General features: G+C 44.2%; 2 protein-coding genes and 1 pseudogene across 4 annotated transcripts in view; 1 reads left to right on the plus strand and 2 right to left on the minus strand.

Moving 5' to 3' along the window:
* LOC311137542 (junctophilin-3-like) overlaps window positions 1–8,262 on the minus strand; it is an 18,127-nt pseudogene extending 9,865 nt beyond the window's left edge. Inside the window, exon 1 of the transcript in view lies at window positions 7,856–8,262. The product of the transcript in view is annotated as a junctophilin-3-like (transcript). The remainder of the gene's footprint in view (window positions 1–7,855) is intronic.
* Window positions 8,263–24,055: 15,793 nt separating this feature from the next.
* LOC311137807 (zinc finger CCHC domain-containing protein 14-like) lies at window positions 24,056–87,673 on the plus strand. 2 transcript variants are annotated; one of them, XM_084172400.1, is made up of 13 exons: window positions 24,056–25,357; window positions 52,094–52,220; window positions 63,185–63,252; window positions 63,355–63,426; window positions 63,643–63,728; window positions 64,040–64,146; window positions 65,586–65,622; window positions 65,860–66,139; window positions 66,616–66,704; window positions 79,746–79,870; window positions 82,706–82,861; window positions 82,964–84,109; window positions 85,206–87,673. In XM_084172400.1, the coding sequence occupies exons 1-13, from the start codon at window positions 24,716–24,718 to the stop codon at window positions 85,259–85,261; spliced, it is 2,991 nt and encodes a 996-aa protein (XP_084028526.1). In that variant the 5' UTR covers window positions 24,056–24,715; the 3' UTR covers window positions 85,262–87,673. The 2 variants fall into 2 exon arrangements, with proteins under 2 accessions (XP_084028526.1, XP_084028527.1); XM_084172401.1 differs by having other exon boundaries at window positions 79,749–79,870.
* LOC311137808 (microtubule-associated protein 1 light chain 3 beta) lies at window positions 87,508–98,090 on the minus strand. The gene is made up of 4 exons (XM_084172402.1): window positions 97,847–98,090; window positions 90,602–90,657; window positions 89,491–89,597; window positions 87,508–89,353 (listed from the first exon to the last, which is right to left on the minus strand). The coding sequence occupies exons 1-4, from the start codon at window positions 97,884–97,886 to the stop codon at window positions 89,179–89,181; spliced, it is 378 nt and encodes a 125-aa protein (XP_084028528.1). The 5' UTR covers window positions 97,887–98,090; the 3' UTR covers window positions 87,508–89,178.
* Window positions 98,091–129,318: the final 31,228 nt, after the last annotated feature.

Here is a 129,318-nt window from a genome sequence, read left to right on the forward strand (position 1 = left end):
CGGGCCGGACCGGACTGGTAACACACCTCAGTCTCTCACGCCGTGCCTCAACTACTTCCCTCCCTCTACTCGCCAATGGCTCCCGTAATCCGGTAGCCTTCTCTCCACATCTCCCTGTGGCAGCCTCCTGCTGCCCAGCCGCCCAAGCCATGTGCCCCCCCCCAAAAACTTTTTGGGGTTGCCTCTCGTCCTTCCGACGATGGCCCTGCTGACGCCGTTGCTCCTCTCTCAGTCGCCTCTCCACTGTTTTACTCCATGGCCGGCGATCCATCCCATCCAGGATTTCCTCCCAAGTCCAAGACCCTTTACCATCCAAAATCTCCTCCCATGTCCAGACCCTTGGCTCCTGGACACGCTGCTTGGTCCTGGTACGGTGGGTTTTTCTGTCACGGACGTCTACTAAGTGAGTGGACCAAGGCGCAGCGTGCGATACGAACATGACTTTATTAATTAAAGTACTCAATACAAAACAACAAACAATGACGAATCGTGAAGTCCTCAGTTACAATGACTGATACGGAACAAAAACCCACAACACTAAGGTGAACACTGACAGTTTAAATATGGCTCCCAATCAGAGATAACGAGCCGACAGCTGACACTCGTTACCACTGATTGGGAGTCACACGACCGAACAAGGAAACACAACCAAATACAACACAACCAATACCAAACACAACCAAATGAACACACCCTGGCTCAAATACACAGTCCCGGAGCCAGAGCGTGACAGTACCCCCCCCTAAAGGCGCGGACTCCGACCGCGCCTACACCCCAAATAGGGGAGGGCTGGGTGGGTGTTGCTCCTCGGAGGCGGCTCCGGCTCCGGGCTTGACCACCACCCTTCTTCAATCCCCCCGTAGCGCCCCCGGTCCGATCTGACCCAGCTGGTAGGATCTGGACTGACGACGCGCACCCCTGGCTTGGCGCGTGAGGCAGGAACGGACCGGACCTGGCTGACGATACGCACCCTAGGCTTGATGCGTGGAGCCGGAACGGGCCTCACCAGGCTGACGACTCGCATCCCTGGCTTGGTGCGAGTAGCAGGAATGGGCTGGATCAGGCTGACGGCTCGCACCCTTGACTTGGTGCGAGTAGCAGGGACGAGCTGAACCAGGCTGACGACTCGCACCCTTGGCTTGGTGCGAGTAGCAGGAACGGGCTGGACCAGGCCGACGACTCGTACCCCTGGCTTGGTGCGAGTAGCAGGAACGGGCTGGACCAGGCTGACGACTCGCACCCTTGGCTTGGTGCGAGTAGCAGGAACGGGCTGGACCGGGCCGACGACGCACACCGTAGGCTTTGTGCGTAGAGCAGGGACAGGCCGGGCTGGGCTGGCGACGCACACCGTAGGCTTTGTGCGTGGAGCAGGAACAGGCCGGGTCGGGCTGGCGACGCACACCGTAGGCTTTGTGCGTGGAGCAGGGACAGGCCGGGCTGGGCTGGCGACGCACACCGTAGGCTTTGTGCGTGGAGCAGGAACAGGCCGGGCTGGGCTGGCGACGCACACCATAGGCTTTGTGCGTGGAGCAGGAACAGGCCGGGCTGGGCTGGCGACGCACACCGTAGGCTTTGTGCGTGGAGCAGGAACGGGCTGGACCAGGCCGACGACTCGTACCCCTGGCTTGGTGCGAGTAGCAGGAACGGGCTGGACCAGGCTGACGACTCGCACCCTTGGCTTGGTGCGAGTAGCAGGAACGGGCTGGACCAGGCCGACGACGCACACCGTAGGCTTTGTGCGTAGAGCAGGGACAGGCCGGGCTGGGCTGGCGACGCACACCGTAGGCTTTGTGCGTGGAGCAGGAACAGGCCGGGTCGGGCTGGCGACGCACACTGTAGGCTTTGTGCGTGGAGCAGGGACCGGCCGGGCAGGGCTGGCGACGCACACCGCAGGCTTAGTGCGTGGAACAGGAACCGGCCGGGCTGGACTGGCGACGCACACCGTGGGCTTGGTGCGTGGAGTAGGAACAGGGCCGGTCCGTACTGGGAACACACACCACTGGCCTTAACCGGGGATCAGGAACGGGCCGGACCGGACTGGTAACACACCTCAGTCTCTCACGCCGTGCCTCAACTACTTCCCTCCCTCTACTCGCCAATGGCTCCCGTAATCCGGTAGCCTTCTCTCCACGTCTCCCTGTGGCAGCCTCCTGCTGCCCAGCCGCCCAAGCCATGTGCCCCCCCCCCAAAAACTTTTTGGGGTTGCCTCTCGTCCTTCCGACGATGGCCCTGCTGACGCCGTTGCTCCTCTCTCAGTCGCCTCTCCACTGTTTTACTCCATGGCCGGCGATCCATCCCATCCAGGATTTCCTCCCAAGTCCAAGACCCTTTACCATCCAAAATCTCCTCCCATGTCCAGACCCTTGGCTCCTGGACACGCTGCTTGGTCCTGGTACGGTGGGTTTTTCTGTCACGGACGTCTACTAAGTGAGTGGACCAAGGCGCAGCGTGCGATACGAACATGACTTTATTAATTAAAGTACTCAATACAAAACAACAAACAATGACGAATCGTGAAGTCCTCAGTTACAATGACTGATACGGAACAAAAACCCACAACACTAAGGTGAACACTGACAGTTTAAATATGGCTCCCAATCAGAGATAACGAGCCGACAGCTGACACTCGTTACCACTGATTGGGAGTCACACGACCAAACAAGGAAACACAACCAAATACAACACAACCAATACCAAACACAACCAAATGAACACACCCTGGCTCAAATACACAGTCCCAGAGCCAGAGCGTGACAGAGAGAGAGAGAGAGAGAGAGAGAGAGAGAGAGAGAGCGAGAGAGAGAGAGAGAGAGAGAGAGAGAGAGAGAGAGAGAGAGAGAGAGAGAGAGAGAGAGAGAGAGAGAGAGAGAGAGCAGAGAGAGGGAGCGATTTCTGCATTATGCCAACAGTGACAAGGAAGGCTGAACTGGAGGCTGGCCCGCACACACACGCACACACACAATTTACACATAAATATATGTGTAAGTAATGTGCATGGAAAACAACATGACTCACGAAGGTCTTGTAAGATAGGGCTGTATGGTAGTTTGGAGCAACTAGCCCCCTTTAAGCAACATTTCTAATTGCTGACACAAAAAAGCAAAGTTTGGTTTAAAAAAAAATGTATCTGGATGATGGTTATGCTTAGGCAAACAAACTATGAAGGAACATAGAAATGGGGCATTTTGCCCTGCTATCAGGGTACATTTTTTTGTAATTCACTCTTAAAAGCTAAAGTCTAGGTATCTTATTTTAATTAAATAAATCAAATAATGAAACAAAATGGCATTGCACATCTCACTATTAATATCCTCACTATTATGGGGTTTTAATGTAAGGTCCCTCTTTTCATTATTGCGCCAAATCATGTCCAAATCATCCTAATGTATCTTAAAAAGGACTGTTTAACTCAATGAAGTTACTTATATATGATTTGGACATGATTTGGAAAATGCTAATTTAGGTACCATTGACTTGCATTGGATTGCAACACACACCTTAAATTTGACTGCTTTATTAAAAAACTGATTAAAATTTTTCTCTCTAAACAAGTGGATTATTTATCTTTAGGCTCCCCTAATTGTACACTACATGACCAAAAGCTCGTTGAATATCTCATTCCAAAATCATGGGCATTAATATGGAGTTGGTCCCCCGTTTGCTGCTATAACAGCCTCCACTCTTCTGGGAAGGCTTTCCACTAGATGTTGGAACATTGCTGTGGGGACTTGCTTCCATTCAGCCACAAGAGCATTAGTGAGGTTGGACACTGATGTTGGGGCGATTAGGCCTGGCTCGCAGTCGGCGTTCTAATTGATCCCAAAGGTGTTCAATGGGGTTGAGGGTCAGGGCTCTATGCATACCAGTCAAGTTCTTCCACACCGATCTCGACAAACCATTTCTGTATGGACCCTCGCTTTGTGCACAGGGGCATTATCATACTGAAACAGGGAAAGGGCCTTCCCCAAACTGTTGCCACAAAGTTGGAAGCACAGAATCGTCTAGAATGTCAGTGTTGCTGTAGTGTTAAGATTTCTCTTCACTGGAACTAAGGGGCGTAGGACGAACCATGAAAAACAGCCCCAGACCATTATTCCTCCTCCACCAATGTTTACAGTTGGCACTATGCATTGGGGCAGGTAGCGTTCTCCTGGCATCCGCCAAACCCAGATTCGTCCGTCGGACTGCCAGATGGTGAAGCGTGATTTATCACTCCAGAGAACGCTGCTCCAAAGTCCAATGGCGGCAAGCTTTACAACCACTCCAGCCGACGCTTGGCATTGCGCATGGTGATCTTAGGCTTGTGTGCGGCTGCTCGGCCATAGAAACCCATTTCATTAAGCTCCCAACGAACAGTTATTGTGCTGACATTGCTTCCAGAGACAGGTTGGAACTCGGTTGTGAGTATTGCAACCAAGGACAGACAATTTTTACGTACTATGCCGCTTCAGCACTCGGCGGTCCCGTTCTGTGAGCTTGTGTGGCCTACCACTTCGCGGCTGAGCCATTGTTGCTCCTAGACGTTTCCACTTCACAATAACAGCACTTACTGTTGACCGGGGCAGCTTTAGCAGGGCAGAAATTTGACGAACTGACTTGTTGGAAAGGTGGCATCCTATGACGGTGCCACGTTGAAAGTGACTGAGCTCTTGAGTAAGGCCATTCTACTGCCAATGTTTGTCTATAGAGATTGCATGTCTGTGTGCTCGATTTTATATACCTGTCAGCAATGGGTGTTGCTGAAATTGCTGAATCCACTAATTTGAAGGGGTGACACATACTTTTGTATATATAGTGTGTATATATATAAAAGGTTTATAGATCTAAGTTCATTAAATTATATATAGAACTTTTTCTAAATGACGAAATATTAGACCAACTTACCTCAGAATCGTTTTGTTGAAGTCACTTAAAAAAATTAAATGAAACAAATTACATTTTTAGTTGAGCAAGAGTAGTGGCAGCCAGGGAATTGTTAGGAAAAGTTTTTGTGACATAAAGTGGTTTCTGGCTAGAACAGACACAGACAGACTGCATTCCAGGACAGAATACAGCTAGCGAAACTGTTGCAAAAACGTCAACATTCAAAATGAGCTGCAGTTAAAAGCTAAATCTCTCAGTAAGCTTAAATCGACTACGGATGTTATCCGGGATTTGGTTTTGAGCTTTTTCTGTCACAGAGAGGTGATGGTGTGCACCTGTATTAGATTTGTCCATTTAAGGATTATTAACACATAGAAACATCATAATATTGATTTATAATTTGAACGCTAATTCCTCAAAAATTTCCCTGTACATCACAAAATTGATTTACATCATGCTCATCATTTTGAATAACTGAGCATGCTATTTCTTTGGCCTCATAACATAGTCTGGTTCAACAGCAACAAGATATGTTCTTTAATAACTGAGATAACGCACCATGCAGAATGATACAACAACCTAAATCAGCTGGCAATCTACAAACTGTAGACCCCTCCACATCTCTACATGGTTCAAACCACTTCTTAACAACCATGTTGGTATGTAGGTCAGGGATCAAATTATACAGACTACTGTACTGTAAGGTTGAACAGGTTGACTCATATCCAGATAGACAACTGTCAGGGCAGTTTCCTGTAGCTTTCAGTATTGTGAGTCTGTTTTACTCCCAATCACATAGTATGTGATAATCAGCACTCACTTTGATCATTATCATGTGACTGAGGGTGTAAAATGGAGCATCAACAACCATCAGAAACACTTGTAAGCTGGCTACGTGACAATTATTAACTTCTATTTTACACAGACTGTTGAAGTGTTCTCCATAGATAGCTTGGATGGGTTCCTTATTCCATGGCCATTGGCAGTATAGAATGTCTGACTCTATCTGAGGGGAAAGACAATGCTACTTTAACCTCTCTGTAGCTTTGTCTCCTTCCTCCTCTCTGTCACTGTCTACTGTGATTGTGATTAAGCAGCCAGATTAGTGCCCAAGTAAGTAAACACCATTAGCAAAGTCAACCAGCCAATCAGAGCAAGGAACACTGAGTCCCCTGTGACACGCTGACCTGCTGCGTGTCTGTGCGTTTCCACAGCAACTTACTGTACAGAGACAGAGGCAGTGAGGCACCACTGCTGTAATGCAGTGGAACGAGGGAGATAGATGCAGAGATAGAGAAAAACAACTGCTCAGAGCATAGATCCTTCTTCTCCTTTCAGTTGTGGTTTGATAAGGAGGTTATGCAGCATGTGTGAGCAAAAGTCGGGGGTAGAATGCAAGACTATTTCTTATTTACGATGCTGGATGTTGTAATCAGCTGATTAACGTTGTTGTTTGGCACAACATGCTGTAGCCTACAGACACAAGGAGTATCCTGGAGTCTTTTAAAGACACTGACTGATTTACAGACACAATGAAGTGTTACATAATGAATACTGTAGATATCAAGTATCTGAGTGTCTCTCATACGACAATAATCGACTATTCCTCATTCTCTTCCATCTTTATCTACCAGTTTATCTTCTCCAAATCCATTTCTCTCTATTATATCTCATACTCATTTCATTATAACAATGCCTCGCAGGCCTGGTGCTCTCTTCAGAGTGGATGCTGTAACTGTTATCATTGTGGATATAGACCTGTATCATATCTGTTCTGCATATTCTGTCCTCATTAGCCTGCTCTCTCTCCTCGTTCAGCCAGTGTTGGTTGGGCTGCTGGTTGGGTGCATGGTTGTGTAAGGTGCTAGAGAGTTATATAAGCTTAACAATGGTGTTGCACCAGGAGGTTTCACCAGAATAATTCAAACTATTCTACAGACCGTTATGTCCTTTAACTGTGTGATTGTTTTTAGTACCATTGTTTTGTGATATGAAATGTTTTGATAAATATATCTGGATGGATCTGAAATCCACCTTAGGAGAGAGTATGTGTGTATTTGGGGTAGAGTAAGGACTTCCAGACTCTCATCACCTTCATCTTCAAAATGTGTACAGTATTTATGGCCTTAGAACTGGATCTCTCCCAGTCCAGCCTGGTCTCATAGACTAGACATAACATAGTAAACGTAAATCCGAGACAAACAAATGAGTATGATGTGTTACGTTTGGTATGGTTACATAAGACAGATGGTTACTTAAGGCAAAAACAAAAGTAGGTTTGTTGGTCGGGGTGGATAGGTGGTGTATAATGCGAAAGTCTAGCAACTCAAAGATTGCGAGTTTGAATCTCATCAAGGACAACTTTAGCATTATAATTCGTAACATATCATACGAAATGGGTGATGGACATCCACAAATTAATACATACCATACGAGACGTAAGATATCTTTCGGATTTACATACAGAATAATACAAAATGCTCTGAGACCAGATTTCCCAGCCAGGTTTACCATGATTCTGTCTGTCTGGTTATGGGAACTGCACCCTAACTGCTTATTCCCAATTCATGGCTGTACGGGTAATCTGGAATATCTCTTTCTCTCTCTCCGGCTGCATGCCAAGTCCGGATGGCCTTAATTTGGGCCTCTAAATGTATCTCCCACTGCAGCTCGAGCAGCGGAACTGCTTACTCAAATGACAGATGGACGGAGAAAGAGAGATGAGTTTCTGAGTGACAGGAGAATAATGAAGCAGGAGACAGCTCGATTTTGTGTGTGTGTGTGTGTGTGTGTGTGTGTGTGTGTGTGTGTGTGTGTGTTGGGGGGTGGGGGGGGGGGGGGGTATAGTAATGGATTGGGATGACCTCACGGAACCCCTAGCACCTAGTTTTCCCCTATTACTGTCAACTCAATGTGAAGAATGGGCCTGCTGGTCTGTATCTCAATGTCCATATGTTGATGCCTTACACAGAGGGTACAACTCAGCCATAACATGACAGTCTGAGTCTGGGTCTTACCTCCATCAGAGTAGGTCTCTGTACCGTATCCGTCCTGAAGACCGTTGTTCCAGGTCCCCTCGTACTTCCCACTGGTGCCGGTGCTCTCCCTGAGGCCGTAGCGTCCCTTAAATCCACTTGTCCACTCCCCCTTGTACACCCACTTGCCCTTGTTCTCCACCCCAATCCCGTGGCGCTTGCCCTGCGCCCAGGTGCCCTGGTAGGTGTTCCCACTGGGCCAGGTGTACACCCCCACCATCTCAAAGCCATGGCTCCAGGACCCTGAGTACTCGCCTTGCCCCTTCGGCCCAGTGCAGATGCCATGGCCATGGGCTTTGCCTTCCTCCCACCCGCCACAGTATGACCCCCCATCATCAAAGTTGAACCTTCCCCCAGTGGACATGCATGAAATAGGTTTTGGCAAATCCCCCAAATCTCAAAAAAAGAAAAAACACAGTTGGGGGCGGAGTTGGTGATGATGAGGTATGAGGGGGAGGAAGACACACATACAAATCCCCTGGGTTGACTTAAAGAGGAAAAAGAAAAATAGCCCCCAGAGTGTAGGGTCCCTCCTGTGAGGCCGGAGCAGCGGGTGCCTCTTCAGACCATTCTCCTGTAGCTGTGGTTCACTGTCACTCCCAGTCCAATCTCCTACAGCCGCAGCTCACAGATGGCAAAAGGTCCACGCCAGCCATGCGTCTTCCCTGCTGACACAAATGCAGCAAACCCTCCTTCTTCGGGCTTTGGGTTCTGGCCCCCTCCCTCCACGCAGGGCCCCACCACCGGCACTCTCCCAGCCGCTCCCAGCCACTCTTTAGCGCTCCCTGGCAGCTGAGGACCACCAGGCTCCACCTAGAAACCCCCAGGTAACACAGCTAACAGTCAGCCACTGGCCAGATCCGACACCATTTACAGCTTTACAGATCCATCTCTTTTGGCTGGCTCAGCTTGTCGTCTGTTCCTAACCCACCCAACATGCTCCTGCCGCACAGTGCAACACAGAAACAGAGAGAGAGAAAGAAAAAAGAGGGATTCAGCTTGTTTCTCTGCTGATGCCTCTGCTAGTGAACAGCAATGCAGTCTCTTCCCACAAGCACACACACACATACGCACACTCTCACCAACAGCAAGTGCGCACACGGACCATGAAAATAAACAAGTGATCTGATTATTTTCCTCCTCTCTTTTCGCTTTCCCTCTCTCTTTTTTCATCCATGTCCTTAAGTGGTTGACCGATGCTGATGCTTTTATTCTTGTTCCCTTGCTGGTGAGAAATCCAGATGTATCTCTCCTCTTCCTTCTCTTAACGCGCCATGCTCTTCATCTTTATGTATCACTGTCTGCCTTTTCGGTTGTTGTCTTATTCCCCCCTTCTCTCCTTATGGTTGGGTCTCTCTCTCTCTCTGGTGTCTCTCAAATCTGCTCATTAGAGGAGGACTGTTCCAATGCAGCCAACACCCCCTCCCCCTCACATGCATGCTCCTGTTTTTAAAGAGACAGAGGCAGCATAACATCCAAGCCTCTCTCCTCTCTGTTTTGCAGCCCTGAAGAGCAGAGATTGCTTTTCTATTTGCATGCTCTGCTCTCTTAAGCCTTAGCCTTTTCACCTCTCCAGCGATGTATGTGCATAAAAACATATTTAATCAATATGTAAGCAAATTAAATGGTAATAGATAGAGACTGGTAAATCTGTTTATTAGATAGTATTTACCACAATTCTGTTGAATCATTATGTTAGGTAATCTTCAATAAACACTCTTAATACTGTAATAATAATAATGTAATGCACATTAGTTTGACATGACATCAGAGGAATAACATTGACATACAATACTTAAATGATTTACATTTTAACATCCAAAGTTAGGACAATATTGAAAGATACAGATGAAGAGGATGCTGAGTTAAACATATGTGTGTTATGACAAGGTGAAAGTGATAAGGTCATGGGCTTACACATTGTCCTCCTTGTCAAAATGGCACTGCAATGGATAGCTGCCGTTTTACGGGCTCCTGACCAATTCTGCTATTTTGTGTGTGTTTTTGCACTGATCTAAACTTTTTTTGCCATCATTTCCTATGACTGAAAATAGCCTTTGGACATCAGAACAGCGATCACTAACCTCAATTTGGATGACGATTTCTACTTCAACGAGTTAGAGGTGCAGGACATACTGCTCACCCCAGACAAGACCCTGACGAAACGACGTCGGCGAGTACATAAACTGCCTCTACCCTCCGTTCTATTGGCAAAACGAACGTACAATAACTGGAGAACAAACTGGACGAGCTCCGTTCGAGACTATCCTATAAACAGGACCTTAAGAACTGTAATATCATATGTTTCTCAGAGCCGTGGCTGAACAAGGACATGGATAACATACATCTAGCTGATTTTTCTATGCATCGGCAGGACATAACAGCAGCGTCGGGTAAGCTCAAGGGGGATGTGTGTGTCTCTTTGTTAACAACAGCTGGTGCGCAATCTCTAATATTAAGGAAATCTCGAGGTTCTGCTCGCCTGAGTTAGAGTAGCTCATGATAAGTTGTAGACCAGTGGTCACCAACCTTTTCTGAGTCAAGATCACTTTCGCAGTCAAAAAGCAAGCCGAGATCTATTGCTCAGGTTTTTTTTTTTGCATTACTAAAGACATTTCAGCCTATGCAACCTAATATATACTATGCCTGACCTGCCAATATTGTTCTCAGACCATTTTATATGAAAAAACTTGAACATTGACAAAAAAAATAGATCAGTGGTTATATCACTTGCGAGGCATAGCTGAGCATACATTTGAATAATTTGCTAATAATTTGCTTTTATATTTTACTGGACTGATGGTACCTGCATCTGATGGTTAGTCTCAGCAGAAATTTTCTATTTGATAAATGCAGGTAGGTCCATCCCCCGTTTAGTTCCATTTGCTTCTGTGAAAGAAACATTTTGCAACAGAATCGGCAGAATAAATACACCACTGACCAGAGAGAGGGGACACTGTCTTCCACCTGATGGCGAAACTCGAGTCGAGTCACATTATTTCTGCCTCATGCACAAATTCATGTTGTTTCCATGACCAGAGAAAGTGAAATATTCCTCTATATTAAAATAGACACAACGCGTTGCTAATAATAAAAACGCAGGCCTATCAATACATTTGGCTACTCATTCATTGCAGCTGCAGTGCGTATGGAAGAAGGGAGAGGCACGTTTTATGTTTTGTAAAAGTGTTGACAGTGCTGAATAAAAACTTTAACATGAACTCCCAGTGCACTACTTTTGTCAAAAACTATTTTTTTCTAAATATCTTTTTTTGTATTAATATTTTATTTGAATTCAGATTTTTCAGGGGGTGCTACAGCACCCTCAGTACCCCTACTTCCTGTGGTTATGCTCTTTGCTGTATTTTTTGACAGTCTCTCTCTGGTCATGGTTTTAAACGTCATGAAATCTCATGTAGGCTAGTATCATATTTTGCTGCAGGGTCGTGGTACACTGGCAATGTACAGATATAGCCCCTGGTTCTCCTCAGACCTGACTGCCCTTGACCAGCACAAAAACATCCTGTGGTGTACTGCATTAGCATCGAATAGCCCCCGCGATATACAACTTTTCAGGGAAGTTAGGAACCAATATACACAAGCAGTTAGGAAAGCAAAGGCTAGCTTTTTCAAACAGAAATTTGCATCATGTAGCACTAACTCCAAAAAGTTTTGGGACACTGTAAAGTCCATGGAGAATAAGAGCACCTCTTCCCAGCTGCCCAATGCACTGAGGCTAGGAAACACTATCATCACCGATAAATCAAATCAAATCAAATCAAATCAAATCAAATTTTATTGGTCACATGCGCCGAATACAACAGGTGCAGACATTACAGTGAAATGCTTACTTACAGCCCTTAACCAACAGTGCATTTATTTATTTAAAAAAAAAGTAAAAATAAAACAACAACAAAAAAAGTGTTGAGAGAAAAAAGAGCAGAAGTAAAATAAAGTGACAGTAGGGAGGCTATATATACAGGGGGGTACCGTTGCAGAGTCAATGTGCGGGGGCACCGGCTAGTTGAGGTAGTTGAGGTAATATGTACATGTGGGTAGAGTTAAAGTGACTATGCATAAATAATTAACAGAGTAGCAGCAGCGTAAAAAGGATGGGGTGGGGGGGCAGTGCAAATAGTCCGGGTAGCCATGATTAGCTGTTCAGGAGTCTTATGGCTTGGGGGTAGAAGCTGTTGAGAAGTCTTTTGGACCTAGACTTGGCACTCCGGTACCGCATGCCGTGCGGTAGCAGAGAGAACAGTCTATGACTATGGTGGCTGGAGTCTTTGACAATTTTGAGGGCCTTCCTCTGACACCGCCTGGTATAGAGGTCCTGGATGGCAGGAAGCTTGGCCCCAGTGATGTACTGGGCCGTACGCACTACCCTCTGTAGTGCCTTGCGGTCGGAGGCCAAGCAGTTGCCATACCAGGCGGTGATGCAACCAGTCAGGATGCTCTCGATGGTGCAGCTGTAGAATTTTTTGAGGATCTGAGGACCCATGCCAAATCTTTTCAGTCTCCTGAGGGGGAATAGGCTTTGTCGTGCCCTCTTCACGACTGTCTTGGTGTGTTTGGACCATGATAGTTCGTTGGTGATGTGGACACCAAGGAACTTGAAGCTCTCAACCTGTTCCACTACAGCCCCGTCGATGAGAATGGGGGCGTGCTCAGTCCTCTTTTTTTTCCTGTAGTCCACAATCATCTCCTTTGTCTTGGTCACGTTGAGGGAGAGGTTGTTGTCCTGGCACCACACGGCCAGGTCTCTGACCTCCTCCCTATAGGCTGTCTCATCGTTGTCGGTGATCAGGCCTACCACTGTTGTGTCGTCGGCAAACTTAATGATGGTGTTGGAGTCGTGCCTGGCCATGCAGTCATGGGTGAACAGAGAGTACAGGAGGGGACTGAGCACGCACCCCTGAGGGGCCCCTGTGTTGAGGATCAGTGTGGCAGATGTGTTGTTACCTACCCTTACCACCTGGGGGCGGCCCGTCAGGAAGTCCAGGATCCAGTTGCAGAGGGAGGTGTTTAGTCCCAGGATCCTTAGCTTAGTGATGAGCTTAGAGGGCACTATGGTGTTGAATGCTGAGCTGTAGTCAATGAATAGCATTCTCACGTAGGTGTTCCTCTTGTCCAGGTGGGAAAGGGCAGTGTGGAGTGCAATAGAGATTGCATCATCTGTGGATCTGTTGGGGCGGTATGCAAATTGGAGTGGGTCTAGGGTTTCTGGGATAATGCTGTTGATGTGAGCCATGACCAGCCTTTCAAAGCACTTCATGGCTACAGACGTCAGTGCTACGGGTCGGTAGTCATTTAGGCAGGTTATCTTAGAGTCCTTGGGCACGGGGACTATGGTGGTCTGCTTGAAACATGTTGGTATTACAGACTCAGTCAGGGACATGTTGAAAATGTCAGTGAAGACACTTGCCAGTTGGTCAGCACATGCTCGGAGTACACGTCCTGGTAATCCGTCTGGCCCTGCGGCCTTGTGAATGTTGACCTGCTTAAAAGTCTTACTCACATCGGCTACGGAGAGCGTGATCACATAGTCATCCGGAACAGCTGGTGCTCTCATGCATGCTTCAGTGTTGCTTGCCTCGAAGCGAGCATAGAAGTGGTTTAGCTCGTCTGGTAGGCTTGTGTCACTGGGCAGCTCGCGGCTGTGCTTCCCTTTGTAGTCTGTAATAGTTTTCAAGCCCTGCCACATCCGACGAGCGTCAGAGCCAGTGTAGTATGATTCAATCTTAGTCCTGTATTGACTCTTTGCCTGTTTGATGGTTCGTCGGAGGTCATAGCGGGATTTCTTATAAGCGTCCGGGTTAGAGTCCCGTTCCTTGAAAGTGGCAGCTCTACCCTTTAGCTCAGTGCGGATGTTTCCTGTAATCCATGGCTTCTGGTTGGGGTATGTACGTACGGTCACTGTGGGGACGACATCATCGATGCACTTATTGATGAAGCCAGTGACTGATGTGGTGTACTCCTCAATGCTGTCTGAAGAATCCCGGAACATGTTCCAGTCTGTGCTAGCAAAACAGTCCTGTAGCTTAGCATCTGCGTCATCTGACCACTTTTTTATTAACCGAGTCACTGGTGCTTCCTGCTTTAGTTTTTGCTTATAAGCAGGAATCAGGAGGATATAGTTATGGTCAGATTTGCCAAATGGAGGGCGAGGGAGAGCTTTGTATGCGTCTCTGTGTGTGGAGTAAAGGTGGTCTAGAGTTTTTTTTCCTCTGGTTGCACATTTAACATGCTGGTAGAAATTAGGTAGAACGGATTTAAGTTTCCCTGCATTAAAGTCCCCGGCCACTAGGAGCGCTGCATCTGGATGAGCGTTTTCCTGTTGATTTATGTGCAATCTTAATGCCAGCATTGGTTTGTGGTGGTAAATAGACAGCTATGAAAAATATAGATGAAAACTCTCTTGGTAAATAGTGTGGTCTACAGCTTATCATAAGATACTCTACCTCAGGCGAGCAAAACCTCGAGACTTCCTTAGTATTTGATTTTGTGCACCAGCTGTTGTTTACAAATATACACAGACCGCCACCCCTTGTCTTACCGGAGTCAGCCGTTCTATCCTGCCGATGTAGCGTATAGCCCGCTAGCTGTATGAAATCCATGTCGTCGTTCAGCCACGACTCGGTGAAACATAAGATATTACAGTTTTTAATGTCCCGTTGGTAGGATAACCGTAATCTTAAATCGTCCAATTTGTTCTCCAATGATTGAACGTTGGCTAATAGGATTGATGGAAGAGGCAATTTACTCGCTCGCCGTCGGATCCTTAAAAGGCACCCCGATCTACGTCCACGATATCTCCGTCTCTTCCTCACGCGAATGACGGGGATTTGGGCCTTGTCGGGTGTCTGTATGATATCCTTCGCGGCCGCCTCGTTGAAGAAAAAATCATCGTCCAATACGAGGTGAGTAATCGCTGTCCTGATATGCAGAAGCTCTTTTTGGTTATAAGAGACGATGGCAGAAACATTATGTACAAAATAAATTACAAATAACGCGGAAAAACACACATAATAGTACAATTGGTTAGAGGGCTGTAAAACGGCAGCCATCTTCTCCGGCGCTGTTTACTATCGAAAATTTCAACAAGCATTTTGCTACGGCTGGCCATGCTTTCCACCTGGCTACCACTACCCCGACAACCAGCTCTGCATCCTCCGCTGCAACTTTCCCATGCCCCACCCGCTTCTCCTTCACACAAATTCAGACAGCTGATGTTCTGAAAGAGCTGCAAAATCTGGACCTCTACAAATCATCTGGGCTAGACAATCTGGACCCTTTCTTTCTAAAATTAGCTGCCAAAATTGTCGCATCCCCTATTACTAGCCTGTTCAACCTCTCTTTCGTAACGTCTGAGATCCCCAGAGATTGGAAAGCTGCCGTGGTCATCCCCCTTTTCAAAGGGGGTGACACTCTAGATCCAAACTGTTACAGACCTATATCCATCCTGCCCTGCCTTTCGAAAGTTTTTGAAAGTAAAGTTAACAAACAGATCACCGACAATTTCGAATCACACCGTACCTTCTCCGCTATGCAATCCGGTTTCCGAGCTGGTCATGGGTGCACCTCAGCCACGCTCAAGGTCCTAAACGATATTATAACCGCGACCGATAATAGACAGTACTGTGCAGCCGTCTTCATCGACCTGGCCAAGGCTTTCGACTCTGTCAACCACTGCATTCTTATTGGCAGACTAAATAGCTTTGGTTTCTCAAATGACTGCCTCGCCTGGTTCACCAACTACTTCTCAGATAGAGTTCAATGTGTCAAATCGGAGGGCCTGTTGTCTGCACCTATGGCAGTCTCTATGGGGGTGCCACAGGGTTCAATTCTTGGGCCGACTCTTTTCTCTGTGTATATCAATGATGTCGCTCTTGCTGCTGGTGATTCTCAGATCCACCTCTACTCAGACGACACCATGTTGTATACATCTGGCCCTTCATTGGACACTGTGTTAACAAACCTCCAAACGAGCTTCAATGCCATACAACACTCCTTCTGTAGCCTCCAACTGCTCTTAAACACAAGTAAAACTAAATGCATGCTCTTCAATCGAACACTGCTGGCACCCGCCCACCCGACTAGAATCACTACTCTCGACGGGTCTGACCTAGACTATGTGGACAACTACAAATACCTAGGTGTCTGGTTAGACTGTAAACTCTCCTTCCAGACTCACATTAAGCATCTCCAATCCAAAGTTAAATCTATAATCGGCTTCCTATTTCGCAACAAAGCCTCCTTCACTCATGCTGCCAAACATGCCCTCGTAAAACTGACTATCCTACTAATCCTTGACTTCGGCGATGTAATTTACAAAATAGCCTCCAACACTCTACTCAGCAAATTGGATGTAGTCTATCACAGTGCCATCCGTTTTGTCACCAAAGCCCCATATACTACCCACCACTGTGACCTGTACGCTCTTGTTGGCTGGTCCTCACTACATATTTGTCGCCAAACCCACTGGCTCCAGGCCATCTATAAATCACTGCTAGGCAAATCCCCGCCTTATCTTAGCTCATTGGTCATCATAGCAACACCCACCCGTAGTATGCGCTCCAGCAGGTATATCTCACTGGTCATCCCCAAAGCCAACACCTCCTTTGGCCGCCATTCCTTCCAGTTCTCTGCTGCCAATGACTGGAACGAACTGCAAAAATCTCTGAAGCTGGAGACTCTTATCTCCCTCACTAACTTTAAGCATCAGTTGTCAGAGCACCTTACCAATTACTGCACCTGTACACAGCCCATCTGAAATTAGCCCACCCATCTACCTCATCCCCATATTTTTATTTATTTTGCTCATTTGCACCCCAGTATCTCTATTTGCACATCATCTCTTGCACATCTATCATTCCAGTGTTAATACTAATTGTAATTATTTTGCACTATGGCCTATTTATTGCCTTACCTCCATAACTTGCTACATTTGCACACACTGTATATATATTTTTTTACCCCATATGTAACTCTGTGTTGTTGTTTTTAACGCACTGCTTTGCTTGGCCAGGTCGCAGTTGTAAATGAGATCTTGTTCTCAACTGGCTTACCTGGTTAAATAAAGGTTAAATAAAATAAAATAAATGTAGGATCTGTGATTTTAGCTTTCTGAATAGCCAGCGCAGTAGGCACACTTGATTTAGTCACAGCTCTCCTGGTCCGCTGGGTAGGCAGAGTTTGTCCCTTCAGACAAATGAAATGGTTAAAAATGGGAACACTGCCTACCCGGCGCGAAGGGCTTCTGAATCAAGTGCATTTACCACAAACAGTGCAAGACGAATTCAAATAAAAAAAGCAGAGCAAGGCTTTATCATTGGCTTTTCTACAGAAATGTTTGGTGAATAACTTGAAGATCGACTAGTTGACTGCGATTGACCGGTTGGTGACCACTGCTGTAGACCATACTATTTACCAAGAGAGTTTCATCTATATTTTTCGCAGCTGTCTATTTACCACCACAAACCGATGCTGGCACTTAAACCTCACTCAACAAGCTGTATAGGGCCATAAGCAAACAAGAAAATGCTCATCCAGAGACGACGCTCCTAATGGCCGGTGATTTTAATGCAGGGAAATTGAAATCTGTCTTACCTAATGTCTACCAGCATGTCACATGTGCAACTAGAGGAGAAAAAACTCTAGATCACCTTTACTCCACACACAGAAACGCATACAAAGCTCGCCCTCCATTTGGCAAATCTGACCATAACTCTATCCTCCTGATTCCTGCCATTACTCTATCCTCCTGACAAGCAAAAACTCAAACAGGATGTACCAGTGACGCTCTCAATACGGAAGTGGTTTGATGAAGCGGATGCTAAGCTGCCAGAACTGTATCGCTAGCACAGACTGGAATATGTTCCGGGATTCATCCAATGGCCTTGAGAAGTTTACCACATCAGTCACTAGCTTCATTAATAAGTGCATCAACAATGTTGTCCCCACAGTGACAGTACGTACATATCCCAACCAGAAGCCATGGATTACAGGCAACATCCGCACTGAGCTAAAGGCTAGAACTGCCGCTTTCAAGGAGCGGAACACTAATCCGGACGCTTATAAGAAATCCTGCTATGTCCTCTGACGAACCATCAAACAGGCAAAGCGGCAATACAAGGCTAAGATCGAATCCTACTACACTGGCTCTGACGCTCGTCGAATGTGGCAGGGCTTGCGAACTATTACGGATTACAAAGGGAAACCCAGCCGTGAGCTGCCCAGTGACACGAACCTACCAGAGGAGCTAAATACCTTCTATGCTCGCTTCGAGGCAAGCAACACTGAACCATGCATGAGAGCACCAGCTGTTCCGGACGACTGTGAGTAAGACCTTTGAACAGGTTAACATTCACAAGGCCGCAGGGCCAGACGGATTACCAGGAGGGGTACTCAGAGCATGTGCTGACCAGCTGGCAAGTGTCTTCACTCACATTTTCAACCTCTCCCTGACCCAGTGTGTGATACCTACATGTTTCAAGCAGACCCCCATAGTCCCTGTGCCCAAGAACGCCAAGGTAACCTGTCTAAATTACTATCGCCCCATAGGACTCACATCTGTAGCCATGAAATGCTTTGAAAAGCTGGTCATGGCTCACATCAACACCATTATCCCAGATACCCTGGACCCACTCCAAATGCACATACCGCCCCAACAGATCCACAGATGACCCAATCTCTATTGCACTCCACAATGCCTTTTCCCACCTGGACAAGAGGAAAACCTATGTGAGAATGCTGTTCATTGACTATAGCTCAACGCTCAACACCATAGTGCCCTCCAAGTTCATCACTAAGATAAGGACTCTGGGACTGAACACCTCCCTCTGCAACTGGATCCTGGACTTCCTGACGGGCCGCCTCCAGGTGGTCAGGGTAGGCAACAACACATCCGCCACGCTGACCCTCAACACAGGGGCACCTCAGGGGTGCATGCTTAGTCCCCTCCTGCACTCCCTGTTCACCGACGACTGCGGTCTTCCCCCTCAGGAGGCTGAAAATATTTGGCATGGACCCTCGGATCCTCAAAAAGTTCTACAGCTGCACCATCGAGAGCATCTTGACTGGCTGCACCACCGCTTGATATGGAAAATGCACCGCCCTTGACTGCAAAGTGCTACAGAGGGTTGGTGTGGACAGCCCAGTACATCACTGGGGCCGAGCTCCCTGCCATCCAGGAACTCTATATCAGGCGGTGTCAGAGGGACTATGGGGGTCTGCTTCATTGGACACTGTGTTAACAAACCTCCAAACGAGCTTCAATGCCATACAACAATCCTTCAGTAGCCTCCAACTGCTCTTAAACACTAGTAAAACTAAATGCATGCTTTTCAATCGAACGCTGCTGGCACCCGCCCACCCGACTAGAATCACCACTCTCGACGGGTCTGACCTAGAGTATGTGGACAACTACAAATACCTAGGTGTCTGGTTAGACTGTAAACTCAACTTCCAGACTCACATAAAGAATCTCCAATCCAAAGTTAAATCTAGAATCGGCTTCCTATTTCGCAACAAAGCCTCCTTCACTCATGCTGCCAAACATGCCCTCGTAAAACTGACTATCCTACCGATCCTTGACTTCGGCGATGTCATTTACAAAATAGCCTCCAACACTCTACTCAGCAAATTGGATGTAGTCTATCACAGTGCCATCCGTTTTGTCTCCAAAGCCCCATACACTACCCACCACTGTGACCTGTACGCTCTTGTTGGCTGGTCCTCACTACATGTTCGTCGTCAAACCCACTGGCTCCAGGCCATCTATAAATCACTGCTAGGCAAATCCCCGCCTTATCTTAGCTCATTGGTCACCATAGCAGCACCCACCCGTAGTCTGCGCTCCAGCAGGTATATCTCACTGGTCATTCCCAAAGCCAACACCTCCTTTGGCCGCCATTCCTTCCAGTTCTCTGCTGCCAATGACTGGAACGAATTGCAAAAATCTCTGAAGCTGGAGACTCTTATCTCCCTCAATAACTTTAAGCATCAGTTGTCAGAGCACCTTACCGATCACTGCACCTGTACACAGCCCATCTGAAATTAGCCCACCCAACTACCTCATCCCTATATTGTTATTTATTTTGCTCTTTTGCACCCCAGTATCTCTATTTGCACATAATCTCTTGCACATCTAGCATTCCAGTGTTAATACTATTGTAATTATTCTGCACTATAGCCTATTTATTGCCTTACCTCCATAACTTGCTTCATTTGCACACACTGTATATATATTTTCTGTTGTATTTCTGACTTTATGTTTTTTACCCCATATGTAACTCTGTGTTGTTTTTTATTGCACTACTTTGCTTTATCTTGGCCAGGTCGCAGTTGTAAATGAGAACCTGTTCTCAACTGGCTTACCTGGTTAAATAAAGGTGAAATAAATAAAAAAAATAAAAGAGGAAGGCCCGAAAATGTGCAAAAGACTCCAGCCACCCAAGCCATACTGTTCACTCTGCTACTGTCTGGCAAATGGTACCGGCGCATCGGCTCCCAGACCAACAGGCTCCAAGACAGCTTTTACCACCAAGCCATAAGACTGCTAAATAGCCAGACTGATAAATAGTAAATTAATGATACCCAAACTATCTGCACTGACTCTATCTTGCACTGACCCTACGCACACTCAGTAGACTATATATACAAACCATATACACACTCACTCACACACACTACATTGACACTCCCACACAAAACCCACACACATTCACATACACTACATATGCACACAAACATAACACACACGCAGACCGACACAACACAAACACACATACGTACACATTACACACCCACACTTCTACACTCATCATTTGCTGCTGCTGCTCTGTTCTTTATTTTACTCTTATTATTATCTATCCTGATGCCTAGTCACTTTACTCTGCGTTCATGTACATACAGTATATACCTCAAATACCTTGTACCTCTGCCAATTGATCTGGTACTGGTATTCCCTGTATACTGTATACTGTAGCTCCATTATTGTGTATTTTATTTTATTCCTCGTGTTACTATGTTCTTTTTTTTTTTTTACTCTGCATTGTTGGGAAGGGCTCGTAAGCAAGCAATTCACGGTAAAGTCTACACCAGTTGTATTTGGCGCATGTAACAAATAAAATGTGATTCGATTTTGACATATCTACCGCAATTACCTCGTTCCCCTGAATATCGAATCGGTACTGGTACCCTTTGTATAGACAAGTTATCGTTACTCATTGTGTATTTATTATTCATTTTATTATTACGTGTTTTACCTTTCTATTATTTCTCTATTTTCTTTCTCTCTGTACTGTTGGGAAGGGCCCGTAAGTAAGCATTTCACTGTTAGTCTACACCTGTTGTTTACGAAGCATATGGCAAATAAAAATTTGATTTGATTCTAGTCTCTTTTCAGGTGCTCTCCCTATCACACGCTCAGCTGGCATGTTGGCGATGTGTTTATCCTGTCAATTACCTGGGATGAGATCAGACTGAGCTGAGCTCGGTATAAATAGAATGAGAGGACTGACACGCTAACCTCACCTCTCTCAGTGTTGGTGGTTGTGGGGTTTCTCTAGTCCAGTGGTTCTCAACCTTTTTTGGTTACTGTACCAATCACATTTTGCTCTGCCTGGAGTACCCCAGAAGTACCCTCTCATTCTTTCTACCAGTAGACCTATGGTTGCATGCGTTTTTTCAAGTACCCTCTGAGGATAGCCCAAGTACCCTGTGGGGTACACGTACCCCTGGTTCCGAACCAATGCTCTAGTCTATCCTCTGGACCCAGATAGGCAGTGTAGGGGGTGTGGGAGTCATTATTGGTGCCTCCCCAGAATAAGACTGTTTCTGTACTGTAGGCCTCTTATCAAATCAATTGTGTGCCCTCTAGCTCACCTATCTCAGGTTCTCACCTTCATTGGGTGAGTCCCAGCAGATATCATCTCACAATGGCTTCCAGGGCCCATAGGAGCCATAGGAGCCATAGGAGCCATTATGTCCCAACATTTTTGTCCTTAGAGCCCCGAAACACACACATACTCAAGTTACAACCCAGCAGTCAAAGTTATTGTCACACCTCCAGTACGCCAATATGTGAACAGATGCCATTAGCAAAATGTGTGTGTGTGGGCCTGCCGTGGGGCTTTGAGGGAATTTGAGCAATTGGTCAAAGGCATGGAGTGCCTATGGTTAAGCTGAAGCCACACAGCTGATAGCTACTCTCAATGACCGAATGACAGTCACCATCCTCCATAGGGAAAACACACCATGCTGATTCATACTCATTATCATCACCATCACCAAACATCCTCTCAAACATATCCGTGGACCTTTACAGAAACATTCAACAGCAAAGAAAGGGTTCCCTATGTTGTTGTCAAGTGAAATAACAGCAAGGAGATGTAGACCAGCATTTAACAGAAACCTACTCTCTTGACCTGTCATCTCTTTAAAAGGATCATCAAGTGCATATCTTAGTTGTTAACCCCCCTAACAAATACATCTAGATTTGTGAATGTTTCTGACCTAAGTGAATGTGTGTTGGGATTTGGATACTAAGAGGGATGGCAGCAGAACAGAATCAGCATGATCGATCAGGGGAGATGGGCTATGCTGCTCTATCTGCTGAACCGGGTGCACTGACATGTGACCTCTGGTAATGTTAACACAGTCGCAATTTACACTTCCCACATATCATCACAGTTATGCAAACCTCATACTTTTTTAGGCCTTCTTTTGTATTTCATCCATTGTTTTATTCTATGTGATATTCAGTCTGATTCAGTGGGTTTGGGTTAAATGCAAAAGACACATTTCGGTTTAATGCATTCAGTTGTGCAACTGACTAGGTATCCCCTTTCCTTTCCCAGTCCATTAACTTTAATATGCAGTGCTTTAATATTATAACATTTGGAATTTGGCATATAATGGAGTTGGAATAGCCTTGTGCATTGTGCTCAGCATTTTGAAAATGCTATATTTGAGAATACATTTTTATTAGAGCATGTGTGCGCTAACCCATCAGCCTTTTGGTACTATAGTGCAACAAAGCATTAACTAATGGTGACATCTACTGGTCTTTTATGGAAAGTGCAACGACATGTATTAGAGGGGAAAAGGCCCCCACAACAAGCTCAGAAAACTTGAAATTCTCATTAGGTGAAATTCAAGATTACCATAGCAAATAGCCCTTAATGTTTATGATTACCAGTTGTTTGAGGTCAAGGAAAGAAATGCCCTTCGAGAATACTCAAACATCAAACAAGTGCATGTTTAGCAATATATGAATGCAGAGATTAGAAATATGTGTGCATAATATATGTCTAAAGATGTGTCAGTAGGGTAGGCCTACTTTTTTTTTAGGGCAGAGAACAAGCTACAGTACAGCTCTACTGTATATAAAGGCCATGTTCATGGACCAAACATCGCACACTGCCAGAGTGACGGAATGAAAATGGCAATTCCAGAAGTTCCCAAACTTCACTGTTCTGCTGCTCCTCTTACACTAATATTAGTTTGTAAAGACATTTGACGACAAAAGATGACATATGTGTCTGTCTTAAAAACAATCAACTTCTTCAACTCATACACTTTAGACGTTGACTTGCTCTTTAAAAAGTACATACTCGTTGACCAAATCGGAGACGTGTATATTATGAGCGCATGTGAAAAAGATGTGTAGGCTAGTGCAGATACTTTTCTGACCAATCACACCAGCAGCTGGGGTTACTGACAAGCTGTAGTACACCCAATCGAAGTGTATATTTTTACTTGATGGGTTTAGCTGGCAGTTTGGAAAAATGTCACATTCAAAACAACTGGGAACTCGGAAATCTCACAAATTCAGTGCGTTCAATACAACTGGGAACTCGGAAAAAAACTATCTCCGACTGAGAAAAATCGTTTTGAACGGTCATCCAACTCGGAATTCCATGTCGGAAACTCGGGCATCTTTCTAGAGCTCCGACTTTCCGACCTGAAGATCACTCACGTCATGATTTGACCTCGTTTTTTCCGAGTTCCCAGTTGTTTTAAAAGCACCAATTGTTGTTATTTGTCTGGAACAAATCTGGACGCGTCCCTGGTTAACCTTACGACCATTTAGGATTGAACAAAATCGTTTGCGTTTAAACTTTAACCCCTAGGTTACTGGCTACAGTTTATAGGCTACAGACAGTTTATGGTCTTCTTTATTGACAGACACCAAGAAAGTTCAACGAATACCATGAGGATTCCCATCGAAAATGATTTTCTAACAGGGAATAATCGGAGAGGCGCCTCTGGCACTGGAAGTAAATGATCTCTGTGTGTAATACTCATATGATATTTTTAATTTCAATCTACTTCATGTAGGACTTGTTCCACAATCGACTGACGTGGGGACCTCGGAGGGCTGGTCTAGAAAGCCTGGATGACTGTGTAGTCCGCTGAGCCTCGCAGTACAGTAACCCGACTCATGCGTTTGTTTCTAGACTTTCAAGTTAACAACGCTTTGGATACATATTTCAACAATGTCGCGACTGGCCTGTAAACAAAGAAAGGCGGCGTGCGGTAACTTATTTTCCCGAAAACCTGTGGTCTTGGATAGACTACATTGAATACGATTATTGCCATCCAAATAACCAGCGTCACTGACCCAGGTGAACGTTTACAAAGTAACTGTTCAGGCACTCGAGTTGCTGCACGCTCTCTGTTTCAAGTTTGGGCTACTTGTATAGTAAATGGAGGTTCGTCTTGACACATTTTTGTCTTGCATTTTTATTATTTTTAAGCCTAATTACAATCAATACAATTATCCATGTTTAAACGTGTGAGTCGATTTTAAAATGGTTGAACATCGATGCTCCGTTCAAAGGGAAGGGGTCTACCGCTGGTTCTCGATATTGAACTCGGCCCAGAGAGCTGAGTTCATTTGTGGGCTTTTGGACCTCTGTGTTCCCATCGAACTACGCTTCCTCGGGTCGTGCTTGGAAGACTTAGCCCGCAAGGACTATCACACCCTCAGGGATGCCGAGATCAAAGCCAACAACCCCGCTGACCTCTCGAACCTTACCAACATCACGGACGAGGTCGTGAGGAGCAAGCTGCTCATCTCCCTGGCACTTCTCAGCTCTGACAATCGAGAGGCGGCGGGTGTTCTCTTCCGAACGCTCACGCACATCGACAGCATCATAAACAACTACGGCCTGCAGCTCAACAATGGACAAACGGAGGAGCAGTTCCTTCTCCTCTTCACCATGGCATCCAATCACCCGGCTTTCAGCTTTCACCAGAAGCAGGTGCTAAGACAGGAGCTGACCCAGATCCAGGAGGTCCTGCAGGTCACCTGTGGAGAGCAGCTGCCCGGGACTGGCGGCTGCGGCGGGACTGGCGTGCTGGCCACCCTGTCTCCCGCCACTAGCATCCCTACCTACATCACTGCGCCCACCCTCGACTCCTGTCAGGTCGGGTGTCCATGTTGTCATAAGGTAGGTAATATATTGTCCTCCCTGTTGTCACTTGATGGCCAGATATCTAAATGTTCTTGTGCCACTGCCAAGTTTGAGCAACCATCCAAAACACAAAGTTCTAGGATAGCCTACACTCATAGAAAAAAAAGAAATTCCCATAGGAGAACCCTTTGAAGAACCCTTGTTGGTTCCAGGTAGAACCCTTTTGGTTCCAAGTAGAACCGTTTTGGGTTACCACAGAGGGTTCTACATGGAACCCAAAATGGTTCTACCTGGAACCAAAAAGGGTTTTCACCTGGAACCAAAAAGGGTTCTCCTATGGGGACAGCCGAAGAACCCTTTTGGAACCCTTTTTTCTAAGATTGTACCTAACAAGCCAAAATGTTAGTCAGTGTCAGTGCTAGGAGGCTAACCAGAATCATTCAACAGCTCCCTACACTGTTTCGGTTCTGGTAGTGATGCATCTTGTGGGACAGGCAGCTCTTGTACCCTCTTTTGGATGAAAATAACATATGAGGGGACATTTTTTGGACATACACTGTAGGCCTACATTATTTTTAACCAATTGAGAATAGATTGTTGTTACACAGTAACTACACTAATACGCCTAAACCCTTTACTTGTGTGGGTTTTTCCAAAAGTAGGAAGAGAATGTGAACATTATAGCCCTTTCCCCATTTCTAGGTCATGTTGAGACATACTAGGGCAATTCCACGATAACAGAAATGATGCCGAGACTCAGATAGTTCACTTTAAAATGTATGTCAAACAAAAAACACAGATTGCAAAGTTAAACAAACCATACAACTCAATGCACAAGGACAACTTTTAACAATTTCCACAGTAAAATTTAGCAGACACTCTTTTCAAGAGCGACTTAAATTAGCAATTTTTTCACCTAGGGGATTTGAACCAGCTACCTTTCAGTTAAACCACTAGGCTACCTGCAGAACAGTGCAGATGCAAAGTTTGGTAACACAATGACTGCACAAACAGCACAAACCGTCATTCTGTTACCAAACTTTGCATCTGCACTGTTCTTCAAGTGTGTTTTTGTTAAATCTTCAGTGGAAATTGTTAGAAGTAGACCTGGTGCATATAGTTGTTTATATAGTTGTTTATATAGTTTGTTTAACTTTGCAATCATTGGTTTTGGTTTGACATACATTTTGAAGTTAACTATCTGAGTCTGAGCATCATTCCATTATCGTGGAATTGCCCACTAGTAACAAATGTGACCTAAAAGGAATTCATTTAACTAAACAAACATGTTTTTTTTACTGGTCCCCCAGGGGCATGTCTTTCTGTTGTCCTCAACGATTGGTGTCCTGAACATTCACTCACACTGTCTGTCTGTAGATTCAGCATTACTCTTTACCTCTAGACAACCAGATGTCAACACAGCAATGTGGGAATAGGAAACCTTGTTAACAAAATATACAGCTTTCTTTACTTTTAAGATTGTGAAATTTATTGCAAAAAGTTATAAATTATGTTATGACATTTTAAGGGGCTTTTGTCTAGCATCAGGAATATTATTGTTGACAAAAAACCACCTCCTCAAGAAACATCTGGAAATGTCATTAACCTTCTGTTTACAGTGTGTGTTTTGTGTGTGTGTATATGTGTGTGTGTGTGTGTTTGAGAGAGAAAGAGAGTGAAGAACACATAAAAGGCTAAATGTAATGCTTCAAATGAAAAATGAACCTAACAGCTTCAATTCGATTTGAATACATTGGCACACAGACACAGGTTAACTTTTTTCTATTCTTAAACAAAGAGAGGATCATTACGAGTGCCTGTTTGTCAATGTGTTGAATCGGAGACACACAGCAAACACACAGGGCTGTTCAAACATGTGTCTGAGGGGGAAAGTACCCTAGCTGCTCAAAGGAAAGCGCTTGGTTGTATTTAGTGTTTTGTTGGTCTTGGCCTCCATTAAGTGCAGGTCAGCACATTTCTCAATGCTGAAATCAAGCCTGTGTGAGAGAGACTCAACCCTCCAGTGAATCACCAGGAAGCTCTAGTCTAACTGCTGCTCTCACTGACTGTTTGGAGAAGCCTTTACGTTAACCCTAACCCGATCAGACATGAAACATAGCTAGACCACACACACTCCTTAGTGGTGTTTCATTATGTTATCTGCCAGGACCTGTGTTACTGCCATTCCCATTTCAGTTCTAAACCCAGCCCAGGCAGCTAGCATCTCTCCTAGCAGCAGGACCTTCCCTTTCCCCCCAAGAAAAATAGCAGATTTGGCAGGAATGGATACGATGTGGCAGTAGTACACTGTAAAGAACGCTTAATTGGTTTCAGAGCTTGTCTGTGTGTGTTGCTGTTGCTGCTTGGTTGAGCACGTGTGCTGCTTTACCTCTGCTCTTATACATATCAGCCTCACCACTCATAGGGCTTCAATGAGGAAAGACACAAAATACAGTACCAGTCAAAAGTTTGGACACACCTACTCATTCAAGGGTTTTTCTTTAATTTTACTATTTTCTACATTGTAGAATAATAGTGAAGACTTTAAAACTATGAAATAACACATATGGAATCATGTATTAACCAAACAGTGTTAAACAAATCAAAATATATGTAATATTTCAGATTCTTCAAATAGCCACCCTTTGCCTTGATGACAGCTTTGCACACTGTTGGCATTCTCTCAACCTGGAATGCTTTTCCAACAGTCTTGAAGGAGTTCCCACATATGCTGAGCACTTGTTGGCTGCTTTTCCTTCACTCTGCGGTCCCACTCATCCCAAACCATCTCAGTTGGGTTGAGGTCGGGAGATTGTGGAGGCCAGGTCATCTGATGCAGCACTCCATCACTCTCCTTCTTGGTGAAATAGCCCTTACACAGCCTGAAAGTGTGTTGGGTCATTGTCCTGTTGAAAAACAAATGATAGTCCCACTAAGCCCAAACCAGATGGGATGGCGTATCGCTGCAGAATGCTGTGGTAGCCATGCTGGTTAAGTGTGCCTTGAATTCTAAATAAATCACAGACAGTGTCACCAGCAAAGCACTCCCACACCATAACACCTCCTCCTCCATGCTTTATGGTGGGAACTACACATGCAGAGATCGTCCGTTCACCCATACCGCGTCTCACAAAGACATGGCGGTTTGAACCAAAAATCTCAAATTTGGACTCCAGACCAAAGGACAAATTTCCACCGGTCTAATGTCCATTGCTCGTGTTTCTTGGCCCAAGCAGGTCTCTTCTTCTTATTGGTGTCCTTTAGTAGTGGTTTCTTTGCAGCAATTCGACCATGCAGGCCTGATTCACGCAGTCCCCTCTGAACAGTTGATGTTGAGATGTGTCTGTTACTTGAACTCTGTGAAGCATTTATTTGGGCTGCAATTTCTGAGGCTGGTAACTCTAATGAACTTATCCTCTGCAGCAGAGGTAACTCTGGGTCTTCCATTCCTGTGGCGGTCCTCATGAGAGCCAGTTTCATCATAGCGCTTGATGGTTTTTGCGTCTGCAAAAAACATTCAAAGTTCTTGAAATGTTCAGTATTGACAGACCTTCGTGTCTTAAAGTAATGATGGACTGTGGTTTCTCTTTGCTTATTTGAGCTTTTCTTGCCATAATATGGACTTGGTCTTTTACCAAATAGGGCTATCTTATGTATACCCCCGTCACGCCCTAGCCTTGAGAGGCCGGTCTTCTTTAGTTGGTTTGGTCAGGGCGTGAGAATCTATGCTAGGAATTCTATGTTTATGTTCTAGGTATTGTATTTCTATGTTTGGCCGGGTGTGATTCCCAATCAGAGACAGCTGTCGCTCGTTGTCTCTGATTGGGGATCATACTTAAGTAGCCTGGTTGCCTACCTTAGTTGTGGGATCTTGTTCTGTGTGTAGGCTTGTATGTGTTTAGCCTGAGGACTTCACGTTACGTTGTTTATTGTTTTGTTGTATGTTTATTTGAGTTAAATAAACATGTTCGCATACCACGCTGCACCTTGGTCTGACCCGTCTCTCAACGATCGTGACAACCCCCCTAACTGATTGACTCAAACACATTAAGAAGGAAATAAATTCCACAAATTAACTTTTAAGAAGCACACCTGTTAATTGAAATGTATTCCAGGTGACTACCCCATGAAGCTGGTTGAGAGAATGCCAAGAGTGTGCAAAGCTGTCATCAAGGCAAAGGGTGGCTATTTGAAGAATCTCAAATATAAAATATATTTTGATTTGTTTAACAATTCTTTGGTTACTACATGATTCCATATGTGTTATTTCATAGTTTTGATGTCTTCACTATTATTTTACAATGTAATTTTTTTTTTTAATAAAGAAAAACCATTGAATGAGTAGGTGTGTCCAAACTTTTACTGGTAGTGTACATAAAAAACATTTGGTTGGAATGAAGCGATTTGGACTGCACAACTTTAGCTAAGACATTTTACTGGTACATGTAAATAATTACAGAAGCAAGAAGATTACTGGGCATATGAAATAAACACAAGCAGGACGACAGTCCTTTTCAACAGTCCTTTTCAAACGTCTCTCCTTTCCAGGAAACTGGTTAGTTATAGGTAAGGCCCTGTGTTTTGGTTTAACATGTCACATGACGAAGCTGGACCATCTGAAATAAAAATAAAATAGGACAGTTTGTTGAAAAACCTTTATTAAAGGTTAAAATCAAGGTCATGTGGCATGATTAACCAAAATACAGGGCCCTAGTTTAGAGTACAGTGGCTATTACTCTCCCCTAGCTGTCTTCTTGACAGCCTTTCAAGATACCTAATCACAGAGCAAGCAGGACAGACACCTGCTCAGTGTGTCACAATACACAGTCAATGGTCATAACATATAAATCAATATAGACAATATATGCTACTGCAAAATAGCTATAATATTTTGAGAAACAGCTGCCAAATTTGTGGTAACCTTTTACTAATGACAGCTTTTCTTCACCTAAAGATGCACTCTCAAACCTTTGTATAATTTCAGCCACTAGTTTTGAAAGTGGTGCTCACAAGCCAAAATGGCCTCAGTTTTTGTATACTAAGTCATTCATTTGTGTACTACGCAGGGCTCTAAATTGCGACCAAAATGTTGCTGTGCGACCAGCACGTTTATTTTGGGAGCACCGTGCAACAAAAAAAGTATCCAATAAAAAACCAAATGCCTAACAATATTTCGCTGCAACATCTTCTCTTCACTGCTCAAACAAGACAGACTGATACATTGTTTACAAATCATAACCAATCATAATGCTACAAATGTTTAAATGTAGCTAATTAAACCAATCACACGCCAGGCACAACCAATCCCTTTTCGCAGAAACCTTCCCCCAGAACTGTGCTGCCCTTTTCTGTCAGCTAAGTAATGGCATTAGCTAGCAAGCTAGCTAGCAAGAACAACACGGTGGAATTAAAGCTTTCTTCAACAAATTATGAAATGATCAACCACAACCAGAAGAAGATGATGATGAGGACAATGTTGGAGATGCTGCTACCGATCCACCTCAGAAAAAGAAAAATATCTACATGTTTCGAGAGGGGTTGCTTCGCGAATTCATGTGGCGAAGGAGGGACAAATCTAGCAGGACATTGTTCTGTGAGTACTGTCGAAAGTGTGAAGTAATAGCAGCAGGGAAGACTTCTTTGCCACAACCTAAAACATGAGTTTCTGCTAAAATATAACTTAAGCCAAAAGCACATCAAGTGCCGGGACAAGTACATCGGGGCAGGGGCTGGAGCAACATAACTACATCTACTAGCTACCAGCCGTATTTGACAGCCAAGTCGGTCAACAGGAAGAGCTAACTGAGCTAGAGATTAAATGTAACACCGCTTACTGCATTGCCAAAGAGGAGATGGCTTTTACCAAATTCAGACCGATGTTACTCACCCAGAAAAAGAATGGATTAAAAATCAATCCTACATATGGAAACGAGGTGTGCTGCGCAAACATTATTGGCACCATCCTTGGGACGTCCCTAAACCCTAACCCTAAAATAAAGTTGTTTTATTAGCTAGATTCTAGATCAAAGAAATTTATGAGTTATTGTGACTGGAGACTAAACATTTATTTCATTATCCAAGTATCAGTTCATAGTCAGCATGTTGCCTTGTTACAACATTACTATTATTAGCTACATCGTTTTGTATTATTATTTGTATTATCTGTTAGCTGAATGCAGTAATAGATAACAGTTAACAGTTTGCAGTTGGACTTTTAAAAACAGTAAAGGTTATGTTTTAATCACCCATATAAATATGTTTGTTGTTGCACTTTTGAATACAATCAATGTTCTGTTTTGTATATTACATTTGTTTGTCCAAAACGAATCACCTATGTAAATATGTTTGCAGTTGCACTTTTGAATACAATTATTAAAAGTTGTTTTTATTCTAATGTCTTGCCCACTCTCTAGTGATGTGTTCTACATCATCAAAGTAACAACTGATGACAATTAAGAATGATAGGACAGTCATTTGCAGTAAAAAAAAAAGTACAACGTTTTCTGCTGCTCCTTTCTTTTTGAAGTTAGGAGCACCAGTGCAACCTACCAATGAAAAAAGTTAATTTAGAGCCCTGGTACTACGTCATCCATTTCATGTGATATGTTACGAATTTTGCAATTTGTAGGATATCATCCAATTTGTGCAATATTACACATTGTTTGTGCCTTCTATCCCTGAGTGCATCTTTAAATGGGCACTTCATCACTTTTAACCTCATATTCAGTATATCCAGCACCATACCAGTGTCTACGTACAGTGCCTTCAGAAAGTATTCACACCCCTTGACTTTTTACACATTTTGTTGTGTTACAAAGTGGGATTAAAATGGATTTAATTGTAATTTGTTTGTCAACGATCTACACAAAATAATCTATCATGTCAAAGTGGAAGAAAAACTTTAACATTTGTTTAAAAAAATCTCAAAACAATAATGTATCTTGATTATTCAACTCCCTGAGTCAATGCATATTAGAATCACCTTTGGCAGCAATTACAGCTGTGAGTATTTCTGGGTAAGTCTCTAAGAGCGTTCCACACCTGGATTGTGCAACATTTGCCATTATTCTTTTCAAAATTCTTCAAGCACTGTCAAATTGGTTGTTGATCATTGCTCAACCATTTTCAGGTCTTGCCATAGTTTTTCAAGCAGATTTAAGTCAAAACTGTAACTCCGCCACTCCATTACGATAATTTTTTCTCCTGAAAAACTCACCAGTACTTAACGATTACAAGCATACCCATAACATGATGCAGCCACCACTATGCTTGAAAATATGGAGAGTGGTATTTAGTAATGTGTTGTATTTCATTTGCCCCAAACTTACAGTGCTTTCAGAAAGCATTCATATCCCTTGACTCATTCCACATTTTGTTGTGTTACAGCCTGAATTCAAATGGATTAAATATATTTGATTTCTCACCCAACTACACACAATACCCTATAATGACAAAGTAAAATTTTTTTTTTTAGAAATGTTGGCAACTTTATTGAAAATGAAATATCTAAATATCTCATTTAGATAAGTATTCACACCCCTGAGTCAATACTTTGTAGAAACACCTTTGGCAGTGATTACAGCTTTGAGTCGTCTTGGGTAAGTATCACGACTCAGGATAAGACCCAGATGCAGACAGTTCGAAATGGCAAAAGTTTATTTACTGTCATGAGAATTTCTATCTCTAATTCAACCTAAGCTTGAATCATTACCAGGGGTTGTAAGGCTCTGGTTTTAATCATAAATGATTCAAGGTCCACAACCAGCAAGAATGATCTGTATTTTTATTCATGGAGAGCTCTGCCGCCAAAGCCCATACATACAGTTTTATACCCCTTGACACACAAAGGCACTTTGCTCCGCCCACCTGTAGGAGGCTTTTTTTAACCAGTTTTCTCAGTCCCCTTCACCCTGGAATGTTTAGTCCCGCCCCCCTCTGTTAGTGGGTTGCCACTACATTATAACTCTTAACACCGTTCACACATTTATACTGTATTTGGAGTGAAATCCTTTAGTCATTATTCTTAAAATACAAATTAATCTAACAATCCACCCCTTTGACTAAATGTTTTCACATTCAGGATAAATGTATTTTACAAGCATGATTAATCTCAGAGATTACGTCAGAACTAATAAACATTTCATCCAATTGCGGTCTTTCAGGGTCCAAATCCTCGTCATCCACCAAGCCTGGAGGATCGTTTTTCACATTCCCCTGGTCAGAGTCCGGAGTCAGTCCATCTCTCATCATTGTTGAGATACTGCATTTCACCAACGCCTGACTCACCAATTCTCGGACACAGGGAACAAGACAACAACCACATAATACAAGAATACCCATACAAACACTGACCGCTCCTAAGATGGTGGCTGCTATGGTTTTCCATTTACCAAACATTTCATCAAACCACCCTATCCACGATGTACTAACTTCTGAGTTCTCAGTTCATTCTTCACTTAGTGCAGTTCATTCTGCAAGAGCTCTGGTGACTGTCCCATCCAGTGTGGTGTTGTTAGGGATAAATGTGCAACAATGGCTTATCATTCTATAGACACCGGCCCTTTCTGCCTGATCTAGAACCAACTTCTACTAAGTCATGAGTGGGATGGCGGATAATTGCTCGGAGATCCCCTTTACTGCATCTCTAGTCTGGTTAATAAATCGTTGTTGGTTATAATAGATATCATTTATCCAATCCACATTCTTGTTTATTGTCACCCACCAGAAAAATGTTGTGGTAAAACCCTCCCATATTTGATTCATAGCTTTGTATTAGTCTGGAACACCCCTGGGGATGCCTATACCATCTATCCAAATTGGGCTATTTCCTTCCTGACCTATATTTATTCTCCTCCTGATTATTCTTCCTGTCACTGGTCTTTGATGACTAATTCTTACAGGTTTGGACCAACAATACTGGTGCACAAGTACCCACCCATCCTTCTGGTAATGTCTGTCGAATGCTCCCTTTGTTAGTACATGCCCACCACACATCAGTCAGAGGGATGGTAAGGTTAATAATTTTTCCCCTCCCTTCCTTATCTAAATCAGTCACATTAATTATCTCCTTACAGCCATCAAAATCACCCAAGTTACGGGTGCCATTTCTATGTCTGTAACCTGAACCTAGGTGGGTTGGCCGAGTAAGTCAACTTTGCCCAATCCCTGTTCAATTGGCCTCTTTAGTGACCTTTACTATTGTTACTACCATCTCCGTGGGGATGTCGTTATACCTTCTTATCCTCCATCTGGACGTCCAGCCCCCCCGTCTCATATCTCCGTCCCCCAGTATGTCTAAATACCTGAGCCCAGGAACAATCCGCCCAGGGAGCTGAATATAAATATAATGGGATTTTATAATCCCTAATCCTAATTTTTGAATCTTACTCTCCACCCTTCTCTGACTCCTATTTTGTAGATCACTCGTCCTTGACGGTCAGTATGTCGGGTCGCTTCCCTTTTATTTCTTAATAATGGTAAGGCCATTGCGTAATTGGTGCGGGGTGGTGGTGGATCTTGACATACCAAGACTATTGCAGAGACTATGATGCAGCTCAGGGTCACCCATATTCCCAAAAACCGCCAACCCTCTCCTGCCTTTAGTCCTTCTGCTTGGTACCACCCCATACTCATACCCTAAGAACACACTACAGTGATGATAGGTCGGGGTAGGAGATCTTCGTTAACAGAGGTGACAGAGGTTTAATGTTTCAAATATCACCCAACAAACTGTTCCATCCCACAGCCTAGAAAACACCACCTATGAACTGTTGAAAATTCCCTAAATTCAACATAACAAGAACACACTACAGTGATGATAGGTCGGGGTAGGAGATCTTCGTTAACAGAGGTGACCCCCGGACCCTAATGGTATAGTTCTTCTCTCCAACTCTGCGTGTGTTCAGTGGTGCTTGTATGTGGTCTTACCTTCTTGCAGTGGGTAACATGGACCCAGGTTGCTCTTTCTACTATTCTAATGGCAAAGGCGGTGACCAACAACCTGATAGGGGCCTTCCCAACGGGCCTGCTTCCAGTTTTTCTTCTTTAGGGACTGGATGCTCACCAGTCACCAGGTTAGATAGAGTGGGTCACCTTCTCCTTTAGTTCAACTGTGGGGCACAAAACCTCTGACATACGGATGTGGTTAATAAACTATCTTCACACATGTTCAGCTCTCAATTTCTGACTGCATTCTCTTTCTAGGCTGTATCTAAAAAAATGTTTAAAAAAATAAAAGTATTTTGTCCTCTCCTTCGTATATTATTTAATCCTACCATTAGCCTCTTCCCCCCTCTTGACACATAGCTCTGCTCATGTGTCAATCCTACTACCTACCTAAACAATCACTTAGGTCATTCATCATCCAATTGCCATCCCTTATTTATATTTGAGACTGTCCCTTGCTTCTTTATTGCTCCTCCCACTTTCTTTGTCTTTTATGGCGGCTAAATTCGACTTTCATTCAGTTCAGAATCAATTAGTAATCCAATCAATCAATCTCTTATCTTGTAAAAACACTTATGTTTAGTTCAAACTCTGTTCTACCCCGGCTCTCCCGGGCTTGACCTGAAGACTGATGGTTGGACATGACAGGTCCATATTTAAATCTTTCACCCCTAACACCCCCCCCCCCCCCCCCCCCCCCCCTTCATGCTGTAATCAATCAAGAAGATAGCAAAGGAGAGACAGGTTTTAGCCTGAACTCTGCTTAACCCTGGTGCCGCTCCCTTCACAATGTTTGAAGAGAGACAAAAGACAGCCATGGATTGAAGTAAGAGCAAGCACTTCGACCCTAGGTCACCTAAGTCTTCTGCCTAGCAACAAAGAATAAAAACCTCTATGTTCGTGATTAACCCAGTTATAGCCCACCAAAAAAATAACATCACCATCTTTAAATCACGACCAATGTCATATCCCTCTTTACTCTCTACCATTTGGGTAACATCCCTGATATATTTAGGAAAAGCTAAGACATAAATTGTTCTTCCTCCTCAGAGTTCCAAATGATTTTACCATGGGCTGCCATTGCCTTCCCATAGATAAGATCACTTAATTTACCAGTATGCAGTACATAATGGAGTATCCAAGCTTTACAGCAGTCTATCATTCCCAAAAAGCTCATCATTCTTCATCTATTTCTGGACAGCTAGTCCCTATCTTAAATTATATCAATGATCTAGGCAATAGCTGTTTCGCATTAGATTGTGCCTTCCTCTGATTACTGCAGCTCATTGCATTAATTTAGTTTCAAATACCAACTTGTTGTTTATTAAAGCCTAATAAAAATGAAATGTAAATGACAACATTTGATAATATCTCAACTTACTTCTATCCCGTAAAAGTAATCCAAGATTAGTACAATTGACTAGCAACAGGTATCTTTCATTCAGGGAAAGCTCTCTCCCTCTTCTGTTATTTTAATGTTTCAAATATCACCCAACAAACTGTTCCATCCCACAGCCTAGAAAACAACACCTATGAACTGTTGAAAATTCCCTAAATTCAACATAACAACCCTTTATAAACATCATACTGGGTGTGTTGTTTTTTATTTGAAAAACCCAATTGAAAAACAACAATCAAAGATAGCCAGGCTCAACTTAATTTGGTAGATCACTTTTATGACCTAAATACTGCCTAACTTCACTACTGCTCCCCCTTGCCCTGAGCAACATTCCAATGAGATAAGCTAATCTCTTTCTCCTGGTTATACATTTTGTTAACCTTCAATTACCATCAGTAATCTAAAGATGGTAGTACACACAAAACATGATACAGATATCCCCAGTCCTAACCTATCAATAATGTTTGTATCAATCTAATTCCTCATAACTAATCCATAAAACCACTCAAAATTCCTCGAGTATACAATGATTATTTAATTGATTACCCTAAATCTGCTACATGTGATCTCATCTCAAATGATCCATTATCAATTATTTGATCAACCCCCTAGGAAAATCTGTCTCCCCTTCTATGGTTCCTGTTGAAGTGCTAAGTCAATAGTAGCCAATTCAAACACCTCACAATTTGGATCAAAGGGTTCTACCTTCTCTCCCTCAAGGACTAGTCACGCCTTCTCTTCCTCACGCTCAAAGCTGGGAAATAGACGTCTGTTAGGCTTCTCTCTCTTTTCTTTCTTTCCTGGCTCTGTCCTGTCTGTTATTCTGCTCATGATGTCTCTCTGAGGCTATTACACAATTCAGTTATTCTCCCAACATACTCTCCGTGATCGGCCCATGGCAAAAGTGTCCTCTGGGCATCCCCTGAAACCCATTGCCCTCTAATGGCAGCCCAAACCTTACTATTCCTGTTTTGGGGTGGGTCATTCCTTCTACCGCTCTGGCCACGTCCTCTGTGTTCATGGCCTGTCTGCTAAATGGCATATTATTATTATTACTGTATATTCCCAATTTACTATTACTTTAATCATTGCAACCTGTTGCATTGATGTTTTAAAAATATAAACCTATTGTTTAATAACTTCATACTTATAACCAATGTTTATTCAATCCATCATCCTAATAGTAAAAACGATATCCCATTGTTCACGTAACGAAACCAAATTATTTTTTTTAGAATCCACCACTTATTTTCATACACCACTGGTGTTACTCAACCTATACAATAAAGTAATAACCATTTGAATTCATCTAAGCACTTCCTTCCAGTAAAGTCTTTAGACCTCTACTTGAAATTTTCCTGCTCAATCTAACTCGCTGGACTGTCTCAATATTTCCCCGCTAACCAGAGCCATAAATTATTCTCCTTTGTCCTCAACTCAATTTTCACAGCTCTATCGCCATTTCAGTTTGCTATTCAATTTCTTTAACTGTTCTCTCTGATTCGGCCCTAATTAATAAAACAAATACTTGATATCGTTGATAAGCATACATTTAATGATATTCCTATCATCTGAACTATGTACTGTCTCTTCTTTCCTAAGAAGGAAGATTATTAGGGAAGGTCCCCCCCTCCCCACTCCTTCCTACACAACGGGGGAGGCGCGGGTACCTTCCCTAATAATCTTCCTTCTTAGGAAATAATGTCATTCGTACTTGTAACATATTTTCATAGACCTATCTAGAATACTTCTACAGCTATCTAATGCAACTTTTAATACACGTAAAAACTCTCTCTCCCTACACCCATTCCCTATTGAATAAGTGAGTCTTTCTATTTAACCCCCAACCACGCTTCAAATCTTCCATTCAACATCAACAAACCAATACTTAGTAGTATCCGGTTATCATTCATACCAGCCGTTGAATTCCCTCATACACACAGATTTCACCTTATGCCGTACATACCCCAACCAGAAGCCATGGATTACAGGAAACATCCGCACTGAGCTAAAGGGTAGAGCTGTCGCTTTCAAGGAACGGGACTCTAACCCGGACGCTTATAAGAAATCCCGCTATGACCTCCGACGAACCATCAAACAGGCAAAGAGTCAATACAGGTCTAAGATTGAATCATACTACACTGGCTCTGACGCTCGTCGGATGTGGCAGGGCTTGAAAACTATTACAGACTACAAAGGGAAGCACAGCCGCGAGCTGCCCAGTGACACAAGCCTACCAGACGAGCTAAACCACTTCTATGCTCGCTTCGAGGCAAGCAACACTGAAGAATGCATGAGAGCACCAGCTGTTCCGGATGACTATGTGATCACGCTCTCCGTAGCCGATGTGAGTAAGACTTTTAAGCAGGTCAACATTCACAAGGCCGCAGGGCCAGACGGATTACCAGGACGTGTACTCCGAGCATGTGCTGACCAACTGGCAAGTGTCTTCACTGACATTTTCAACATGTCCCTGACTGAGTCTGTAATACCAACATGTTTCAAGCAGACCACCATAGTCCCCGTGCCCAAGGACTCTAAGATAACCTGCCTAAATGACTACCGACCCGTAGCACTGACGTCTGTAGCCATGAAGTGCTTTGAAAGACTGGTCATGGCTCACATCAACAGCATAATCCCAGAAACCCTAGACCCACTCCAATTTGCATACCGCCCCAACAGATCCACAGATGATGCAATCTCTATCGCACTCCACACTGCCCTTTCCCACCCGGACAAGAGGAACACCTACGTGAGAATGCTATTCATTGACTACAGCTCAGCATTCAACACCATAGTGCCCTATAAGCTCATCACTAAGCTAAGGATCCTGGGACTAAACACCTCCCTCTGCAACTGGATCCTGGACTTCCTGACGGGCCGCCCCCAGGTGGTAAGGGTAGGTAACAACACATCTGCCACACTGATCCTCAACACGGGGGCCCCTCAGGGGTGCGTGCTCAGTCCCCTCCTGTACTCTCTGTTCACCCATGACTGCATGGCCAGGCACGACTCCAACACCATCATTAAGTTTGCCGACGACACAACAGTGGTAGGCCTGATCACCGACAACGATGAGACAGCCTATAGGGAGGAGGTCAGAGATCTGGCCGTGTGGTGCCAGGACAACAACCTCTCCCTCAACGTGACCAAGACAAAGGAGATGATTGTGGACTACAGGAAAAAAAAGAGGACTGAGCACGCCCCCATTCTCATCGACGGGGCTGTAGTGGAACAGGTTGAGAGCTTCAAGTTCCTTGGTGTCCACATCACCAACGAACTATCATGGTCCAAACACACCAAGACAGTCGTGAAGAGGGCACGACAAAGCCTATTCCCCCTCAGGAGACTAAAAAGATTTGGCATGGGTCCTCAGATCCTCAAAAAATTCTACAGCTGCACCATCGAGAGCATCCTGACTGGTTGCATCACCGCCTGGTATGGCAACTGCTTGGCCTCTGACCGCAAGGCACTACAGAGGGTAGTGCGTACGGCCCAGTACATCACTGGGGCAAAGCTTCCTGCCATCCAGGACCTCTATACCAGGCGGTGTCAGAGGAAGGCCCTCAAAATTGTCAAAGACTCCAGCCACCCTAGTCATAGACTGTTCTCTCTGCTACCGCACAGCAAGCGGTACCGGAGTGCCAAGTCTAGGTCCAAAAGACTTCTCAACAGCTTCTACCCCCAAGCCATAAGACTCCTGAACAGCTAATCATGGCTACCCGGACTATTTGCACTGCCCCCCCACCCCATCTTTTTTACGCTGCTGCTACTCTGTTAAGTATTTATGCATAGTCACTTTAACTCTACCCACATGTACATATTACCTCAACTACCTCAACTAGCCGGTGCCCCCGCACATTGACTCTGCAACGGTACCCCCCTGTATATATAGCCTCCCTACTGTCACTTTATTTTACTTCTGCTCTTTTTTTCTCAACACTTTTTTTGTTGTTGTTTTATTCTTACTTTTTTTGTTTAAAATAAATGCACTGTTGGTTAAGGGCTGTAAGTAAGCATTTCACTGTAATGTCTGCACCTGTTGTATTCGGCGCATGTGACCAATAAAATTTGATTTGATTTGATTTGAAATGCCCAACAAAACCTAATAGTTCAATGGAACCCTCTATTGTCTCTCTACTATTTATACATTACTTCTATCACCACATTAGTTATGGTCCGATTACCCATTTAAACCTTATCACATGATCAAACAACGGCACAACCTTAAACTCATATCGGCCGGCTGGTAGCCCAGTAACCAAGAGCACCGTGTCAGCAACCGAGAGGTCGCCGGTTCTAATCCCCGAGCTGACCAGGCGAAAAATCTGCCGATGTGCCCCCGAGCAAGGCACCCATCCCCAATTGCTCCTGCAAGTCGCTCCGGACAAGAGCGTCTGCTAAATGACAGCAAATGTAAATATTCTCTACTTTCTCACCCATGACGTACGTCTACGTTTGGGTGAGAAAGTTCATATGTATATATCGTTAGAAATGTATAGGTACCTCTCAAATAATCGCTTTGTGGTGTTTTTAGACAATTCTTAATCGACACAAATCACTTCTTCAAACATTTTACCCGTGGAACCAAAAAATAGACTGTCATTTCCCGGACATTGCCCTTAGCTCTGCAATCGCGATGGTTATGACCTGTTTTGTTACAGTATTTACACGGGGCCTTACACTCCCTTGCCAAATATCCCTCTTTGTTACAGTTAAAGCACTTCCTCTCTCCTTCGCGCTTCCAAAAGCCATACCCTCGCTGTCTCTAGCCCCTCCCCTCGCTGTTTCTTCAAATCCGTTCCACAGTTTACATGCATCTGCTTAATCATAACTTCTAACTTCTCCACATCGAGATGCCCAATAAATCCATACCTATTCTCCCAAATGGATCCATAAAACATATTTCTTCGATCTCTTCCTAACATATATATTTCATCCCCCGTTAATTCTCGGACCTCTTTAGAATATTTATTTCCCATGGTGGAAAAATAAGAAATCCCCCCGTTTAGTAATAATTCAATCCAGAATTATTTTCCTGGGACTTATTATTAGGTGCGACTCTTGAGCCAATGTTTATGATCTGCTTTTGTAATTAACCATTTAAATTATCCAACCCGTAACCCAGAGTTTTTTTTAAAACCCCAGTTTCATGAAAAGGATCGGACAACCATTTTTTCTCACGCGACCTATTTTAGTTCCTTCCTTGAAACAATTATCACGTATTTCGATGGATCATTAAGCCTCACACGTATACAACCTTATACGATTATTTGCTAACACTATCCGTAACCTAGAGGTCGTAACTGCTCCAGTTTCATGAAATAGACAGAGTTAGAGCAAATCCCCAGTTGTTTATGCGACTTTCGACTTGTTTAATGTATCTATCTCACACGACGATAATTATCCCCCTTCCTGTTTATATTGTAAACACTGTACCCCGTACAATCTCAATATTAACTAGTTTATTTTGGTGATGGCCATTCACCTTGAGTCATTTCAGACACCCTTCCTCCCTTTAAATTCTCTTATGAGATTTTGGTAACTATTCTCTGCCCTCCACAATAATTACTATTCTTATACAAGTTCAAATAATTACACCAAAATCCATGAATAAAAATTACTGACCTTCTCCTTGCAGTTTGGATTTAAATGCTTTTTCAATCTCGTTAACGTCTTTATCGTTCATAAGATTAATCACCGGCCTGTTTATAACCTTAACACCGAAGGCCAGGACTATTCTCCACGGATGCAATCATCCGCCCGTGCACGGTTTCGGTGTCCTTAGAACGACAAAGACGTATTTTTGAGATCCGGCTCGAAGGACCACTTGTCATGAGAATTTCTATCTCTAATTCAACCTAAGCTTGAATCATTACCAGGGGTTGTAAGGCTCTGGTTTTAATCATAAATGATTCAAGGTCCACAACCAGCATGAATGATCTGTATTTTTATTAATGGAGAGCTCTGCCGCCAAAACCCATACATACAGTTTTATACCCCTTGACACACAAAGGCACTTTGCTCCGCCCACCTTTAGGAGGCTTTTTTTAACCCATTTTCTCAGTCCCCATTCACCCTGGAATGTTTAGTCCCGCCCCCCTCTGTTAGTGGGTTGCCACTACATTATAACTCTTAACACCGTTCACACATTTATACTGTATTTGGGGTGAAATCATTTAGTCATTATTCTTAAAATACAAATTAATCTGACATTTACAAAAACTGGGGGCAGGCCAACGCCAGGCAGAGGTCAGTAATCAAGAGCAGAGTCCGAAAGGTACAGAAACAGCAGGCAGGCTCAGGGTCAGGACAGGCATAATGGTCAAAAAACCTAGAGCAAAACAGGAGTACGGGAAGAACGCTGGTAGGCTTGACGAGACAAGACGAACTGGCAACAGACAAACAGAGAACACAGGTATAAATACACAGGGGATAATGGGGAAGATGGGTGACACCTGGAGGGGGGTGGAAACAAGCACAAAGACAGGTGAAACAGATCAAGGTGTGACAGTATGTTTGTATCAGCTTTGCACATCTGGATTTGGGGATTTTCTCCCATTTTTCCTTGCAGATTTTCTCAAGCTCCGTTAAGTTAGATGGGGAGTGGCTGTGAACAGCAATCTTCAAGTCTTTCCACTGATTTTCAACGGGATTCAAGTATGGGCTTTGGCTGGGCCTTTCACATTCTTGTTCTGAATCCATTCCAGCATTGCTTTGGCTGTATACTTGGGGTCATTGTCCTGTTGGAACGTAAATCTTCGCTCCCAGTTTAAGGTCGTTTTCACTCTGAAGCAGGTTCTCATCAAGGATGTACCTGTACAGTGCATTCGGAAAGTATTCAGACCCCTTCAACTTTTCCACATTTTGTTACGTTACAGCCTTATTCTAATTGTATTTTATTTTATCAGACCACAGAATATTTTGCCTTATGCTCTCACAGTCTACCACGTGCATTTTTGCAAACTCCAGGCTTGCTGTCATGTGTCTTTTTATTCAGGAGTGGCTTCCGTCTGGCCACTTTTCCATAAAGCCCAGATTGGTGGTGCTGTAGAGACTGTTGTCCTTCTGGCAGGTTCTCCCATCTCAGCCAAGATAATCTGTAGTTCTGTCATTGGGTTCTTGATCACCTCCCTAACCAAGGTCCTTCTTTCCTGGTTGCTTAGTTTACTCGGACGGCCAGCTCTAGGCAGAGTCTGGGTAGGTCCATATTTGTTCAATTTCCCAATGAGGGAGACCACTGTGCTCCTGAAAACATTTAACACTCTAGATATTGTTTTCTACCCTTCCCCCAGTGCTTTCAGAAAGTATTCATACCCCTTGACTTATTCCACATTTTGTTATATTACAGCCTGAATTCAAAATGGATTACATATATTTTATTTCTCACCCATCTACACACAATACCCCATAATGACAAAGTGAAAACATGTTTTTAGAAATCTTAGCAAATCATTGAAAATGAAATACAGAAATCTAATTTACATAGGTATTCTACACTATGTAGAAGCACCTTTAGCGGCGATTACTGCTGTGAGTCTTTTTGGGTAAGTCTCTAAGAGCTTTCTTTACACTCCTGGATTGTACAGTATTTGCCCAAATTCTTCAAGCTCTGTCAAGTTGATTGTTGATCATTGCTAGACAGCCATTTTCAAGTCTTGCCATAGATTTTCAAGCTATTTTAAGTCAAAACTATAACTAGGCCACTGAGGAACATTCAATGTCATCTTGGTAAGCAACTCCAGTACAGAGTTGGCCTTTTGTTTTAGGTTATTGTCCTGCTGAAAGGTGATTTAATCTCCCAGTGTCTGTTGGAAAACAGACTGAACCAGGTTTTCCTCTAGGATTTTGCCTGTGCTTATAGCTGTATTCTGTTAATTTTTATCCTAAACATTCTTCCTAGTTCTTGCCAATGACAAGTATACCCATAACATGATGCAGCCAACACCATGCTTGAAAATATGAAGAGTGGTACTTGGTGATGTGTTGTGTTGGATTTGCCCCAAACATAACGCTTTGTATTCAGGACAAAAAGTTAATTTCATTACCACATTTTTACAGTATTACTTAAGTGCCTTGTTGCAAACAGGATGCATGTTTTGGAATATTTTCATTATGTACAGGCTTCCTTTTCACTCTGTCATTTAGGTTAGTATTGTGGAGTAACTACAATGTTGTTGATCCATCCTCAGTTTTCTCATATCACAACCATTAAACTCTGTTTTAAAGTCACCATTCCCTGAGCAACAACAAATCCCTGAGCAGTTTCCTTCCTCTCCGGCAACTGCGTTAGGAAGGACGCCTGTATCTTTGTAGTGACTGGGTGTATTGATACACCATCCAAAGTGTAATGAATAACTTCACCATGGTCAAAGGGATATTCAGCATGTACTTTTTAAATTTTTACCCATCTACCAATCGGTGCCTTTCTTTGCGAGGCATTGAAAAACCTCCCTGGTCTTTGTAGTTGAATCTGTGCTTGAAATTCACTACTCGATTGAGGGACCTTACAGATAATTGCATGCGTGGGGTACAGAAATGGGGTAGTCATTCAAAAATCATGTTAACCACTATTATTGAACACGGAATGAGTCCATGCAACTTACAGTGCATTCGGAAAGTATTCAGACCCCTTCCCTTTTTCCACATTTTGTTAGGTTACAGCCTTATTCTAAAATGGATTAAATACATTTTCCCCCTCATCAATGTAAAGACAATAAGTGTTATGCAATGTTGCCACAAAAAGAAAGTTAAAGCTCAAAAACACAATGCATATTGACAAAGCAAAAACAGTAGAACAATTTACCAGCCTCAGAAATTGCAGCCCAAATAAATGCTTCACAGAGTTCAAGTAACAGACACATCTCAACATCAGCTGTTCAGAGGGGACTGCATGAATCAGGCCTTCATGGTCGAATTGCTGCAAAGAAACCACTACTAAAGGACACCAATAAGAAGAAGAGACTTGCTTGGGCCAAGAAACACAAGCAATGGACATCAAACCGGTGGAAATCTGTCCTTTGGTCTGATGAGTCCAAATTTGAAATGTTTGGTTCCAACCACTGTGTCTTTGTGAGATGCAGAGTAGGTGAACGGATGATCTCCGCATGTGTGGTTCCCACCGTGAAGCATGGAGGAGGAGGTGTGATGGTGTTGGGGTGCTTTGCTGTTGACACTGTTGGTGATTTATATAGAATTCAAGGCACACTTAACCAGCATGGCTACCACAGCATTCTGCAGCGTTACGTAATCCCATCTGGTTTGTGCTTAGTGGTACTATCATTTGTTTTTCAACAGGACAATGACCCAACACACCTCCAGGCTGTATAAGGGCTATTTGACCAAGAAGGAGAGTGATGGAGTGCTGCATCAGAAGACCTGGCCTCCACAATCACCCAACCTCAACCCAATTGAGATGGTTTGGGGTGAGTTGGATCGCAGAGTGAAGGAAAAGCAGCCAACAAGTGCTCAGCATAAGTGGGAACTCCTTCAAGACTGTTGGAAAAGCATTCCAGGTGAAGCTGGTTGAGAGAATGCCAACAGTGTGCAACGCTGTCATCAAGCAAAGGGTGGCTACTTTGAAGAATCTAAAATCTAAAATATATTTTGATTTGTTTAACACTTTTTTGGTTACTACATGATTCCATATGTGCTATTTCATAGTTTTGATGTCTTCACTATTATTCTACAATGTAGAAAATAATAAAAATAAAGAAAAACCCTGGAATGAGTAGGTGTGTCCAAACTTTTGACTGGTACTGTATGTATTCAGACCCTTTGCTATGAGCCTCGAAATTGAGCTCAGGTGCATTCGGTTTCCATTGATCATCCTTGAGATGTTTCTACGACTTGATTGGAGTTCACCTGTGGTAAATTCAATTGATTGAACATGATTTGGAAAGGCACACACCTGTCTATATAAGGTCCCACAGTTGACAGTACATGTCAGAGAAAAAACCAAGCCATGAGGATGAAGGAATTGTCCGTAGAACTCCGAGACAGGATTGTGTCGAGGCAGAGATCTGGGGAAGGGTACCGAAACATTTCTGCAGCATTGAAGGTCCCCAAGAACACAGTGGCCTCCATCATTCTTAAATGGAAGAAGTTTGGAACCACCAAGACTCTTCCTAGAGCTGGTCGCACAGCCAAACTGAGCAATCGGGATAGAAGGGCCTTGGTCAGGGAGGTGACCAAGAACCCGATGGTCACGCTGACAGATTTGCAGAGTTCCTCTGTGGAGATGGGAGAACCTTACAGAAGGACAACCATCTCTGCAGCACTCCAACAATCAGGCCTTTATGGTAGAGTGGCCAGACGGAAGCCACTCCTCAGTAAAAGGCACAGGAAACCTGGCACCATCCCTACGGTGAAGCATGGTGGTGGCAGCATCATGCTGTGGGGATGTTTTTCAGCAGAAAGGACTGGGAGACTAGTCAGGATTGAGGGAAAGGTGAACGGAGCAAAGTACAGAGAGATCCTTGATGAAAACCTGCTCCAGAGCGTTCAGGACCTCAGACGGATCGAAGGTTTACCTAACAACAGAACAACAACCCTAAGCACACAGCCAAGACAATGCAGGAGTGGCTTCGGGACAAGTCTCTGAATGTCCTTGAGTGGCCCAGCCAGAGCCCGGACTTGAACCCGATCGAACATCTCTGGAGAGACCTGAAAATAGCTGTGCAGCGTAGGAGTGGGCGATATACCGGTTTGATAGTAAAAACCGGTATTGTGCCGCGCCATGATATGGATTTAGCAATATCATGGATACCGCGATTTATTCAGAATTCATAAATTCGAATTTTGCATCAATATTTTTTTGTTCCAAATTTCAACTGAGTGATAGTACTAAGTAGCTACATCTTTTTTTTTATTTTTTTATCCAACCTTTCTTGGTTCTTACGAATAAAAGAATGTATGTTAATATGTTGACCTATTTTTATGAGCGCACGTCGCATGCACTTGTTGCACGCATGTAGTGCTAGCAACAAAGAAGTGTGCAGGCAGCTGCAGTTAGGAGGCAGGTTAACTATTGGGGGAAAACTTTACAATCCAGGATGAGCGAAAACACAGAAATTGATGTTGCTCAAGAGCAGGAGGATAAATTGGTTAAGAAGAAAGGGGGCACCTCTGTTGTTTGGAACTGGTTTGGCTTTAAAATCTCCGACCCCGACCAAAACACTACCCTATGCAAGTTGTGTCGTCGTGTTGTCTTAGCAAAAGGTGGAAACACGACCAACCTGTTCAATCACTTAAAAAACATACATGTCCGTGAGTATGAACAATGCACCAGAATGCGTGAGACAGTAAGCCCAGGAGCTCGCCCGAAGACAAGCCAGACTCGCACTCAACAATCAATTATATCATCATTTGCTGCCGGTACTTGCTATGAGAAGACGAGCAAAAAATGGATAGACATCACAGCTGCGATTACAAATCACATAGCGAAGGACATGGTACCGATTCAAACTGTGGAGAAAGAGGGGTTCAGAAAGTTGATTCAAACTCTGGACCCAAGATATGAGATCCCGAGCCGCAAATATTTTAGCCAAAAATGCCTGCCACAGCTTTACACAGAATGCTGGGACAGAGTTTACAGTGAGATAAATAACATTCCATTCTTCTCCACTACTGCCGATCTATGGTCAAGTCGTACCACAGAACCTTATATAAGCCTCACAATCCATTACATAGACGGTGACTGGAAACTGAAAAGTAAGTGCCTACAGACGTCTTATTTCCCAGACGACCACACCGGGGAAATAATTGCAGGTGGGCTGAGGGACATACTGTCGTCCTGGGGATTAAAAGAGTCGCGTCAAGTTTGTATGACGACCGACAGCGGATCGAACATGATCAAGGCATTGCAGCTGAACAAGTGGGCAAACCTTGGATGTTTCGGACACAGGCTGCACAATGCTATTGGTAAGTTTCAGGACTGTAGCCTAGGCCTACCCTGTATGATGCTTATTATTAAGAAAAAATACAGCTCACATCAGCCATGTACCGTAGGCTAAATCTAAGCACATCAGATTTGTAAAATGTGTAACAGTTGAATGTAAATGCCGTAAATCCTCAAACAAAGATTAAAAGTTATATTGTATTGTGATTTCTATATAAAAATGCATTATTATTAATTATTATTGTATTGTGATTCGATTATTTTTCACCCTATTATTTTGATTTCTTATTCCCAATTTCCAGAGAGGAGTGTCCAAAACGCTCCCGGGCCACAGGGGTGTGCGATTTCCCGGGCCACAGGGGTTTGCAAAAAGGTGGTTAGCACGTTCTCATACAGCTGGAAAAAGCAGAAGGCCCTGATGACAGCACAGAATGAACTAAGCCTGCCCCTGCACAAGCTCATCACAGAATCTCCGACAAGGTGGGGATCTCGTCTGAAAATGATGGAAAGAGTCCTGGAGCAGGAAAAGGCCATTACACAGGTCCTGGCAGGGGACAAAAAGACACGGCACCTTGTACCTACCTGGCAAGACATCCAGGTCTTGGAATCAGTCACAGCAGCACTGAAGCCACTCCAGGACTTTACAGATGCCCTGTCAGGAGAAGCGTATGTGAGCGTGTCCTATTTGAAGCCTGTCATCAATCTGTTAAATGCAGAGGTTCTAAATCTGAGCAAGGACGATACAGAACTGACCAAAGAGATCAAGATCAAGGTTCTTGATTACTTGAATAACAAGTACACTGACCCTGCAACAGATGAGCTGCTCTCCATGGCTACCTTTCTAGATCCAAGGTTCAAGACCAGGTACATGTCCGCTGAGAAACTGGAGGACATTAAGGTATTTATTCATTTGTTCTTGTTTTATTGCTTCAAATGTAAAGCACTTTGGGCTGCATTTTATGTATGAAAGGTGCTATACAAATAAAGTTTAATTATTTTCATTTTTTAAGGTGAGAGCTGCCTCAGAGACCGAAGCCCTCCTGGTGGAGAACACAGCCCTGGGAAAATCGTCTCTTGCAGAGGATCACACTGACAGGGAGAAAGAAGCTTCCACTGCTCATCAATCAGGCAAGAAGCCCAAGAAGAGCCTTGGGAGCTTCTTTAAGCAGACCAGCAGTGCACCTGCCTCATGTTCAGAGAGGCAGATCATTGAGCAAGAGCTGAATAGCTACATTCTGGCAACGGCAGCAGACAGCGAGTCTGATCCTTTGGAGTGGTGGCGATTTCACGGATCTAATTTTCCACGTGTGAGTTGTCTGGCAAAGAAATACTTATGCATCCCTGCCACAAGTGCCCCCTCTGAGAGGGCATTCAGCACTGGGGGCAATGTGGTGACATGTCACAGGGCAGCACTAAAGCCAGAAACAGTCAACATGCTGGTATTCCTGGCACGGAACTTGTGAAGAAAGTTCTAGTGAAGATTTGTTGATATTGTTGATAATTGATGGTTGAGGCTTGAAAGGTTTAGTTTCAAACGGTTAGTTTTTTACATATCTACGGACCGTAGCCAAAACAAACACACGTATTTGAATTTGTAATTACCTTATTTTCTTTATCTCCTGTTATTTTTTATTTAATTTTACTTAATATCTAATTTATATATATATATATATATATAGGCCTACCTACCTCATGTTTACGGAATGCATGTTTGCACAATACAAATAAAAACTTTTCAGGTCCATACGGTCCAATGCCTCACTCTTTCTGGTTATATAAGGTTCAAATACATATTTTTCCTTAACTAATATAATTTAACCAAGAAGGGATATTAAAATGTGATTCATATTTTTTTACGTCATATATCGTGATATCATATCGATATCGTCTGGACAGTGGAAAATATCGTGATATGAATTTTAGCTCATATCGCCCACCCCTAGTGCAGCGATGCTCTCCATCCAACCTGACAGAGCTTGAGAGGATCTGCAGAGAAGAATGGGAAAAACTCCCCAAATACAGGTGTGCCAAGCTTGTAGCGTCATACCCAAAAAGACTCAAGGTTCTAATCGCTGCCAAAGGTTCAAGAAAGTACTGAGTAAAGGGTCTGAATCTTTATGTAAATGTGATTTTTAATACATTTGCTACAATTTCTAAAAACCTGTTTTTGCTTTGTCATTATGGGGTATTGTGTGTAGATTGAGGAGGGGGAAAAATGATTTAATCCATTTTAGAAGAAGGCTGTAAGGTAACAAAATGTGGAAAAAGTCAAGGGGTCTGAATACTTTCAAACTGCACTGTATTATGCGATTTGTTAAGCACATTTTTACTCCTAAACTCATTTAGGAATGCCTTAAGAAAGGGGTTGAATACTTACTGACTGAAGACGTTCTCTTTTAATTTTTTATTAATTTAAAAAAGGTTCTACAAACAAAATTCCACTTTTACATTATGGGGTATTGTGTGTAGATCAGTGACACACAATCTCAATGTAATACATTTTAAATTCAGGCTGTAACACAACAAAATGTGGAAAAAGTAAAGGGGTGTGAATACTTTCTGAAGGGACTGTATTCCTCATCACAATTCTATCTCTGAGATCTGGGCTCCCGAGTGGCGCAGCGATCTAAGGCACTGCATCTCAGTGCTTGAGGCGTCACTACAGACCCCCTGGTTCGATTCCAGGCTGTATCACGACCGGCCGTGATTGGGAGTCCCATAGGGCGGCGCACAATTGGCCCAGCGTCGTCCGGATTTGGCCGGTGTAGGCCGTCATTGTAAATAAGAATTTGTTCTTAACTGACTTGCCTAGTTAAATAAAGGTTAAATAAAAAATAAATGAATAAAATCTACTGACTGTTCCTTGGAATTACAGATAATTGTATGTGTGGGTTACAGAGATTAAGTAGTCGTTCAAAAATTTTGTTAAACACTATTATTGCAGTCCATGCAACTTATTATGTGAGTTGGTTAGCAAATTACTACTCCTGAACTTATTTATTTAGGCTTGCCATAACAAACATTGAATACTTATTGACTCAAGACATTTCAGCTTTTCTTTTTTAATTAATTTGAAAACATTTTAAAAAACACAATTCCACTTTGACATTATGGGGTATTGTGTGTAGGCCAGTGACAAAAAATCACAATGTAATCAATTTTTAATTCAGGCTGTAACACAACAACATTATTGAGAAAGTCAAGGGGTGTAAATACTTTCAGAAGGCACTGTATGTGAAAACAATGATTTTCTATGTTCTGTATTGAAAAAGAAAGTGTCCTAAGAAAATGACCCCATAGGATGTCATCAGAGGTCATTTTCAAATAAATTCAGTGATTTCCAAAAGTCTGTGAGTGTGATCCTCTTACCTCTTTAAGGCATAATACTTGAGGGAGCTGATTATATGACAGTGAGTGAGTAGGGCAGTCTGAATGACAGTCAGGGTGCTTATGTTTAGTAATCCCTAACCCTCTGACCATGATATGAACCTCTGACTACTTGACATGACCTTTGACCCATGTTTCACAGACACCGCACCGAGAGGTCGGGGCAGGGCGAGGGAACGAGGGAATTGTCCCAGAATCCATGCCTCACATGCCATCTCTCTCATGCCAGGAGCTGCCAGTCAAGGTGCATGTTGGGAAACCCAGCAAAGGTGAGAAACATAATTTTGCTCTGTCACACTTATCCAAAGAACTCTGTCACACTAATTTACTCTATATACGAACGAGACAAGGACAGGACTTTCCAGAAACAGTAAGGGTCAAGGTTCACTCCAACAACGTCACACATGGGAATCTGTAGTACTATGGGAATCTTGAGTTCACAGGGGTTCTGTTGTCACTCATACAGTACATGTCTTTGGAGGAAGCAGTTCAGTTACAGATGTAGGATCTTAATTTCATCACTCTTTTGTTGCTGATAATTTTCCTGCACAGCTGGAAATGCAAACTTGTAGTGTATTCAAGGTTTAAAAAGTATTCTAAAGTTTGTAGTTAACACTTTAAAATGTCAGACTTGCTTTGCCCTAATAAAAAATGTATCAACCTCTACAAAATTCATTATAATCCACATAATAATTCACATTTCCTGTTGCTGCAAGATTATTTTCATTTTCTAGCAAACTGGCTCAAATTAAGATCCTACATCTATAGTTGTCAGACAGATCATGCTTTTCACTAGTGTCAGACACTCACACACGCACCCAGAACAAGAAACCACACGCTGAAACACTGAAATCAACCAACCAGGCTCCTTGAGGAATGTGGAGGCATGATTGCCCTACGGCCCTCCCCCAATCAGAAGGAGAGAGAGAAGGTTGCTGATATATCTAGTTCTCAACATGAGGGAGCGCTGGCCGTGCGCTATGAAGGGCATCAGTGTTATGTTTTACACACTGCTACGCTGCTCCCATCTGGAGGGAGCAGCTGCTGCAGGAATCTCCCATCATCCTCTGTTTCACACTTCTCATTCTCTCATTCACTCCTTCACACTGTACATACTACTCACACACTACTGAACACTTCCACTGCTATGCGGAATGATGTCTAAAACCTTTACTCTACTAGAGTGTCGCATAGGTATTGAGGTATTTGTTATGAGGGGGAATACTGCTATTCAATGAGAGTGTAGCAGATTGTTCCCTACTTCTCCTTAGTACAATATTTGTAAGTATTTGCTGCCATAGGCTCTGAATAGACCTGAATAGACACTTGTACGCATGCACACCCACAAAGAAACAAACTCACAAAGGGCCGTGCTTGTTTGGATTTGGATGATACTGTTGCTTGGGATTGTTTTAGGGTCACAGACACTACAGCTATAAATATTGTAGGTTTCTTAGTTGTCTGCATGTTTTTTTAAACTTTATTTTCTCTCTTTTTTCTTGTTGACTGGACCAAAACCCAGATGTTCACTCCAAGCGTGGTCAAATGTTATGTAATCCACAAGCCACATTTTCTCCTCCAGTTTTGGAAAGTTTTGTCTGGAGGTGGGAGGGTGTTGGAGGATAATGATGACCTCAGCAATGTAATTTTTCTCTGAGGTCCTGGCAATAGTAGGCAGTATATGTTAGTACAGTAGAAGAGTTCTAAATCTGTTTTAGATTCTCCTTCTTTGATACACTCTGTTTTATCTTGAGGTCCTTCTTTCTATACTATAGGCACCACTTGACTGGTCAATGGATTGTACAGTAACATTTGCAGCGACACGTCGTTTTAATGTCATATATTTAACAATTTTGAACATCCAAGCTCTCTCGCTCTCTAAAACAAAGGGTCATAAAAGTGGCCCTTCACACCTAGGTACGATACAATGTTACCTCACAGGACTACAAAAGGACTCTGCTGTCTCCCACCTCACTCTCTTATCCTGCTGGACCTCTCAAGCTGGACCTCTCTCTCAAGGAGGGAGAAGAACCTCCATCTTCAGTAGGCTGACCACAGGGCCTGGACCTTCGCCTTTAATGGCAAGAACTGGTGAATTTAGGTTAGGGAAAGTACCTTTTTAAGGAATAGTACCTGTAATCCAGTACAGAAATTGGTGCGGAAGAGCCCATGCACTAAACAGTCTCAGAAGGAGACAGTCTTTAAAGAGCTAGTGTAGCCTGAACAGTACATTTAAGCTAACCTTCTTCAAGGAAAGAAGGAGAAGATGATTTAGAGCACAGCCTCTGCAACTCAAAGGAAGAGCCAGCAGACAGAGCAACCAGGGACACAACCCAAAGGAGCAGCCCACGAGGGACCTTCTAAACTCAGAGGAAAGGAGCAAGAAACCACCACCAAGGAACCCCTCAACTCAGGACAAAGGACACACCGCCATCTTTCCTTTGTTCACTTCCATGCGGCCTAACCAGAGCCAAGGACAACAGACTTTGTTCACAGACTGAGTATCACATCTTTAATATTCAGATATCTTGAGGTCTCTTTCTTGTCTTTCATTCTATTTCCTACCTTTTCATGATCACGCTCATTATGTTTGTAAATATTTTGATTAGCGTTATTAAATGTTGATTGTATAAAGAACTTGTGTTTGTCTAGTTATTCTGGGAAAGAACTCCAATTGATTCTCAAATAATTCATACCTTCAGATTAAATCAATGTATTGCTATTATTCTAATTGTAGTCTTATAGAGTTATTGTAAATAACTCACAAGTCAGGCCTTCTTAGAAGACCAATTTTGTCCAAGGAAGGACTGGTGCCCCGTTAATCATTTCATAGTAATAAGTGTAGACACTACCTTACACATTTCATATTTTAAACTCAAGTTACACAAACTGTATAATGAGTCAGTGTGTAGGAATGTCTTCTATCTGAGGGTAGTTTAAATATGGGTTGCTAGTTATTTGAATGGTGATAGAGGATTAAGGAGTTGATAGTTAGAGGAGCAGGTTAAGCTGAGGGTTGAAATTGCTTTGAAAGGAGCAGGTCTCTCCGTTACTCAGTAGGATTGGCCTCTCCCCTCTCTGGTAACCCAATGCTGGGCTAGCTACACTACCTCATGGCCAGGGCTGCATGCCTGTCATCACACAGCACAAAGCAGGATGAACATACACACGCACATAGCAGCGAGGGTGCACTTGTTATTCAAACATGTAGATAGTGAGCGACTTACTTTGTAATGCCATCTTGGTTTTGGTGTCATTCTCATACTACACACACCACATGAAAGGTGCTGATAATGTAAAAAAAGCAATCACTGTCACTGTTGATTAGTCACTCTGTGTGTCTCTGTGTGCCAGTGTATTGCACAGGGTGTAATATGTAACCAGATCTGTTAGAATGGTAGTATGCCCTGGATTAAGGAGTCTGGCACAAGGCATGTGGAGCCTCCAGCAGCTACTGCCTACTGGGCACTGGGCAGGGGGCTGAGGGAGAGGCTGGGTGGCAGGGCAGGGGGCTGAGGGAGAGGCTGGGTGGCAGGGCAGGGGGCTGAGGGAGAGTCTGGGTGGCAGGGCAGGGGGCTGAGGGAGAGGCTGGGTGGCAGGGCAGGGGGATGAGGGAGAGGCTGGGTGGCAGGGCAGGGGGCTGAGGGAGAGGCTGGGTGGCAGGGCAGGGGGCTGAGGGAGAGGCTGGGTGGCAGGGCAGGGGGCTGAGGGAGAGACTGGGTGGCAGGGCAGGGGGCTGAGGTAGAGGCTGGGTGGCAGGGCAGGGCAGGGGGCTGAGGGAGAGGCTGGGTGGCAGGGCAGGGGGCTGAGGGTGAGTCTGGGTGGCAGGACAGGGGGCTGAGGGAGTGGCTGGGTGGCAGGGCAGGGGGCTGAGGGTGAGGCTGGGTGGCAGGGCAGGGGGATGAGGGAGAGGCTGGGTGGCAGGGCAGGGGGCTGAGGGTGAGGCTGGGTGGCAGGGCAGAGGGTACAGGTCACCTGGGTGGCAGGGCAGGGGACTGAGGGAGAGGGATGACCTGACACGGGACAGGGTGGCTTGGTATGCAACAGGGTGCTGAGGGAGATGGACCGCCTGGATGGGTGAGAAGGACCAGGACATGGCTAGGTTACATCTGAGTACATGGCTTGAGTTACTACTGTGTAGTACAGGATGTGGTTGAGAGGAGATTAACTCTGTCCCTTAGGTTGAGGATGTGTGTGTTGGAGGAGGTTGGAGATCTGTGGGCTCAGCTTTGGCTGAGTGGTGGGTGGAGGGAGGAGTTGGTGTGTGGTAGATAAACTGAGTTTGCACATTAAGAGGTATGATTTCAAGGTTAAGATGGTGTATTTTGAAAGACTAGCGCTGTGAGAAAGGGCAGAAAGTTGCATAGATGTTTAAATCTCACAAGCTGTCCCCAGATCTGTTCCTGGACTGATGTCAGTTGGCCTTCCTTATTTTACTCAGTGCTCGTAATATGTTTAATTTCACCATAGTGGGTTTTTGGACCACAGACTTTTAGGCTTAGGAAATCCCCAGAAACATTGAATCACAGTATAATTCAAATAGGAAATCTGGCCCATTATCAGTACTGGAAGGCTTTTTTGGATGAAGTTGGTCCTATGCATCAGTTTGGACCAGAGAGGATCTCTTTTGGCTGAAGTGGTTGTTGTTGGTTTAGGAATTAACTCACATACAGTACCAGTCAAAAGTTTGGACACACCTACTAATTCCAGGGTTTTTCTTTATTTTTACTATTTTCTACATTGTACAATAATAGTGAAGACATCTGTCACGGACGTTGAAGGACGGGTCAGACCAAGGCGCAGCATGAAATGCATACATGTTTATTTTATAAAATAAACACACGAACAAAAACAACGTAACGTGAAGTCCTCAGGCTAAACACCATACAAGCCTATACACGGAACAAGATCCCACAACTAATGATAACAAACAGGCTACTTAAGTATGATCCCCAATCAGAGACAACGAGCGACAGCTGCCTCTGATTGGGAATCACACCCGGCCAAACATAGAAACACAAAACCTAGAATGAGAACATAGAAATAATAACATAGAACTCCACACCCTGACTCAACATACAAGAGTCCCATAAGTCAGGGCGTGACAGTACCCCCCCCCCCCCCCCCCCCAAAGGTGCAGACTCCGACCGCACAAACCTGACATAACAGGGTAGGGTCCGGGTGGGCATTCCGCCTCGGAGGCGGATCCGGCTCCGGGCGTGACGACCACATTCTCTCAGCCTCCCCGTTGCGCCCCTGGTCTGGTCTGGACCTCAGCGCGCTGCTTCCCCTCTCCTTCCTCCCACGATGCACCAAGCCCTGTCTGAGCCCTGGTGTGGGAGACCCCAAACCTGGAGAGGGGCTGACGTCTGGGTCTGGACTGGAGCCGCTGACCGGAGCTGGACTGTGCACCGGTGGAGCGGACTGCTCTGGCTCCGGAGTGGAGCTGCTGACCGGAGCTGGGCTGGACCCCGGTGGAGCGGACTGCTCTGGTTCCGGAATGGAGCTGCTGACCGGAGCTGGACTAGGCACCGGTGGAGCGGACTGCTCTAGCTCCGGAGTGGAGCAACCGACCGGAGCTGGACCAGGCACCGGTGGAACGGGCACGGGCCGTGCCGGACACACGCACCACTGGTCTGGTGCGAGGAGCAGGCACGGGCCGGACCGGACTAGGAACACGCACCACTGGTCTGGTGCGAGGAGCAGGAACGGGCCGGGCCGGACTGGGGAAACACACCACTGGCTTGGTGCGGGGAGCAGGTACGGGTCGTACCGGGCTGGCGACACGCACCACTCGCTTGGTGCGAGGAACAGGCATGGGCCGGACCGTACTGGGAGCACGCACCACTAGTCTGGTGCGAGGAACAGGAACTGGCCGGGCCGGACTGGGGACACACACCACTGGCTTGGTGCGGGAACAGGTACGGGTCGTACCGGGCTGGCGACACGCACCACTGGCTTGGTGTGAGGAGCAGGAACGGGCCGGGCCGGACTGGGAGCATGCACCACTGGTCTGGTGCGAGGAGCAGGAACGGGCCGGACTGGGGACACACACCACTGGCTTGGTGCGAGGAGCAGGAACGGGCCGGGCCGGACTGGGAGCACGCACCACTGGTCTGGTGCGAGGAGCAGGAGCAGGAACGGGCCGGACCGGACTGGGGACACACACCACTGGCTTGGTGCGGGGAGCAGGCACGGGCCGTACCAGACTGGGAACACGCACCACTGGTCTGGTGCGAGGAGCAGGAACGGGCCGGGCCGGACTGGGGACACACACCACTGGCTTGGTGCGGGGAGCAGGAACGGGCCGGGCCGGACTGGGGACACACACCACTGGCTTGGTGCGGGGAGAAGGTACGGGTCGTACCGGGCTGGCGACACGCACCACTTTCTTGGTGCGAGGAACAGGAACGGGCCGGGCTGGACTGGGGACACACACCACTGGCTTGGTGCGGGGAGCAGGTACGGGTCGTACCGGGCTGGCGACACGCACCACTGGCTTGGTGCGAGGAGCAGGAATGGGCCGGGCCGGACTGGGAGCACGCACCACTGGTCTGGTGCGAGGAGCAGGAACGGGCCGGACTGGGGACACACACCACTGGCTTGGTGCGAGGAGCAGGAACGGGCCGGGCCGGACTGGGAGCACGCACCACTGGTCTGGTGCGAGGAGCAGGAGCAGGAACGGGCCGGACTGGGAGCACGCACCACTGGTCTGGTGCGAGGAGCAGGAACGGGCCGGACCGGACTGGGGACACACACCACTGGCTTGGTGCGAGGAGCAGGTACGGGCCGTACAGGACTGGTGAGGTGCACTGGTGACACAGTGCGTAGAACAGGAGCAGGATATACTGGACCTTGGAGGCGCACTGGAGACCAGGAGCGTTGAGCCGGCTCAATCCGTCCTGTCTGGCTGCCCACTTTCGCACGACACGTGCGGGGCGCTGGCACAGAACGCACTGGGCTGTGCATGCACACTGGCGATACAGTGCGTATCTCTGCATACATGGGTTCCTCAATTAACCCACGCTCCTTATGTTGCCTAACCAGCTCCTCTCTCTGTGCATCTACTTCCTCCTTCTCTCTACGAGCCTCCTGCAATGCCTCCTCTTGAATGGAGCTCTCCCACTCCATTCTCGCTATCAGCCCCCGTAATGTGGTGGCCTCCTCTCTTACCCTGCAGATCCAATCCTTCTCTCTCTCTCGGCCATCCTCCTCCAGTGAGGACTCCTCCGGGAGCCCCCACGAGTTAGGGAACAGAAACTCATCATCGTCGTCATCCTCCGACTCCTCAGTATAAAACTGTTCCCACTCTTGTTCCTATGGTCGTAGGGAAACCCACCGGGTGCAGTGGTCGGGGCTCTTCTCTCTCGCTCCCCGACCACCCCTTTAGCCCCCCAAGAAAATTATCTTGGGGCTGCCTCTCGGGCTTCCTCCTCGGCCGGCGCCCTCTGTGTTGCAGTTGCTCCTCTCCTGCCTGGGCATCTACCTTCGCCCATGGTCCTTTCCCCGCAAATATCTCCTCCCAAGACCAAATCTTCCCCACCTGTGTCCAGGGTGTTTGCTCCTGGTCACGCTGCTTGGTCCGTGTTTGGTGGGATCTTCTGTCACGGACGTTGAAGGACGGATCAGACCAAGGCGCAGCGTGAAATGCATACATGTTTATTTTATAAAATAAACACACTAAAAAAATACGAGAAAAAAAACGTAACGTGAAGTCCTCAGGCTAAACACCATACAAGCCTATACACGGAACAAGATCCCAAAACTAATGATAACAAACAGGCAACTTAAGTATGATCCCCAATCAGAGACAACGTGCGACAGCTGCCTCTGATTGGGAATCACACCCGGCCAAACATAGAAACACAAAACCTAGAATGAGAACATAGAAATAATAACATAGAACTCCACACCCTGACTCAACATACAAGAGTCCCATGAGTCAGGGCGTGACAACATCAAAACTATGAAATAACACATATGGAATCATGTAGTAACCAAAAAAGTGTTAAACAAATCAAAATATATTTTAGATTTTAGATTCTTCAAAGTAGCCACCCTTTGCCTTGATGACAGCTTTGCAAACTCTTGTCATTCTCTCAACCAGCTTCACCTGGAATACTTTTCCAACAGTCTTGAAGGATTTCCCACATATGCTGAGCACTTGTTGCCTGCTTTTCCTTCACTCTGCGGTCCAACTCACCCCAAACCATCTCAATTGGGTTGAGGTCGGGTGATTGTGGAGGCCAGGTGATCTGATGCAGCACTCCTGTCCCACTAAGCGCAACCAGATGGGATGGCATATCACTGCAGAATGCTGTGGTAGCCATGCTGGTTAAGTGTGCCTTGAATTCTAAATAGATCATTGACAGTGTCACCAGCAAAGCACCCCCACACCATCACACCTCCTCCATGCTTCACGGTGGGAACCACACATGCAGAGATCATCCGGTTGGAACCAAAAATCTCAAATTTGGACTCATCAGACCAAAGGACAGATTTCCACCGGTCTGATGTCCATTGCTCGTGTTTCTTGGCCCAAGCAAGTCTGTTCTTCTTATTGGTGACCTTTAGTAGTGGTTTCTTTGCAGCAATTCGACCATGAAGGCCTGATTCACGCAGTCTCCTCTGAACAGTTGATGTGTCTGTTACTTGAACTCTGTGAAGCATTTATTTGGGCTGCAATCTGCGGTGCAGTTAACTCTAATGAACTTATCCTCTGCAGCAGAGGTAACTATGGGTCTTCCTTTCCTGTGCTGGTACTCATGAGAGCCAGATTCATCATAGGGCTTGATGGTTTTTGCGACTGCACTTGAAGAAACTTTCAAAGTTCTTGAAATTTACCGTATTGACTGACCTTCATGTCTTAAAGTAATGATGGACTGTGGTTTCTCTTTGCTTATTTGAGCTGTTCTTGCCATAATATGGACTTGGTCTTTTACCAAATAGGGCTATCTTCTGTATACCACCCCTATCTTGTCACAACACAACTGATTGGCTCAAATGCATTAAGAAGGAAATAAATTCCACAAATTAACTTTTAAGAAGGCACACCTGTTAATTGAAATGCATTCCAGGTGACTACCTCATGAAGCTGGTTGAGAGAATGCCAAGAGTGTGCAAAGCTGTCATCAAGGCAAAGGGTGGCTACTTTGAAGAATCTCAAATATAAAATATATTTGGATTTGTTAAAAAAATGTTGGGTTACTACAGGATTCCATATGTGTTATTTCATAGTTTTGATGTCTACAAATAAAGAAAAACCCTTGAATGAGTAGGTGTGCCCAAACTTTTGAGTGGTACTGTACTTGTCCTTAGGGGGTTATTATGTTATTTTAGCTATGAGATATGAATAGCTCGTCAATGACTATTTTTCTTTCTCGTCAGTATGCCTTCACTCTGACACAATCTGTTTTCAGAGAGTGACGCTTTAACACAGATAAATAATAAACACTGCTCTCCTGTCTACACCAGACAGTCATGTGAAAAATGACTTGCATATTTTGGAAGCCTCTAGTAAATGCATGCAACTAAGTGATTAAACAGTGAAAGAAGAGGAATTCAGCAGGTCACCAGTATTGCAATGCGCTGAATCTGGAAACATACTAAGATAGCAGCACTCAGTTTGTCTGTGAGAATATATACCTAACTGATAACAGGTGAATGTGTATGATCAATGCCCCACAGGCAGGCTTTGTCTATGGATGAACAAACTATCTCAATTAAGTTAGTGACGTTCTAACCATTTGTTTTCAGGATGTAGATTAATATTCAGTTGCCTTATAGTAACATGGGTGATATGCAAAACTAAACCAATTTCAATTGATTTGTGTTTCTATTGAGTGAGGAGATGGGAGGTGGTGGAGGGGACTGTCTGTGTAAACTCTGCTGTGAGTGAGAGTGATATTAGTTCAGTGCTACTGCCTCTGGCTACTGTATGATTCTGTATGGTCTGAATATGGGCAGGAGAAGGAGCTCACACAGGAGAGAGGTTTCAGCACAGACAGCATGACATACAGTACTGCAGTTCCTCCTCTGTCCACGCTCCAGGCTCTCTCACACACATCACATTCACTTTCTCCACTTACTCACTCACTTTTCTTTTCTACACACTGTTCCTACTCTCTCTTTCACTTACACACTCACGTGTACATACACACACACACACACACACACACACACACACACACACACACACACACACACACACAAAGGGTTAGACCCTGCTGCTTCTGAATTGATCTTGATGCAAGTTCTTGAGAGTAATGAAGGTTTGAGTGGGTGGTTAGGTAGGAGCAGGCAGGCAGACAGGCAGTCTTACAATGAAGAGGCCTATAGGCTTTCTGCTCTGCTCCTCAAAACATTCCAGATAAGTTCACACTCGTCCGCCAGGGGAGAGGCCCTTTCCTGGCCTGAGACTGAGACCCAACCCTCTGGGGAAGCAGTGACAGGGGAGGTTTTTCACAATATTTATTCATTTCTGATCCCCTCAGATAGGAGGCTTTCAGCACAGAGCTTCATTCAGCTAGCTAGCGCCTCTCCCAATGCTAATACACAACAGAGGAAGTGCTGAGTCTGCAGGGTATATTTAACACACAGACCCGTGTGTGTGTGTGTGTGTGTGTGTGTAATCTACTGTATGTGGGTTTATGTGTTTATGAGTGTTGTGATTTTAGAGGGTGTGTGTGTATGTTCTCTGAATCTCTGCGGAGCTCAGCCAAAATGTCACTTGCAGGATCCCTGAAATGTGTCGTTAATCCAGCCATAAATCTAGATTATCCTCCTGTCGCTGTTTCTCTCCATTGCTCTCTCTTTCTTTCTACCGAGTTTCTCTATCTGTATGCTCCCTCTAGTCTTTTTTTGTTCTTTCTCGCTGTCTTCCTCTGAACCCTTGCCAATTTTCCTGTGGTTCTATGAGATTGCCAGTTTAAAGTGTTTAATGTGTTTAAATGAATACCAGGTGATGTCTTTCCCTGTGATTTTCCCTTTCTGAATTCAGACATTTGATTTAATTTCATACATTTCGTGCCAAAACAACATGTGTCTGTGACTGAATCAGCCTTGAAGGCACAACCTACAGCAGCGCTAATAGTACCACTAATCCCTCAATTTCATCTAGCATGTGCTAGCATACTCTAGCATGGTATAATATAGGACACTGAAGCACATGATGTTCTTAGTTTGTTAGACGATGATATCAGATAATTAGAATTAGAATTTGTTTGTATTTCAGTGAACATAGAGAGGATAGAGCTGAGGGGAGTGACCCACAAGAAGAAACCAATTGAATATATGCTAGAGGTGAGTACACACACACACAGACACACTTACAGTTAAGTATGTACTGTATGTTAGTTTTTGTATCCTGTTTCCATGTCTACTCGCTCTCTCCTCATCCCGCAGGTCAAATGGTCAGACTCCTCTGTGTCCACTGTGGGCAGGACTCACCAGGAGGTGCTGGACTTTCTCTCCCAGGTAAGATAGTGGCCGATGCAGAGAGAGGGGACTGAACGCTAGTGTCTCTTATTGACTGTTCTGCTAACTAGCAGCTTCCTATTTTCAGGTTAGGACTTATAGTATATGAAGTGGGGGGGGGGGGGGGGGGGGGGACTGTCTTCATGTCCACTGTACCCACCTGCTGTCTGTTGGATAGTGATGTGAAGGTCACTATCTATCTTGTGTTTCTCCCAGGTCTCCCAGATTTTCCCTGATGAAGGTCTAGAGAAGTTCCTGCCTCAGTCCCCTGGCCTTGATCAGACCCCTGAGCTGGACCCCAGGTAAGGTCCATCAGCATTGTGTCACTGACCAAGGTAGCCAACCTAAATATGTTCACTTGATAACAGTGGTGCATAGTTAATACTGTGTATGTGTTGTGATATATAATATGTTCATACTGTATATGTATGATAAGGAGTAACAACCAAGTAGTTACTGTAATTGAGAAAACAAACCATGCTGTTGTATTGTTGTTGTTGACCTAGTTCTTGGTGTAACTGGCTCTGAGTCAAAGACAACAGGGAATGAATCATGCCAAGCATTGAATGTAATGTTATCTCATATGTTTGGACTTTACCCTCTCTCTGTGCAGGTGCCTGACAACGCTTCCAGCCCACATTCTCAAACATTACCGGGCCAGACTCTTCTTCAGCACTACTGCCCCCAACGCCACCGCCCCCTCCTTTCCCCCCACCGCAAGTAAGACTCCTGTCCTAACCCTAATCAGTGTTCATGGGACGTATGTGTCCCCCTCTCTGGTTGGGGTAAAGTAGGGACACTTAATCTTTGGGGTTTGAGGGGTGTTAGGGTTTCTATTTTAGTTTTGTGTGTGAATTTGGGCTGGCATGTTTGTGTTAGTAGGCCTGGTGACTGCTACTCCCTGTATATAGCTTCATTCTTGTGTATTTGTATTCCTCTTGAGTTATTTTATTTTATTTTTCTTATTTTTTAACTCTACATCGTTGGGAAAGGGCTCGTAAGTAAGCATTTCACAGTAAAGTCTACACCTGTTCTATTCGGCAAATGTGACAAATAAAATAGGATATGATTCGATTTGGTGACCTCATCCTATTTATAGTTCCGTCCCCCAGGCAGGCAGGGAAGTGGGAGACCTCATCCTAGAGTGTATTTATAGTCCGTCCCCCAGGCAGGCAGGGAAGTTGGAGACCTCATCCTAGAGTGTATTTATAGTTCCGTCCCCCAGGCAGGCAGGGAAGTGGGAGACCTCATCCTAGAGTGTATTTATAGTCCGTCCCCCAGGCAGGCAGGGAAGTGGGAGACCTCATCCTAGAGTGTATTTATAGTCCGTCCCCCAGGCAGGCAGGGAAGTGGGAGACCTCATCCTAGAGTGTATTTATAGTCCGTCCCCCAGGCAGGCAGGGAAGTGGGAGACCTCATCCTAGAGTGTATTTATAGTCCGTCCCCCAGGCAGGCAGGGAAGTGGGAGACCTCATCCTAGAGTGTATTTATAGTCCGTCCCCCAGGCAGGCAGGGAAGTGGGAGACCTCATCCTAGAGTGTATTTATAGTTCCGGCCCCCAGACAGGCAGGGAAGTGGGAGACCTCATCCTAGAGTGTATTTATAGTCCGTCCCCCAGGCAGGCAGGGAAGTGGGAGACCTCATCCTAGAGTGTATTTATAGTCCGTCCCCCAGACAGGCAGGGAAGTGGGAGACCTCATCCTAGAGTGTATTTATAGTTCCGGCCCCCAGACAGGCAGGGAAGTGGGAGACCTCATCCTAGAGTGTATTTATAGTTCCGGCCCCCAGACAGGCAGGGAAGTGGGAGACCTGGATGTGTGTCTGCAGCAGTCAGCCAATCACCCCTTGGCAGATATTAAGAGACCCTTGGGATGCAGTGAAATAAAAATGGCTCTTACTCTGCTGTAATGTGGTACCACCGGCCCCCGTGGCTGTACAGACACTGCTGCAATATCACACTGCTCTCAAATTAACCTGGCCAAACTGGCAACACTCAGCGGATATTTAGTTTCTAGCTTGTTACAACTTGTAAAGATGTCAAGAAGTCAAGAGACAAAATTATTACATTTGTTTTGCGAACAGTATCTAACTATATGCTAATTTAGAAGTTGTTCAATATGTGAATGACTGTCGATCTATGTTTCTTTTTTGTGCTACAGATCTTGGGTGCTTGCTTCAATACAGAGGAGCCAACAGGTGGTCTCTCCTCTCTAATACTCAACATACTCTTTCACTATGTCACATATAGACTGTTGCTGCCTATCCAAATCTGCAAAGTGTATAATGATCTAAATATCTGAATTACAATCTTTCCATCCTTTGCAATATTTGTCTCTTCACTGTCCCGTTTTCTGTCATTAACTTTTCCTTATTTTCCCTCCATATTCCCACTCGTCTTTCATCCCACCTCCCTTTCTCCATAATTTGTCTCAGGGCTGTGTGTGGTGTGGCCAGTATCCAGCCAGTCATGAGCATTCACAACTCCATTCAGCCTTGCTCTCCAACCCAGCTGCTCCCCCAGGGCACCGTGCCCATCCTTCCCCCCGGCAGGGTGGAGGGGCCAGGGGGGGACAACGCGCCCCCTCCCGGGCACCTCCAGAACCCTGGCCCTCCACAGATGAACAGCCCAGAACAGAATGGCATCCTGGACTGGCTGAGGAAACTCCGCCTGCACAAGTACTACCCAGTCTTCAAGCAGCTGACCATGGAGGAGGTGGGTGGGCTCTGGGGAAGGAGGGAGTCTCTTATTGGTGGGTTTAGGTTACAGTGGATGAGTGGCATTTAAGACACCTATGGAGCTGTAGAGATGAGGGTATAAGGAAAGGTGTCTTTGTTTTGGCTTGGAAATGGGGTGTATGCATGGAAGAGTTCAGACTCAGATTCAGAAAACGTTAATGTCCTCAGAGGCAATTCATTTTGCAGCAATCACAATACAGATGAAATCACATATTAAAAAACAACAACATCAAAACAGCAAAGGATATTTAGAAGCAAGTCGGTGGGACAAGTGCAATATCAATGATACCATTTCAGAATAAGGCTACATGTCAAAGGCTGCGTCTAATATTAGAAAGTCCCAACAGTAAGACATTAGAATAGATCAAACAACAGCTGATGTCTTTCCCTATCAGTCTCATTCTCCCTATCAGCCCCTAGCTGTGCTCTTCAACCTGCTCTCCTTTCCCACAGTTCCTTGGACTCACAGAGGAGGATCTGAACAGGTATGACCTCACCCAGGGAGCCAAGAAAAAGCTGAAGACACAGCTGGAACTGCAGAAGTGAGTCTGAACCCCCACCCCCTCATCAAGCCCTCTGTCCCCCAGCTCAATAAAAACAGTGACGTGCCAATCCCAACATACCTCTGTATAGAAACAGGTAGTTCAGAGGGTAATGAGATAGATACACAAAAAGGTGCAATCTAGAACCTAAAAGGGTTCTTCAGCTGTCCCAATAAGAGAACCCTTTGAAGGACCCTTTTTGGTTCTAGGTAGAACCCTTTTGGTTCCAGGTAGATCCCTTTACACAGAGGGTTCTACATGGAACCCAAAATAGTTCTACCTGGAACCAAAAAGGGTTCTCCTATGGGGACAGCCAAATAACATTTTTTCTAAGAGTGTAGATAGATAGATAGATAGATAGATAGATAGATAGATAGATAGATAGATAGATAGATAGATAGATAGATAGATAGATAGATAGATAGATAGATAGATAGATAGATAGATAAAATCAGGTCATTGTTATAGAAAGGGGCAAAATCCACAGAATTAGGCATACATTACCTACCATTTCTATTTACAACTAATGTTTAATCATTTTATTATTTAGATAGTCATACTTTATAATTTGTGTAGCATGTGTAAAATATGCGTCTGTTGATGGTATATTTTATTAAACATTAACAAAGGACATTAACAAAGTGCCTCCTGAGTGGCGCAGTGGTCTAAGGCACTGCAACGCAGTGCTAGCTGTGCCACTAGAGATCCTGGTTCGAATCCAGGCTCTGTCGCAGCCAGCCGCGACCGGGAGTCTCATGGGCGGCGCACAATTGGCCCAGCGTCGTCCAGGGTAGGGGAGGGAATGGCCGGCAGGGATGTAGCTCAGTTGATAGAGCATGGCGTTTGCAACGCCAGGGTTGTGGGTTCGATTCCCACGGGGGAATAGGCAGGGGTCGGAACAGCCCTGCCGTGGGCTGACGTGAGCTCTTCATGCGCGCGCACCCCAGGCAAGCCGCCACGAAGGCGTGCGTATCCCCCTCAGCTGATGGCCACCAGAACCTCCTACGCAGGAACTCCAACGTCCTGGCGCTCCCCGGATGGCTGGTGAGGTTGGACGCGTGCGCCCACTGAAGCAATCCCGAGCGTGCAGCCTTGGGTACGTACATCCTCCCCGATGGACCTCCGCCCAGATCGGGCTCCCGCTGTAGCGCTGCTCTGACTAGCCTATCGATTCCTCATGAAACTGCGGCAGCAATCAGGGCGTTGGGGACAATGGGGTCATCCCTCTCCACCAGGTCCACGGGGTCGAACTGCCGGGAGAGCGCGTCAGGCTTGGTGTTCTTTGATCCCGGACGGTATGAGAACGTGAACCGGAACCTGGTGAAGAACAACACCCACATGGCCTGGCGCGAGTTGAGCCTCTTGGCCCCCTGAATGTAGGCTAAGTTCTTATGGTCAGTCCATACGACGAATGGATGGACGGCCCCCTCTAGCCAATGCCCCAGGGCGAGCTTGACCACTCCCCCAGGGCGAACTTGACCGCTAGCAGCTTATGGTTCCCCAAGTCGTAATTCCGCTCCAATGGGGACAGCCGACGGGAGAAAAAGGCGCAGGGGTGAGTCTTAACGTCCATGAGGAACCGCTGGGACAGGATTGCTCCCACCGCAACGTCTGAAGCATCCACCTCCACAATGAACGGCTGGGACGGATCAGGATGCCCTAGGACCGGGGCCGATGTAAAGCACCGCTTAAGCGCATCAAATGCATTCCCCGCTTCCGGGGTCCAGGCGAAGGGGCGCACGCTCGTCTGGGTGAGGGCTGTCAGGGGAGCGGCTAGGAAGCTAAAATTGCGAATACATTGCCTATAAAAATTAGCTAACCCTAAAAATCGTTGCAGTTGCTTGAGGGATGAAGGGCTGGGGCCAATCCAGTACCGCGCTGACCTTGGCTGGGTCCATCCGTAGGTCCCCCTGGGTGACGATGAACCCCAGGAAGGAGACTGTCTCTGTGTGGAACACACACTTCTCCACCTTGATGTAGAGCTGGTGACGGAGAAGGTGTTGGAGGACCTGCCGAACGTGCTGCTGGTGTTCACTCATGTCCTTTGAAAATATTAGGATGTCATCCAAATAAACGAAGACGCTGTAGTCGAGGAGGTCCCGGAGCACGTCATTGACCAACGCCTGGAACACCGCAGTCGCGTTGGCTAGACCGAATGGCATGACTTAGTACTCGTAATGCCCACTGGTGTGTTAAAAGCCGTCTTCCACTTGTCCCCCTCCCGAATCCTCACCAGGTTGTAGGCATTTTGTCCAGCTTGGTGAAGACCCGGGCTCCCTGCAACGACTCGAATGCCGTCATCATCAGGGGGAGTGTGTAGTGGTTCTTAACCGTGATGTCTTTGAGCGCCCAGTAATCAATGCACGGCCGCTGCCCACCGTCCTTTTTCCCCACGAAGAAGAAGCCTGCGCCCACGGATGAGGTAGAGGGACGGATGTGACCCTCGACGAATGCCTCGTCGATATACTCCCTCATGGCCAGCGTCTCCGGCCGGAACAAGGAAAACAATCGCCCTCGTGTGGGCATGGTGCCCGGCAGGAGATCGATAGCGCAGTAGTATGGTCTGTGAGGAGGTAGGCCCTTGGCACGCCTCTTACTAAACACCTCCCCCAGATCCCAATACTCCCGGGGAACGCCTGCCAGGTCTGGGCCAGTGACGGAGTCGGTAGCCGCCGTCCTCCCGGTGGCAACCGCCACTAGGGCGGTAGGCGGTTCGGAGTGTGGGACCTGGGGAAGAGGTGAGGACTGGTAGGTGGTCTGGGACGGTGGTTTGGGCTGATGAGTGGTCGGTGGAGACCGGAACAGGATGGAGGCGGAGCCTCCCTCCAGGATGAGCCGCCCCGTGGGCCAGTCTATCCGGGGTTTGTGGGCGACCAGCCAGGGGTGCCCGAGGACAAGGGGACACTCCGGAGAATCCATAATGAAAAACTGGATATCCTCCCATAGCCCCCCTGCCACCCGGACACGCAGAGGACAGTGCGCCAGGAGATGAAGCCCGACCCCAATGGCCGGCCGTCCAGGCCCATGACCGGAACCGGCTCAGAGAGGTAGAGTAACGGAACGCTCCACCCTTGGGCCAGCCCCAAGTAAATCAGGTTTCCCGGGGCCCCCGAATCCACCAGTGCATGCGCCCGATGCGCAGTGCGGGCCTACTGAACCCTGACGGGGAGAAAAGTCAGTGAGTCTCTGGGGTTGGGGTTTCGGTTCCGGCTAGCACCCCTCCCGATATTAGCGAACCCTCCTGTTTCCCGGCTTCTCCGGGCATGAGTCACAGTGGTAACCTGTCTGGCCGCAGTACAGGCAACGTCCTTGGCACAGACGTCTCTGCTTCTCCATCCTGGACAAGCGCGCCTTGTGTCATCCCTCTCTCGTGCGCCTTCTCATGACGCCGATTGTCTCCCGCACCGAGAGGTCGACAAGGCCGTAAACAAAACATAAAGTCAAAAATACAAACAGAAAATATATATACAGTGTGTGCGAATGTAGTAAGTTATGGAGGTAAGGCAATATATAGGCCATAGTGCAAAATAGTTACAATTTCGTATTAACACTGGAATGATAGATGTGCAAAAGATGATGTGCAAATAGAGATACTGGGGTGCAAATTAGCAAAATAAATAACAATATGGGGATGAGGTAGTTGGGTGGGCTAATTTCAGAATGGCTGTGTACAGGTGGAGTGATCGGTAAGCTGCTCTGACCACTGACGCTTAAAGTTAGTGAGGGAGATAAGAGTCTCCAGCTTCAGAGATTTTTGCAGATCGTTCCAGTCATTGGCAGTAGAGAACTGGAAGGAATGGCGGCCAAAGGAGGTGTTGGCTTTGGGGATGACCAGTGAGATATACCTTCTGGAGCGCAGACTACGGGTGGGTGTTGCTATGGTGACCAGTGAGCTAAGGTAAGACGGGGATTTGCCTAGAAGTGATTTATAGATGACCTGGAGCCAGTGGGTTTGGCGACGAATATGTAGTGAGGGCCAGCCAACAAGAGCGTACAGGTCACAATGGTGGGTAGTATATGGGGCTTTTTGCAGCGGAGGGTGCAGAGCTGGTGGCCGGGGTAGTGGTAGCCAGGTGGAAAGCATGGCCAGCCGTAGCAAAATGCTTGTTGAACTTCTGGATTATTGTAGATTTATCAGTGGTGACAGTGTTTCCTAGCCTCAGTGCAGTGGGCAGTTGGGAGGAGGTGCTCTTATTTTCCATGGACTTTACAGTGTCCCAAAACTTTTTGGAGTTAGTGCTACAGGATGCAGATTTCTGTTTGAAAAAGCTAGCCTTTGCTTTCCTAACTGATTGTGTATATTGGTTCCTGACTTCCCTGAAAAGTTGCATATCGCGGGGGCTGTTCGATGCTAATGCAGTACGCCACAGGATGTTTTTGTGCAGGTCAAGGGCAGTCAAGTGTGAGGAGAACCAGGGGCTATATCTGTTCTTAGTTCTGAATTTTTTGAACGGGGCATGCTTATTTAAGATTGAGAAGAAAGCACTTTTAATGAACAACCAGGCATCCTCTACTGACGGAATGAGGTCAATATCCATCCAGGATACCCGGGCCAGGTCTATTAGAAAGGCCTGCTCGCTAAAGTGTTTTAGGGAGCGTTTGACAGTGATGAGGGGTGGTTGTTTGACCGCGGACCCATTATGGACGCAGTCAATAACGCAGTGATCGCTGAGATCCTGGTTGAAGACAGCGGAGGTGTAATTAGAGGGTTGTTACGTTCCCCAGTTTCTATGTTGTGGTTTGTGTATTTTCATGTAGGTATTTCAGGAAATGGGTTCCTGAAATTCCCCAACAAGCAGCTGATTGATTTGAAAAACATTGATGATTGGAGAGCTGACACCGCGCCCTCGTCAGGACGCAGCTGTCTCCAATTTACCAACTCCTCCTGAAGCTATATAAGCCCCAGTTGCTCAGAAAAGGCAGGAAAGGGGAACCAGAATTGCTGAGAGTTACAGCATGTTGGTTGTATGCTAAGAGTTTGGTATGTACTGTGTTGTTGTTGCTCTGAGAACCAATTGTAATGTTTTGTGTTAGTTTGTGGCTCAGAGTTTCTTTAATGTCCTGAGTTAGTTTTTTTCTCAGGTTTTGTTGTGAACCAGTTTGTGCTATTTTTGTTTCATTTGTTCCCAAGGGGGGGAAGGGGAAGGCACCTAGGGAGTGCTTAGGCAAGAGGCCCGCGGGCATACATTACCCGTAGAAGTTGACTGTCTATGCACACTAGGAAAGACCTGGGCGGACCATCTCTTGTATTTTGGTTAGTGCACCAGGTGGTGCTAGTTAAGTAAGTAGTGGGTAGGCAGGTAAGGTAGGAGAGGGGGCTTTGATATTTACTTTCTTTGCTTTGGTTCCGTCCAGCCCCTTTTCCCCAAACTTACCGTGCGAAGGAATAAATTCCCTGTTAACGGTATTCTCTGCCTTTTGTCATCCTTACTCACATCTACAGTCCCATACCTCTTTCGCACCACGGAGAGTTGAGTTGTAGCAGGGTGTTGCGTTCCTTCTTCCGAGAGGCGTGCGTAACAAGGGTACATTTGTCAGGATTATATCTATGAGGGTGCCCATGTTTACAGATTTAGGGTTGTACCTGGTAGGTTCATTGATAATTTGTGTGAGATTGAGGGCATCTAGTTTAGATTGTAGGTTGGCCGGGGTATTAAGCATATCCCAGTTTAGGTCACCAAGCAGTACGAACTCTGAGGATAGATGGGGGGCAATCAGTTCACATATGGTGTCCAGGGCACAGCTCGGGGCTGAGGGGGGTCTGTAGCAAGCGACAGTGAGAGACTTATTTCTGGAAAGGTGGATTTTTAGAAGTAGAAGCTCAAACTGTTTGGGCACAGACCTGGATAGTACGATAGAGCTCTGCAGGCTATCTCTACAGTAGATTGCAACCCCACCCCCTTTGGCAGTTCTATCGAGATGGAAAATGTTGTAGTTGGGGATGGACATTTCTGCATTTTTGGTGGCCTTCCTAAGCCAGGATTCAGACACTGCTAGGACATCCGGGTTGGCGGAGTGTCATAACGCAGTGAATAACTCAAACTTAGGGAGGAGGCTTCGGATGTTAACGTGCAAGAAACCAATGCTTTTACGGTTACAGAAGTCAACAAATGATAACGCCTGGGGAGTAGGAGTGATACTGGGGGCTACAGGGCCTGGGTTAACCTCTACATCACCAGAGGAACAGAGGAGGAGTAGAATAAGGATACGGCTAAAGGCTTTAAGTACTGGTCTTCTAGTGCGTTGGGTACAGAGAAAAAAAGGGGCAGGTTTCCGGGCGTTGTAGAATAGATTCAGGGCATTATGTACAGAAAAGGATATGGAAGGATATGAGTACAGTGGAGGTAAACCTAAGCGTTGGGTAATGATGAAAGAGATAGCATCACTGGAGGCACCGATTGAGTCGGTCTCCGCGTGTATGGGGGGTGGGACAAAGGAGCTATCTATGGCAAGTTGAGCTGGGCTGGGGGATCTACAGTGAAATAGTACAATAAGAAATAACCGAAACAGCAATAAGCAAGGCATATTGAAATGGGAGAGAGGCATAAAGCAATCACAGGTGTTATTCGAGAGCTAAGACAACAGCTGGTAATGGCGACAAAGTTTGGGCTGAGGCTAAACATAAACAGGATGCAGTACCATATAAAGGAACAGTCTAGCAGGCATCAGTTGTATAGCTGAGTTATCATAAGGTCCGGTGAACAGCAATAGGAGAGTTCGGAGGTTGTTCGGGGGCTGCTATAGCACTAGCGAGCAAGAGACCATGGCTAGCGTGTGCTAGCGGGCCGCGGCTAGCAGATGGATCTTTGTGGTCGACGTCGTAACGGGGAACCTTTTGTAATCACATCAGACGATTTCGTCGGCAGACCAGTCATGTTGGATCGGCGGGGCTCCGTGTCAACACTAGGAGGTCCCGTCCGGTTGACAGAGAGGTAGATAGCCGGGAGAAGGGCCTGGCTCGCGGCTAGCTCGAGGCTGATTAGCCAACAACAACGTCCATTTGATTGCAGCTATCTAGCTACGATGATCCAGTGTTAAAGGTCCAGTGAATCAGTGATTCAGGCAGAAAAACCGATATGTTCTGGGTCGATAATGCGCTGTGCAGACAGTGCAGACTGGCGGATAATAGTCCAGGCTAGAGCTGGCTGGTAGGTAGTGCAGGCCACGGACAATGGTGAGGAACCACTAGCGGTGGCTAATGGCAAGTAGCTAGTTAGCTGGCTACTCCCGTCCGGTAGACAGAGAGGTTGATAGCCGGGATATGTGCCTGGCTCAAGGCTAACTGGTGCTTGCTTCAGGGGCAGTGGTGATTAGCCAAACAGCAACATCCAATTCGGTTGCGGCTAGCTAGTTGCGATCCGGTGTTAATGTCCAGTGATTCAGTTATTCCGACAGAAAATCTGATGTTCTGGGTGAAAACCGCTAACGGTGGCTAATAGCAAGTAGCTAGTTAGCTGGCTAGCTGGTATCAACTGGAGATTCTAGATAAAAGGTAAGTCAATAATAGAATCCGTTCCACATTGAGTGAGGCGGGTTGCAGGAAAGTATATTTTGTAGAAGGATGAAAAGTGTGATAGGGAAATATGTACGAAAAATACAAAAAATACAAAAACAGGCTATTTACACAGACACACAACAAAGAACACGACCACACTGCTATGCCTCCGATAGCACCTGCGCGTAAAGGACGACCAGGGCGGCCTCCTCCCATCCTGCCTCTCGAGCCCGGGTCCGGAACTCCACGGAGTAGTTCGCCACCGAACGGTCACCCTGCCGACAGGCCGTGAGCCGCCTCCTGGCCTCGTGCCCCGACACCACCCGAGAGGTGTCGAACCCGGCCCTGCTCCGTCGGGAAGGAGGAGGGTTGTAGGCTGAATACCAGGGAACACTGGGTGAGGAATTCCCTGCAGCCCTCTGGACGTCCGTTGTACCTCTCTGGAGGTGGTAGGTGGGGTTCCTGTGATGTTGCAGGCGAGACCGGAGACGCCGCTGCCGCGGCTTCCACTCCGCCGGCTGCTGGGGCTGGTTGGGTGTCCACCCAGCTCTGCACGGCGATCGTCAGCTGGCGGAGATTCTCGGTGATCTGCTGCAGGCTGCGGTCGTGCTGCGTTGCCAATGCGCTACGATACTGTGCTGCCTCCGCTGGGGACATATTGGCTCTGTTTTCTGTAAGGGTTGGTTTTTTGGTGTGACCCAGGTGCGGTTCAGGATAGACATTACGCAGTAGGCAGAGACGGTGAAACAAGGATCTTTACTGGTGGTCCCAAAACCAGTAAAGACAAAATAACGGACTTGTCACGATAAAATAAAGGAGGAGCAAATTGGTCTCCAAAAACAGGCTGACAGCAAACATACGAAATACTAACTACGACTGAAAACAACAATGAAACAGGGAGAACTGTCACGGTCGTCGAGGAGTGAAGGAGACCAAGGCGCAGAGTGTGAAACGAACATGGTACTTTATTTAGTTAAAGCACAAAAAACAAGAAACACGACTAGTGAAGTCCACAGTCAACCTGACTGAAAACGGAAACAATAACCCACAATGCCCACAGGAAAACATGCAGTATAAATATGGCTCCCAATCAGAGATAACGAGCCGGCAGCTGACACTCGTTACCTCCGATTGGGAGTCAATGACCAAACCTAGAAATAAACGTGACAGAAATGCAAACATAGAAAATCACCCAAAACCCAACAAAACACAATACACCCTGGCTCAAATACAAAAGTCCCGGAGCCAGAGTGTTACAGTACCCCCCCCTAAAGGTGCGCACTCCGGGCGCACCAGCATACAGTCTCGGGGAGGGTCTGGGTGGGCGTCTGTCCACGGTGGCGGTTCTGGCCCTGGTCGTGGTCCCCACCCCACCTTAGTCACCACCCGCTTCCCTAGCCTCCTCCACATGACCACCCCCCAATTAAACCCCACTGGATTAAGGGGCGGCACCGGACTAAGGGACAGTACCTGACTAAGGGGCGGATCCTGGCTGGCTGGCTCTGGCGGATCCTGGCTGGACGGCTCATGGCAGGCTGAAGGATCTGGCTGCTCATGGCTGGCTGACGGATCTGGCTGCTCATGGCTGGCTGACGGATCTGGCTGCTCATGGCTGGCCGACGGATCTGGCTGCTCATGGCTGGCCGACGGATCTGGCTGCTCATGGCTGGCCGACGGATCTGGCTGCTCATGGCTGGCGGAAGGCTCTGGCTGATCCTGTCTGGCGGAAGGCTCTGGCTGATCCTGTCTGGCAGAAGGCTCTGGCTGATCCTGTCTGGCGGAAGGCTCTGGCTGATCCTGTCTGGCGGAAGGCTCTAGCGGCTCTGGTCTGGCGGACGGCTCTGATGGCTCATGGCAGACGGGCGGCTTTGCAGGCTTTAGGCAGACGGGCAGTTCAGGCCCCGTTGGGCAGACGGCAGACTCTGGCCGTCTGAGGCGCACCGTAGACTTAGTGCGGGTGGCCGGAACAGGCCGGACCGGGCTGGCGACGCGCACCGTAGTCTTGGTGCGGGTGGCAGGAACAGGCCGGGTCGGGCTGGCGACGCGCACCGTAGTCTTGGTGCGGGTGGCAGGAACAGGCCGGGTCGGGCTGGCGACGCGCACCGTAGTCTTGGTGCGGGTGGCAGGAACAGGCCGGACCGGGCTGGCGACGCGCACCGTAGACTTGGTGCGGGTGGCAGGAACAGGCCGGACCGGGCTGGCGACGCACACCGTAGACCTGGTGCGGGTGGCAGGAACAGGCCGGACCGGGCTGGCGACGCGCACCGTAGACTTGGTGCGGGTGGCAGGAACAGGCCGGACCGGGCTGGCGACGCACACCGTAGACCTGGTGCGGGTGGCAGGAACAGGCCGGACCGGGCTGTGGAGACGGATAGGAGGCCTGGAGCGAACAGCGGACACCACCCGTCCTGGCTGAATGCCTACCCTCACACACTCTGTGTGAGGCATCAGCACAGGACGTACAGGTGTACCCCTGGCCTGGTGGCCTCCTGGATACTCCCCCTTTTCTCCTCCGTCAGCCCCGTCGTCCATGCCGTGTGCCCCCCCCTAAAAATTTTCTGGGGTTGACACACGACCCTCCGACGATGGCCCTGCTGCCGCCGTTGCTCCTCTCTCGCCAGGGCCTTGATCCTTCCCCAAGGTCCCTTGCCTCCGAGCATGTCCTCCCAGGACCACGATGTGCCCACCTGGGCCATCGCCAGCCTCTCCATCTCCTTGCCCGGTGCCTCCTCCCATGTCCAGTCTCCCTGCTCCTGGACACGCTGCTTGGTCTTTCTTTGGTGGGTTATTCTGTCACGGTCGTCGAGGAGTGAAGGAGACCAAGGCGCAGCGTGTGAAACGAACATGGTACTTTATTTAGTTAAAGCACAAAAAACAAGAAACACGACTAGTGAAGTCCACAGTCAACCTGACTGAAAACGGAAACAATAACCCACAATGCCCACAGGAAAACATGCAGTATAAATATGGCTCCCAATCAGAGATAACGAGCCGACAGCTGACACTCGTTACCTCCGATTGGGAGTCAATGACCAAACCTAGAAATAAACGTGACAGAAATGCAAACATAGAAAATCACCCAAAACCCAACAAAACACAATACACCCTGGCTCAAATACAAAAGTCCCGGAGCCAGAGTGTTACAAGAACACTTCTCAAGTACCTGTACATACAGTGGAAGTCGGAAGTTTACATACACTAAGTTGACTGTGCCTTTAAACAGCTTGGAAAATTCCAGAAAATGATGTCATGGCTTTAGAAGCTTCTGATAGGCTAATTGACATCATTTGAGTCAATTGGAGGTGTACCTGTGGATGTATTTCAAGGCCTACCTTTAAACTCAGTGCCTCTTTGCTTGACATCATGGGAAAATCAAAAGAAATCAGCCAAGACCTCTGAAAAAAATGGTAGACCTCCGCAAGTCTGGTTCATCCTTGGGAGCAATTTCCAAACACGTTCATCTGTACAAACAATAGTACGCAAGTATAAACACCATGGGACCACATAGCCGTCATACCGCTCAGGAAGGAGCCGCGTTCTGTCTCCTAGAGATAAACGTACTTTGGTGCGAAAAGTGTAAATCAATCCCAGAACAACAGCAAAGTACCTTGTGAAGATGCTAGGGAAACAGGTACATAAGTATCTATATCCACAGTAAAACGAGTCCTATATCGACATAACCTGAAAGGCCGCTCAGCAAGGAAGAAGCCACTGCCCCAAAACCGCCATAAAAAAGCCAGACTATGGTTTGCAACTGCACGTAGGGGCAAAGATCGTACTTTTTGGAGAAATAGAACTGTTAGGCCATAATGACCATCGTTATGTTTGGAGGAAAAAGGGGTGCTTGCAAGCCGAAGAACACCATCCCAACATGAAGCACGGGGGTGGCATCATCATGCTGTGGGGGTGCTTTGCTGCAGGGGGGACTGGTGCACTTCACAAAATAGATGGCATCATGAGGAAGGAAAATTATGTGGATATATTGAAGCAACATCTCAAGACATCAGTCAGGAAGTTAAAGCTTGGTCGCAAATGGGTCTTCTAAATGGACAATGACCCCAAGCATGCTTCCAAAGTTGTGGCAAAATGGCTTAAGGACAACAAAGTCAAGGTATTGGAGTGGCCATCACAAAGCCCTGACCTCAATCCTATAGACAATTTGTGGGCAGAACTGAAAAAGCGTGTGCGAGCAAGGAGGCCTACAAACCTGACTCAGTTACATCAGCTCTGTCAGGAGGAATGCGCCAAAATTCACCCAACTTATTGTGTGAAGCTTGTGGGAAGCTTGTGGAAGGCTTCCCGAAACGTTTGACCCAAGTTAAACAATTTAAAGGCAATGCTACCAAATACTAATTGTGTGTAAACTTCTGATCCACTGGGAATGTGATGAAAGAAATAAAAGCTGAAATATATCATTCTCTCTACTATTATTCTGACAATTCACATTCTTAAAATAAAGTGGTGATCCTAATTTACCTAAGACAGGGAATTTTTACTAGGATTAAATGTCAGGAATTGTGAAAAACTGAGTTTAAATGTATTTGGCTAAGGTGTATGTAAACTTCTGACTTCAACTGTACATCTCGCGATCAGACACTGATTACTACTGCATAAATACACAGGTGAACAGGTAGACACAGGTGACACCAATAGGATAATAATTAGTCCAGACTGTGAGTGAGGAGGTGCCTAAGGTTGTCAGAGGATGACACCTAGTGGGTCGCTCCGGAACTGCGACCCCCTCCTGTAACACATATGTAATTTCTTCATCCGTGTGTACTATATTTAGAGTACACACGGACTGCTAACAAAAGTGTTTTTCTGTTTCAATTCTCTATTGCACCAGGGACACCAGATATTAATCTCAGATAACTATTTCTCACACGAGTATCTCCCTCTCTCTCCCTGATCATCCCATGTATATAACCAAATATGAAATATGTCCCAAGGTTGATATTGTATACAGTGCATTCGGAAAGTATTTAGACCACTTCCCTTGTTCCACATTTTGTTATGTTACAGCCTTATTCTAAAAATGATTAAATAGTTTTTTTTCCCTCATCGTACTGAATAGTTCAATTAGTGTGACGTGAAGACTGGGGTAAACACATATTACTGCAGGTCAGACCCTGGTGTGCTTGTGAAATGTTGACTAGACTAGACTAGAGAACCCTCTAGGGCATGGGGTATTCAACTCTTACCCTACGAGGTCCACAGCCTGCTGATTTTCTGTTCTACCTGATAATTAATTGCACCCACCTGGTGTCCCAGATCTAAATCAATCCCTGATTAAAGGGGAACAATGAAAAAACACAGTGGAACTGGCTTCGAGGTCCAGAGTTGAATCTGAGGGTTCTAGGGTTTCAATAGTGCTAGTGAAAGACCATCTCAAAGATTTCTCCAGCTTATTTCATCACCTTATACAGTAGCTGTCTGGCGCCTGCTTGTGTACATAATAATAATTTTGATTGGCTGTGATGATATTCCCCTCAGTAATGCTGTTGTGTATCTGTGTGATGACTGACTGTGTGTGTTTGTGTTGTCAGTAGGGAGAAGATGGAGAAGAGGTATATGGTGTCCCAGTTCCCTGTGCCCTGTAGTGGCATTGCCAGGGTTACTCCATCCAGCCACATTGGCCCAGTGACACAAGTCCACTCCAATAACAACACAGGTAACTCCTCTAACATGCTGACTACACCGGCATCGTGCGCATGTTGATTTTGTCTATCCCCACCAGACGCGATCATGATACGCAGGTTAAAATGCCAAAATCAACTTTGAATCAATTATATTAATTTCGGGGCAGGTCGAAACACACATGAAACATTCATGGACATTTGTCCTGGGAGATGAACATTGGGTTATTTTACCTGCGCACAATTGGCCCAGCGTCGTCCAGGGTAGGGGAGGGAATGGCCGGCAGGGATGTAGCTCAGTTGATAGAGCATGGCGTTTGCAACGCCAGGGTTGTGGGTTCGTTTCCCACGGGGGGCCAGTATAAAAAATAAAAAAAAAATATATGTATTCACTAACTGTAAGTCGCTCTGGATAAGAGCGTCTGCTAAATGACGTAAAATGTAAATGTAAAATGTGGCCCTTTTTTTAGATGGTTCTTTGTAGAATTTTGACCCGGAGTCATACGAAATTGTGTGTTTCTTTACTTCCATGATAAATCCACAGATAAAAAGTTATCTTTAATGAATCTCTCCTCATTTGTCTTTCAAGCATTCATGTGGGTTTGTATCTTCCTGATATCCAATAAGAAGGGGACTTGCAGCGTGTGTCACGTCTCTAATAGAACAAAGTTCTATTTTAGTGCTTGACTACGCAGATGCTCATTCACGCTCCCGAGCGGTGTGGGTGAAATGTGTAAATGTATTTTGCAACGCTTGCGCATGCAACGTGGCTGATGTGGTTCGTATGTAACTCCTCTTGCATTATATACTTTCAATACAAGTAAACTAGACACTTGATACATCTGTTCTGTACTGTACTCCATAAACATATCAACTGTACACAAAGACTTACATTTAGGTTTATTAGAAAGGTAATCCTTCAAAGTACACCTTCTCAACGTTATCTATAGAACGTGATACTGCAGGTAACCTGTACGCCAGGGTTCCCCAACTGATTTTATTTTCCCCACCCCCAAGTAAAAAGAAGAAAGAAAAACTCTTAAATATTTTATTATTATTGGGAAATCTGTTCCAATGTATTCCCACGCATAATAGAGATATATACAGTGCATTCGGAAAGTATTCAGACCCCTTCACTTTTTCCACATTTTGTTAACTTACAGCCTTATTCTAAAATGGATTACATAGTTTTTTCCCCCTCATCAATCGACACACAATACCCCATAATGACAAAGAAAAAACAGGTTTTTAGAAATGTTTGCAAATATCACGTTTACATAAGTATTCAGACCCTTTACTCAGTACTTTGTTGAAGCACCTTTGGCAGCGATTACAGCCTTGAGTTTTCTTGGGTATGATGCTAGAAGCTTGGCACACCTATATTTGGGGAGTTTCTCCCATTCTTCTCTGCAGATCCTTTCAAGCTCTGTCAGGTTGGATGGGGATCGTCGCTGCACAGCTATTTTCAGGTCTCTCCAGAGATATTCGATCGGGCTCTGGCTGGGCCACTCAAGGACATTCAGTGACGTGTCCCGAAGCCACGCCTGCGTTGTCTTGGCTGTATGCTTAGGGTTGTTGTCCTGTTGGAAGGTGAACCTTCGCCCCAGTCTGAGGTCCTAAGCGCTCTGGAGCAGGTTTTCATCAAGAATCTCTCTGTACTTTGCTTCGTTCATCTTTCCCTCGAGCCTGACTAGTCTCCCAGTCCCTGACACTGAAAAATATCCCCACAGCATGATGCTGCCACCACCACGCTTCACCATAGGGATGGTGCCAGGCTTCCTCCAGACATGACGCTTGGCCTTCAGGCTAAAGTGTTCCATCTTGGTTCCATCAATCTTGTTTCTCATTGTCTGAGAGTCCTTTTGGTGCCTTTTGGCAAACTCCAAGCGGGCTGTCATGTGCCTTTTACTGAGGAGTGGCTTCTTTCTGGCCACTCTACCCTAAAGGCCTGATTGGTGGAGTGCTGCAGAGATGGTTGTCCTTCTGGAAAGTTCTCCCATCTCCACAGAGGAACTCTGCAGCTCTGTCAGAGTGACTATCGGGTTCTTGGTCACCTCCCTGACCAAGGCCCTTCTCCCCCGCTTGCTCAGTTTGGCCGGGCGGCCACCTCTAGGAAGAGTCTTGGTGGTTCCAAACTTCTTCCATTTAAGAATGATGGAGGCCACTGTGTTCTTGGGGACCTTCAACACTGCATAAATGTTTTGGTACCCTTCCCCAGTTGTGAGTCTCGACACAATCCTGTTTCGGGGCTCTACTGACAATTCCTTCAACCTCATGGCTTGGTTTTTGCTCTGACATGCACTGTCAACTGTGGGACCTTATATAGACAGGTGTGTGCCTTTCCAAATCATGTCCAATCAGTTGAATTTACCACAGGCGGACACTAATCATGTTGTAGAAACATCTCAAGGATGATCAATAGAAACAGGATGCACCTGAGCTCAATTTCGAGTCTCATAGCAAAGGGTTTGAATACTTATGTAAATAAGGTATTTTTGTTTTTTATTTTTAGTAAATTTGCAAACATTTCTAAAAACCTGTTTTTGCTTTGTCATTATGGGGTATTGTGTGTAGGTTGATGAGGAACATGTTTTATTTAATCAATTTTAGAATAAGGCTATAATGTAACAAAATGCAGAAAAAGTGATCGTACAGAAATATAAGCAAGTTTTGAAATTATTATGGTTTAGTCAAATATTATATCTGCTTGGGCTTCTTGCAGTCAATTTGCAGTCTACAAATTATTTGTAATTATGTTCCAGTCCCCTGACCATCTGCTCAAGAAGAAATAGGCCCACAGGTGAATCTAGTTGATGATCCCTGCTGTACACCTTCAGCTTCATTTAGCGTACATGTGTTTCTGTGTTCAGAGCTGCGTGTGGAGGTAGAGACAGGCATGCACCCTCCACCCCGGGACAGCAGCTCCTCCTCAGGTTATTCCAGCTCCCCCTCCAGCCCCATTACCCCTCTGTCTCTGTCTCTGTCCCGGGAAGGGGCCGTCGACAGGGCCAAGGAGCCACGCAGACGTGAGTCCCCTTTCTCTCTCAGCAGTCATGCTAATTTAAAAGCAGGGTATATCACTGATAACAGTTTATCTCTGATAACAGTTTGTTCTGTCTCCAATCCAGGTATGGAGTCAGGACTAGACCTCGGAGAGAAGGACAGGACATGTGTTCTCCTGAACCCCACGGTTACAACAGGTCCAAGTCGGCCCACTGCTCAGGTTCTTCCTGTGCAGAATGATCCTACTCCCTGCCCCTCCCACATGGGCCTTCCTCCACTCTCCTTGCCCCTACTGTCACCAAGACGCATCCTGGGTTCCCCCCGTAAGCCCCGGCCCCCTCCCCTCTGCCCTGACGAGCGGGTGAAACCCCTGGGTTCAGGCGTGGCTGTTGGGGTGCGGCTGGAAAGCCTGTTCCCTGGCCTGAGCGTGGACAGTGTGGGGTTCCCTCCCCTCCACCAGGATTCTGCTGGGCCCCGGGGGCCCTCTGGGGTCACCATGCTGCGCTCCCTTCCAGGCCTGATGGTGGAGACCAGCACCACCCTCACCACCACCTCCAACACCCTGCACCATGTCTCACACCTACAGGTGTCCCCCTCCTTACCCCGTGCTGGACACTACCCTTACCCCTCTTCCTCCGCCTCCTCTTCCTCATTATCTCCCTCCTCCAAGTCAGCCTTCCCGTCTGTGAGTGGCATTCCCATGGGAACCGTGAGCAGCGTTCCCATGGCAGCGGTGCCAGGCAACACCTATTGTGTCAACAGTAGCGCTGCTGTCCTGCCAAGCTCCAGTCCCACTTCCACAGAGAACAGCGGCTACGCCGTCGCCTCTGGCTCCACCTCAAGCCCCTCTGTGTGCGTGTGCAGCTCCTGTGGCTGCAGTGGGAACTGTGGCTCCTACGGGGCCCTCCCAACCAGCTACGCAGGGTACTTCCAGCACCCCTTCTCAGGGACGTCAGTGTTCACCCTGGGGCCCCTGCTTCACCTCAGTCCCCTGCTGGCTGGGAGCAGTACTGCATTCCCCTTCCCCCTGGTGGCACCGCCCCTCTACAACAGCAGCATGTCTCACAGCCACGACACCCAGGGGCAGCAGGGGCTGGTTCTGCCCCCCATGCAGGGCTTTCTGGGGGCCGGGGCCAACGTGTACCAGCCTCATGGGTTGGTGGGGAACGGAGGGCACAAGAAGCCAGGGAGCCTGTCCTGCTACAACTGTGGGGTCACCGGCCATCGGGCACAGGAATGCAAGCAGCCACCCATGGACGCTGCTCAGCAAGGTATAAAGTAGAAACCTTACAGCTACTCCAAGAGATATTGTAATTCCATGATTGAAAATACGTACACTACCGTTCAAAAGTTTGGGGTCACTTAGAAATGTCCTTGTTTTCGAAAGAAAAGCAATTTTTTTGTCCATTAAAATAACATCAAATTTATCAGAAATACAGTGTAGACATTGTTCATGTTGTAAATGGCTATTGTAGCTGGAAACGGCTGATTTTTTATGGAAACTGGCTCTAACCAGAATAGAAAGAGGAGTGGGAGGCCCCGGTGCACAACTGAGCAAGAGGACAAATACATTAGAGTGTCTAGCAACTCTGCCAAGAAGGTCAGCATCCCGGAGTCGCCTCTTCACTGTTGACGTTGAGACTGGTGTTTTGCGGGTACTATTTAATGAAGCTGCCAGTTGAGGACCTGTGAGGCATCTGTTTCTCAAACTAGACACTCTAATGTATTTGTCCTCTTGCTCAGTTGTGCACGGGGGCCTCCCACTCCTCTTTCTATTCTGGTTAGAGCCAGTTTGCGCTGTTCTGTGAAGGGAGTAGGACACAGCGTTGTACGAGATCTTCTGTTTCTTGGCAATTTCTCGCATGGAATAGCCTTCATTTCTCAGAACAAGAATAGACTGATGAGTTTCAGAAGAAAGTTATTTGTTTCTGGCCATTTTGAGCCTGTAATCAAACCCACAATTGCTGATGCTCCAGATACTCAACTTGTCTCAAGAAGGCCAGTTTTATTGCTTCTTTAATCAGTACAACAGTTTTCAGCTGTGCTAACATAATTGCAAAAAGGTTTTCTAATGATCAACTTGGATTAGCAAACACAACATGCCATTGGAACACAGGACTGATGGTTGCTGATAATGGGCCTCTGTACGCCTATGTAGATATTCCATAAAAAATCAGCCGTTTCCAGCTACAATAGCCATTTACAACATTAACAATGTCTACACTGTATTTCTGATCAATTTGATGTTATTTTAAAGGACAAAAACATTGCTTTTCTTTCGAAAACAAGGACATTTCTAAGTGACCCCAAACTTTTGAACGGTAGTTTATATCTTTTATATCTACAGAAACCTCTTTTTTTTTTCAGGCACATTTCGGCTGAAGTATGCTCCTAAATCAGACAGCCAGGACTCAGGGGACTAGGAACAACTCCTGTGATCTTACCCCTGCACACATCAGCACCTTATGTCTAAGGCACTGCATCTCAGTGCTTGAGGCATCACTACAGACCCCCTGGTTCGATTCCAGGCTGAATCACAACCGGGCGTGATTGGGAGTCCCATAGGGCGACGCACAATTGGCCCAGCGTCGTCCGGGTTTGGCCGGTGTAGGCCGTCATTGTAAATAATAATTTGTTTTTAACTGACTTGCCTAGTTAAATAAAGGTAAAATAAAATAAAATAAAAAAGATTGAAGGAGCTCCTTTCATTTACATTACTCTTTGAACACATTTGACATTTTAGTCATTTAGCAGACGCTCTTATCCAGAGCGACTTACAGTTAGTGAGTGCATACAACACCAGTCAAAATTTTGATGATGGGCTGGTGAATGGTGGCCACTCAACTCAACTTAGATTCTTGGTTGAGACCATGAAGAAAGTGAAATTACAGAGTCAATTTGGAGGGTGCTATTAGTCCCAGTCTATCTATAACAGAGGATTTTGGTCAAAGGAAAGATGTTGAAAATATGACCCAATACTCCTCACACTACTCAGGTCACACCTCAGTGTCCCTCAGTTCTGTAGCCAGACCCAACCCTTTCAAAACAACTAATGTACTGTTCTAGACAAGATGGCCTTTTAAGTTTCTCTGGAGAAGACAGTTGGATGTATATCTGAGAGGATGATGAAGTGTGAATGTAAAGACAAGATGACTGCCAAATAATGCACATTGACTGACTGTCTGCCAAATCCTCCTCCTCTGGAACAATGCATGTCTGTGAGGAAACCAGGAAGTAAACAAGGAAGTACATCTGTAATTTCCCTTAGTGTTGCCAGACAGAACAGAGGAAGAGGAAGTGAAACAAATAAGTGCTTTATTCTACAAATCATTCACTGTGGGTACTTAGCCCTATACAGTGCAGGTATTAATGATGAAAAGAAAAACATGGTGCCAGCATTACTAGCTTAGATTTTAAGATGTGCCATTGATATTGTTTTGTGCCGAACTGCCTGGAAATTATTCCAAACTTGTTTAATCATTTAGAAGTTTAGAAGTTGGAGCAGTCTAATTGTTATATTCACTGCCCAAAATATGTGGTGGTGAGATGTAAGAGGATCCTTTTTGAGAAAGATTTGATAATGAATGTGTCAGTGAATGTGTCCTTAAGTTGCCACAATGGTGTGGCATATGAAAGCACTTTTATGAGACTGGCTGGTCCCAGGTCATTGGATGTGAGTGTGACATGAGGACAGTGGTCCTCAAGGATGGACAAGTTATTATAGGTTTGTTGTTTTGCACTGGAGTGTCCCTAGCCAGGTATGGAGGACATAATTCAGTCATAAGGGACATTTCTTTGATAATGATCATATGTACCAATAAACACTTGCACCGATTGCTTCCAATAGATAGTCAAGACTTTGACAAAATCAGGATCCATTTGGTTGCAACAGGAAACAGATTTACAGAGTTCCATTCAGGTGGATGTGATATCTGTTCTGAGGACTGAAGATCAAGGAATTGTAGGACACAATCCAGGATTGTATCTTGACTATCTGTACAGTATTGCATGTCAGGGAATGTTGTCAAAAATGTTTTGACCACACCCATGCTGTTTCTGGTGTAGGTCTCATGGGAGCAATAGAGCATACAGTAGGCACTGTAATAGTACGCCAGACACCACGGCTGCAGAGCAAACATGATTCTCTCTCTGGTGGTTGATTTGTTTTTACACTGTTCTGTAACATTGTGCCTAGTTAATACACCCTGGTTGATGATGCAAACATTTTGTGTAAACCAATTTGATTTATAATCATGTCTTTATATCATTAAAATGAAAGAGTTCCAATGAGATTCTTGTCAAACATACAATGACATCTAATAAGCTGGTATTATTTGACTGTAACGTAGCCATCTTCTTAGTCAATAGTTCTGCATGTTGTTTGATTTCAAGTAAACATTTTGTGCATTTAAAAGGTGTTTTAAAACATTTGTTATTATTTTGAAGCAAGATTTTAACTTGAAGGGCAAATCCTGCATAATTCTTTATGGCAGATTTTTTTTATTGTATGTGTAGTGTGTTTTAAAATTTTCTTGTTTTATAAACTGCATGAAAAACATTGTAAAAAAACATTGAAATGTTTTCTGATTTCATCGGCAACACAGTGTCTAATCTAACTAATACCAGAATAGGCATTCTAGATGGGGAACACACCACAGAAACCTTTACATTGTTTTTTGTTTGTTTTATTCATAAAATACCAACATAAATACAAGAAACGGTTGTGTAATACTGCTGTAAATATGAAGAATGAGAGTGGCAAACACAGGAGAATGCAGAGGAACATTGGGTTGATAACTGTACCATTCCTCTTATTAAACCCTCAATCAAACTGATCATAGAATTATTCTTATTCATTATGCACAAGTATAGCATATGGACATTTGTACAACGAAGTAAAATCACATTGAATGAAAACAAAAGAAAGATTAACTGCCAAAAATGCTGACATAAAAAGGCATCTAACCTTTAAACAGTTGAGAGGACAGCGAGAGGGAAAAGGACAGCGAGAGGGAAGAGAACAACAGTCAGCACACATTATAAAGGCGTAAATAACTCTCTATTAAACAAATTTAATATTCTAAAAGTGATGCCACCCAGGGATGAGCTCTGTCCAGAGCCCTAGGGCAGGTCTAGGTCTAGGAGGGGGAGAGATGGAGGGTTGGTTGGTGGACAGATCCAGCCCATGATGCCCACCTATGATGCCCGCCCAGTCCTAACTGGCCACCAACCCCACACCCTACTTCTGGCATCAGCATGATCCCACATCAGTGACCCTTTCACACATGTGCAATTCCATCATCATGTCCTATCCTGTCATAGTGTTCAAGGTCAGTTGATTACTCCTTTCATTTGTTCAATATCTGTACACACAGAGGCAAATATCTTATTACAATCATCATAGCAGGTTTTCGGTAGCATAGCATTTTTTTCTTTTTAACTAGGAGTCCCTCACATCTCTTCTATGTGGAGACATTTACTACAAAAGCAGGGAAATAAAAACAAATTTGAAAAAGGACCTTAATTTTCAGTAAGGAGAAAAGTAAAATTATCTCTGAACCCATAACCCTTATCAAGACACACGGGGAGGTGAATGCTAAACTGAACACACATTAACATGTTAGCCTTAACTATAGTTTGCCTAGAATTGGCCAAAGACTAAAGAGGAAATAGAAACAGTAATTTTGTCACAGCGGTTAAGACTATTGGCCTGAGTTACCCATCCTGGAGACTTTACCACATGATGAAACAAGTTGTTGTGGCAGTAATATTTCCCATGTCAGTCAAACTGGATTCAACTAAACTGTTACAAAATTCCTCAGTAGCTGTTGTGATTGAAGCTTCATCCAAAAGACAGAGTTCATTGAAGTTTAGCAAACCCAACCAGTGGAAAAGAAAAGATGGGGTTTGCTGTATCTGAACTCAACCGTGATGGACTCGAGCAGGGATTTAACATGTAAAATGTTTGAGTCTAGTGCGAGCGAACTCAAACTGAACTGGTAATCATTTCTGCTATTCTAATCCATCCTATACAGCAAACCCAAACATAACGATTTCATCCCTTTTCCTAAACACATGACTGAATGTATGGGTATGGGGCAGAGTATGAGAAGGTGCAGGATAGGGCTTTTAATATCTATAAGGGGCCCTTTAGCGCATGGGAGAAGAGGTTGGCTGGTTCCTATTGTCTTGGCTAAGGTTGTAAAGCAAGCATGGGTTGGGTTGGAGGGAAGGCAGGGGGATAGGTCTGTATTTAGGAACAAAGGAGCGGGGGGGGGGGGGGGGGGGGGGGGGGTAGATAGTATCAATGTCCGAGTGCTGGCGTGGTGGTGGGAGGCTGTTACTGGGGGGCCACGGTTCCGAAGGTCTCCTGTGAGGCGTACACCATGTAGAGGAAGCCATCGTCATCCTTCTCGCGCTCGTACACCTCAGCGATGGCTGCCGACACGGAGACCATGCTGTGGCCGTTCACCAGCAGGAAGAAGGCCTGGTTGGAGTTCAGCTGGAGGCGCCTCCTTGTGGGACAAAGACACATGGACAAAGAGTTCAGCACATCAGATCGACACATTGGTAGAAGTACATTTGCTGTAGTGAGTGACTGATAAATTGATGAGAAGGTAATAAAGGATAATGTAACATCATGAAAGAGTACCTGATGATTTTGATCAATTCGCTCATGTTGACATGGTCAGGAACCAGGAACTTGGTTTTATCCAGGATGGGCAGCTGCTTCTCTCCCTTGTATCTCTCGATGATGACCTGAAAGGAAGCAGAGGAAATGTCTCTGGATAAGAGCGTCTGCTAAATGACTAAAATGTAATGTAGAATGTTCATTAAAATGATGTTACTGATGTGGCTCAAACAATGGAATGTATTTTTTGTAATGTCAGTGGAGTCAACAAATCAAAGCACATATTGATGGGTACACTTCCTGCTTTTATTTCCAGCTTTGCTCCTCGCAATGGCCGCCAGTCCACCCATTATGCCATCATTGACTTGAATGGGGACGCCAATTCTATTTATTATATTTCTATGACCAAGACACAGCTAGTGTCAGTCTGAGGGGGAGGGGACATTACCAAGACACAGCTAGTGTCAGTCAGAGGGGGAGGGGACATTACCAAGACACAGCTAGTGTCAGTCAGAGGGGGAGGGGACATTACCAAGACATAGCTAGTGTCAGTCAGAGGGGGAGGGGACATTACCAAGACATAGCTAGTGTCAGTCAGAGGGGGAGGGGACATTACCAAGACATAGCTAGTGTCAGTCAGAGGGGGAGGGGACATTATCAAGACACAGCTAGTGTCAGTCAGAGGGGGAGGGGACATTACCAAGACATAGCTAGTGTCAGTCAGAGGGGGAGGGGACATTACCAAGACAAAGCTAGTGTCAGTCAGAGGGGGAATTACTCAGATTTGTTGGACCCCTGGACAGACAAAGGAAAGGATCAGGAAGTGGTCATGTACTGTAACTGAGGCCCTTTCAGTCAGTCAGTGTTTCAGTGTGTGTGTCTGGATTAGAGAGGCAGCAGATGGAAGGTTAAAGTGATATTCAATCTGATATGTGGTCTGTTTGGGTCCTGACACATGGCTAACACCGAGACGGTTCCATACCCTTCTACCTATTCTTCATGAAAATATCTGCTAGGAAGGATAACCTCTGTGTTGAGGAAAGCATGGATGGGTCTGTATTTAGGAATACTCTCTAACCCAATGTATATTAGATCTTTGCATGGTTGTGGTGGTAATGGATGTGATACTAACCGGGATCTTGTTGGGGTGCTGCTCTCGGATCAGTCTCACATCGTCTACTCTCTGCTCTGTGGACACAAGGAGGAGAGAACAGGTGAGATGACAAAACAACTAGCAGATTGTATCTGTTCTATATCCCATCTGCCTTTCACCCTCTCACACAGGTAACTCAAAGGAAAAATATATGTCGCCTATTATCTCAAACCCCCTATGGTTATAGACAATACAATCAGTGCAGCAAACCAGGTGCTGAATCAACTCAGACCATAAACGAAACAGCAAGTGAACATTATATTTTCTAAACTAATCCCGCCCTGCTGAACTTTGCAACTTGGTGGCCGTTTGCAACAAGACAAAAACAACGGTTTCCATGGCACCAGATAAGGCCTTGGGCCCCTTTGTCTACACACAAACCCTGGGTCAGTTTTGACGGATGGACAGAACAACACAAGGCCAACAACACAAGTGCCTGGAAGGAGGAAAGTCTTGATCTCAATTGCTCCACAAAAATTTTCATATTTAGGCAATTCTATCCAGAAATACATGAGAGAGACAGGTGTTCACATGACTAATAATAATAATAATAATAATAATAATATGCCATTTAGCAGACGCTTTTATCCAAAGCGACTTACAGTCATGCGTGCATACATTTTTTGTGTATGGGTGGTCCCGGGGATCGAACCCACTACCTTAGTTCACTTAGACTTAAAGAGACAGCTCAAACCAATAGTTATCTCAGACCAATAGTCTTTTATAGTCTAATATTGTATATAAATTCGTTCATATGATTTTATAAAGGCTGAAGGCTAAAAACAGTCTATATTATATTTACATTTTAGTCATTTAGCACAGTTAGTGAGTGCATACATATATTAAAATGAAATAAAATCATACTGGCCCCCTGTGGGAATCGAACCCACAACCCTGGCGTTGCAAACGCCATGCTCTACCACAGAAATCTTTTGTCTTGCCCATTCACCCTCTGAATGGCACACATACACAATCCATGTCTCAATTGTCTCTCAAGGCTTAAAAATATGTATTTAACCCATCTCCTCCCCTTCATCTACACTGATTGAAGTGGATTTAACCAGTCAAATGTAACTAAATGTAATCGAAAATGTAATCTACGTAATCCCCAAAAGTTATTGTTTATCATGAGAGGGCCATAAACAATAACTAGTAATGCTGCATAGTCAAAGAAAGGTTAAAATCTCACCTTTCTGGCAAAGATAGTTGATGTTGTCACTTTTGAGGACACAAGCTCAAGTACACAGTACAAATATAATTAAAAAATATTAAATATTTTATTATGCTTTTCCTATTCAACAAAACTGTATGAATAAGGCTTATAAGGAAGGTGAAATCTTATAGTTAGTCATTTTATAATTCGATTATGCTATATTTAGAAAGCATATAAGTCATTTCAACTGTTAAATACATTTGTTTGTTTAGTGTTAGAGAAAATGTGCATATTTTCAGAAGGTCTCCCTTGATCAAAACGTCTGCCCCTATCGCTGTGAACGTCTCAGAGTTATTGCTTGGCTTCCTGAACTCGTTAAGAACTCACCTTTCATCTCATATTAATCTTGTTGGTCTAGGTCAAACATAACGTTTTTTTGTTTGTTTAAAATCTATGAATTATTATAGATTAATGGCTATAAATCGATCTCAGAAATGTGCTACCGTGACAAAACCACTCTACTGCTGCGCTACAATGTAACGATTACAGGCATGTGCTTTGTCAGTGGCTGTGAGGCAGGGTTCAGCCAGGAGTTGATGGACAGTCGTAAGAGCAAATGAAACCGTGTCCACAGATAGATTTATAAGCGAAAATGTCGGTCGGAACCAGAACCAGAACCATGCACATCTAAGAGGTTTTAAAAAGTGACATCAATAAGGGATAATAGCTTTCATCTGGTCAGTCTATGTCATGGAAAGAGCAGGAGTTCCTAATGTTTTGTACACTCAGTGTCTATGTATTTTTGTTTTAAATAATGTATTTTTGATTTATCTCGTTTTTACACCATTAACACCAACTATTCACTATAAAACATCAACAAAAAAGCTTAGCAAAATAAAAATAAATGGGGCAAAAATAAGTAGGCCTAAAACATTTATTTCAAATAACCAAGAAAAAAAAATATATAAAAGAGTAGGCTACAGGACAATGCAGTGCCATAAAAACAAGTTCACAAACAAATTGTCCAATAATGTGCTTAGTGTTCTGGTCTCAAGGATTTTGGAGTCATTGAAAGGGTTGAAATTGATTAGTGTCACGAAGAAGTGTCCAAGTAGGCTAGGTTCTCATTTTAGGTCTAGCATACTTATGATTTCATAGCCACATATTTTGAAATAGCTGGTCAACTCTACCCATTACAGTGGATGTGACGGTAGTTTATCGTCTTAGATTTCACCCCTCAATCCATAGATTTACCATATGTATAACTACAATAATAAAAAAGTATGCTAATAATAATAATAATAATAATAATAATAACCAATGTAATAACTACATCCCCTGTGGTAACTAAGGTACTGCAGTGTAAACTAGTTAGGCTTCATTTTACAGCAACATTGTAACTGGTAAGATTGTTTAATATGTGCTGGGTTGGGGACACAACACGTTAGTCAGTGCTCTCATTCTCACGTGCTGATATTGTGCAAATCTGTAAACTTTGGCATTTTTCCTATTTTGTTGCCTTACAACCTGGAATTAAAATGGATTTTTTGGGGGTTTGTATCATTTGATTTACACAACATGCCTACCACTTTGAAAATTGAAAATATTTTTGATTGTGAAACAAACAAGAAATAAGACAAAGAAACAGAAAACTTGAGCGTGCATAACTATTCACCCCCCAAAGTGAATACTTTGTAGAGCCACCTTTTGCAGCAATTACAGCTGCAAGTATCTTGGGGTATGTCTCTATAAGCCTGGCGCATCTAGCCACTGGGATTTTTGCCCATTCTTCAAGGCAAAACTGCTCCAGCTCCTTCAAGTTGGATGGGTTCCGCTGGTGTACAGCAATATTTAAGTCATACCACAATTCTCAATTGGATTGAGGTCTGGGCTTTGACTAGGCCATTCCAAAACATGTAAATGTTTCCCCTTAAACCACTCGAGTGTTGCTTTAGCAGTATGCTTAGAGTCATTGTCCTGCTGGAAGGTGAACCTCCGTCCCAGTCTCAAATCTCTGGAAGACTGAAACAGGTTTCCCTCAAGAATTTCCCTGTATTTAGTGCCATCCATCATTCCTTCAATTCTGACCAGTTTCCCAGTCCCTGCCGACGAAAAACATCTCCTCAGCATGGTGCTGCCACCACCATGCTTCACTGTGGGGATGGTGTTCTCGGGGTGATGAGAGGTGATGGGTTTGCGCCAGACATAGCGTTTTCCTTGATAGCCAAAAAGCTCAATTTTAGTCTCATCTGACCAGAGTACCTTCTTCCATATGTTTGGGGAGTCTCCCACATGCCTTTTGGTGAACACCAAACGTGTTTGCTTATTTATTTCTGGCCACTCTTCTTTAAAGCCCAGCTCTGTGGAGTGTACGGCTTAAAGTGGTCTTATGGACAGATACTCCAATCTCCACTGTGGAGCTTTGCAGCTCCTTCAGGGTTATCTTTGGTCTCTTTGTTGCCTCTCTGATTAATGCCCTCCTTGCCTGGTCCGTGAGTTTTGGTGGGCGGCCCTCTCTTGGCAGGTTTGTTGTGGTGCCATATTCTTTCAATTGTTTTATAATGGATTTAATGGTGCTCCGTGTGATGTTCAAAGTTTCTGATATTTTTTATAGCCAAACTCTGATCTGTACTTCTCCACAACTTTGTCCCTGACCTGTTTGGAGAGCTCCTTGGTCTTCATGGTGCCACTTGCTTGGTGGTGCCCCTTGCTTAGTGGTGTTGCAGACTCTGGGGCCTTTCAGAACAGGTGTATATATACTGAGATCATGTGACACTTAGATTGCACACAGGTGGACTTTATTTAACAAATTATGTGACTTCTGAAGGTAATTGGTTGCACCAGATCTTATTTAGGGGCTTCATAGCAAAGGGGGTGAATACATATGCACGCACCACTTTTCCGTTTTTTATTTTTTAGAATTTTTTGAAACAAGTTTTTTTTTTTTTTTTTCACTTCACCAATTTGGACTATTTTTTGTATGTCCATTACATGAAATCCAAATAAAAATCCATTTAAATGACAGGTTGTAATGCAACAAAATAGGAAAAATGCCAAAGGGGATGAATACTGGTCTGAAATGCCTTAAGGCGTCCGCATACTAGGTTCGGTTTGCTCCTAGCAGAACTCGGCTAGGCAAAGCGAACGTGTGTGCCTCGCATACTCCCTTAAAAAGACAATCACTTGCAAAACAACAAAAAAAGCATCAAAATAACTGCTTGTCCCTCTTGAGACGCCATAGCAACAACATACAGTAAAACTTCCTCAAAACAGTCCGAATCAATCTAAGATAAATCAAGAAATCTGTCACTAACTGCACTTGAAGAAACTTTAAAAGTTATTGAAATTTTCCAGATTGACTGACCTTCATGTCTTAAAGTAAATGATGGACTGTCGTTTCTTTTTGCTTATTTGAGCTGTTCTTGCCATAATATGGACTTGGTCTTTTACCAAATAGGGCTTTCTTCTGTATACCACCCCTACCTTGTCACAACACAACTGATTGGCTCAAACGCATTAAGAAGGAAATAAATTCCACAAATTAACTTTTAACAAGGCACACCTGCTAATTGAAATGCATTCCAGGTGACTACCTCATGAAGCTGGTTGAGAGAATGCCAAGAGTGTGCAAAGCTGTCATCAAGGCAAAGGGTGGCTACTTTGAAGAATCTCAAATATAAAATATTGTTTTGATTTGTTTAACACTTTTTTTGGTTACTACATGATTCCATATGTGTTCCTTCATAGTTTTGATGTCTTCCTTATTATTCTACAATGTAGAAAATATTAAAAATAAAGAAAAACCCTGTAATGAGTAGGTGTGTCCAAACCTTTGACTGGTACTGTATGTCATTTTCTTAACCCATCTAGTGACTAAATGACAGTATAGGCTTCAAGTATAATGCTAGCTAGTCTTGGTGTTAGCCTGGAAAAAGTTACAGGAGAGACGGGTGGGACGAAAGTAACACAATGTAAACTGATGACCTGGAATAAAATAAAAAAACATTTAATAACAGGCCATTGTCTCCTCTAATTCATATTGCTTAAAAATGTTAGCAAAACAAGTGACTGAATGTTTGAAAATTATATATGACATTAGAATCATGCCTTAAGTGACTTAATGGATCAGCTTCTCACATAAGCTTTTGTCGACAGGTTAGTGGTTAAAAAGCTCCCATTACGTTCCCATTAAAATGAGATGAGAATATGATGGTTAATATAGCTATTATGTGATCCATTTTAGTCCGATTAATATTGTAAGGCAAAATATTGTGGTTGCGCAACATTGCAATGTTGACGCATTGTTCATTTTCTTCAATATCAAACCTAGAGAATTCATTATTCAAATGTACACAAACATGAAATTATGGCTGACAGTACAGCTAAAACAGATATTGTGCACTTCTCGCCCAGCCTGTTCTCAGACTAGACATAGTAAATGTAAATCTGGGACACACAAATTAGTATGATATGTTATGTTTGGTAAGGCTGCTATTTAGGTAATATTCTGAATGGAGGAGTTGTTATATGTAACTGTAGAATGAGAAAGCGCATGCACTGCAGCCTAACTAGATAACGTTAGCTAGCTTAACTAGCTTCTCCCTGTTTGATGCAGTCAAGACAGGTACTTCTTAATCATATTTGATAAATAACCTAGCTACGGCAGCTGTTAGTCTACTATAGCGCGAGTAGGCTTGATTGGATGTTGTCTCTCCCTCCCTGTTTCACTCGCTCACAGTACGGCCCCTCCCCCGCCTGCTAGAGCGGCACCTCTCTCCCTCCTCTCGCGCATTATCAGCGCGAGAGGAGGGATCTGAACAAGTCTATACGGAATGGGTCTAGTTTTCCTTGGGTCCGTTCGGAGCGGGTCTCTATATTTACATTTTTTATTTATGCATATCGGGTCCTTAACCCTAAACTAGCTAACGTTAGCCAGCTAGCTAACATTAGCCACCTAGCTAGAATTCGTAACATATCATACGTTTTGCTGATTAATATATATAGTACATTTTGCAAATTCGTAACATATTGTACATTTTGCAAATTCGTAACATATAATACAAATTGTAATTCGTAACATATCATACAAAATGGGTGATGGACATACACACATTAATACATACCATACAAAACGTAACATTTCAAACTAAATGAAAATGTATGCACTCACTACTGTAGGTCGCTCTGGATAAGAGCGTCTGCTAAATGACTAAAATGTCAACGTAAATCTCGGATTTAGGTACAGAATAATACGAAATGCTCTGAGACCAGGTTGTCTCGTCAGCTGTACTCATCTAGTCACATCCGTAAACAAGGGACTTTATCTCAGACGCAAAACTGTTTTGAACATAAAGGCCTATTGACAGAAAGCGAAATTAACACGACAATCCATATTTGGTTTGTTATCTAGGTCTACATGATACAATGTTAAAGTTATCCTACAGACATTTGTTTTTGGCCCTTTCCCCGTAGGCCCTCTTTTCACCTCCGCAATCCGTCCCATCCCCCAATCCTGCAGCGTACTTCCCTGCATTTCGTGTAGAGTAATAGGCCTATGTAGCCTACTTTTTTTTCTTCTTTTTTTTTTTTAAACATCCCATTCACAAACAAACTGAGCACAACAGTATCCGATTATCGTTTCGCTGTCATGGGTTTACATTTTGCAGAGACAGACACTGTAGGCTAAAGCCTACCAACACCAATATTTGCTCAGTCTATTCGGATTGCATAACATGACCCACTGTTGAGGATATAACCTTTTTTATTAGCCTAGATACAGCCACCACCCTTAATTATCACGAATTTGTAGTTTTGAAAAGCCAAGTGTAGGCCTATATTCTATATCAAATTAATTATCTTCCAAATTTGTACCTATACTGTTTGGCGTCTGGTCGAAGTTGAACTGATGAACTATTCAGACACTAGGGGGAATTGGGAAACCATCTGTTTTCCACATAAAGGCTGACATTACGAAATAAGGATCCACTAAATGTGAACAGTTACTAATCGAAATAACGATATAATCTATAACATCAGTTTCCAATGTTAAAACTTGCTGTGTCAATACATACCAAATGTCCTCCTTTGTTTGAATGTCTTCTCTGAAGGCATATTTCACGCAGGTCAAACTGTTTCGTAAATGAGGCAAAAGATGCCTGTAAATATATTTCAGCCGAAGGCGATTTAAACTGTTGGGCGATCCAAGACAATTTTTTTGTAAGAATAACAAGTTATTTTACTCCTTTGATGTCGTTCGATTCCTTCCTTGCTATCTGCTGCGGATTCTACAGCAAAACAAACCAGTCAGCTGATACTTGACGTCATTGAGAGAGAGAGAGAGAGAGAGAGAGAGATGACCCTGGTTCAGAGATTACCCTGGAATAATCTGACAACCTGGCTAACGAACAATTCGACTCAAAATTGGCCTACTGACATTATTAGATGAGGCCTACTTCAAACCAACAGGTTTGATAAACGAATGCTTTATTACTTATTATGAACATGTAGGAGCCCTTATAATGTATTATCCAAATCAGATCAAACTTTATTTGTCACATGCGCCGAATACAGCACCGAATACAGACCTTATCGTGAAATGCTTAAAGAAAGAGTTAAGAAAATATTTACCAAATAAACTAAAGTAAAAAATAATAAAAAGTAACACAATAAAATAACGATAACGAGGCTATATACAGGGGGTACTGGTACCGAGTCAATGTGCTGGGGTACAGGTTAGTCGAGGTCATTTGTAAAGTGACTATGCATAGATAATAGACAGCAGGTGGCAGCAGGGGGGGTCAATGTAAATAGTCCGGGTGGCCATTTGATTAATTGTTCAGCAGTCTTATGGCTTGGGGGTAGAAGCTGTTAAGAAGCCTTTTGGTCCTAGACTTGGCGCTCCGGTACCGCTTGCCGTGCGGTAGCAGAGAGAACAGTCTATGACTTGGGTAACTGGAGTCTTTCACAATTTTTTGGGCTTTCCTCTGACACCGCCTAGTATATACAGTTGAAGTCAGAAGTTGACATACACCTTAGCCAAATACATTTAAACTCAGTTTTTCACAATTCCTGACATTTAATCCTAGTAAAAAATCCCTGTTTTAGTTCAGTTAGGATCACCACTTTATTTTAAGAATGTGAAATGTCAGAATAATAGTAGAGAGAATGATTTATTTCAGCTTTTATTTCTTTCATCACATTCCGAGTGGGTCAGAAGTTTACATACACTCAATTAGTATTTGGTAGCATTGCCTTTAAATTGTTTAACTTGGGTCAAACGTTTCGGGTAGCCTTCCATAAGCTTCCCAAAATAAGTTGGGTGAATTTTGGCCCATTCCTCCTTACAGAGTTTGTGTAACTGAGTCAGGTTTGTAGGCTTCCTTGCTCGCACACGCCTTTTCAGTTCTGCCCACAAATGTTCTACAGGATTGAGGTCAGGGACTTTGTTGTCCTTAAGCCATTTTGCCACAACTTTGGAAGTATGCTTGGGGTCATTGTCCATTTGGAAGACCCATTTGCGACCAAGCTTTAACTTCCTGACTGATGTCTTGAGATGTTGCTTCAATATATCCACATAATTTTCCTTCCTCATGATGCCATCTATTTTGTGAAGTGCACCAGTCCCTCCTGCAGCAAAGCACCCCCACAGCACGATGCTGCCACCCCCGTGCTTCACGGTTGGGATGGTGTTCTTCGGCTTGCAAGCAACCCCCCTTTTCCTCCAAACATAACAATGGTCATTATGGCCAAACAGTTCTATTTTTGTTTCATCAGACCAGAGGACATTTCTCCAAAAAGTAAGATCTTTGTCCCCATGTGCAGTTGCAAACCATAGTCAGGCTTTTTTATGGCGGTTTTGGAGCAGTGGCTTCTTCCTTGCTGAGCGGCCTTTCAGGTTATGTTGATATAGGCCTCGTTGTACTGTGAATATAGATACTTTTGTACCTGTTTCCTCCAGCATCTTCACAAGGTCCTTTGCTGTTGTTCTGGGATTGATTTACACTTTTTGCACCAAAGTACGTTCATCTCTAGGAGACAGAACGCGTCTCCTTCCTGAGCCGTATGACGGCTGCGTGGTCCCATGTTGTTTATACTTGCGTACTATTATTTGTACAGATGAACGTGGTACCTTCAGGCATTTGGAAATTGCTCCCAAGGATGAACCATACTTGTGGAGGTCTACAATGTTTTTTCTGAGGTCTTGGCTGATTTCTTTGGATTTTCCCAGGATGTCAAGCAAAGAGGCACTGAGTTTGAAGGTAGGCCTTGAAATACATCCACAGGTACACCTCCAATTGACTCAAATTATGTCGATTAGCCTATCAGAAGCTTCTAAAGCCATGACATCATTTTCTGGAATTTTCCAAGCTGTTGAAAGGCACAGTCAAGCGAGTGGTTGAAAAACGAGTTTTAATGACTCCAACTTAAGTGTATGTAAACTTCCGACTTCAACTGTAGGTTCTGGATGGTAGGAAGCTTGGCCCCAGTGATGTACTGGGCCGTACGCACTACCCTCTGTAGTGCCTTACGGGCAGATGCCGAGCAGTTGCCATACCAGGCGGTGATGCAACCGGTCAGGATGCTCTCGATGGTGCAGCTGTATAACTTTTTGAGGATCTGGGGACCCATGCCAAATCTTTTCAGTCTCCTGAGGGGGAAAATGTGTTGTCGTGCCCTCTTCACAACTGTCTTGGTGTGTTTGGACCATGATAGTTTGTTGGTGATGTGGACACCAAGGAACTTGAAACTCTCGACCCACTCCACTACAGACCCGTCGATGTTAATGGGGGCCTGTTCAGCCCGCCTTTTCCTGTAGTCCACGATCAGCTCCGTTGTCTTGCTCATATTGAGAGAGAGGTTGTTGTCCTGGCACCACACTGCCAGGTCTCTGACCTCCTCCCTATAGGCTGTCTCATCATTGTCGGAGATCAGGCCTACCACTGTTGTGTCGTCAGTAAACGTAATAATGATGTTGGAGTTGTGTTTGGCCACGTGGTCGTGGGTGAACAGGGAGTACAGGAGGGGACTAAGCACGCACCCCTGAGGGGCCCCAGTGTTGAGGAACAGCGTGGCAGACGTGTTGTTGCCTACCCTTACCACCTGGGGGTGGCCCGTCAGGAAGTCCAGGACCCAGCTGCAGAGGGAGGTGTTTAGTCCCAGGGTCCTTAGCTTAGTGATGAGCTTTGTGGGCACTATGGTGTTGAACGCTGAGCTGTAGTCAATGAACAGCATTCTCACATACAGTGGGGAAAAAAAGTATTTAGTCAGCCACCAATTGTGCAAGTTCTCCCACTTAAAAAGATGAGAGAGGCCTGTAATATTCATCATAGGTACACGTCAACTATGACAGACAAATTGAGAGAAAAAAAATCCAGATAATCACATTATAGGATTTTTTATGAATTTATTTGCAAATTATGGTGGAAAATAAGTATTTGGTCACCTACAAACAAGCAAGATTTCTGGCTCTCACAGACCTGTAACTTCTTCTTTAAGAGGCTCCTCTGTCCTCCACTCGTTACCTGTATTAATGGCACCTGTTTGAACTTGTTATCAGTATAAAAGACACCTGTCCACAACCTCAAACAGTCACACTCCAAACTCCACTATGGCCAAGACCAAAGAGCTGTCAAAGGACACCAGAAACAAAATTGTAGACCTGCACCAGGCTGGGAAGACTGAATCTGCAATAGGTAAGCAGCTTGGTTTGAAGAAATCAACTGTGGGAGCAATTATTAGGAAATGGAAGACATACAAGACCACTGATAATCTCCCTCGATCTGGGGCTCCACGCAAGATCTCACCCCCGTGGGGTCAAAATGATCACAAGAACGGTGAGCAAAAATCCCAGAACCACACGGGGGGACCTAGTGAATGACCTGCAGAGAGCTGGGACCAAAGTAACAAAGCCTACCATCAGTAACACACTACGCCGCCAGGGACTCAAATCCTGCAGTGCCAGACGTGTCCCCCTGCTTAAGCCAGTACATGTCCAGGCCCGTCTGAAGTTTGCTAGAGTGCATTTGGATGATCCAGAAGAGGATTGGGAGAATGTCATATGGTCAGATGAAACCAAAATAGAACTTTTTGGTAAAAACTCAACTCGTCGTGTTTGGAGGACAAAGAATGCTGAGTTGCATCCAAAGAACACCATACCTACTGTGAAGCATGGGGGTGGAAACATCATGCTTTGGGGCTGTTTTTCTGCAAAGGGACTAGGACGACTGATCCGTGTAAAGGAAAGAATGAATGGGGCCATGTATCGTGAGATTTTGAGTGAAAACCTCCTTCCATCAGCAAGGGCATTGAAGATGAAACGTGGCTGGGTCTTTCAGCATGACAATGATCCCAAACACACCGCCCGGGCAACGAAGGAGTGGCTTCGTAAGAAGCATTTCAAGGTCCTGGAGTGGCCTAGCCAGTCTCCAGATCTCAACCCCATAGAAAATCTTTGGAGGGAGTTGAAGGTCCGTGTTGCCCAGCGACAGCCCCAAAACATCACTGCTCTAGAGGAGATCTGCATGGAGGAATGGGCCAAAATACCAGCAACAGTGTGTGAAAACCTTGTGAAGACTTACAGAAAACGTTTGACCTGTGTCATTGCCAACAAAGGGTATATAACAAAGTATTGAGAAACTTTTGTTATTGACCAAATACTTATTTTCCACCATAATTTGCAAATAAATTCATAAAAAATCCTACAATGTGATTTTCTGGATTTTTTTTCTCATTTTGTCTGTCATAGTTGACGTGTACCTATGATGAAAATTACAGGCCTCTCTTATCTTTTTAAGTGGGAGAACTTGCACAATTGGTGGCTGACTAAATACTTTTTTCCCCCACTGTAGGTGTTCCTTTTGTCCAGGTGGGAAAGGGCAGTGTGGAGTACGATTGAGATTGTGTCATCTGTGGATCTGTTGGGGCGATATGCGAATTGGAGTGGGTTTAGGGTATCCGGGATGATGCTGTTGATGTGAGCCGTGACCAGCTTTTCAAAGTACTTCATGGCTACCGACGTGAGTGCTACGGGGCGGTAGTCATTTAGGCAGGTTACCTTGGTGTTCTTGGGCACAGGGACTATGGTGGTCTGCTTGAAACATGTAGGTATTACAGACTCGGTCAGGGAGAGGTTGAAAATGTCAGTGAAGACACTTGCCAGTTGGTTCACGCATGCTTTTAGTACACGTCCTGGTAATCCGTCTGGCCCCGCTGCTTTGGGAATGTTGACCTGTTTAAAGGTCTTGCTCACATCGGCTACCGAGAGCATTATCACACAGTCATTCGGAACAGCTGGTGCTCTCATGCATGCTTCAGTGTTGCTTGCCTCGAAGCGAGCATAAACGGCATTTAGCTCGTCTGGTAGGCTTGTGTCACTGGGCAGCTCGCGGCTGGGTTTCCGTTTGTAGTCCGTAATAGTTTTCAAGCCCTGCCACATCCGACGAGCGTCAGAGCCGGTGTAGTAGGATTCAATCTTAATCTTGTATTTACGCTTGGCCTGTTTGATGGTTCATCTGAGGGCGTAGTGGGATTTCCTATAAGGGTTCGGATTAGTGTCCCGCTCCTTGAAAGCGGCAGTTCTAGCCTTTAGCTCGATGCGGATGTTGCCTGTAATCCATGGCTTCTGGTTGGGATATGTACGTACGGTCAATGTGGGGATGACGTCGTCGATGCACTTATTGATGTATCCGATGACTGAGGTGGTATACTCCTCAATGCCATTGGATGAATCCCGGAACATATTCCAGTCTGTGCTAGCAAAACAGTCCTGTAGCGTAGCATCCGTGTCATCTAATCACTTCCGTATTGAGCTAGTCACTGGTGCTTCCTGCTTTAGTTTTTGCTTGTAAGCAGGAATCAGGAAGATAAAATTATGGTCAGATTTGCCAAATGGAGGGCGAGGGAGAGCTTTGTATGCGTCTCTGTGTGTGGAGTAAAGGTGGTCTAGAGTTTTTTTCCCTCTGGTTGCACATGAGACATGCTGGTAGAAATGAGGTAGAACGGAAATAAGTTTGCCTGCATTAAAGTCCCCGGCCACTAGGAGCGCCACTTCTGGATGAGCAGTTTCTTGTTTGCTTATGGCCTTATACAGCTTGTTGAGTGCGGTCTTAGTGACAGCATCGGTTTGTGGTGGTAAATAGACGGCTACGAATAATATAGATGAGAACTCTTTTGGTAGATATTGTGGTCTACAGTTTATCATAAGGTACTCTACCTCAGGTGAGCAATACCTCAAGATTTCTTTAATATTAGACATCATGCACCAGCTGTTATTGACAAATAGACACACACCCCTGCCCCCCCTCTTACCAGACATAGCTTCTTTGTCCTGCCAATGCATGGAAAATCCCGCCAGCTCTATATTATCCGTGTCATCGTTCAGCCGCCTCTCAGTGAAACATAGGGCGGCAGGTAGCTTAGTGGTTAAGAGCGTTGTACCAGTAACCGAAAGGTCGCTGGTTCTAATCCCCGAGCCGACTAGGTGAAAAATCTGTCGATGTGCCCTTGAGCAAGGCACTTAACCCTAATTGCTCCTGTAAGTCGCTCTGGATAAGAGCGTCTGCTAAATGACCAATTTATTACATAAGATATTACAGTTTTTAATGTCCCGTTGGTAGGATATTCTTGATCATATATCATCCATTTTGATTTCCAATGATTGCACGTTGGCCACTAGAACGGATGGTAGTGGAAGTTTACTCACTCACCTACAAATTCTCAGAAGGCAGCCCGACCTCCGCCCGCCCCCTTTTTCTCTGTCTTTTCTTCACGCAAATGACGGGGATTTGGGCCCGTTCCCGAGAAAGCAGTATATCCTTTGCGTTGGTAATATGTAATAGGTTTGTAATATGCTAAATATGTCCATGCACATTTTTAAACAGACAGAAAATAGCTGTTATTTAAACAGGACCGTTATGAAAGTAGGAAATAAGTAAATAATCTTCAGCAGTGAGTGGGTCACTACGAGAAAATTATTCTCACAGATAGACAAACCCATTGTCCAAAATAGACAAACCTGTTGTCTCAGTCTCACACAACATAATTATTATTTGTTGTTTCAATAGAGTGAAGGCTTAAAGGTGCTACACAGGATTTTAATTCTAGCATTGTAATTTCAAAAAGTGTCCATAATATATCTGCAGTAATTTTGGAATGATAGTGTTTCACAGTATTACTTACCAGCCAGTGTTGTGATTGCCCTGTGATATTCGTCTATTGATTTCTCCCACGGGAGCACGGCATCTGTTGTCAAAATGGGAAAACTGTTTTTACTTTGTGGCTGTTTTATCTAGTGGAAATCGGGTCAAGTGGCCAATGTAGAAATCGCTGTTTGCTCAAGTTCAGTTTATGTGTGAAAACAAGCACTGAATAGGTAAGGGAATCATTGTACCGTCTAAATCGCTGTGAAATATATTTTCAACAACAAAAATATAGTTTTTACAGCTGTTTGAAGCTGGTGGAAAGTAAAAGGGAGATATGAGTTCCTACGACGGGCCTTAGCTGGTGGTGGTGGGGAGGTGGAGGGTTGTCGGTAACTATTACTGTAACAAAGCAGGTAAGAGAACATGGGTAAATTAGACATAAATACATCCCAAGAGTTATGCCCATAGGTTGAGAGAGAGGAAGGTGATCATTGCAAGAGTTTGCCCATAGCTTAATCAGCAAGCATGGGGAATGTGCATTATTGTGCCGTGCACATAGGCTATAAAATAATAGGTGAATGACATTCTGCACCTTGCTAATAGAAAAGATGAGGAGAGACATGACACTATGTTGATGATGATCATGTTTGCAAACACTTAAATATACATTATTGCTATGCCCATAGAATAGGAAGCAATATTAATTATATTATGCTTACTGTATGACATTTACATTTTAGTCATTTAGCAGACGCTCTTATCCAGAGCAACTTACAGTTAGTGAATACATATATATATATTTTTTTTCATACTGGTCCCCCGTGGGAATCAAACCCACAACCCTGGCGTTGCAAACACCATGCTCTATCAACTGAGCTACATCCCTGCTGGCCATTCCCTCCCCTACCCTGGACGACGCTAGGCCAATTGTGCGCCGCCCATGAGTCTCCCGGTCGAGGCCGGCTGCGACAGAGCCTGGATTCGAACAGGATCTCTAGTGGCCTTAGACCACTGCGCCACTCAGGAGACACATTAAAGCGAGCTAGTCATTTAGACAAGCCAAAGTAAGTGTGAGACAGAGACTACGGGTCCCATAGAGAGACAACCCTACCAGCCCGTACACACCTGAGTGAACTGGATAGGTGTAAACAATATTTTGAAACTTCCCAGGGGCCCTAGGAAGTCCCTAGGAGGTAGGGATTATTTCTGGACATAATCAGATTCTCCACCATTCTCCCTGAAGTATGAATTTGATCACTCACTTCCCCTCATGGATTAGTGTAGGATAAGCACTTCTGCCATTTTCTTACTGTAGTCTATTACTTTTAAATCCAGGAGGGGGAGTGAATGAGCCGTGACACATCGGGTTGAATGGTTGAAGACCAAACCACTTCCTGAATGTTATTAGTGGCATGAAGTAATTTTCTGTCAGAAAAGACAGGGAACATTCCAGCCCTCATCTTCAAACCCTTAATTCCATTTTACCATATTTGTCATGCACCACACTCCACCGTCTTCACTCATTTTGAAGCGATCGGCTGTGGATACAATGTGCCAAAAAAGAAGACACTGCACCCTGAAATTCAAGACACTTGTGGTGCATTTCCACTGAGGATTTAGCCCAGTGTTTTACCAAAAAGCCTCAGACTTTTGTGTTTCCACCTTCACGGCCCAGCGCCTGGGACTCACTGGGCCATGGCCTCAGTGGACATGCCCTGATTTGTGGACAAGGCAAGGCTGCTGGGACTATTCGGGCTGCATTTACGTAACAATGGCTAACTGTAGCTCCTCTGTAGCTCAATTGGTAGAGCATGGCGCTTGTAATGCCAGGGTAGTGGGTTTGATCCCCGGGACCACCCATACGTAAAAATGTATGCACACATGACTGTAAGTCGCTTTGGATAAAAGCCTCTGCTAAATGGCATATTATTATTATTAACTGTTAACGATAATTGCCTTAATCTTGTTTGGACCCCAGGAAGAGTAGCTGGCAGCAGCTAATGGGGATCCTTAATAAATAGAAATACAACTGTTTTGATTATGCAGAGGTTGTTGATTCTGCTCTTCACAAGTCCTCACTATCATCCCTAGCTATGGAAACACAATTAACCTAGTATAACATAATGGTGTAGCCTATATACTAGTGCAGGGTTCTTCAATTCCAGTCCTGGAGGGCCGAAACACCTCTGTTTTTCATCCTCTCCTTCTAATCAGTGGCTAATTCAGACCTGGGACACCAGGTGAGTGCAATTAACTACCAGGTAGAAATAAAAAACAGAAGTGTTTCGGCCCTCCAGGACCGGAATTGAAGAACCCTGTACTAGTGTAACACACTTTTGGTTCAGTCTCTTAGTAACGCTCAGCATCAAGAAAGTCAGTCAGGAAGCAGTGTAGCTCACGTCACCAGGCTCAGCTCGCTTCCACACTCTTGTCCTCTTCTTTAGCCTTACCAAGTTAACAAAGATGGTGTAGCAGAAGATGCAGATGATGGAACCTAAAAAGCCTTTCTCTCCTTTCGTCCATCTTCTGTCCATCCTCAGCTTGGTCAGAAGGTGCAGCTCCTGTTCTTGAGCAGCAGGTGGCGCTCTCTGATAACCTCTGACTGCCAATCATCCTGCAGATTTAGACGTTTTGTGTAGCTTGTTGACAGTTTCAGACATTCAGACTACAGTCTCAGCTATACACCGGAAAAAAACATGTCTTGTGATTTATTAATTTTACCTTTAATTCACCAGGTGAGATTGATTGACTTGGGGCAGGGTTTCACAAACTCGGTCCTGGGGCCTCCCATGGGTGCACATTTTCGTTTTTGCCCTAGCACTACACAGCTGATTCAAATAATCAACTCATCATCAAGCTTTGATTATTTGAATCAGCTGAGATTCTTCAAATAGCCACCCTTTGTCTTGATGACAGCTTTGCACACTCTTGGCATTCTCTCAACCAGCTTCACCTGGAATGCTTTTCCAACAATCTTGAAGGAGTGCCCACATATGCTGAGCACTTGTTGGCTGCTTTTCCTTCACTCTGCTGTCCGACTCATCCCAAACCATCTCAATTGGGTTGAGGTCGGGTGATTGTGGAGGCCAGGTCATCTGATGCAGAACTCCATCACTCTCCTTCTTGGTAAAATAGCCCTTACACAGCTTAGAGGTGTGTTTGGTCATTGTCCTGTTGAAAAACAAATGATAGTCCCACTAAGCACAAACCAGATGGGATGGCGTATCGCTGTAGAATGCTGTGGTAGCCATTCTGGTTAAGTGTGCCTTGAATTCTAAATAATTCACAGACAGTGTCACCAGCAAAGCACCCCCACACCATAACACCTCCTCCTCCATGCTTTACAGTGGGAACTACACATGCTGAGATCATCCGTTCACCCACACTGCGTCTCACAAAGACACGGCGGTTGGAACCCAAAATCTCCAATTTGGACTCCAGACCAAAGGACACATTTCCACCAGTCTAATGTCTATTGCTCGTGTTTCTTGGACCAAGCAGGTCTCTTCTTCTTATTGGTGTCCTTTAGTAGTGGTTTCTTTGCAGTAATTCGACCATGACGGGCTGATTCACACAGTCCCCTCTGAACAGTTGATGTTAAAATGTGTCTGTTACTTGAACTCTGTGAAGCATTTATTTGGGCTGCAATTTCTGAGGCTGGTAACTCTAATAAAAAATAAAAAAAAGTATGAAAAATGTATGCACTCACTAACTGTAAGTCGCTCTGGATAAGAGCGTCTGCTAAATGACTAAAATGTAAAAATGTAATGAACTTATCGTCTGCAGCAGAGGTAACTCTGGGTCTTCCATTCCTGTGGTGGTCCTCATGAGAGCCAGTTTCATCATAGCACTTGATGGTTTTTGCGACTGCACTTGAAGAAACGTTCAAAGTTCTTGACATTTTTCATATTGACTGACCTTCATGTCTTAAAGTAATGATGGACTGTCGTTTCTCTTTGCTTATTTGAGCTGTTCTTGTCATAATATGGATTTGGTCTTTTATCAAATAGGGCTATCTTCTGTATACCCCCCTACCTTGTCACAACACAACTGATTGGCTTTCCCGCATTAAGAAGGAAATAAATTCCACAAATTAACTTTTAAGGTGGCACACCTGTTAATTGAAATGCATTCCAGGTGACTACCCCATGAAGCTGGTTGAGAGAATGCCATTTCATAGTTTTGATGTCTTCACTATTATTCTACAATGTAAAAAATAGTACAAATAAAGAATAACCCTTGAATGAGTAGGTGTGTCCAAACTTGACTGGTAGTGTATTTGCAAACAGCAAACCCCTACAAAATAGGCCTACCTTTAATGAAATGCATCATTATAAGCCTTACTCTGTACTTGCTCACCAGATGTTGCTCTTTTCTATGTGCAGCAGCCTGAAGCTTGTTACTGGATATGAATGAGGATCAGCTTGCCTGCCACTATCTCCTTCTAGGTCACAGTAACAACATAAATTATGCTAATCTAAGGGCTCTATTCAATCTGTATCGCTGAAGCGTTACAGATTGCATGATTGAAATGTAAAGGTAATTTTCGTTTGTGCCGACAAATGCGGTGTTTACCATGAATGCAGTTTCCGCTAACGTGGGAACATTGCCTTTCAATTTCAGTCACACTGTAACCATGAACTTCCGCGATACGGATTGAATAGATCCCTAACTGGACATCCATTCAATATCTAATAAACCCACTGCTCGTTGAGGTAATGAGTTTTTAAACAATCTTTAGGGATCTAGTGTTTGAATGATAAAGGGGATGCCGAGTGTCTTCAACAATCACCCTCAAGGCCTCTAAAATCATACAGCCCATTCTGTGCTGCTGGGAAGCTTCAGTCCAAGGCTAGTCATTCAGTATGGGTTGCTGTGGCAGTATCCATGGAAACATCCTACACTTCACTAAGAGTTGAAGGTAACACCCACTCTCATTGTCCAATCTCTGTAATGCATATTTATACCCACATACAAGCTATTATGAAATGTTTGTATTAGTGTACCAATCTATGTATTCATTCATCCATCTACCCTTTTACTATATGGAGCAATTACTATGGCAATAGTTCACAAATGCACTCTCGGTCCTTTCAACAAATGTTAATAGATTCATAACCTTGCTTGATTGAATTGATCACCACAATTAAAGCATAATGAGATGTACAATATTGTGGAATTCATTTATATTTTCAGACTCTATGCAGGGCGTATCAAAAGTGCTTTATTTCAGCATACATTATTTACAGATTGCAACATAATAGTGTTAAGGTCTTAATAGTGATGTTGATTTATATTGTGCTGAAATCTAGGTCAAATCAATACACCCAATACAAAGTAAAAGCATACAATACATACTGTATTGAATAATACTTTAATTGCAAACATGCGTATGGAATGAAGTATAATAATGTATTGTATATCCCTTGTACACTTGTATACCTCACATGTCTTTCCAGGGTAGTTTGTGCTCAGTTAAATTATAAAAATGGTTAGTATACTTTTATGTACACTTTCATGAGTGATAGAGATGAGTGTAGAATTGTTCACACTGGTTGGACTTACCGTAGTAGACAGTGTTAGGATCTCACTGACTGGATTGGAAAATGCAGTGACATCTTGAACATATGATGACATGTAACACAATAGCTCTTGCTAGCATTTATAGTTGACATTTTGTTCACATTTTGTTTTGCTGCAACACAAGCAAAACTGATATAAATTACAGACAATAAACAATGATTCAAAGGTTTGTTGCTGCCTGCAAACAACAAACTATGAGTGCACTATATTCTGAACTGAAGGTTCGTATGACTGCTTTCTGATGAATAGGAAACTAGAAACGTTGTGGGTGGACTAAAATTTCATCTTGTGGTGTGACTAAACTAAAAGCTGTTGAAATAATGGTGTGAGGGACCTGGTCACTGAGGTAGACTATGACTTGTTGTCAGTGAGCTAAGTTTACAACAACAAAATCACTAGTCTTCCACAGCATCCAGGACCAAAGTGCACATTCTCCTGCAAGCATAGATGACAAGTTATACATTCACCTGAACATTCTTTTTTTTTCATTGACAATCATAAAGCCAGTCTACTGCACAACATATTTCTCATCAATATTCCATTTATATTTTACAATGAATCAAATAATTGAGATCCCATGCATGACCATATGCATGCTAAAACTAACCAGAATTATTGGATTTTATATATTGATGTTATAAAGAGATATGTGTTTGTACATAAACATGTTGACAAAAAAGAAAATAAACAAAGAAAACCAGTAAATGCAAATAGCTGTTGTGTACATACGGATCCCCCTCTGAAGCTGTTAATAATGTGGTAATACCTGAAGCCTACACGCCCTTTCCACAGAGATCACATATCACACACAAATCCACCCCCTTTCATTTCTAAAGGCTATCACCTGTCCCCATATCACCAGCCATATCCCCAGCCTCTCTGAGTTCACTAAAATGAAAGACAAAGTTGATTTAAGAGACAAGCTCCCAGTTTTAATAAAAGTAGAAAATTGATAAAAGTAACATTGCATCTGTTGGTTTCCTAAAGCTCAGCCAATAAAGGGAGGTATATTTAGACTCAGATGAGGGGGAGAAAAGAGAACGTAATTGTGAATAAAGGACAACATTAGACAGGTCTGCGTTTATGAGGCATTTGTCATTCAAGCCAAAGACGAATATGATATGTTCTGGGCAATGATATGTTATGAATCACAAATCTCCTGTTAAAATGTAAGGAAATAGCAGCTTATGTCTTACCTTTCACACTCTTGAATCCTTTTTATATTAGTGTGTTCTGCGTTAGCATCATCTGATGAATGTGTTAATTTATTTGGCTGGCGTTCAGACAACGTCTCACTTCTCCTTGTGGGCTGATGGAAAAGAAAAAGGAAAGAAATGCATAATTTCCCACAATCGTCCATGTAGGATACTTAACACTGTTGATTCTAGCATTCTTGTTTTAATGCCAGTTATTCAGTCACATCTAAGTGGTGTAATGTCTAACAATGTGACAGAAGGTGTCATAAAAGAGGAGCACAGGCCTGGCCTTCCATCAGGCAGCTAATGAATAGCTGAGTACATGGAAATGAGTGATTAGGGAGATAGCAGAACAGAGACCTCAGCAAGCTGTTGATCACTGTCCCTGTCTGTCTGTCTGTCTGTTTATCTGTCCCTGACTGGCTCCTCTACTTATCCTCATATGTACATGGTGGACTAGACTGGAATAGCAGCAACACAGGGTCTGATTATGATTCATTACGAGCACAGAAGGAGTGTGGTACTGGGTATGGGTAGGTACGTACACATAGGGCAGGCACAATTACATATAATGGATGAAGACTGTTATGAAAATAAAATAACTGTCATAACCAGTTTGTGTGTGTGTGTGCGGATCAAACAGCTGACTGAAGACGGGACATCCGGACATTCACACGGTTGAGTCTGTTTCCGCGGTAACGGACTCTTTACAACGTGATGAAACTTCGTTGCTCCTTGCTGAAACAAGCAAGGGGTGTGTTCAGTTCAATTAAACGTTTGCTACATTGTGTAACGGCTTGTACTGAACGACACGTTCGTCAACGTTCTTGAACAGACTTTGAGGTACATTTGCTCCGTTTGGTGGGTGTGGCGGGTTGTGACTTGAAGCAATGAGTGACGTATTTAAAGGGCAGTGGTGCGTTTTGAGCCCACAATCCAACCCCTCCCCGAGTTTCAACTGGTCGTTCAGAAAAGCACAGTTTCCATTTAATTGAACGTTGCGTTACGTTTTCCATACTGAACGCAGGCAAAGTGTTGTAGCAAATGAGTCTTTGGTTGCCTAGGCAACACCCCCTCCCTGCAGCAGTAGCAGCACATGCAGTCAGGGGTGGAGGAGAGGAGAAAAGGTGAATATTTTATTTATTTTTGCTATTCAAACGATTATAACGGTGAACGTGGTCATTTGGCTGACCAATAACTGTCATCCAAAATTCCATGACCGCCACAGCCCTTTGCACGCACACACACACGCACACACTAACACAAACACACACACACACACACAGACACATGATCACACATGGACACATGGGCACACACACACTCCGATACCATTTAGTGAGCTCAACAAAGGCTGGTGACATTTGAAGAGGATGAAATAACCCAGTGGATCTCGGAGTGTTTTGCGTTTCTGCTCAGTGGAGAGGCATCATGGACCTCAATGCATCTCATTCACACTGAAAGGCTCTGGGACTTTCAGCTCTGTCCTAGGTTCATGGGATCCAGAACCCTATCAAATCTTACCAAAACCAAACCGGTTCAATCTCATGCTAGTTTTTTTATAGAGAACCTCTGTCTGTCCATTCTCATTCTGCACTTGCCTACAACTTCTCACTACTTACCACTCTGTTCTCAGTCTCCAATAACTTTTATGGGCACCACAGAGACTTAAAAACTGAAGATTGTAAACCCAATGCTTTGTTTCCTTCTTAAAACTAATAAACATTGAAATGTTTTTCAAATGGGGAAAGACTCTTTTCAAGAACAATATAGTATTTTTTTTTTCTTCTCACTTACAATAACCCTATAAAAATCACCTGCCTGCTGTAACAATGACAAGATTGACAGGCTCTTTGAGGTGGTGGAACTGTCACAGTTAAAGTTACATTGCCCATTAATTTTATATAAGGCACTGCTTGGCTTAACACGCACAAAAAGAAGGCAACAATTGGGCAGCATTGAACTGGGTATGGCATTGAAGAGAGAGTGATAGGCCAATGCTGGGCTCAGAAGGAGAGCTTTATTAGTGGCTTTAGCTGCTCACTGCTACTGAGTTACAGAACTGAACAGAGAGGTTATGCATTACTTTAAGACACTGAACGAGGGAAATTAGCTCGCATTAACTATGGTTTTCCCCATTAAAAACTATCTTGGATATAATGGGCATCGCTGTTTCACATGAATAACGTTACTACCGACTCTTTCTCTAAGTGGCAGAACCTGTCTCTGCATGCACTTATACATTTACTCAAGATTCCCGGGAAAAAGGGGAGGTGAAAATGCAGTTCTTTTATATTTCCACTCAGGAGTCCTGGCTGAGAATAATAGGCTCTGTATTGAATGTTAATGTACTATTAAAGCAAGTTAAATTATGCTCTCCAGTTGAGGATGGACGCCTTTCATTCTTTACAATTACAATGATGAGACACAGCGTGCAGAAAGGAGCTCTATGGCCAGCCAACGGGAGTGGAGCAGCATTACATTCTGCTCCTGTGCTTGTTGAATTAGGACTAATGTTCAATTGTGGTGTCCCTGCCAGTCTCCTAAATATAATTCAGTGAAAAAAAACTTTTACAGACTATAAATCCCAATATAGGACTAATACCCAAATGTATAAGATATTTAATACCGTACATGTATTATCAAATAATTAAATAATTGGCTTGTCATAATTTTTTATTTGATAAAGATCTGATTGAGATTCTACAGCTCCTGTTAAATGTAGATTTTGCTTCCTACGTTGAACAAATACATCTTTCTCTCTATAACTGTGAGCACAGACATGCAGTAGCAGACCATGCTGGGCGGTAGAACACAGATCATTTGTTTAATTGGCTTCTCAGTCGGCTAATCTGATATCATGTTCATCTGTCTGAGCAGAGGGAAAAGCAATGGATGTAAAGGGCTCTCTGGAGGCCAAGTGGCAAACAAAGGAGAAGACTCAAAACCAAACAAAGATGTGCCTTTGACCTTAAAATCCCTACTGGTTTGATAAGCCTGCTACAGGTGTAATACAACTGAGGATAAACATGTAAACATTTGGTGCAAAGCCTGAGTCAAGAAAAAATTAATTGGGGAAAAAAATATAAATACAATAACCATGTCACAATCCACGGTTTTTATGCGAGTAAAGTCATATGGTATATATGCAAAAAAAATCACTACAGCTGTGATGGAAACAGGAAGTTTCAGTACAATCTTATAAATGCAGACAGATAATTCGTTATTTCGATATAGTGGGATCTTTTTTTGTTGATAAAATGTATCGATCATCGATAATTAACGATCATATCGAAGCAAACTTGGAGTCACGCGATGACATGGTGTGTGGTCCTCCCACTATGACTTGGGAAACCATGCAGTTTATTAGGCTACAGATTAAATAAGTTATGATGAACTTCACATGGTGGTGAAAGTGCACGGTATGAGCTTGATGCTCCTTTCCAATAAATGTTGAGGGTCTTATTCTGGTGACATGATGATCGATGCTTGACTGCCGTCTGACAAAAAAAATATTATCATCATTATCATCATGTATTGTAGACTAACCTACCCACACTGTATCTGCAAGCTTTTGGCTAGAGCGCACATGCCAAGACTAGACTAGTCACATTTGCTATTTAACGCATGTAGAGTTGAAAATGCAATGGAAACACATTGAACATTAGATTTGTATTTGGTACATGAAAACTTAAGAGAAAAAAATAATTTTGTGCGCACTGTGTCATCACACACTGATTTTTATCCGTAACAACTCAGTTTGATGGAAACATGACCATTTTTGAATATTCTAATGAAACTCTGTTGCCAATTGGATGGAAACCTTGCTAGTGTTATGGTATTAGAGATTGTAAGACTAACATGCAGGTCGAATGTTATACACTAATTCTTACAGCACATTTCAGTAAGCACCATGGTTAAAAAAGGGTTAGGGGTACTGTAAAAACAAAAAAAAAGTGTAAACACTCATATTCCTGTTCTACACCAGGTGAACAAATGATGATCCATGTAACTCGATAACTCGCCTGAGAGCCCATCCATAAACCTTAAGGTTGCTCACACCTTCCATGCCCTCAATTTCTAATTCAATAATTTTCTCATCAAATGACCCTGTCCTTTCAGAGAGGATGGCCCATGTACATTAAATGGCTGTTTATTCATCCCTTAAATGTATCAGTTGAGTTGAACATCTCTCCCAAGGCACTGACTGAACAGAGTTAAGGGTGCTACTTAGAGGCACAGGGGTGACTTCCTCCTTTTCTTTCCGGCCTTGCTCACATCCCCCAGTGACCATCCTAGTTAGCCCTGCTAACACAGAATCAATGAGGCAGGGCTGGAAAGAAAAGGAGGAAGTCACCCCTGTGCCTCTAAGTAGCACACTTAACTCTGTTCAGTCAGTGCCTTGGGAGAGATGTTCAACTCAACTGATATATTTAAGGGGTGAATAAACAGCCATTTAAGGTACATGGGCCATCCTCTCTGATGGGGTTACTGCACGGCATGGACATCTGGGACATCCGTCATGGGTTAAGACTATCATATCAACTGCCATGCATTGCACTGCAGACAGAGGCTTAGGATGCACATTATCCATGGCCTGCAATTGACATTAATTAGCTCTAGTGAAACACTTGAATTGTATGCATCATCATACAAATGGAATCAACCAGGGCAAAATTTAGTATTAAAGAAAGAAATACTGTCACAGTGCAACAGATTTTTGAAACAGGTAATTCCTAATCCTTTTGGTTACATCTTGATTTTGAATAAATAAATATTGATTTTAAATTAATCAATGTATTCCCCCCTTCTCTTGTAAGACACATTTGTGGTAAGCCCCAACAAGCAACATCTATTTTGACGACAGAAGTGACATGTAATGGTACATGGCATAATTGCTATTGTTGTAAACATGCTATGGGGAGAGTGAGGCGGCCAGGAAAGGCGGACAGACATCTACTGTAATTAGAGCCAGTAAGAGTATATGATTTGTGGTAATTGCCTTGACAAGGGGCTGAGCGTAGCTCCACTTAATTACCTGAGCATGCTCTTTCCTAGGAGCCCTGTGGGAAATGGGCTTTCATTTTTTTCATTGCTGAAAATTGAAGGATGTGGGGGTGGGAAATGTGTTCTGCTCTCCTCTGTGTCTGTCAAAGTGACAAAAAAATCTCTCAAGTACAGTAAGCATGTGTCTTTAACGAAGCCTAGTGCACCATATTTCATACTCTGACAGGCCATTTGCCTTTTAGATGCCGTACAGGTAGAAACGGAAAAAGCTACGATCCCAATTCAATCAATCACAGATAAAGGAAAACTGCGATGTGGGTTTACTCAGAATATTTACTCAGTATTTTAAGCTCAGAGGTGGTTTCAAGTCAAGATCCATTAACAATATTGTATTTTAACCAAGGCAGTAACAAAGTGGCTAAAGTAGAAAAATACAGGCACCCAGGCAAAACCTGAGAAGCATCCCACTGGGCAAAAACTGTTTGTATCAACGTTGTTTCCATGTCATTTCAACAACAAAAAAATTATGTTATGACGTTGAATCAACATGGAAAACTGATTGGAGTCATCAACGTAAATCCAATGACATGGTGAATTTCTTCATTGATTTCACGTTGAATTCACGTTAGTTGACAACTCAACGAAAAATGTTATCATCAAAACTAGACGTTGAACTGACGTCTGTCCCCAGTGGGATAGTACTCTTCCTGGTGCCAAATCAATTTATCCAATGTTCTATGCACTGTAAAATGCCACGTGTAGATCATAAGTCCTCCTGGCCACTACTCTGAAATCTAATCATTGTTCCCACAATGGGTACAATTGAATACAATAGAAAAGCAGTATGCTCAAACGTCAACTGGACATGTTTAACTACAATCATGGTTTTAAAATTACATCAAGCACATTGGGCAAACTGGGAAGAGCAGGTTACAACAGCTGTGTGTTTCTCCCCTCTAGACATACTGATATCATCAACGCAATTGTACCCTATTTTTGTGGAAGTTTCACAAAATGATTGCTACTCAAATGACAAAGGAAGCGGAGGGCTAGAATTGATAGAGTGACCGAACACTGAACACTATTGTGTTCTGTCAGAACCAACGGGTCAGCAGCATGTAATCATGGCTGTGATCACCACTCATGGGTAAAAGGATTGCATTGGGAGAGTTCAGTGACCCCATGCTATGGGGCTTTCCTGTGGATGCATGCTGGAGTCGCGGCTAGCGGTGGGATAGCTCTGTCTGGAGGAGAGGTGTGTGCCTGGCAGGCTTTGTGACTTAAGGCCCCTCACTGGGCCCGCCTCTGATGTTGAGTACCTGCCTTCGTTCTGAGATTGCACATCCTCCATCATGCCCTACCTCGGCCCCTATCCCCCAATCTCCCCAATCTCCCCAACCTCCCTCTGACTGCACTACGAATGCCTTTTGGTTTGATGTGCAGTTCAAGTCAATACACCAGGACACTGTAAGGCTTTTTGTATTCCAGCCGGCTTCTCCAACCGGGTTGTGCACCTGTGTACCACTCTAAACAAAGGTTCATGGCAACCAGAGAGAGGAAGCATGTGTAGGACAACACCTGTTAGATCTTTAGGAACACTCCTGGAAGGTGGGGTAACCAAAGCAACCAAAGCAAAACAGTTCCAGTGGATGGGTTCGGTTTAAACGTTTCATGCAGAGGCACGCTAATCATCCACAGAAACTCTCTGACACAAATAGAGGTGACAGAAAAACTACATTGCCACATACAGATATATTGATGAATTTACTTACAATGCACCAGTTGAGGAAAATGCAATGCTTGGCATGTTACTTCACACACACAACCGAGACCTTGAAAGATAAGTGGGAATTGAATTGTTCAATCGATTCACATTTAGAAAATATTAGAAATGTTTTGACATGTAGACATGTAATACAATTTAGTGACAGACCCAGAACTTAAATTCTTGTTTGTAATTCTATTGTTTAATTGTAACAATATATCACATTAACATTTTGGAGCCTCAAGGGTATAACTTATTTCTGATTAGGGTTGCAAAGCTACCGGTAATTTACCAAAGTTACCAGAATCTTCAGTAATTTTTGTAACTAACAGAAAATATATGGCAATCTATCATAACTTTGGTAATTTATTTACATTTACATTTTACATTTTAGTCATTTAGCAGACGCTCTTATCCAGAGCGACTTACAGTTAGTGAGTGCAAACATTACTTTATTTTTCATACTGACCCCCCGTGGGAATTGAACCCACAACACTGGCGTTGCAAACGCCATGCTCTACCAACTGAGCTACATCCCTGCCGGCCATTCCCTCCCCTACCCTGGACGACGCAGGGCCAATTATACGCCGCCCCATGGGTCTCCCGGTCACGGCCAGCTACGACAGAGCCTGGATTCGAACCAGGATCTCTAGTGGCACAGCTAGCACTGCGATGCAGTGCCTTAGACCACTGCGGGCGCAAGTTATTATACATTAATAACTTAAAAAATATATATTCATATAAAGTATTCATTTTTATATCTGTATCCATGAGTTTCTAGTAGATAGATCATATGGTTCAAGAGAAAATAGCCTAATTAATGAAAAAAGCATCTATTTAACAATAAAATTATATTCAATTAACTCTGCAACTCTTCCAACTATTGACTTTTCTTCACAACTGCCACCAGATTGGCGCCAAAACATTGACAATAAATACATATTGACATAGTAAAATAAATAAAAGTGTGTAAAAAAATAAAAAAATATATTTTACATTTACATTTACATTTAAGTCATTTAGCAGACGCTCTTATCCTGAAACCATCATATTAAACACCAATGGTATTCACTAAGTTGATGGTTTATATTTAGGATCATGTTTTACAGCTTTGTCATTCTATTTTTTCTTTAAAAATCATCTTATTTAGTTATTTCATATATTTTACATGTGATAAGGCCACACAGAGGGCCAGAGATAATTACAGACACCTGTGATAATCTGAAGTACCCAAAAGGGCCACTAGATGTCTTGTAAAAGACCACATAAAATCCTCGAAAGATACCAAAATTCTGGTAGTTTACTGGTAAACTTCAAAAGTTTCCAGTAATATACCCTCCCTTTGCAACCCTATTTCTGAAACAAAGCTGTATCCACACGTATGCACATACAGTGGGGAGAACAGTATTTGATACACTGCCGATTTTGCAGGTTTTCCTACTTACAAAGCATGTAGAGGTCTGTAATTGTTATCATAGGTACACTTCAACTGTGAGAGACGGAATCTAAAACAAAAATCCAGAAAATCACATTGTATGATTTTTAAGTAATTAATTTGCATTTTATTACATGACATAAGTATTTGATACATCAGAAAAGCAGAACTTAATATTTGGTACAGAAACCTTTGTTTGCAATTACAGAGATCATACGTTTCCTGTAGGTCTTGACCAGGTTTGCACACACTGCAGCAGGGATTTTGGCCCACTCCTCCATACAGACCTTCTCCAGATCCTTCAGGTTTCGGGGCTGTCGCTGGGCAATACGGACTTTCAGCTCCCTCCAAAGATTTTCTATTGGGTTCAAGTCTGGAGACTGGCTAGGCCACTCCAGGACCTTGAGATGCTTCTTACGGAGCCACTCCTTAGTTGCCCTGGCTGTGTGTTTTGGGTCGTTGTCATGCTGGAAGACCCAGCTACGACCCATCTTCAATGCTCTTACTGAGGGAAGGAGGTTGTTGGCCAAGATCTCGCGATACATGGCCCCATCCATCCTCCCCTCAATAAGGTGCAGTTGTCCTGTCCCCTTTGCAGAAAAGCATCCCCAAAGAATGATGTTTCCACCTCCATGCTTCACGGTTGGGATGGTGTTCTTGGGGTTGTACTCATCCTTCTTCTTCCTCCAAACACGGCGAGTGGAGTTTAGACCAAAAAGCTCTATTTTTGTCTCATCAGACCACATGATCTTCTCCCATTCCTCCTCTGGATCATCCAGATGGTCATTGGCAAACTTCAGACGGGCCTGGACATGCGCTGGCTTGAGCAGGGGGACCTTGCGTGCGCTGCAGGATTTTAATCCATGATGGCGTAGTGTGTTACTAATGGTTTTCTTTGAGACTGTGGTCCCAGCTCTCTTCAGGTCATTGACCAGGTCCTGCCGTGTAGTTCTGGGCTGATCCCCCACCTTCCTCATGATCATTGATGCCCCACGAGGTGAGATCTTGCATGGAGCCCCAGACCGAGGGTGATTGACCGTCATCTTGAACTTCTTCCATTTTCTAATAATAGCGCCAACAGTTGTTGCCTTCTCACCAAGCTGCTTGCCTATTGTCCTGTAGCCCATCCCAGCCTTGTGCAGGTCTACAATTGTATCCCTGATGTCCTTACACAGCTCTCTGGTCTTGGCCATTGTGGAGAGGTTGGAGTCTGTTTGATTGAGTGTGCGGACAGGTGTCTTTTATACAGGTAACGAGTTCAAACAGGTGCAGTTAATAATTTTAGATTTCGTCTCTCACAGTTGAAGTGTACCTATGATAAAAATTACAGACCTCTACATGCTTTGTAAGTAGGAAAACCTGTAAAATCGGCAGTGTATCAAATACTTGTTCTCCCCACTGTATTGTACATAGATTTCAACATGCAAATATTACAATCTGTGTCTTTCTGCAAATAAAATGTTTCTCTAACTCACTTCCAGACCCAGTTACATTTTAGTAATTTGGCAGACACTCTTATCCAGAGCGACTTACAATTTCATTAAAACAGGTGGTGTCAGCCAGCACCCTTAAAATCTGACTCTGAGAATTGTCTACAGACAGAAACAAAAGCAATGTCAACCAATGACACACATTTACGGGCATAAGCACGGCACTTTAAATGTCACTTTGTGTTAGGTTAAATAATTAACATACAAAACACCTTAGACAAACACGCTTACAGAGCCAGCCCTTGCCTTTTGGGGGCCCTAAGCAACATTTTAACGGTGGAGAGAAAACATAAACATTTTTGAGTTCATTTCCTGCAATTGTACATGTTTTGCCATGGGGCGTAGAGAAAATGTTGCAGTTTTAAAGCAAGTTTGCTGCAATTCTACACATTTTGCTATGGGGCGGAGAGAAGATTTTGCAAGCTCTCTCTCTCCCTGGATCATTCTGTGTTGTGCGGAGCAGAGCATTCATCCTTCAGACGCCAGTGAAAAGGCCAGATCAAAGAGTGGTCTCAGTCTTCCCTGCTGCTCCATGGGGGATCGCCAGAGGGGGCAGGGAGGAACAGCATTGTTACTGCCATGCGTGCTGATTGTGATTGCACTTCAAACACAGCGACAAATGGCTCCCGCTTTACACAGATTCTGCCATGTTTTGATGTCACTAAAATGTGCCTACGGTGCTATTCATTCTTTATTTTTCTTCAAAAGCCTCATAAAGGGGAGGTGGAGGGGAGGTTTCGTGTGGAGGTACTCCTTAAAATCGGCAGATTGCCCTCTTTCTGAGGTTAGCTGCCAAGAGGGATAAAACACCACTGCATGGTGAGCTCCTGTCTGAAGATGTCAATACTACTGGTTAGACACAGATTCATTAAGAATATTATTTCTTATTCCTTTAAAGTACAATAGACATGATTGCCAATCATTCCACAAAGGGAAGCCAACAATGGTCCCACTTTATAAACATTATAAATCTAAATTAAAGGTAAAATGTGCTACACAGAAAGCAGCTAGCTATCTGAGGGTGCCAACAGAAGGGGATTTGGTAAATACGTACTTACCCCGCTGGGTATCTTTAGCAAACAGAAGATGGTTGCTATTGTACAATCCAACTGGCTTTATTTGATATTAAATACATTTGTTTGCTGTAAAGACAAAAGCCTACAGTCTCAAACAATCTGTTGAAACAGATAATGATAAAGCCTGGATGTGTTTATAGGGGAGGAGATTTTATTTTATTTAAGGCATGTGTTGGGTTCACACATCAGTGAATTCAGACAGGTGTTTTCCCCTAGAGATAGCTACTGCTAATGAGTCAACTCTCTTCCCAGGGCATACTACTCCTTTATCCCTGCATGCACTAGTTGGATATTATTAAGTCATAACCAAGCTGCATCTAATTGGATTATTTGGATCAATGCACAAACTGTCTTGTTTGAACACCTGCTGTAAATAATTTTCTTGCCTGGGTACAGACTGCATATGTAGCACACCATTTGTGGCACCATTATGAGGAGTGTTTCTCCATGTAAATGTGTAATCATTATGTTTCACAGACAACCTTCCAGCCATCCTGTTCATCATAGACACCGTGCAGAAGTATGTGAGCGTTGTAATAAGGCTACATTGCTCAAAACGTAGATAGCAGTAAGATATAAGGAGCGTCTCTAAATATGAAATATTTAAAAAAAAAAAAAATAATACTATTTGTTACAATTAGGACGACCTACACTGTAGCATAGTTAGTATGCTAAAACATGTAGGCCTAACAGGTGAATGGAAACATTTGATTAACATTTGTTCTTGTTCAAAATAAATCTTCCATTCGCGTAAAATGCGCCTGAGTATTTGGACTAAACCGCGGTGCTGAAAATGATTAGCCTTGAGCGGAACGACATTGGAGCTGGCCACCCTGGTGGTGCTGAAATGGTTAGTCACCTCACGCTGAATAGTAAAGCACGTGATTTTTGTGTTATATATTTTCTAGAAATGTGAGTAAATGTTTATATTTGCTTGATTTCCAAGGTTGACCATTATAAAGTAATTTACTTCTTATGGTCTTTTAAAAATAACTTATTTCTATCAGCTTCCAGAGTTCATCACCAGCATAGCTTACTACTTGGCTATGGTCATTGCTATTATAAGGCTGCAAAACGAGTTCACAACTATGTGTGGCATGACATTATAGTCAAATAATTATACAATTAAAAAATTGAGAATTTGTCATTATTTAAACCATCAAACTGAAGTGACTATGGCTTATGGTCGAGGCTGCACGGGAGCATTAGTCTACAGTAGGCCTAAAAATAAAAAGATAAACGTTGTCTCATTTCACTCAGCCAATTCGCCAGTCACCCTAAAACAAAAGTATTGTAGGCTACCATAACAGTAAATATGAGGACATTGCCAACTGGCTGATATTGGATTTGTCAGGGATAACTGTAATAAAGAGCTCTTCAAATCTAATTATAGCCATTATGTAAACACAACTACAGGGACATTATCTTTCTTTGCAGGGGGCTTTCCTATAATCAATATAACCTTTTCGCAAGCCTTCGGTCTTCTCCTTCTAACTGCCGGAGAGAAACCAGAACAATTTCACACTGAACTTTGCTTAGGGGCTATTACACAGTAACAGAGTGCAGATTTTCTCTGTTCTTCTGTTTTTTATAGTCGAATAAATCATCATATTTGTAATGGGGAGGTTAACGGATATATAGGCTATCATAGCCTACTAAAAATATTACAATAGGTTATTGTTCACATTACTCACCGCTCATGCTAAAATTATAAAGCTTAGATTTCACTTAGGATATAGGCTATCACAGGAACATTACGAATCTACAGGAACAGTTTATGCTATAGACACCCTTAAAAATAATTCCAACAAGTTGTGCTCGCTGCGTTCTACCTGTTGATATGATCAGCATCCCATCCGACATGAACTCTTGCGGTCTGACCACTCGTCCTCAGTATATATCTGAAAGTGTGGTACAAGAGCATGCAAAAATGAATCAAAATGAAAAGTCTAATTTGTGAAATAATCAAATAATCAACTCAACAGAGCCACATACGCACACGATAGTCTACATGTGACCCACATATTGGCATGCATTTAATCTCCTTTCTATGCATTTTAGCTCACCTTCTCAAGTCTCAACTTCATTAGCCTTCTCGAGAATCAAGCTTATAATAGTAGCAATGCTTAGTTTTTTCTTTGTCCATCAGAAGTGGCGCCGGCTTGTTTCAGGCGGTTTTGCAATACACGATTTATAGTCAAGAGAAAACACACTACCCTCCTTATATACTTGGGTTTCTTTACATCCATACCTCATTCATTATTTTATAATTCAGCCAACATAAAACAACAAGAGTCGATCAGAAATCAGAGATAGCCTACCTTGCAGATGCAGTCCGCGCCGCCTCTGGAACTGGAATCGACAGTATTGACAGTGCATATTTCTGCCATGTGCCGTAACACAACCTCCAGTTTTTATGATGGGCATATCACTTTAAATCCCGATTCGTCCCCACTGGTGGCCTGTCAAGTTCATGAGCGTGACGTCACCTTACGAAGGAAAGACATAAACACACATCTTTCACGACAAAAGTCCTATAGAGGATGTTTTCAGAATGAGATAAATGGCTTTAGTTGTAAAAATTCTGACCTTATCAGCAGGCTAGACCTACACTAGGCTATACATATTTTGTTTTCTATAAACAAATTATGTTAATTTGTATGAGATTCTTATTGGAGATAATGGTAAAATTACAATGACACCATGATCACAGTGACCCATAGACCTAACGTTTACAACCTCAGTGGTGTGAATACACATGTCAGCTGGATGTGCAAGCATATGGGCAACTTTCACATTCAGTTAGGAAATGGTTTATACATGTAGCCTAATATAATAATATAATATGTAGCCACATTGAAAGAATAGACAGAGTAAATCTAGCCCCTATTATAGCAACAGAGGGAAATAGGATACACCAACAGTTTGTATGCATTATCTATTGTATTTGAGGTTTCTTCCATGAATCAGACTATTCTGATTTTCATGTCACCAGTGACAGTTATTAAATTACCAGAAAATACAACATAGATACTCTCTGTACTTTCAAAACAAATAAACAACTAAACATTTTTGAACAATACTCATCTAGTTGTTTAGCATGTAATTTGCTTCTTTGAATGCATTTTGTTTAGACGACCAACCACAATCCCCCATCCCCCCAATCAATGTCTCTTTTTGAGTCCGAATCCTTCATAAAAAGAGCCTCTCCCAGTCACCACCACTTCCTTCACTGCAATAATAAGCAGGACTAAATTGCTGTCTATGCTCAACAAATAAATTGGAAAATTATGTTAGATTGTACTTTAACATGGATTTTACGCACTTAGCAGATGCCAGCTGCAAAAAGCGCAGTCTGCCATTGTACATTTCCATGATTTTGAAGAAAAAGCTGCACAAGAGTGTATTTTCAGACACAAATGTGCTACCCCATTGTGCTGAGAACTTTAGTGCTCTCCTCCCAGACTAAAACATGATTCTTTTAAATGCTTGATTCATTATATTTGTATCTCCATGTGTGAAAGTGTGTCTGTGTGTGGTGTATTTATTCATGGGGGTGTGTTTTGCCTATATGTGTGTACTTCTGCATCTTGACAAATGTTTCCTTAGAGATGCAAGTAGAGATAGTTTTTTACTCTGACGTGTGTTTGAGGCACCACTGAAAGCTCACAATGGCTCTATTGTGTCTGATTCAGAAGACTGGGTCATTTTACAGGACTACCGAACAAAGACATCTTCAAGTCTCTGGGCAGTTATATAGGGATAGTGGAGAAATACCTCTTCTTCTGTGACTGTCTGTAGTGTTTTCCCTCCCTTCAATAGACCATTTTCCGAATGTTTGGTATACTCAATGTATATCACTGTGTGGTTGCAGGATGACTGGTATGAGCACCATGAAATGAGGATACAACATGATTTACCAACAACAGTATGGTTTTAATATACGTAGAAATGTCTTCACACGGCATGGATAACCAGTCTCCCATCACATTTGGAGACTTAGAAAGCCCTAGGGGTCAATTAAGGGTTGTTGGAGTGTTGTCTTTATTCAGAAAGGTTATCCTCAGCTAATGGTTTTTATCAGCTGTACAGGGCTACAGCACAACTGATAAGAGTTTGGCTACCTATCGCTAAAGAGCAGCCAAGTTCAAAAGTTGCACTAGCACATGTCCATATCAGTGTTTCGCAAACATGCGCAGATAAATTCCTTGTTTGCCTAAGCAGCCTATAAGTAATTAATTGTGTTCATTGAGATGGAGCATCTGTTCATCCATACCCCTGACCCACCAAGAATCCCTGAACACCTGGCACAAGGCGTCTCTTTTCCAGGTAACTGCGCACATCAGATAATGACCTCTCCCCGGGTTAATACTTACAAACAAGGGATCCTTTTTCTGACAAAGCAGGGTTTCTACCAAGGGCCTACTGCTATACTTTTAGACAGGAGGACTTTTAAACCATGACATAAACATCAGAAAAGGGAAAGAGTGCAAACAAACAGGATAGTCACATCAAACCATTGCTGGGGTCAGAGTTAGAGTGTTCTGCAATAGATGGACAAGTTCCTTATGCACTAATGCATCTTATACACTCAGCAGAGCAGTAATAATAGAAAAGTGCCCATCACTCTTCTCTCATCCCTATTCAGAATGGCAGAAATTGCCACCCTCTACATCGACAGAGAAGTTGCGGCACAGACATGCGCAACGGTTACGTCCCCCACTGAGGCCCCCTTAGCTTTCTCCTGGAGAGGTAAAAAGGGTAATTCAGCCAGAGCCCAGGAGCTAGTGTTTGACCTCTCACTGCCTCCTTTTAAGGGTTTTTGAAAAATGGCTAATAATTTCTTTCCCCAACTTCTCATCCATCTCCACTGACCTTGCTAGAAGAAGGTGCCCTTAGAAAAGTACTGTAATTGTTCTGTTGTTATCTTCACTGCACAGCCCTTATGTGATTCGTAAAAGCTTAAAAATAGGAAGAAGTAATCAGTACTATAAGGAAAAACATGAAAGTCTTCTAACTGTATATAATAGCTGTCACGCCCTGGCTCTGGGGACTCTTATATGTTGAGCCAGGGTGTTAGTTTCTATGTTTTGTGTTCATGTTCTAGTTCATGTGTTTCTATGTTGGCCGGGGTGGTTCCCAATCAGAGGCAGCTGTGGCTTTTTGTCTCTGATTGGGAACCATACTTAGGCAGCCTGTTTTGCACTTGTCATTTGTGGGATCTTGTTCCGGAGAGGTTTGTGTTTGTTAATCTTAGGACTTCACGTATCATTTTGTGGTCTTGTATTTAAGTACTCATTAAAAGATGTATGCATATCACGCTGCGCCTTGGTCCACTTCCTACGACGATCGTGACAATAGCACTCTGAAGAGTTTCATGTTTGATATAATAGCATGAATCATACGAGCACACACATGGCACTACTCATGAACACACATGTAAATGGGCCAACAGGTAAGTGGCATGACTACATCCTTGACTGCTGTATTCCTTCTCACCATCTTTACTGTCATTAATTCAGCATTGAGAGATTTTTGTAGTAAACCGCATTTAAAATCATCCCATACTTGAAGAAAATTGAAAATGTGGAATGTTGAGTGAGAGCTAAACTCTATGTTCAGCCTGGAAATGGGGTTCTGAAAAACATTCAGATATATAAATATGTCCTGTGATGCAGTTTCATGCAAGAATCAAACACAACATGTAAAATCGAAGCCAAAGTATTTCTGAAAGTATATTTGTAAGTAGGTTATTGTAAGAAGGAAATGAAATTCAGGAATATTAAAATGTCATAGAAATGTGATCACATTGAAATTACATGTGGAATTCCATTTCATTATACAGTTGAAGTCGGATGTTTACGCCTTACACCTTAGCCAAATACATTTAAACTCAGTTTTTCACAATTCCTGACATTTCATCCTAGTAAACATTCCCTGTCTTAAGTCAGTTAGGATCACCACTTTATTTTAAGAATGTGAAATGTCAGAATAATAGTAGAGAGAATGATTTCTTTCAGCTTTGATTTCTTTCATCACATTCCCAGTGGGACAGAAGTTTACATACACTCAATTCGTTTTTGGTAGCATTGCCTTTAAATTGTTTAACTTGGGTCAAACGTTTCGGGTAGCCTTCCACAAGCTTCCCACAATAAGTTGGGTGAATGTTGGCCCATTCCTCCTCACAGAGCTGGTGTAACTGAGTCAGGTTTGTAGGCCTCCTTGCTCGCACACGCTTTTTCAGTTCTGCCCACACATTTTCTATAGGATTGAGGTCAGGGCTTTGTGATGGCCACTCCAATACCTTGACTTTGTTGTCCATAAGCCATTTTGCCACAACTTTGGAAGTATGCTTGGGGTCATTGTCCATTTGGAAGACCCATTTGCGACCAAGCTTTAACTTCCTGACTGATGTCTTGAGATGTTGCTTCAATATATCCACATCATTTTCCTTCCTCATGATGCCATCTATTTTGTGAAGTGCACCAGTCCCTCCTGGAGCAAAGCACCCCCACAGCATGATGCTGCCACCCCCGTGCTTCACGGTTGGGATAGTGTTCTTCGGCTTGCAAGCCCACCCTTTTTCCTCCAAACATAACGATGGTCATTATGGGCAAACAGTTCTATTTTTGTTTCATCAGACCAGAGGCCATTTCTCCAAAAAGTACGATCTTTGTCCCCATGTGCAGTTGCAAACCATAGTCTGGGTTTTTTATGGCGGTTTTGGAGCAGTGGCTTCTTACTTGCTGAGCGGCCTTTCAGGCTGTCGATATAGGACTTGTTTTACTGTGGACATAGATACTTTTGAACCTGTTTCCTCCAGCATCTTCACAAGGTCCTTTGCTGTTGTTC

Source organism: Coregonus lavaretus (genome assembly GCF_964263955.1).
Source record: "Coregonus lavaretus genome assembly, chromosome: 11".
Classification (NCBI taxonomy): Eukaryota; Metazoa; Chordata; class Actinopteri; order Salmoniformes; family Salmonidae; genus Coregonus; species Coregonus lavaretus.

What these genes read in the sequence shown, in the direction of transcription:
- LOC311137807 (XM_084172400.1), top strand. Translation starts at nt 24,716, where the DNA reads ATGGTTGAACATCGATGCTCCGTTCAAAGGGAAGGGGTCTACCGCTGG. An exon ending in TGCTGGACTTTCTCTCCCAG is followed by an intron (nt 63,427 to 63,642) that starts GTAAGATAGTGG and finishes TGTTTCTCCCAG; the next exon opens with GTCTCCCAGATTTTCCCTGA. An exon ending in ACCCCTGAGCTGGACCCCAG is followed by an intron (nt 63,729 to 64,039) that starts GTAAGGTCCATC and finishes CTCTCTGTGCAG; the next exon opens with GTGCCTGACAACGCTTCCAG.
- LOC311137808 (XM_084172402.1), bottom strand. Translation starts at nt 97,886, where the DNA reads ATGCCTTCAGAGAAGACATTCAAACAAAGGAGGACATTTG. An exon ending in CAAACAAAGGAGGACATTTG is followed by an intron (nt 90,658 to 97,846) that starts GTATGTATTGAC and finishes TTGTGTCCACAG; the next exon opens with AGCAGAGAGTAGACGATGTG. An exon ending in GAATTGATCAAAATCATCAG is followed by an intron (nt 89,354 to 89,490) that starts GTACTCTTTCAT and finishes TTGTCCCACAAG; the next exon opens with GAGGCGCCTCCAGCTGAACT.